Raw genomic sequence first — 118,832 nt, 5'->3', positions numbered from 1 at the left:
ACTAGAGAAAACAACATTCTTACCCCTTGCATTTGCATAACTACAGTCAAACACCTACAAGAATCCCTGGGGAAAAAACTGCAGATGCTGGTTTAAATTGAAGGTAGACACAAAATGCTGGAGCAACTCAGTGGGTCAGGCAGCATTTCGGGAGAGAAGGAATGGGTGACGTTTCGGCTAGCTATACCCTATTGCCAGCTGTTTGGGTTGAAATGTAATATCCGCATCTACCCAGGAGAGATTTCTGATTAAACTGCTCAAGAGTGTTGAAAGAAGGCACTCCACCCACCTAAGAGAGAATCCAACCATTAATTACTACCATTGCTTTAGCGGCCTGCCCCACCCAGGGTACTGTGTACAAAAATGAATTTTACTGTACCTCGGTACATGTGACAAGTAAAATACCATTGAACACATACTGGGATCACCATTGACCAAAAGTTCAGATCGATCAAACACATTAATGCTGCAGCTAGGAAAGGAAGTCAGGTGCTAGATATCCCCCATTCACTTCCTGCCATTCCAGTGCGTTTCCACCTTTTTCAAAGGCAAAATCAGCAGTGTGATGGAATATGGATTCTGGATAAATGCAACAACATAGAAGAGGCTTGACATTATCCAGGTCAAAGCAGACTGTTGGATCGGCACCCCATCCAACTCCATAGCTTTTCATCCACTCCACCACTGGCACCCCTTACCTAAAGCCAGTAACATCTATCAGAGCATTACTGCGTGTGCCATCACCAATGACAGACACAAAATACTGGAGTAACTCGGCGGGACAGGCAGCATCTCTGGAGAGGTGACGTTTCTAGTCAATACCCTTCTTCAGGCTGAGAGTAAGGGGAGAGGGAAACAAGAGGAACGAAAAGCTCCAAAGAACAAATAAATGAAAGGTATGAAAAGAACAAATCAACGCCAGCAACGATGATCAAGGAAATGTGGAGCCCACAATGGTCCATTGTTGGCTGCGGGAAGGTGATAACGAGTGGATACAAACCGAAACTAAGCAGGACGACAGCGAAACTAGTAGTGTGACTAGGACAGGGGAGGGACGGAGAGAGGGAATGCAAGGGTTACTCAAAATTAGAGAAATCAATAATCATATCGCTGGGTTGAAAGCTGCCCAAGCGAAATATGAGTGGCTGTTCCTCCAGTTTATATTTGTTTTTTTGGCGGCTTCACTCACCAAGTTGGACACAGGTTTGTGACCATTGACAGAGACCATTGTGATTTGAACTGTCTGTTCCTTCATCATCACTGAATCTAAATCTAAATAAAAATTTGTACCAGCATTTATAGTTATTTTCCGACACAATCTAAATCCTGGAATTCCTTAATCAACAGCACTGTGGGTGTAGTTTCACCAGAAAGATTGCATTCGATCAAGAAGATGGTTCTTACCTTCAGCTACATAAGTGCGGATGGGTAATAAATGCTGACCGTACCAGAGACACACACACTTGCATCTTGTTGTTTTGTTTGGTTTTGTTTAATTTAGAGATACAGACTCTTCGGCCCACTGAGTCCGTGCCGACCAGCGACACCAACACGCACTATCCTACACACCAGGGATCATTTACAATTTGACCAAGTCAATTAGCCTACAAAGCTGTACATCTTTGGAGTGTTGGACGACAGGAAAGGTCAGAATTTTTTTAAATCTCACCATCCAGAATTCTTTGTAGAGCAACGACTAGTGCTGATAAATTCTGCAAGACTGCCTCTACTGCTGACTTCCTGGACGCCCATCTAGTATCACAAAGTTTCTTTAGAGTCAGTGCGAAAGGTTTGATCTGACTGCGTTGTTCTTCATATCATCATATCATATATATACAGCCGGAAACAGGCCTTTTCGGCCCTCCAAGTCCGTGCCGCCCAGCGATCCCCGCACATTAACACTATCCTACACCCACTAGGGACAATTTTTACATTTACCCAGCCAATTAACCTACATACCTGTACGTCTTTGGAGTGTGGGAGGAAACCGAAGATCTCGGCGAAAACCCACGCAGGTCACGGGGAGAACGTACAAACTCCTTACAGTGCAGCACCCGTAGTCAGGATCGAACCTGTGTCTCCGGCGCTGCATTCGCTGTAAAGCAGCAACTCTACCGCTGCGTAGTACTGAAAGACGAGGTAAACTGCCAGTCAGAGAGGAGTTTATGACGGCACAGTTTGTTTTGGTTCCCCAGATGCCAGCGGCCACCAACGCAACACAGGAGATTGAACAGACAGTTCAAAACACTGGGAATGTTGGTCAAATAAAGTAATGACTCCTAAGTAATAAAGTAATGACTCCAGAAAGTTCTTCCAAGGCCATGCGATAAAAAAACAATTTTAAATAATGAGATTCGACTTTTATCGCACAAGTGAACTAAAGAGTAAAACAATTGTTGAAAAGGCGCCACTTTTCAAAAATGTGCTCAGGGGAGCGGTCACTCCCTTTGCTCCACCATTAGCTACGCCACTGCGTCAAACGCTCATCATATGTTAACCTACTCATTCCTGGGATCATTCTGGTAAACCTCCTCTGGACTCTCTCCAGAGCCAGCACATCCTTCCTCAGATATGGGGCCCAAAATGGCTGACAATATTCCAAATGTGGCCTGACCAGTGCCTTATTGAGCCTCAGCATTACATCCCTGTTTTTGTACACAAGCCCTCTTGAAATAAATGCTAGCATTGCTTTTGCTTTCTTTACTACTGTTTCGACTTGCAGATGAACTTTTTGGGAATCCTGCACCAGCACTCCCGAGCCCCTTTGCACCTCCGATATCTGGATTCTCTCCTCATTTAGAAAATAGTCTGCGCCTTTATTCCTACTACCAAAATGCATGACTCCACACTTTGCTACACTCTATTCCATCTGCCACTTCTCTGCCCACTTTCCCAACCTGTCCAAGTCCTTCTGCAGAGTCCCTGCTTTCTCTGCACTACCTGCCCCTCCACCTATTTTTGTATCATCCGCAAACTTGGCCACAAACCTTTCAATCCCCTCGACCAAATCATTAATATACAACGCGAAGAGTAGCGGCTCCAGCACCAAGCCCTGCGGAACTCCGCTAGTCACTGGCAGCCAAGCAGAAAAAGCCCCCTTTATTGCCACTCTTAGCCTTCCAGCCAACCTGATATCTGCCCTTTGATACCATGGCCTCTCATCTTCCTTACCAGCCTCCCATGTGGTCGGCACCTGATCAAAGGCTTTCTGAAAATCTAGGTAAACCACATCTACTGGCTCTACTTTGGCCGCCCTGCTATTTATTTCTTCAATGAATTCCAGCAAATTTGTCGGGCAAGACCTCCCCCTCACACAGCCAGGCTGGCTTTGACCTATTTTATCGTGAACTTCTAGGTACTCCGTTACCTCATTCATTGTAATAATGGACTCTAAAATCTTACCAACCACCGAAGTCAGACTAACAGGCCTATGGTTCCCACTATTCTGCTTTATAGTTCCCACTATGCTCATCCTTTTTATCAATAGACAATAGACAATAGGTGCAGGAGTAGGCCATTCAGCCCTTCGAGCCAGCACCACCATTCAATGCGATCATGGCTGATCACTCTCAATCAGTACCCCAGTACAGTACTGGTCTGTAAAAGTGCATTGCCAATTCAAGTGCACGTGTAGATATTTCTTCAAAACGGTGAGGGTGACTGCCTCCCTCCACCAGCCTGAAGCACTGCGTTCCATATTTTCCATCCTTTGGGTGAAAAAATATATATTTTGCAGGTCCCCCCTAAACCTCCCGTCCCTTACATTAAACCCGTGCCTTCTTGATTATAGATACTGCTACGGGGAAAGGCTTCTCACTAACTACACTCTGTATAGAGTCATAGAGTGATACAGTGTGGAAACAGGCCCTTCGGCCCAACTCGCCCACACCGGCCAACAATGTCCCAGCTACCCTAGTCCCACTTGCCTGCGTTTGGTCCATAACCCTCCAAGCCTGTCTTATCCATGTACCTGTCTGTTTCTTAAACGATGGGATAGTCCCAGCCTCAACTACCTCCTCTGGCAGCTTGTTCCATACACCCACCACCCTCTGTGTGAAAAAGTTACCTCTCGGATTCCTATTAAATCTTTTCCCCTTCACTTTGAACCTATGTCCTCTGGTCCTCGATTCCCCTACTCTGGGTGAAAGACTCTGTGCATCTGCCCGATCTATTCCTCTCATGATTTTGTACACTTCTCTCTCTAAGATCACCCCTCATCATCCTACGCTCCATGGAATAGATGTATGTCCATCATAATATTGTATACTTTAATCAGGTCCCCACTCGGCCTACTCCACTTCGACGGAAACAAATGCAGCCTTCCCATGTTCCGCTCATAACTGAAGCACTTCATCCTGGGCAGGATCCTGATGGATCTCCTCTGCACTGTCTCCTGTGCAGGCATGGCCTTTGTGCAGCAACCAGAAATGCTACTGTACCTTAGTTGGGTCATAACCCACTAAATCTTACTTGCTATCCCTGGTTAAAGAAGCCAAGTATCCCTTATCTCTTTTTTAGCCACATTTTCTATCTGCTATCTGTTGTGGATCTATAGGCTTGTACAGCAATATCATTCTGTTACTTAATACTTTCTTGGGCCCCACTATTTAATTTCTATGGCCTTTCCTTATAAATCCTACAAGAATGAATCGTACAAGAATGTTATCAGGCAAATGAACCATCCCACCAACAACTACAGAGCAGTCCTGAACTACTACCTACCTCATTGGAGACCCTCGGACTATCTTTGTCTTGCACTAAACGTCATTCACTTTATTCCCATTATCGTGTATCTGCACACCGTGGACGGCTCGATCGTAATCATGCCTTTCTGCTTACTGGTTAGCACGCAACCAAAGCTTTTCACGGTACTTTGGTACACGGTACTGGTTCCTTCACACACAAGTGTTCCGCATCCGCCAGCCTTCCGTGCAGTTAAAGGCCCACCTTCCGTTGACCGACAAACTTCAAATAATGTGGATGGGTTACAGACAATAAAGCCATCTTCGGTTCCCACAGAAAATCTGTGCAGAAATATCAGCGGGAGACACAAGTGACTGCAGATGCTGGCATCTGTCTCCTGAGTATTATGTTTGCATTCTGCTGTACTGCCACATGCAATTCATTGTTCTGTTTTGGGACATATGAAAATAAAACAGGAGGGAAAATGTTCCAATGTTGGGCGAGTCCAGAACCAGGGGCCACACAGTCTAAGAATAAAGGGGAGGCCATTTAAAACTGAGGTGAGAAGAAACCTTTTCACCCAGAGAGTTGTGAATTTGTGGAATTCTCTGCCACAGAAGGCAGTGGAGGCCAATTCACTGGATGGATTTAAAAGAGAGTTAGATAGAGCTCTAGGGGCTAGTGGAATCAAGGGATATGGGGAGAAGGCAGGCACGGGTTACTGATTGTGAATGACCAGCCATCAGCTCTAGTGCTGGCTCAAAGGGTCGAATGGCCTCCCCCTGCACCTATTTTCTGTTTCTATAAATCCATGCTGACTCTGACCGACCCTGTGTGTCACTGCTTTCCAGGTGCTCCTGGAGCTTCTGTCCCGCAAAGTAGATGTATGACTTTCCAATCAGCTGTGGCTGGCCTGGCCTGGCCAAACCTTAACGCTCTCCTCCGGCCTCATTCTTCACACAGCAAGAGACTTTGTTTGGGCCTGGCGTGAGGTGACGCGACCAGTGCTTTGTGAAGTGGGGCAGCGTCAGCCGCTGTTGCCCTGAAAGTGGAGGCAGCGTAACAATTGTGGCTCGGTGTGTGTGTGTGTACGTGCCCCTGGGCTCCCACTCACTCTGCGCACCCGGCTGCCAGCACTAGAGGCTCCCCTCAATCTCTCACACTCTCCCAGCGCGGCTGCACAGGTCAGCCCAGCCCCCAGACCAGCCCAGGTTAGCCCAGCCCAGCCCCAGACAGCCCAGCCTAGCCCAGGACAGCCCAGCCCCAGACAGTCCAGGACAGCCCAGCCCCAGACAGCCCAGCCCCCCGGACAGCCCAGCCCCAGACAGTCCAGGACAGCCCAGGACAGCCCAGCCCCAGACAGTCCAGGACAGCCCAGCCCCAGACAGCCCAGGACAGCCCAGCCCCAGACAGTCCAGGACAGCCCAGCCCCCAGACCAGCCCCGGACAGCCCAGCCCCCAGACAGTCCAGGTTAGCCCAGCCCCAGACCAGCCCAGCCCCCAGACCAGGACAGCCCCCAGACCAGCCCAGCCCCAGACAGTCCAGGACAGCCCAGGACAGCCCAGCCCCAGACAGTCCAGGACAGCCCAGCCCCCAGACCAGCCCCGGACAGCCCAGCCCCCAGACCAGCCCCGGACAGCCCAGCCCCCAGACAGTCCAGGTTAGCCCAGCCCAGCCCCAGACCAGCCCAGCCCCCAGACCAGGACAGCCCCCAGACCAGCCCAGGTTAGCCCAGCCCCAGACAGCCCTGCCCAGCCCCAGACAGCCCAGCCTAGCCCAGGACAGCCCATCCCCAGACAGTCCAGGACAGACCAGCCCCCAGACCAGCCCCGGACAGCCCAGCCCCCAGACAGTCCAGGTTAGCCCAGCCCAGCCCAGCCCCAGACCAGCCCAGCCCCCAGACCAGGACAGCCCCCAGACCAGGACAGCCCCCAGACCAGCCCAGGTTAGCCCAGCCCCAGACAGTCCAGCCCAGCCCAGCCCCCAGACCAGGACAGCCCCCAGACCAGCCCAGGTTAGCCCAGCCCAGCCCCAGACAGTCCAGGTTAGCCCAGCCCCTATACAGTCCAGCCCAGCCCAGCTCTGTGGCAGTTGTAGGGAGGTGTTGTCACCCGGGCAACACAGAGACGCCGGAGTGCTGTGCGGGGGAGAATTGCTGAGTGCAGTCACCGACTGCAACCACAGCGCTCGCTGGGACAGACAGATTGGAGGGGGGCTGCGAGCTGCGAGCTGCCGTCCACTTCGCTGCTGTCCTTAGCAACGGGGCCCAGCCTGACAAACTGCAATCAGATCCCGGGACAACACAGTAAGAGCTCGGGGGTCCCGAATGCAGGCGGACCATCAAACCCGCGAGTGTTATTTTACCTTCTTCGCATTGTGTTGCATTAGAGTGAGTGGGCGAGAGTGTGTGTGCGTTTGTTGTGTTGCCAGGGTTGTTAGTTTGTGTGTGTGTGTGTGAGGTGTGTGTGTGGGGGGTGGTGATTTGTGGTCGTGTGATGTTATGTGTGAGGAAGTAGAACTGCAGATGCCGGTTTACACCGAAGATGGACACAAATAAAACTGTGGAGTAATATACAATAGACAATAGGTGCAGGAGGAGGCCATACCTCGTTCCTGCCTTCTCCCCATACCCCCTGACTCCGCTATCCTTAAGAGCTCTATCTAGCTCTCTCTTGAATGCATTCAGAGAATTGACCTCCACTGCCTTCTGAGGCAGAGAACTCAGCGGGTCAGGCAGCATCTCTGGAGAGAAGGAATGGGTGACATTTCGGGTGGACGCCCTTCTTCAGCCTGAGAGTCAGGGGAGAGGGAAACAGAGAGATATGAAAAGGTACAGAGAACAAATGAATGAAAGACATGCTAAAGGACAAATCAAAGCCAGCAGCGATGATCAAGAAAAGGTGGAGCCCACAATGCTCCATTGTTGGCTGTGGGGAAGGCAAGAATGGGTGGATACAAACAGTGAAACTCAGCAGGACGACAGTGAAATTAGCAGGATGACTAGGGTGGGGGAGGGACGGAGAGAGAGGCGATGGAAGGGTTACTTGAAGTTGGAGAAATCACAAGAAGCCATGTATCGCCACGCTTGGTGCCGATAAAGTTATAAAAGTTCACCAAACAGTCCTATCTACTATCTGCTGACTGCGAATCCCTGTGTGAGCAGTGTATCAGCGTTGTGAATCTGCACGAACATAGAAACATGGAAAATAGGTGCAGCAGGAGGCCATTTGGCCCTTCAAGCCAGCACCGCCATTCATTGTGATTCATGGCTGATCATCCACAATCAGTAACCCGTGCCTGCCTTCTCCCCATATCCCTTGATTCCGCTAGCCCCTAGAGTTCTATCTAACTCTCTCTTAAATTTGTCCAGTGAATTGGCCTCCACTGCCTTCTGTGACAGAGAATTCCACAGATTCACAACTCTCTGTTTGTGATCGAAATCTATAGCCTGCGTCTGTCTCTAAATAAATGTGTGTGTGTGGGTTTGCGATTATCATTGAGCTTGTTTCAGTTTGCATTTATCTGCATGTCACTGAGAAATTCATTCTTGGTTTGTGGGGGGGGGGGGGGGGGGGGGGCAACAAGCTAACACTTACCGGCAGATTCCCTTCTCTCCAGAGATGCTGCCTGTCCCACTGAGTCACTCCAGCATTTTGTGTCTATCTTCGGTGTAAACCAGCATCTGCAGTTCCTTCCTGCACACACTGGTACTCTGTATTCCAATGCCGGTGCTGCTGAAGGAATGGCGTGCTCATTCATCACTCTAAGGAAGGAAATAATTGACTGTAAGTGGCTGTGTGTGTGAGAGAGAGTAACTTGCATCCATCCGTAGATGGACACAAAATGCTGGAGTAACTTGGTGGGCCAGGCAGCTTCTCTGGAGAACACGGATAGGTGACGTTTTGGGTCGAGACCCTTCCTCAGACTCAAGATTCTGAAGAAGGGACTTGACCCGAAACATCACCAGAATCTTGAGTCTGAAGAAGGGTCTCGACCCAAAATGTCAACTATTCCTTTTCTCCACAGATCCTGCCTGTCCCGCTGAGTTTCTCCAGCATTTTGTGTCAATCTTTGTGTTTAAACCAGCATCTATATCTGCAGTTCCTTCCAGCACATGTTATGAGTTTGTGTCTGTCTATGTTGGAGTGAATGTGAGGACAGGTCTTTGCTACAAACATGTGTGTTGTGAATCTGCAGTAAACACAAAGTGCTGGAGTAACTCAGTGGGTCTGTGGCAGAGAATTCCACAAATTCGCAACTCTCTGGGTGAAAAAGTTTCTTCTCACCTCAGTTTTAAATGACCTCCCCTTTATTCTTAGATTGTGGCCCCTGGTTCTGGACTCCCCCAACATTGGGAACATTTTTCCTGCATCTAGCTTGTCTAGTCCTTTTATAATTTTATACGTCTCTATAAGATCCCCTCTCATCCTTCTAAACTCCAGTGAAGATAAGCCTAGTCTTTCCAATCTTTCCTCATATGACATTCCCTCCATCCCAGGGATTAACCTCGTGAACCTACGCCGCACTGCCTCAATAGCAAGGACGTCCTTCCTCAAATTAGGAGACCAAAACTGCACACAATACTCCAGGTGCAGTCTCACCAGGGCCCTGTACAACTGCAGAGGGTTTGCAGAAATTTGTCTTTAGGCTAGTGCACAAATCCTCTAGGAACCATGATCAATCACTGTGTTGCATGCCTTCTTAAGTGGACAGAGACAACCAATCCATGTTGGCCATCCACATTCTTCAATCTCGTGTCATTTAGATATTACTTTGTCTTTCCATTCTCTCCACTAAACCAAATGATCTCACATTTTCTGCCTTAAATTCCTCATGCCAAATCCTCGTCTTCTCAAGATAGATACAAAATGTTAGAATAACCCTGCCGGTCAGGCAGCATCTCTGGAGAAAAGGAACAGGTGATGTTTCAGGCAGAGGTGTGGAGTCGATACCCAAAACACCCGACTCCGACTCCAACTCCAACTCCGATTCCTGGACTCCTTGTGTATCCGAGCCCGACCCCTAGGTATAATAGTTCTGAACCTGCTATGATGACATTATATTGTGTCACGCATTCCACTGAAAGTAAAAATTATGGTTTGTATTGACGAAAAATTACCAAATTCTCTGTCGCTTTGCCAAGACTAGTGTTTACTGCTGTTGAGAAGTAATTAATCACCACTGACGATTACTTTTGCAGTAAATCATGAAAATTCGTAATCTGTATTCATTTGTAATATATTTCCCCATAAATGAATGCCTAAATTTACCTTTTGAATTCAGAAATTATCCAGGTTGGATAATTATCAAGCGTCTGAAGTAGGGTTCTGACCCGAAGCGTCACCTATTAGATTTAGATTTAGAGATACAGCGCAGAAACAGGCCCTTCGGCCCACCGGGTCCGCGCCGACCAGCGATCCCCGCACATTAACACTATCCTACACACACTAGGGACAATTTTTACATTTACCCAGCCAATTAACCTACAAACCTGTATGTCTTTGGAGTGTGGGAGGAAACCGAAGATCTCGGAGAAAACCCATGCAGGTCACGGGGAGAACGTACAAACTCCGTACAGATGGCGCCCGTAGTCAGGATCGAACCTGAGTCTCCGGCGCTGCATTCGCTGTAAGGCAGCAACTCTACCGCTGCGCCACCGTGCCGCCCACTATTATTTTTCTCCAGAGATGCTGCCTGGCCCGCTGAGTTACTCCAGCATTTTATGCCTATCTTCAGTATAATCTAACATCTGGAGTCATTTCCTACATTCCTTGTCTCACTCAGTCTGTCTCTTTCCCCCTGACATCTCTCTGCATCCTCCTCACAGCTCACGGCCACCTGTGTTTGTATCATCAGCAGATTTGGGACACATTACTTTTCATCCTTTTACCCACATCATTTAGGTGTGAACAGTTGGGTGTCAGAACAAACCACTCTGGCAACTCCGATGGTCACAACCTCTCAACCTGAAAATGGCTCCTTTACTCCGAATCTTTGTTTTCAGGTCTTTTAGGGAACTTTGGCCATGCCGAATGAAGCCCAGATCTCAAAACATGAATTCAAAAGCCAACTTGTAATCCACACCAATACATTATTCCCAATGTGGGCCCTCTTACAAAGATCTAAGAATATGGTGTTTGTAATCTCAATGCTGCAGCATTGCACTGGAGTGTTAAAGGCACACTGTAGCCTAAATATATGGCAGTTTTAATCGTAATTATATGCTGAAATATTGTTCAGGTCTTCGTGTATCTAGAAATGCCTTGGTTTATTATTGTGTGAAATTCGATCCTTTGCTCCAAAGAACTATGATTAATTACAAACATGGAGGACTTATCATCATCTTCTATGTTGATCTGCTTGATGTTTCTTCCTTCTCTTCCCTCCTTCTTCAGTAACAACTCTCTCTGGATTTTATGGCAGAGTCCAGTTGGTCCAGAAATCCCAAATTTTGTTGGAGGCGCAACTAGGCTGCAGGATCAGGTACCATTTATGAGGTTGGGTCAGCCATTTCTTAATATCATGTGAAGTCAATTGAATTGGCTGGGGACTGGTTTCCATAACGATGAAGCTGAGAAGGACTCATTAACAATGGTCTGAAGAAGGGTCTCGACCCGACACGTCATCCACTCCTTCTCTCCAGAGATGCTGCCTGTCCCGCCGTGTTACTCCAGCGTTTTGTGTCTGTCTTCGGTGTAAACCAGCATCTGTAGTTCCTTCCCATACATGGTTGAACATGGTTACAAATACGTCAGCCTTATCTTTAGCCCTTCTGTGCAGTACTGCACCATGCCATCTGCTCCTCCCATCAATTGTTTAATCACCCACGACCATTCATAGAGTCAGAGAGAGTCATAGTGAGGTAGTGTGGAAACAGGCCCTTCGGCCCAACTTGCCCACACCGGCGAACATGTCCCAGCTACACTAGTCGCACCTGCCCGCGTATGGTCCATACACCTCCAAACCTATCGTATGCATGTACCTGTCTAACTGTTTCTTAGATGTTGGGGTAGTCCCAGCCTCAACTACCTCTCTGGCAGCTTGTTCCATACACCCACCACCCTTTGTGTGATGGGCACAATATGGTCATCATTGTGTGTTCACTTCATGATTGTATGCAGTAGAATTGCAAAGCTTTAGTCTGCTCAATAGTTTGTCGGATGAGTGCAGAATAAAATGTTGCTGTTTGGGGCACGTGCATTTTTGTATTACAGCTGCACGAGGTTAGCACCTCATCATTTTTAGGAGGTAGACACAAAATTCTGGAGTAACTCAGCGGGTCAGGCAGCATCTCTGGAGAGAAGGAATGGGTGACATTTCGGGTCGAGACCCTTCTTCAGACTGATGTCAGGGGGGCGGGACAAAGAGAGGATATAGGTGGAGACAGGAAGACAGTGGGAGAACAGGGAAGGGGGAGGGGAAGAGAGGAAGAGAGGGTCAGAGGAACTATCTAAAGTTAGAGAAGTCAATGTTCATATCGCTGGGCTGTAAGCTGCCCAAGCGAAATATGAGGTGCTGTCCCTCCAATTTGCGGTGGGCCTCACTATGACAATGGAGGAGGCTTATGACAGAAAGGACAGACTGGGAGGGGGAGGGGGAGTTGAAGGAGATCAGGTTGGTTAAGGCGGACTGAGCGAAGGTGTTGAGCGAAACGATCGCCGAGCCTGCGTTTGGTCTCGCCGAAGTAGAGAAGGTGACATCTGGAACAGCGGATACAATAGGTGAGGTTGGAGGAGGTGCAGGTGAACCTCTGCCTCACCTGGAAAGACTGTTTGGGTCCTTGGATGGAGTCGAGGGGGAGGGTAAAGGGACAGGTGTTGCATCTCCTGCGGTTGCAGGGGAAAGTGCCTGGGGAGGGGGTGGTTTAGGTGGGAAGCGACGGGTGGACCAGGGAGTTATGGAGGGAATGGTCTCTGCGGAATGCAGAAAGGGCAGTAACCAGCATCTGCAGTTATTTTCCTACTCCTCATCATTTTTAGATATGCTTGATGATAATTCGAGCATGCCGTTCCACACTCGCACTTAAACTGGGATTGGTCTTTGGCTTGACGTAACGGTAGGATGAGCGATCCGTGGGCCAATGAGTTTACTGCCTGAGAGTAGAGTTGTTGTGTTACAGTGTCAGAGACATCTGGTTTTGATCCTGACAATGGCTGCTGTCTACACGGAGTTTGTACGTTCTCCCCTTGACTGTGTGGGTTTTCTCTGGGTGCTCCGGTTTCCTCCCACACTCCAAAGACGTACATGTTTGTAGGATAATTGGCTTCGGTAAAGATTGTAAATTGTTCCTTGGGTGTAGGATAAGTGCTGTAGGAAAATAACTGCAGATGTTGATTCAAATTAAAGGTAGACACAAAATGCTGGAGTAACTCAGCGGGTCAGGCAGCATCTCAGGAGAGAAGGAATGGGTGACGTTTCGGGTCGAGACCCTTCTTCAGACTAGGATAAGTGTTAGTCGGCGCAGACTCGGTGGGCCTAGGGCTCTGTTTCCACACTGTAACCTTAAACTCTAAATTAGGAAGGTTATAGGCCAAATGCAGGCAAATGGAATTAGCTCAGATAGACATCTTAGTTGGGATGGATGAGTTGTGCCTGTTTCCCTGCTGTATAACTCTATGGCTCATAGCAGCTTATTACAGTCAGTCCTGTTGATTGCTAGTGTGTAGTTAATGCTGGTTGCATGCAGAATCATCGTAGCAAATGCCAGCACACGGCTGCTTTTCATCTTCTTGTGACAGGTTTAAAGGGATGATGGGCCAAACACAGGCACATGGGACTAGTGTAGATGGCAGCATGTTAGTCGATGTGGGCAAGTTGGGCCCTAGGGCCTGAGTCCACGCTGTAAAGACTCTATGACTCTATGAGCTGCCTCGTGTGTGGTCTGCACACCCCTGCAGCCTCTTGTGACTCCAAGGCTGTTTACTGCATGATTGCAGTCAACAGGCCCAAGTTGTTTGCTCATTGATATCAAGTCCCTCTGGTGTTAATCCTCTGCTCCTCTGGCCGATCTACCCCTGGAGACCAGTTTTGTAACCTCAACTCTAGGGGTTAGATGGAGCTCTAGGGGCTAGCGGAATCAAGGGATATGGGGAGAAGGCAGGCACGGGTTACTGATTGTGGATGGTCAGCTATGATCACAATGAATGGCGGTGTTGGCTCAAAGGGCCGAATGGCCTCTTCCTGCACCTATTTTCTATGTTTCTATGTAACTCCTCACTTGCCACACCAACCTCTAGGCAACCTCCCCCCATGGACATGCTAATTCTTTTTTTTTCACAAAATTGTGGAAAAATATGAATTTAGCTTTTATTTTAAACTTAAGCAGGTGACTGCAGTGCCTTTGAGCGATGACGACCAAAGAAAAAATCGAACCATTGGACCTTGAGAACGTACTTTTCTTCGAACAGGCAAGTGGAAGATAAGTTTCTTTAAATTCAGTTAAATTGTCGGAAAAACAAATATTAAGAACACAATTTTGTCCTTTCAGACGGCGTCCAGAAAGTTTGTGAAGAACCCGAAGACAATCAAAACTGACTCGACTGCTGCAAAGACTCAAGAGACAAGGTGAGGCGACCTCTGAGGGTTGCAGTGAGCAGGAAGAACGATTCCTCAATTCTTCGGGTTCCCTTGGGGTGGCGCAGCGGTAGAGTTGCTGCCTCACAGCGCCAGAGCCCCAGGTTCAATCCTGACCGCGGGTGCTGTCTGTACAGAGTTTGTACGTTCTCCCCGTGACCTGCGTGGGTTTTCTCCGGGCACTCTGGTTTGCTCCCACACTCCAATAATGCACAGGTTTGTCGGTTGTTTCAGGAAAAAAACTGCAGATGCCGGTTAAATTCGAAGGTAGACACACAATGCTGGAGTAACCTCAGCGGGTCAGGCAGCATCCCGGGAGAGAAGGAATGGGTGACATTTCGGGTCGAGACCCTTCTTCAGACTGAAGAAATGCTGCATGACCTGCTGAGTTACTCCAGCGTTGTGTGTGTCTACCTTCAGGTTTGTAGGTTCACTGACTTGGTATCATTGTGAATTGTGTCTAGGGGATCGTGTTAGTGTGCGGGGATCGTTGCTCAACCTGGACTCAATGGGCCGAAGGGCCTGCTTCCACGCCATATCTGTAAAACTAAAACTAAAAACACTGAAACTCTCCACCCAGCAACACTTTGTGAATGCTTTCACGACAGGACTGATGTGGTTCAATAAAGGGGCTTCCCACTTGCAGTTTGTAGGTTAATTGGCTTTGGTAAAATCATAAATTGCCCCGAGTGTGTCGGGTAGTGCTAATGTGTGGGGTAATCGCTGGTCGGGGTGGGCTCAGTGGATCAAGGGGCCTGTTTGCTCTAAAGCCTAAAGAAAAGTCTAAACTATGGACTTTGCTCCGCTGTCAACTTCAGACATTGCTTGTAACGTCAAGCACAGATGTCATGACTTTCTCTAAGCCTGGCTGGTTTGGTTTTAAGTACTGCTGGGGTGAATTTCTTTGTGAAGCATTTGTTAGAATCCTCAAGGAAGTATAAAAATAAATAAGCTCAATAAAGAGTTGAGGAGACCTTTCCTTGGGCAGCAGTTACAAGTTGTTCCTTTGGAAAGAATGAGAGGGGAATCATGTGGGACTTTTGTCTAGTTTAGTTCAGAGATACTGCGTGGAAACAGGCCCTTCAGCCCACCGAGTCCGCGACGACCAGCGATCCCCGCACACCAACACTATCCTACAACACACTAGGGACAAGTTTACATTTATGACCAAGCCAATTAAGCTACAAACCTGCATGTCTTTGGAGTGCGGGAGGAAAAAGAAGATCTCGGAGAAAACCCACGCAGGTGGGAGAACGTACAAACTCCGTACAAACAGCATCCGTAGTCGGGATGGAACCCGGGTCTCTGGCGCTGTGAGGCAGTACCTCTAACGCTCTGCTACCCTGCCGCCCATTTTGCCGGCCCTAATTTTAAGATCTAGTTCATTACTTTAACCCAATTTGTCTCTCATTTCTTCAGGGCTCAAAAAAAGACCAAAAAACAAGCCCCAGCCCCAGCCCCAGCCCCAGCCCTGACTGTTGCTTCTGAAGCCAAGTCTGATGAAGAGGACCTGACAGCTTCCCCTCGATCAACGAGCAGTGGTCAAGCCAAGAGCTTTGCTACTTCACTCACTGAGTGCCCCGTTAACTATTTTGGGGAATCGCAGAAACTTTCTGTCCCTTGCTTGCTGGAGGCGATTGCAGAAATGATTCTCCACTGCAAAATTGTTGGAATCCAATTTCCCCAAGGGCTCGAAAACATACTGAACTACGGCTGGAAAGACTTCGTCAGAGACCTGGTGTACACCAAGAAGGAGTGGCCAAACCCGGCTTGCAGAATCGCCCAAATGCAGAGAAGGTTCAGTCAGAAGTCGGTCGACAGCAGGCTGTCGGTCGATTCCATCATTGACAGTGAGAAAAAACGAACCAAGCCCCATTCCCCCCTTGGAGACATCACACAAAGGACGAAGGAGAAGACACCAACAGGGACCACCCCCGTCAAAAGTAAGTGTTCCCACTCGCTTATTGATTTTGAACAAATGAGTTACATTTGTTATTTGTATCCTAATCCATGCAATCTTCTCCAAATCAAGGAGGTTTTGGAGAATTCATAGCAATCAGCATCTCTTTTTTTAGACCCCGGGTGAAATCCATCAGAATCGGGTCACTTGTCAGCCCTCTGTTCCAACTATTTTGTTCAGTGCCATTTCACTAGCCAAAGGTATCACAAAATGCTGGAGCAACTCAGCAGGTCAGGCAGCATCTCGGAGAGAGGGAATAGGTGACGTTTCGGGTTGAGACCCTTCTTCAGATTGAAGAAGGGTCTCGACCCGAAACGTCACCCATTCCCTCTCTCCTGAGATGCTGCCTGTCCCGCTGAGTTACCCCAGCATTTTGTGATACCTTTGGTTTGTACCAGCATCTGCAGTTATTTTCCTTTCACTAGCCAACGTCATTTCCCGTCCAGTTCCTGTTTCACAGCTTTTTCTGGAATTATATTTGATTCCTCTACAGTCAAGACTGATTAATCTGCCATCTCATCAGTTCATAAGTTCTACGATGCAGAATTAGGCCATTCTGCCCATCAGGTCTACTGTGGCATTCGATCATGCTTGATCTACCTTTCCCTCTCCACCCCATTCTCCTCCTGCCTTCTCCCCATTACCCCTGACACCCGTATGAATCAAAAATCTGTCAATCTCAGCCTTAAAAATATCCATTAACTTGGCCTTCACAGCCTTCTGTGACAATGAATTCCAGAGATTCGCCACCCTCGGACTAAAGAAATTCCTCCTCATCTCCTTTCTAAAGGGATGTCCTTTTATTCTGAGGCTGTGGCCTCTGGTCCTAGACACAGGTGGAAGTATCCTCTCCACATCCACTCTATCCAGGCCTTGCACTATTCGGTAAGTTTCAATGAGGTCCCCCTGTCATCCTTCTAAACTCAAGCAGGTAGTTAAAGGAAGGCTGGGGCTAACGAGGGAAAATGAAGGCAATCCATGCATTGAGACAGAAGGCACTGCTGGAATACTAAATGAGCACATTTTAGATTTAGAGATACAGCGCGGAAACAGGCCCTTCGGCCCACCGGGTCCGCGCCGCCCAGCGATCCCCGCACACTAACACTATCCTACACCCACTAGGGACAATTTGTACATTTACCCTGTCAATTAACCTACAAACCTGTATGTCTTTGGAGTGTGGGAGGAAACCGAAGATCTCGGAGAAAACCCACGCAGGTCACGGGGAGAACGTACAAACTCCGTACAGACAGCACCTGTAGTCAGGATCGAACCTGAGTCTCCGGCGCTGCATTCGCTGTAAGGCAGCAACTCTACCGCTGCGCCACCGTGCCGCCCATCAGCTACTCTCAGGGAAGCAGCAGAAAGGATGGCAGCGGAGAGAATGGATGAGGTGAAAATTAATAAGGAAGGGCAAAAATTCTCAAAATTATCATGTCATCTCTTCTGGAAGAAGTGTGGAGGTGAAACTAAATTTGTATAAACTGGTACCAGTGAAGAAATATTTATAAACTGACCATGCTTGTAATGAAGTGTAGGAAAATAACTGCAGGTGCTGGTACAAATCGAAGGTATCACAAAATGCTGGAGTAACTCAGGAGAGATGGAATGGGTGATGTTTCGGGTCGAGACCTTTCATCGGTCAGACTGATGAAGAAGGATCTCGACCCGAAACGTCACCCATTCCATCTGCAGTTATTTTCCTACACAGGGGGAACATTAATAGTCACTTAGAAAGGAGAGGCAGCATGGATTAGCTGACTGTTCAATCCCAACAGTGGCTGCTCATTTTGTGTAGCAGGAGTACGTTCGGTAGAGGTGTGTTGCAAGGGTTTCACAGCTTGATTGACCACCTCACTACTTGGAGAGCTAGGAGTTTGCAGACTGAGTTTGCATCAGGTCGTAAAGGAGTTGTCAGAGGCAGTAGGTGGATTTGGTGGAGAAGAAATAGTGTCAGTTGGGGGCTGAAAGGAAACGTCTAACAGGCGACATGTGTGTCTCTTTGTAAGTGTGTTCTGTGGAGGTGTATCCCAGTTTTATGCAAGGTTGATATTGGTGGAGTTTACTGGTGGGTTAGGCGAAGAGGAATTCAGGATGCGAGCATTTAGCATTTGTTCGAGTGAGTTAATCGTCTGTAGTTTCCTTTATTTAGTAGGTACTGTAGCAGGGGTGGTGGGGGCAGGTACTGTAGCAGGGGTGGTGGGGGCAGGTACTGTAGCAGGGGTGGTGGGGGCAGGTACTGAGAGGGGTGGTTCAGGGATGCCAGACTTCCCGAGGTCTCGTGAGGAGGTGTCGGGCCCTGAGGGGACGGGCGAGTGGAAGCTGTGGGGATGTTTCCAGACACACTTGTTCGTCTCCGGAAATAAAGTCCATTTCACCACAATTCAATGGCGTCCCACATTTCACCACAATTCAATGTTCTCAACTCCGCACAGGGCTGTAGGTTAATTGGCTTGGAATTCTCTACAGTTTCTTGCGGTCTTGGATGGAGCTGTTCCCAAACCAAGCTGTGATGCATCCTGATGGAATGCCTTCCACGGCAACATCTTACTCCCAGGGGTTAGTGAGGTATTCCTGGGCCATGGCTCCCAGTTAATGGTCGGGAAGGGGTCACGGTGGTGCAGCGGTAGAGTTGCTGCCTTACAGCAAATGCAGCACCGGAGACCCGGGTTCCATCCTGACTACGGGCGCCGTCTGTACGGAGTTTGTACGTTCTCCCCGTGACCTGCGTGGGCTTTGTCCGGGATCTTCGGTTTCCTCCCACACTCCAAAGACGTACAGGTTTGTAGGATAATTGGCTTCGTAAATGTAAAAATTGTCCCTAGTGGGTAGTGTTAATGTGCGGGGATCACTGGTCGGCACGGACCCGGTGGGCCGAAGGGCCTGTTTCCGCGCTGTATCTCTAAACTAAACTAAACTAAACTAATGGGAAAGTCAAGTGAGCAGTTCAGCAGTAAAGCCCAGCGGTATGAACATTGACTTCTCAAACTTTAGATAGTTCCTCTGTCCCTCCCTTCCCCTCCCCCTTCCCAGTTCTCCCTCTATCTTCCTGTCTCCACCTATATCCTTTCTTTGTTCCCCCCCCCCCTCCTGATATCAGTCTGAAGAAGAGTCTCGACCTGAAATGTCACCCGTTCCTTCGCTCCAGAGATGCTGCCTGACCTGCTGAGTTACTCCAACATTTTGTGAATACCTTCGATTTGTACCAGCATCTGCAGTTATTTTCCTACATTCCTAAACAGTAAAACATCGTCGGTTATTTGTGATCCAATGCTATGTTATTGCTAAACTTTTGTTATGAGTGACAAAATGATTTTACCTCTTGTTTCTATTTAAGGTAAGAAGAAGAGTACAAAGAAGCCTCGGAAAGATGTCCCTCCCAAACCTGCCCATCCAACAGGTACAGCCTGCTGCTTCCACACTGTGCCACCAGATGTGCTTCACCACTGTATCCAGAAACATACAATCCATGGGCTATATACACGGACAATTCAATCCAATTTAGTCAAAATATTTCCAAGCTTCTCTGTTGACAAACTGAAAGTTGGTGCTTCACAACTGGAGGAGTCGAATGTTAGGGTGCAGTTGGAATAAAATTGGTGTGGACCTCTCAGGGCAGTCAGGGCTTGGATTCACACAAGGGGCTCTCAGAAGTGTTTGGCCTAACAAGCAAAGAAACTGTGTACCAGTGTCATTGTTCTTTATATCTTATTAATATGAAAAAAATACAGTCATCGTGTCATACAGTGTGGAAACAGGCCCTTCGGCCCAACATGTTCCACCTACACTAGTCCCAAGTGCCTGCGATTGGCCCATATCCCTCTAAACCTGTCCTATACATGTACCTGTCCAAATGTTTCTTAAACATTGGGCTATTACCTGCCTCAATTACCTTCTCTGGCAGCTCGTTCCATACACTCACCACCCTTTGCGTGAAAAAGTTACCCCTCAGCTTCCCATTAAATCTCTCCCTCACCTTAAAACCTATGTCCTCTGGTTCTCGATTCCCCTACTCTGGGCAAGACACTGTGCATCTACCCAATCTATTCCTCTCATGATTTTTTACACCTCTATAAGATCACCTCTCATCCTCCTGCGCTCCAAGGAATAGAGTCCTAGCCTGCTCAACCTCTCCCTGTAGCGCTCAGACCCTCTAATCCTGGCAACATCCTCGTAAATCTTCTCTGTACCCTTTCCAGCTTGACAACATCTGTCCTATAACATGGTGCCCAGAACTGAACATAATACTCTAAATGCGGCCTCACCAACGTCTTATACAACTGCAACATGACCTCCCAACTTCTATACTCAGTGCTCTGACTGATGAAGGCCAATGTGCCAAAAGCCTTTTTGACTTCGCTAGCTACTTGTGATGCCATTTTCAACGAACTATGTACCTGCACTTCAAGGTCCCTCAGCTCTACAGCACTTCCCAGTGCAAATGTTTATCCCAGTTTGTAGCCCAGAATGTATCAAATGTACTGCCCTCAATACACACATACCTTTGTTGGCACCAACATAATAAGAATTGCTGGTAGACACAAAATGCTGGAGTAACTCAGCGGGTCAGACAGCTTCTCGGGAGAGAAGGACTGGGTGACGTTTCGGGTCGAGACCCTTCTTCAGTCTGAAGAAGGGTCTCGACCCAAAACGTCACCCATTCCTTCTCTCCTGAGATGCTGCCTGACCCGCTGAGTTACTCCAGCATTTTGTGTCTACCTTCGATTTAAACCAACATCTGCAGTTTTTTTCCTTTACAAGAATTGCTTCTTCTTAACGGTATCTATGAAGTGGCAGTGATTGCTCAGTCTGATCAAACAGCCCAATGATGACCATTTGTTCAAGCCATCTGACATGTGGTGGGATTGTGCTTACTATAAACTGGCAACGGCCAACTAGGATTTTAGTTTAGTTTGGAGATACAGTGCGGAAACAGGCCCTTCTGCCCGCTGAGTCCGCACCAACCAGCGATCCCCACACACAAACCCTACCCCCTGTCACAAACGCCCACTGCACATTGTCCCTGCATTCTAGGGACAATTTACAATTTTTACTGAAGCCAATTAACCTACAAACCTGCACGTCTTTGGAGTGTGGGAGGAAACCAAAGATCTCAGAGAAAACCCACGCTGGTCACGGGGAGAACGTACAAACTCCGCACAGAGGATCGAACCCAGGTCCTTGGCGCCGTAAGGCTGCAATTCTACCGCTGCGCCACTGTGCCGCCCCAAGGTTGTCTAACATTTGTAATTATCTCAGATTTAGAAGGCATACAATAAATACCTGCATTTCCTTTTCCGGAAAGCTCCTTGGCCGATCTCGGGTTGCACCCAACATGAAATACAATCACAGCCCTGTTCCGAACCAGAGTAATATTGTCAGACCACATGTGTCACATTCCCAAGATATTCCAGAGACTCCTACTGTAAGTGTGTGATCAACCCAGCAGGAAAGATCACTAGAATATACTGCACTAACCATGATAGTCAAGGGTGAACACTCTGCAGAAAATGCACACCCTAACACTTTGTTAGGTCTGAAGAAGGGTCTTGATCTGAAACATCACCCATTCCTTCTCTCCTGAGATGTTGCCTGACCAGCTGAGTTACTCCAGCATTTTGTGTCCACTAACATTTTGTTGAGTCTCATTGTATGTACTCGTTCTCGCCTAGTACACAGCTAATAATGGCCTGTTTCTTTCATCTTTGTTACTTTTTTGCATATGTTTCTTTTTTTGTTTTATATCTCTCTCTACATCACCATCTCTATCTCTCGTTTCCCTTTCCCCTGACTCTCAGTCAGAAGAAGGGCCTTGTCCTTTTCACCAGAGACACTGAGCTACACCAGCTTTTTGTATCTGACATTTTATTGTCTTCCCACTGGTGCCATTATTGTGTGCTGTGTCCTTTTCACTGCTGCTTGCAGTGTTTCCTGACAGGAACATCCGCGGGCTCTTCTGCTAGAATGATCTCACATTACTGTTACATCACTGAAGTACCTACAACTCTGGTGTAGGCTGCTTATCAACATCAGCAGTTTATTGAAACCTTCATTTCCACCCATTCTAGCGCAATCGAATTTGAGTGGGAGGTGTATGCTGGAGTCACTCAGAGGGACAGGCAGCATTTCTGGATATGGGTGATGTTTCGGGTCGAGACCCTTCTTCAGACTCGAATGTCTGTCTTGTCCCACTGAATTACTTTTGCTGCCTGTCCCGCTGAGTTACTCCAGCATTTTGTGTCTATCTTCGGTTTAAACCAGCATCTGCAGTTCCTTCCACACTCCAAAGACGTACAGGTTTGTAGGTTAATTGGCTTGGCTAATGTAAAAATTGTCCTAGTGGGTATAGGATAGTGTTAATGTGCGGGGATCGCAGGTCGGTGCGGACCCGGTGGGCTGAAAGGGCCTGTTTCCGCGCTTTACCTTTAAACTAAACTAAACTAAGATCTCTCCCATGGTATTGTCCTTATAAAGATTAATACCAATCCAATTCACTTAAATATTTTAGATTTAGATTTAGAGATACAGCGCAGAAACAGGCCCTTCGGCCCACCGGGTCCGTGCCGCCCAGCGATCCCCGCACATTAACACTATCCTACACCCACTAGGGACAATTTTTACATTTGCCCAGCCAATTAACCTACAAACCTGCACGTCTTTGGAGTGAATTAATCTTTTCCCCTGCTCTCAGGCCAATAGACAATAGGTGCAGGAGGAGGCCATTCGGCCCTTCGAGCCAGCACCGCCATTCACCGTGATCATGGCTGATCATCCACAATTAGTAACCTGATCCTTTGCTCCACAATAAAGATGAATACCCATCCAATCACTTAGATGTTTGCATGGACATTATCTTTGTTGGTTCCTTGTCTCCACAATAATGGAAGCTGTCAACCATGGCTCCGACTGAATGCAAAGATGGTGCATGTTTTTCTATGGAGCAGCATCCTCGAGTCTGATCACCACACATCTGTGAAGCAAAATTGAATCCAGTGGGTAGGTGAAGAGGCTCCAACCTTCCTTCCAGATCCACCTGCCCTCACCCCACATCTGTGGATGGGGTCAATTTATAATGGTGGCGAAACGCAAGATAGCTATCACCTGCGATGAAATTTGCTCCCCCTCCCCTCATTCCCCCCCCCGCCCAGTTAAAGTGGGGTTTAATTAAAATCGCTAAAATGTTATGTTCCACCCAACTCATTTTTAGAGTTTAAATTAGGTTTTGGTTTAGTTTAAGTATGCAGCACAGAAACAGGCCTTCCAGCCCACAGAGTTCCTGCCCACCAGCGATCCATCACACTAGAACTATCCCACCCACACACCAGGGGCAATTTACAATTTTACCAAGCCAATTAGCCGACAAACCTGTACGTCTTTGCAGTCGGATCTCTTCATAATCCCAGTTTCAAGTACCTGACCCACCATCAGATCTCAGGCATGGAAAGTACAATTCTTCCCCGAAGATAGACTACAAAATGGTTGGTATTCTGGTCGCCAAATTATAGGAAGGATGTCGACAAAATGGAGAGGGTACAGAGGAGATTTACTAGAATGTTGCCTGGGTTTCAGTACTTAAGCTACAGAGAGAGGTTGAACAGGTTGGGTCTTTATTCTTTGGAGCGTAGAAGGTTGAGGGGGGACTTGATTGAGGTTTTTAAAATTTTAAGAGGGACGAACAGAGTTGATGTGGGTAGGCTTTTCCCTTTGAGAGTGGGGAAGATTCCAACAAGGGGACATAGCTTCAGAATTGAGGGACAAAAGTTTAGGGGTAACATGAGGGGTAACTTCTTTACTCAGAGGGTGGTGGCTGTATGGAATGGGCTTCCGGTGGAAGTGGTGGAGGCAGGCTCGATTTTATTATTTAAGAGTAAATTGGATAGGTATATGGATAAGAGGGGATTAGAGGGTTATGGTCTGAGAGCAGGTAGATGAGACTAGGTCAGAGAAAGTGGTCGGCGTGGACTGGTAGGGCCGAACGGGCCTGTTTCCGTGCTGTAGTTGTTATATGGTTATATGGTTATATGGTATTTATTCCCAAAGTGCTGGAGTATCTCAGCAGGTCAGGCAGCATCTCAGGAGAGAAGGAATGGGTGATGTTTCGGGTCGAGACCCTTCTTCAGAAGGGTCTGACCTGCCTGACCTGCTGAGTTACTCCAGCACTTTGTGAATAAATACTTTCGATTTGTACCAGCTTCTGCAGTTATTTTCTTACACTCCAAAATGGTGGAGTAGTTCGGCGGGACAGGCAGCATCTCTGGGAAGAAGGAATGGGTGACGTTTCGGGTCGAGACACCTTCTTAAGACTCTGAATCTGAGTCTGAAGAAGGGTCTCAAGTCTAGTCAAGTCAAATTTATTTATAAAAGCACATTTAAAAACAACCCACGTTGACCAAAGTGCTGTACATCAGAGCAGGTACTAAAAACACAATAAGAAACAGACATCATAGCACACAGGCACAAAAACACAGTTCAAAGTGACAGCACAAAACAAAAATCAGCCCCATCAGAAGGCTTCAAAACGCTAAAGAATCAGTCAGACTCCACCTTTGTGTCTATCTTGGGTGTAAACCTGCATCTGCAGTTGCCTCTTGTACTATTCTTCCCCAACATATACAGTCTGTTGGGGGACATCTCCAGCCTTCCACCGAAGGTTGTACGTGACCACCTACTGATTGCTCATGGGATTTTAAGGTTGTTCTTCCAAACGTGGATGCACTGAATTTGATTGTATTCTATGTTTGATTCTAGGGTTCACAATCAGTTTCTCAATATCATCGGGATCTTCACTTGAACAAGGTAAAATATGGATTTTAAAATATCGAGGTCGCTACGTCCATCAAGTTCAATTTGATTCTTTCTTTTCCTACGGTGGGAATTCAATTTGAAAAAGTCCCGATTACTGGAGATTTGGGGAGCTGATTGCTTAAGAGTTCAACCTTCTTGTGGAGCAAGTGAGGAAGATATTCCCTCACTGGTGTCCTTGACATTAGCAATCTACATTTATATAGCACCTTTAACCCAAAGAGTGTTATCCTTCTGCAGTTGTACAGGGCCCTAGTGAGACCGCACCTGGAGTACTGTGTGTAGTTTTGGTCTCCAAATTTGAGGAAGGATATTCTTGCTATTGAGGGCGTGCAGCGTAGGTTTACTAGGTTAATTCCCGGAATGGCGGGACTGTCATATGTTGAAAGACTGGAGCAACTAGGCTTGTATACACTGGAATTTAGAAGGATGAGAGGAGATCTTATCGAAACGTATAAGATTATTAAGGGGTTGGACACGTTAGAGGCAGGAAACATGTTCCCAATGTTGGGGGGAGTCCAGAACCAGAGGCCACAGTTTAAGAATAAGGGGTAGGCCATTTAGAACTGAGATGAGGAAAAGCTTTTTCAGTCAGAGTTGTGAATCTGTGGAATTCTCTGCCTCAGAAGGCAGTGGAGACCAATTCTCTGGATGCATTCAAGAGAGAGCTAGATAGAGCTCTTAAGGATAGCGGAGTCAGGGGGAATGGGGAGAAGGCAGGAACTGATTGAGAATGATCAGCCATGATCACATTGAATGGCGGTGCTGGCTCGAAGGGCCGAATGGCCTCCTCCTATTGTTTATTGTCTATTATCATCATGGAATATTGGAGCAACTCACCTACTGGGGCCTTGAAGGATGATGGAAGTGGAATATTTGAATGTTTAAAGCAGAGAGAGGTAGACAGATTCTTGATAAGCAAACCAAAGTTACCAGGGGTAAAAGGGAATACCTTGAATTTGAAATTCCAATCACATCAGCTATGATGTTGATCAATTGAGGAGCTGGCACGTTCTTTGCCTAATTCATTTGGCCTATGCCCATCGAGATTATGTCATTGCTAGCACTCTGAGGATTTTTTTGCTGAATGGTAAAAACATTGAGAAAAAGATCCGACTGGAATGGGTCAAAAGAGGTATCGAGCATAACTTTCCAGTAATAGTAGAAGTGAACAGTGTGGAAACAGGCCCAACCTGCCCACACTGACCAACATGTCCCAGCTACACTAGTCCCCCCCTGCCCATGCTTGGCCCATATCCCTCCAAACTTGTGCTATCCATGTACCTGCCCAACTGTTTCTTAAACGTTGGGATAGTCCCTGCCTCAACGACCTCCTCTGGCAGCTTGTTCCAGACACACATTTTTCCATTCACCCTTTGTGTGGAAAAATTACCCCTCAGATTCCTCTTAAATCTTTTCCCCTTCACCTTGAACCCACGTCCTCTGGTCCTCGATTCCCCTACTCTGTGCATCCACCCGATCTATTCCTCTTATGATTTTATACACCTCTATAAGATCACCCCTCATCCTCCTGCACTCCAAGGAATGGAGACCCAGCCTGCTCAACCTCTCCCTGTAGCTCACACCCTCTAGTCCTGGCAACATCCTCGTAAATCTTCTCTGCACCCTTTCCAGCTTGACAACATCTTTCCTACAACACGGTGCCCAGAAATGAACACAATACTCTTAAATGCGGCCTTACCAGTGTCTTATACAACTGCAACATGACATCCCAACTTGTACACTGAATACTCTGACTGATGAAGGCCAATGTCCGCTATGACCGAGTGAGGGGGGTAAAGGTTAATGCAAGGGCGGGTGGGACGAAACGTGGCATTGGGGGAGGGGGGAGAGAAACAAGCGGGGATGCACAAGCTGGGGTGTGTCAGAGCCCGGGCCTCATGCACACTGCACCAGGCCCCACGCACTGTGCACCAGGCCCCACGCACACTGCACCAGGCCCCACGCACGGTGCACCAGGCCCCACGCACTCTGCACCAGGCCCCACGCACTGTGCACCAGGCCCCACGCACACTGCACCAGGCCCCACGCACTGTGCACCAGGCCCCACGCACACTGCACCAGGCCCCACGCACACTGCACCAGGCCCCACGCACACTGCACCAGGCCCCACGCACTGTGCACCAGGCCCCACGCACACTGCACCAGGCCCCACGCACTGTGCACCAGGCCCAACGCACACTGCACCAGGCCCCACGCACTGTGCACCAGGCCCCACGCACACTGCACCAGGCCCCACGCACTGTGCACCAGGCCCCACGCACACTGCACCAGGCCCCACGCACACTGCACAAGGCCCCACGCACACTGCACCAGGCCCCACGCACACTGCACCAGGCCCCACGCACACTGCACCAGGCCCCACGCACGGTGCACCAGGCCCCACGCACACTGCACCAGGCCCCACGCACGGTGTACCAGGCCCCACGCACACTGCACCAGGCCCCACGCACTGTGCACCAGGCCCCACGCACACTGCACCAGGCCCCACGCACACTGCACCAGGCCCCACGCACACCGCACCAGGCCCCACGCACACCGCACAAGGCCCCACGCACATTGCACCAGGCCCCACGCACACTGCACCAGGCCCCACGCACACTGCACCAGGCCCCACGCACTGTGCACCAGGCCCCACGCACACTGCACCAGGCCCCACGCACACTGCACCAGGCCCCACGCACACTGCACCAGGCCCCACGCACACTGCACCAGGCCCCACGCACGGTGCACCAGGCCCCACGCACTCTGCACCAGGCCCCACGCACACTGCACCAGGCCCCACGCACTGTGCACCAGGCCCCACGCACACTGCACCAGGCCCCACGCACGGTGCACCAGACCCCACGCACACTGCACCAGGCCCCACGCACGGTGCACCAGGCCCCACGCACTCTGCACCAGGCCCCACGCACTGTGCACCAGGCCCCACGCACACTGCACCAGGCCCCACGCACTGTGCACCAGGCCCCACGCACACTGTACCAGGCCCCACGCACACTGCACCAGGCCCCACGCACACTGCACCAGGCCCCACGCACACTGCACCAGGCCCCACGCACTGTGCACCAGGCCCCACGCACACTGCACCAGGCCCCACGCACTGTGCACCAGGCCCAACGCACACTGCACCAGGCCCCACGCACTGTGCACCAGGCCCCACGCACACTGCACCAGGCCCCACGCACTGTGCACCAGGCCCCACGCACACTGCACCAGGCCCCACGCACACTGCACAAGGCCCCACGCACACTGCACCAGGCCCCACGCACACTGCACCAGGCCCCACGCACTGTGCACCAGGCCCCACGCACACTGCACCAGGCCCCACGCACACTGCACCAGGCCCCACGCACACTGCACCAGGCCCCACGCACACTGCACCAGGCCCCACGCACTGTGCACCAGGCCCCACGCACACTGCACCAGGCCCCACGCACACTGCACCAGGCCCCACGCACACTGCACCAGGCCCCACGCACACTGCACCAGGCCCCACGCACACTGCACCAGGCCCCACGCACTGTGCACCAGGCCCCACGCACACTGCACCAGGCCCCACGCACGGTGCACCAGACCCCACGCACACTGCACCAGGCCCCACGCACGGTGCACCAGGCCCCACGCACTCTGCACCAGGCCCCACGCACTGTGCACCAGGCCCCACGCACACTGCACCAGGCCCCACGCACTGTGCACCAGGCCCCACGCACACTGCACCAGGCCCCACGCACACTGCACCAGGCCCCACGCACACTGCACCAGGCCCCACGCACACTGCACCAGGCCCCACGCACTGTGCACCAGGCCCCACGCACACTGCACCAGGCCCCACGCACTGTGCACCAGGCCCAACGCACACTGCACCAGGCCCCACGCACTGTGCACCAGGCCCCACGCACACTGCACCAGGCCCCACGCACTGTGCACCAGGCCCAACGCACACTGCACCAGGCCCCACGCACTGTGCACCAGGCCCCACGCACACTGCACCAGGCCCCACGCACTGTGCACCAGGCCCCACGCACACTGCACCAGGCCCCACGCACACTGCACAAGGCCCCACGCACACTGCACCAGGCCCCACGCACACTGCACCAGGCCCCACGCACACTGCACCAGGCCCCACGCACGGTGCACCAGGCCCCACGCACACTGCACCAGGCCCCACGCACGGTGTACCAGGCCCCACGCACACTGCACCAGGCCCCACGCACTGTGCACCAGGCCCCACGCACACTGCACCAGGCCCCACGCACACTGCACCAGGCCCCACGCACACTGCACCAGGCCCCACGCACACTGCACCAGGCCCCACGCACGGTGCACCAGGCCCCACGCACTCTGCACCAGGCCCCACGCACACTGCACCAGGCCCCACGCACTGTGCACCAGGCCCCACGCACACTGCACCAGGCCCCACGCACGGTGCACCAGACCCCACGCACGCTGCACCAGGCCCCACGCACGCTGCACCAGGCCCCACGCACGCTGCACCAGGCCCCACGCACTCTGCACCAGGCCCCACGCACGCTGCACCAGGCCCCACGCACACTGCACCAGGCCCCACGCACACTGCACCAGGCCCCACGCACGGTGCACCAGGCCCCACGCATACTACACCAGGCCCCACGCACGGTGCACCAGGCCCCACGCACGGTGCACCAGGCCCCACGCACACTGCACCAGGCCCCACGCACGGTGCACCAGGCCCCACGCACACTGCACCAGGCCCCACGCACGGTGCACCAGGCCCCACGCACGGTGCACCAGGCCCCACGCACACTGCACCAGGCCCCACGCACGGTGTAGGTCCGGGTCTGGACAGTGTAGGTCCGGACAGTGTAGGCCCGGAGGCCTGGGCGCCGCCTACCGGAGGTTGTGTAGCAACCCTCCTCCCGGCCCTGGCGGCCGCCATTGGTGGAGCGGGAGCACGTGGCCGCTGGCTGGGTGGTGACGTCACCTTGTCCCTTATTTGGGAGTGAGATAGTTGGCAACCCTATTGAGGAATGATCTTATAGAAGTGCATAAAATCATGAGGAGAATAGACAGGAAGAGTGCACCGTCTTTCCCAGGATAGGAGAATCAAAATTTAGAGGACATCCCAGAGTGCTTAAGGAGGTAGCCCCAGAAATAGGGGATACATTAGTGATAATTTTTCAAAGCTCTTTGGATTCTGGAGTAGTTCCTGAGGATTGGAGGGTAGCTAATGTAACCCCACTTTTCAAAAAGGGAGGGAGAGAGAAAACGGGGAATTATAGACCAGTTACTCTAATATCGGTAATGGGGAAAATGCTAGAGTCAGTTATTAAAGATGGGATAGCAGCACATTTGGAAAATGGTGAAATCATTGGACAAAGTCATCATGGATTTATGAATGGTAAATCATGTCTGACGAATCTTATAGAATTTTTCGAGGATGTAACTAGTAGAGTGGACAAGGGAGAACCAGTGGATGTGTTATATCTGGACTTCCAGAAGGCTTTCGACAAGGTCCCACATAAGAGATTAGTATGCAAACTTAAAGCACATGGTATTGTGGGTTCAGTATTGATGTGGATAGAGAACTGGCTGGCAGACAGGAAGCAAAGAGTAGGAATAAACGGGTCCTTTTCAGAATGGCAGGCAGTGAGGCTGCCAAGGCTCAGTGCTGGGACCCCAGCTATTTACAATATATATTAATGATTTGGACGAGGGAATTGAATGCAACATCTTCAAGTTTGCGGATGACACGAAGCTGGGGGGCAGTGTTAGCTGTGAGGAGGATGCTAGGAGGCTGCAACGTGACTTGGATAGGTTAGGTGAGTGGGCAAATGCATGGCAGATGCAATATAATGTGGATAAATGTGAGGTTATCCACTTTGGTGGCAAGAACAGAAAAGCAGACTATTACCTGAATGGTGGCCGATTAGGAGAAGGGGAGATGCAACGAAACCTGGGTGTCGTGGTACACCAGTCATTGAAAGTAGGCATGCAGGTGCAGCAGGCAGTGAAGAAAGCGAATGGTATGTTGGCATTCATAGCGAGGGGATTTGAGTATAGGAGCAGGGAGGTTCTGCTGCAGTTGTACAGGGCCTTGGTGAGACCACACCTGGAGTATTGCGTACAGTTTTGGTCTCCTAATCTGAGGAAAGACATTCTTGCCATAGAGGGAGTACAGAGAAGGTTCACCAGATTGATTCCCGGGATGGCAGGACTTTCATATGAAGAAAGACTGGATAGACTCGGCTTGCACTCGCTGGAATTTAGAAGATTGAGGGGGGATCTTATAGAAACTTACAAAATTCTTAAGGGGTTGGACAGGCTAGATGCAGGAAGATTGTTCCCGATGTTGGGGAAGTCCAGAACAAGGGGTCACAGTTTAAGGATAAGGGGGAAGTCTTTTAGGACCGAGATGAGAAAGTTTTTTTTCACACAGAGAGTGGTGAATCTGTGGAATTCTCTGCCACAGAAGGTAGTTGAGGCCAGTGCATTGGCTATATTTAAGAGGGAGTTAGATGTGGCCCTTGTGGCTAAAGAGATCACGGGGTATGGAGAGAAGGCAGGTACGGGATACTGAGTTGGATGATCAGCCATGATCATATTGAATTGCGGTGCAGACTCGAAGGGCCGAATGGCCTACTCCTGCACCTATTTTCTATGTTTCTATGTAAGGTGGGAGGGCAAAGATTTAGCAGCAACCTGCAGGTTAATTATTTTGACACAGATGGTAGTGGGTACATGAAGTGAGCTGCCTGGGGAAGTAGTTAAGGCAGGCACAATAGCAACATTTAAAAGAGACTTGGACTGGTACAGGGATAGAAAAGGTTCAGAGGGATATGTGCCAAACGCGGGCAAATATGACAAACTTGGTTGGCATGGATGAGTTGGGCTAAAGGGCTTGTTTCTGTGTTGTGAGTCTCCGTGACTCTACCTCTCCCAGGACTGGGGGAACAGTGTGGACTTCCCACAGTGAACGCCAGCTGGGCAGCAACTCCTTCCTTCCCACATGGGGCAGTCCCATGAACTCACCCTGACATTAGCCGGTCCACGTGACCGCCATCTCCCAGTTGCTCAACACTTTCACATCCCCTCCCACTCCCACACTGACCTCTCTGTCCTGGGCCTCCTCCCCTGTCAGAGTGAGGCCCAGCGCAAATTGGAGGAACAGCACCTTGTATTTTGCTTGGGCAGCTTACACCCAAATATTGATTTCTCTAACTTCAAGTAACCCTTGCTTTCCCCCTCTCTCTCTCTCTCTCTCTCTCTCTCTCTGTCCCTCCCCAACCCTAATTCTCCGACTAGTTTCACTGTCCTCCCGATTAATTTTACTGTTTTCTCTGCCCCTTCCCCTCAGCCATCAATGAACCATTCTACATTTCCTCGTTCACCGTCTGCTTTGATCTGTCCTTTTCACGCCTTACATGCTCTTTGTTCACTTCCATACCTCTAATTTCGTTCTCCCCTGCCTCTCATTATGAAGAAGGGTCTCGACCCGAAACGTCACCCATTCCTTCTCTCCAGAGATGCTGCCTGAGTCACTCCAGCATCTCCTGTCGACCTGACGTTGGTGTGGTTGACTCAGTGCCAGCAGAGACAATGCTGGCAGTTGCGTTGCACGATGTTCCAATAAAGGGCCCAATCAATGCCATTTTCTCAAAGATTGAACACTAAATCCAGGACATTCTGCCCATTGTGCTGAGAATCGTATTTGACTCTCACCATATTCCGTTGACTGTTTGCCAGGGTGGCTTATCAAGCCTTATGATGATATCCTCGCCAAAATGGACATGAGGACGATCCACAGACTGATGCTGGCCAAGATCCAAGCTGCAAACACAAGGATGTAAGTACCGAACATTTCATCTGCCCCCAACCTTTTACTGGGATATCTATAGTAAGATGGCAAGGCTCTGAGGTGGGTGCAGAGAAGATCTAACAAGAATACAAAACATTAGTTGTGGAAAGATTAATGACATTTGTGATTGCATGTCCTTTAGCAGAAACGGTGGTACAGCGGTAAAGCTGCTGCCTCACAGCGCCAGATACCCGGGGTTTAAACCTGACTACGGGTGCTGTCTGTACGGAGTTTGTACATTCTCCCCGTGACCTTTCTCTGGGTGCTCGAGTTTCTTCTCACATTCCAGACGTCCAGGTTTGCAGGCTAATTGGCTTGGTAACATTGTAAATTGTCCCTAGTGTGTAGGGTAATGCTAGTGTGTGGGGATCGCTGGTCGGCGTGGACTCGGTGGGCCAAAGGGCCTGTTTCTACGCTGTGTCTCTGAACTAAACTCAACTAAAGAAGCTTACGGGAGAGCTAATAGAAGTTTTCAACTTGAAGAAGAATTTTGAAAAGAATAAACTAGGAGTAACCTTTTCCACTGGCAGCATTACTCATCAAAGATTGTGGAGGTTTTGTTCCAATACCTGGACAAAAGCAAACCTCTGGAGGAACTCAGCGGTTCAGATGGCAACTGTGGAGGAAAATGGTCGGAGAATGTTTTGAATGGAGATAGGGGTGCCAACTATCTCACTCCCAAATACGGGACAAGGTGACGTCACCGCCCCGTGCCCCACGTGACCTCACCCAGCCAGTGGCCACGTGCTCCCGCTCCACCAATGGCGGCAGCCCGGGCCGGGAGGCAGATTGTTATGCAACCTCCGTTAGGCGGCACCCGGGCCTCCGGACCTACACTGTCCAGACCTACACGGTCCGGACCTGCACAGTCCGGACCTGCACTGTCCGGACCTGCAGTGTCCGGGCCTGCAGTGTCCGGGGCTGCACTGTCCGGGGCTGCACTGTCCGGACCTACACTGTCCGGACCTGCACTGTCCGGGGCCTACAGTGTCCGGGGCCTACAGTGTCCGGGGCCTACAGTGTCCGGGCCTGCAGTGTCCGGGCCTACAGTGTCAGGGCCTGCAGTGTCCGGGCCTGCAGTGTCCGGGCCTGCAGTGTCCGGGGCCTGCAGTGTCCGGGGCCTACAGTGTCCGGGCCTACAGTGTCCGGGCCTACAGTGTCCGGGCCTACAGTGTCCGGGCCTACAGTGTCCGGGCCTACAGTGTCCGGGTCTAATACGGGACAAGGGCAGTCCCGTACGGGACAAACCAATTTAGCCCAATATACGGGATGTCCCGGCTAATACAGGACAGTTGGCAACCCTAAATGGAGACCACCCAAGACTGATGGAATGGAGGGAGATAATTGGTAGGAAGCTTTTTGCAGCCCTCTCCCATCGACACCAGTCTGAAGAAGGGCCTCGTCCTGAAACATTATCTGCCCATTTTCCTCCACTGATGCTGTATGACCAGCTGAGATCCTCCAGCAGTTTGGTTTTTGCTCAACATTCCAGCGCCTGCAGTCTCTGATTCCAATACTTCCTTCTGTTTGATTCCCAATCAAAAACCCACCCACGTCCTCAACCAGACTCTGGAGAAAACGGAGTGGTTTTACCGGTGGATGTGATCAGAGAGGGTGGGAGGGAGGGAGGGGTTGGGGAAGGGCAGCACTGCAGATCATGGCTCACGTGAAGACTGGAATCTCACCTCATTCTGATGGGAATCACTATGTGGCGGGCAGGATTGGAACTGGAAGTTCAGGCAGAAGGGGCCCTCTCCTCGCCAGAGAGCAGACTGCAATGGGGGAGACTGTCGGGATACAGAATTACGTAGAATGTAAAAGACAGAAATGGATTATTCAGCTCAAAGGTGTTTGTGTTCTGCATGAGCTCCTGTTCCTCGTTCCCTTGGTATCTTCCGCTCTTGCTCCTCGTGTATTTCCCTAGCTTCTCCTTAGGTCCATCCATTGTGTTTGCCTGAGTTGCCCCTTGCCCCAGGGAGGCCTGGTGGTGCAGCGGTAAAGTTGCTGCCTTGCAGCGCCAGAGACCCGGGTTCAATCCTGACTGTGGGTGACAATAGACAATAGACAATAGGTGCAGGAGTAGGCCATTCAGCCCTTCGAGCCAGCACCGCCGTTCAATGCGATCATGGCTGATCACTCTCCATCAGTACCCCGTTCCTGCCTTCTCCCCATACCCCCTCACTCCGCTATCCTTAAGAGCTCTATCCAGCTCTCTCTTGAAAGCATCCAACGAACTGGCCTCCACTGCCTTCTGAGGCAGAGAATTCCACACCTTCACCACTCTCTGACTGAAAAAGTTCTTCCTCATCTCCGTTCTAAATGGCCTACCCCTTATTCTTAAACTGTGGCCCCTTGTTCTGGACTCCCCCAACATTGGGAACATGTTTCCTGCCTCTAATGTGTCCAATCCCCTAATTATCTTATATGTTTCAATAAGATCCCCCCTCATCCTTCTAAATTCCAGTGTATACAAGCCCAATCGCTCCAGCCTTTCAGTGCTGTCTGTACGGGGTTTGTACATTATCCCCGTGACCTGGGATCTCCCATTTCCTCCCACCCTCCGAAGACATACAGATTTGTAGGTTTATTTTACAGATTCAGCGCGGAAACAGGCCCTTCGGCCCACCGAGTCCGCATCGACCAGCGATCCCCACAGACCAACAGTATCCTACACACACTAGGGACAATTTACACATGCATGTACCAAGCCAATTAACCTACAAACCTGTACGTCTTTGGAGTGTGGGAGGAAACTGAAGATCTCGGATAAAACCCACGCGGTCACAGGGAGAACGTACAAACTCCGTACAGACAGCGCCCGTAGTCGGGATTGAACTCGGGTCTCCGGCGCTGCATTCGCTGTAATGCAGCAACTCTACCGCTGCGCCACCGTGACCGCCCTTGGCTAATTGGCTTGATATAATTGTAAATTGTCCCTAGTGTGTGTATGGTAATGTGCAGGGATTGCTGGTTGGTACGAACTCGGTGGGTCGAAGGGCCTGTTTGCATGCTATATCTCCAAACTAAACTACACTGAACTAAACTAAAGGGAAAGTCAAATGAGTAGTTCAACATGAAAGCATCGAATCAATCTACATTATCACCATAGTCCGGGTTAAACTGTTCTTTCGGTGTCCTCACTGGACCTGCCCATGAAGAAGATATACTCATTTCTTCCACTTTTGCCCTTTATCACACGTAAATCTCACTTCCGCCTCTTCCGATACCTTGATAAATTACAATTAAAACACAAGGTACTTGTGCTATAACACCAGGGTAAGCATTCAACCAAGAAAACCAGGCCCAAAACCAAAGTACCATCTAAACTGATTATACAAACCTGTGCTAAGGGCAATAACTAACTCCATATGCAATATTCAGCTACGTTCATGTTAATAAGCACGTTTAAACAGAACAATTGTGTAGGTGCAAGTGTATCAATGGGGTTTGCAAGTGGGCACCTCCCTTCACTGGAGTTTTGTTGATTGGGCCCACGACACCTCGTGAAGGCTCAGCAGTTGGTTCTGAGAAGAGAAAAGAAAAGAATAGAATAGAATAGAATAGAATAGAATAGAATTGCCTTTATTGTCATCCAAAAACATGTTTTTGGATGACAATAAAGGCCATTCTATTTATTCAAAAGCATGTTTTTGGACAAAATTCCGTTACCCACAGTCAACAATAAGAAGCAATAAAAATAAAGCAATAAAACCCACAATCACAAAAACAACATAAAACAAGAAACATCCATCCCAGTGAGTCTCCTCCAGTCACCTCCTCACTGTGATGGAAGGCCAGAATGTATTTTCTCTTCCCTGCTGTCCTCTCCCGCGGTCAGGCAGTCGAACTTGCCACGTCGGGGCAGTCGTGGCTCCCGACATTGAAGCCCCCGCCGGGCGGTGGAAAATCCCGCGGCCTATTCCAGGCCGCGCCGGATGGCGAAAGGTCCGCAGCGGGCCGACCCAAGCCCCGCGATTCGGGGCGGACGAAGACGCTGCCGCTGCTGGAGCTCCCGAAGTCGGCCCCCACCCAGGGACCTGCGAGCTTCCGACCTCCACAGGGCCCATGGTCCACGGCCGAAGCCTCCAGAGGCTCCAAAGGCATCTCAGAACCATCTCCCCCGACCCTCCCCCCTCCCTCAATACCAGCTCTCACCACCTTTGCTACCAGTATCTTCTGGATAAAGGATATTACAGATGAATCACTCTAACTGATGCTGGAGCTTGATGAGTAAAGTTGTGCAAGGTGACTGTGAGTGGATGTGAAGATGGCAGATAGCCAGAGAAGGGATGGCACAATGAAGCCTTCAGCACCGTCAAAGGTTATGCTTGTGTTTTGTTTAGAGATACAGCGCGGAAACGGGCCCTTACGGGTCCGCGCCGCCCAGCGATCCCCGCACACTAACACTATCCTACACCCACTAGGGACGTTTTTTAAAAACATTTACCAAGCCAATTAACCTACAAACCCGTACGTCTTTGGAGCGTGGGAGGAAACCGAAGATCTCGGAGAAAACCCACGCAGGTCACGGGGAGAACGTACAAACCCAGCACCCATAGTCGGGATGGAACCCGGGTCTCCGGCGCTGCATTCGCTGTAAGGCAGCAACTCTACTGCTGTGCCACCGTGACCGCCCGACAAAGTTCTGGCCAACAAAGTACCTGGCCATAATTTACAAAATGAATTGGAAATATCCCCCGAGTAATTTTTTATTTTCACTTTCTACACAGAAAATTGCAAAGGATGAACATGTCAAGGTATGGATATGCCCACCCAGTTATCCTCCTCCATTACGAAGAGGCCAGGACTCTGCCCATGATCAGGCGCAGGAAGCGCACACCAATGTTCATCCTAAAGGATGGGAAGCCTCCAATCCCAGCCATGAAAGTGGAAAACCCTGCCTTAAATAAACTATATTATTCATTAAATGATGGATCGTGCATCATTTAGTATCCTTGAAACTTCGTTATCAACACGTTCAGTAACATTGGGCTACGTTCTATGTTTTTTGAGACGGGAACAAACGGAAGAATGACTCGTAGCCAGCGGGAATGGAACTCGACTCAAAACCCTGGCTGGAATGAAATGGAAGCCTCAAGTGATCTCTCCAGGATAAGGATATCACCAAATGCTGGAGTAACTCAGCAGGTCAGGCAGCATCTAGGAGAGAAGGAATGGGGTGACGTTTCAGGTCGAGACCCTTCAGCATCTAGGAGAGAAGGAATGGGTGACGTTTGGGTCTCGACCTGAAACGTCACCCATTCCTTCTCTCCTAGATGCTGCCTGACCTGCTGAGTTATTCCAGCATTTTGTGATACCTTCGATTTGTACCAGCATCTGCAGTTATTTTCCTACAGAATTTCCTGGATAAGGGGGCACAGTATAAGGTGTGAAGGTTAAAAGTAAAGGTCAAGTCAGTTGTGGAAACAGAGATTAGTGCAGATAGGACAGCTGGCCAATGTTGTAGTGTGAGGCTAGACATGACGAGGTGAGGGAGAGTGGGAGGGGAGATGGTCAGGGCGATGAGAGGCTGAAATGGGTCTGTGTTCCTTGGACTTCAGAAGACTGAGGAGTGATCTCGTTCAAACGTACAAGATCCCAAGGGAGCTTGGATTAGTGGGGGTGACAGAGGTTGTAGGACGAAGGCAGGAGAGTGGGGTTGAGAGGGAAAGATAGATCAGCCATGATTGAATGGCGGAGTAGACTTGATTAGGGCCGAATGCCTGCATTCTGCTCCTAGAACTTATGTGCTTGACAGGATATTTGTTGAGATGTTTCCACCAGTGAGAGAATGGTGAACAAGAGGAAATGATGACAAGATAAGGAGGCAGCCATTTTAAACTGAGGGGCAGAGAGGCCTCTTCTCTAAAAGGGGCGCGAATCTCTGCAATTCTCTGCCCCATGGGTGGTGGAGGCCAGATCACTAAATATATTTAATATGGAGATGGAGAAATATTTGAACGATGGGGGAATTGAGGGTGATGGGGAACTGCGGAGAAAGAGTTGCTGGATCAACCCCGATCATGCTGAATAGTGGGGCAGTCTTGAGGGCCCTGGTGGGGACCTGCTCCTATTGTCTCATGTTCTTGTGTCTCTTGAGAGGTGGGAGCGTGTGAAATTGGAACAGGTAAGAGAGATGGGGTGGTTGCAAAGGGGCTACAGTGTAGTGAGGGAGTGAACGTAATGGGTGAAGGTGAGTTCATGGGGAGGGGGGATGAGTGGGAGAGGGGATGGGTTCTGGTTGAAGGTAAGACCGGCGGGCAGCGTGAACGTGATGTGGGAAGGTGCAGAGCATGTAGGGTACGAGTGACCGGAGAGGGGGAGTGGATGGGTACAGGGGAATTATAGAAACATAGAAAATAGGTGCAGGAGGAGGCCATTGAGCCCTTCGAGCCAGCACCGCCATTCATTGTGATCATGGCTGATCATCCACAATCAGTAACCCGTGCCTGCCTTCTCCCCGAATCCCTTGATTCCACTAGCCCCTAGAGCTCTATCTAACTCTCTTTTAAATCCATCCAGTGAATTGGCCTCCACTGCCTTCTGTGGCAGAGAATTCCACAAATTTACAACTCTCTGGGTGAAAAAGTTTCTTCTCCTCAGTTTTAAATGGCCTCCCCTTTATTCTTAGACTGGTTCTGGACTCGCCCAACATTGGGAACATCTAGCTTGTCCAGTCCTTTTATAATTTTATACGTTTCTATTAGAATTAGTGGGGAGGGGGGAATTGTACGGGGAGGGGGGAGTTGTACAGGGAGGGTGGGAGTTTTCGGGCAAAGTGATCGTGGCAGGAAAGGGAAACGTGATGGGGAAGGCACAAACAATGCAAGAGGACAGTGACCAGAAGTGTGAGATTGAGGTGAAATGAGAGTGATGGGGAAGGGTTGGTCATAGGTTCAGAAGTGATAGGAGCCCAATTAAGGCCATTCGGCCCATCAAGTCTACTCCGCCACTCAATCATGGCTGACCTATCTCTCCCTCCTAACCCCGCTCTCCTGCCCTCTCCTCGTATCCCCTGACACCCGCACTAATCAAACTGAGGTAAATGGGAGTGATGGGGGAGGGTTAGTGATGGGGTAAAGTGAGAGTGATGAAGTAGGCGAAGGGATGAGAGCTTTGGGTGAAGAGGAGAATCATGGTGCAGGGACGGGGATGACGGAGAGGGAGTAGGTAGGATGGGTTGAGGGGAAGTTAATGGAGGTGGGGAGAGGTGAAAGTGGTGGAGTAGGGGTGATGGGCCCAGAGAATGAGGGGGAACAGAGAGAGTGATGGTGAGGGAGGACATTGAGAATGATCGGGTGGCTGAGAGTGGTGAGACTGGTGTGAGTGGTACACTGAGAGTGGTGGGACCGTGGAGTGAGTGGTACAGTGAGAGTGGTGGGGAAGGGTGGGAGTGGTACACTGAGAGTGGTGGGGAAGGGTGGGAGTGGTACACTGAGAGTGGTGGGGAAGGATAAGTGGGTGTAGTAACCGTGATGTGTGAGAGATTGATGGGTGCATATGTGACTGGTGAGGCAGTGGGAATTGATGGCATGTTGGGCGGCTTCATACGTTCGTAAGTTATTGGAGCAGAATTAGGCCATTCGGCCCATCATGCCTGCTCCCCCATTCAATCATGGATGATCTATCCCCCCCTCTCAACCCCATTCTCCTGCCTTCTCCCCCATGACCCCTGACACCCGTACCAATCAAGAATCTGTCCATCTCTGCCTTAAATACATCCACTGACTTGTTTGGAGTCCACAGGGTTAGAGTGATGGGGTAGGGGTAAATAAATGGTAAATAAGTGAGAATAATAATCAGGTTGAGGATGGTGAGTGAGGGAGGTCAGAGGTCGAGAGTGGAGGGAAACGTTGGACAGAGAGAGGTGATGATATGTAATAAAAAAGGAACTGCAGGTGGTAGTTTATACCAGAGATATACACAAAATGCTGGAGTCACTTAGTGGGTCCGGAAACATCTCTGGAGAAAATGGTTGTGGGGGACGGACGGACGGACGGGGGGGACTGGAAGCAAGAAAAGACCAGGACAGATCAGGGCTGACAACAGATGACCCCAGGCAGAGAGGTTCACTGAATGTTGGCTCGGGATAGTGTGATGCCAAGAGGCGATGCATCGTTGTGAACTGTGAGACTGGTAACCTGACTTCTAGTGGGAGGAGGGGGGGGGGGGGGGAGTAAAGGGGGATGGGAGTGTTGGTAGACGTTAGCTAAAATTGGAGAATTCAATATTCATATTGCTGGGTTGTAAGTTGCCCAAGCAAAATATGAGGTGCTGTTTCTCCAATCTGCCTGTGGCTTAGGGATGCCAACTGTCCCATATTAGCCAGGACATCCCGTATATTGGGCTAAATTGGTTTGTCCCATATGGGACTGCCTTTGTCCCGTATTAGGCCCGGACGCTGTAGGCCCGGACGCTGTAGGCCTGGACGCTGTAGCCCCGGACACTGTAGGCCCGGACATTAGGCCTGGACACTGTAGGCCCGGACACTGCAGGCCAGGGGGCAGCTGTATGCCCGGACAGTGTAGGTCCGGAGGCCCAGGCGCCGCCTAATGGAGGTTGCGTAGCAACCCACCTCCTGGCCCGGGCGATCACCATTGGTGGAGCGGGAGCACGTGGCCACTGGCTGGGTGAGGTCATGTGGCGCGCGTGGCGGTGACATCACCCTTTGTCCCTTATTTGGCAGTGAGAAAGTTGGCAACCCTACTGTGGCCTCTTTGGCAATGGAGGAAGCCCCAGGAGGGTCGGTATGGGAATGGAAGGGGAGTTTCAATGGTTAGCAACTGGGAGATCCAGCAGGCCTTAGCGGACTGAGCGCAAGGATTCAGCAAAATGCCTGCCAAGTCTACGCTCCGTCTCGCAATGTACAAGACCCCGCATTGGGAACGCGGCAAAATGTGTAGGAAAGAACTGCAGATGCTGGTTTAAATCGAAGGTAGACACAAAGTGCTAGAGTAACTCAGCGGGACAGGCAGCATCTCGGGAGAGAAGGAATGGGTGACGTTTCGGGTCAAGATCCTTCTTCAGATTGATGTCAGGGGAGGGGGCGGGACAAATGTCTGAGGAGGGGGTAGTATGGGTGGGAAGGGATGAGTGAAGCAAGAGATTGCGGTGGCAATAGTCTCTGTGGAGGCAGAAACAGCTGGAGATGGGAAGATGTGATTATTGGTGAGGAAGAGGGAAAAGAGGTGGGGCAGGTAAGTGTGTTGGACAGGGTGAAAGTGATAAGGAAAGTAGGAGTGATGGTGGAAGGTGAGAGTGACGGGGGAGGGGGGAGGTGTGTAGAGAGGGTGGGAGTGAGGGGGAGGTGTGTAGAGAGGGTGGGAGTGAGGGGGAGGTGTGTAGAGAGGGTGAGAGTGAGGGGGAGGTGTGTAGAGAGGGTGAGAGTGACGGGAGAGGGGGGAGGTGTGAAGAGAGGGTGAGAGTGAGGGGGAGGTGTGTAGAGAGGGTGAGAGTGAGGGGGAGGTGTGTAGAGAGGGTGAGAGTGACGGGAGAGGGGGGAGGTGTGTAGAGAGGGTGAGAGTGAGGGGGAGGTGTGTAGAGAGGGTGGGAGTGAGGGGGAGGTGTGTAGAGAGGGTGGGAGTGAGGGGGAGGTGTGTAGAGAGGGTGAGAGTGAGGGGGAGGTGTGTAGAGAGGGTGAGAGTGACGGGAGAGGGGGGAGGTGTGTAGAGAGGGTGAGAGTGAGGGGGAGGTGTGTAGAGAGGGTGAGAGTGAGGGGGAGGTGTGTAGAGAGGGTGAGAGTGAGGGGGAGGTGTGTAGAGAGGGTGGGAGTGAGGGGGAGGTGTGTAGAGAGGGTGAGAGTGAGGGGGAGGTGTGCAGTAAAGGTGAGAGTGAGGGGGAGGTGTGCAGTAAAGGTGAGAGTGAGGGGGAGGTGGTTAGAGAGGGTGAGAGTGAGGGGGAGGTGTGTAGAGAGGGTGAGAGTGACGGGAGAGGGGGGAGGTGGTTAGAGAGGGTGAGAGTGAGGGGGAGGTGTGTAGAGAGGGTGAGAGTGAGGGGGAGGTGTGTAGAGAGGGTGAGAGTGAGGGGGAGGTGTGTAGAGAGGGTGAGAGTGAGGGGGAGGTGTGTAGAGAGGGTGAGAGTGAGGGGGAGGTGTGTAGAGAGGGTGGGAGTGAGGGGGAGGTGTGTAGAGAGGGTGAGAGTGACGGGAGAGGGGGGAGGTGTGTAGAGAGGGTGAGAGTGAGGGGGAGGTGTGTAGAGAGGGTGGGAGTGAGGGGGAGGTGTGTAGAGAGGGTGAGAGTGACGGGAGAGGGGGGAGGTGGGTAGAGAGGGTGAGAGTGAGGGGGAGGTGTGTAGAGAGGGTGAGAGTGAGGGGGAGGTGTGCAATAAAGGTGAGAGTGAGGAGCATTGAGAATGACGCAGGAGGTGTGATCGAAGGACATGAGTGATAACGATGGGAGAGGGTACGAATCATCGTGTGATGGGGAAAGGTGAGGTTTGTGGGTGAGGAGAGTAATGGGGACAGTCAGTTCAGTTGATTGTCACATGTGCCGAGCGAGGTACAGTGAAAGAGTGATGAGACTGGTGGGGAAGGAAGGGAGTTAAGGGGGAGTGATGAGAGTAACGAACAAGCTTGAAAATTACCAGTCTGAAGAAGGGCCTCGACCCGAAACGTCACCCATTCCTTCTCTCCAGAGATGCTCTCTCACTGTCCCGCTGAGTTACTCCAGCATTTTGTGTCGACCTTTGAAAATGACATTGCTGGTTTTGCTGGGACTGTGGTGGGGAAATGGGGGCGAGGGAGGGGGGGGCAGTGGGTGATCGAGGGAGGGGGGGGCAGTGGGTGATCGTGTTCAAGAGGACGGTGATTTGGACATTCTTTTCGTAACGAATATAAGATGATGGTGCTTGTGAAGCATGAGTTAAATGGTGAATCTGTGGAATTCATTGCCAAAGAAGTCTCTGGAGGGCAAGGCGATGGATATTTTTACGGCAGAGATAGATTCTTGATCAGTACGGGTGTCAGGGGTTATGGGGAGAATGGGGTTAGGAGGGAGAGATAGATCAGCCATGATTGAATGGTGGAGTAGACTCGATGGGCCGAATGGCCTAATTCCACTCCTATCGCCTACGACCTTATGAAATAGCTAATCGGGTGTTGTGCATCACTTTCAAAGTAAGCCTGTCATGGGTTACTCCAGTTACTATTGAACCCTGGTAATATCTGTGGTTGGATTGCTCCTTGACTCAAGGTACAGCTACCCTTCAGGTAATCTTGCTGTCTGCCGAAGCCACTCTGGCCTCTCCTGCCCAGGAACCTTCTACACCAATATCTTCAACGATTCGGCAGAACATCCCACTCTGGTGGGCAGCTTCACTCCATTTGGTCAAGGAAGCATTTTCTTAACCGGGGAGTAAGTGTTCAATAAAAAATATACTTGTAATACAATGGCAAAATAACTTTGCAAACTGGAAATGGGAAATAAGGGTGGCGCGGTGGCGCGGCGGTAGAGTTGCTGCCTCACAGCGCCAGGGACCCGGGTTCCATCCTGACTACGGGTGCTGTCTGTATGGAGTTTGTACGTTCTCCCTGTGATGGCGTGGGTTTTGTCCGGGTGCTCCGGTTTCCTCCCACACTCCAAAGACTTACAAGTTTGTAGGTTAATTGGGTTCAGTAAAATTGTAAATTGTCCCTAGTACATGTAGGATAGTGTAAGGGTGCGGGGTGAGTGGGGACTCAGTGGGGACTCAGTGGGGACTCAGTGGGGACTCAGTGGGGACTCAGTGGGGACTCAGTGGTGTGAAGGGACTGTTTCCATGCTGTGTCTCTAAAGTTAATTGGTTACAGTAAATTATCCCTGGTACGTACAGTAGGTGGATGGTAACGGGGGGTTGAAAGGCAAGTGAAAGCAAGTGTGCTGGAATGGCATGGACTCGGTGGGCTGAAGGGCCTGTGTCCGCACTCTATCTCCAAACTAAACTCTAAACTAAACTAAAGAACAGAAAATGACTCAGCAGGACAGGCAGTGTCCGTAGAGAGAGAAATAGAATGAGGAAAAATCAGTGATTGAACATGTTTTAAGATGCAGTGACAAAGGGCAGTGGAGCAAAGGACAAAGTTGAACAACGTTTGTCTGAAGAAGGGTCTCGACCCGAAACGTCGCCCATTCCTTCTCTCCCGAGATGCTGCCTGACCCGCCGAGTTACTCCAGTATTGTGGGTCTTCCTTCGATTTAAACCAGCATCTGCAGTTCTTTCCTACACAAAGTTGAAACTTTGCAGTCAGATAGATGGCCAGAATTTAAATTGATAAATTAAGTGACAAGATGTAGAATATAGAAATGTGCAGGCCCTTCGGCCCACAATGCTGATGCTGAACATGATGGCAGGTTAAAGTGATCTGCTCTGTGTGCCTGTGATCCCTATCCCTGCTCTTCCTGAATATCCATGTGCCCACTCCAAAGCTTCACAGATACCACGATCATATCTACCTCCACCATCAGCCTTGGCATTCCTGCCTCCACCATCAGCCTTGGCATTCCTGCCTCCACCACCAGCCTTGGCATTCCTGCCTCCACCACCAGCCTTGGCATTCCTGCCTCCACCGCCAGCCTTGGCATTCCTGCCTCCACCGCCATTCCAGGCTCCCCCCACTCTGTGTAAAACGTCTTACCCCACACATCTTACAACTTTGCTCCACTCACGTTAACATTTAGATGAGTTTATTATTGTCACATGTACTAAGGCAGTGAAAAGCTTTCAGTTGCCTGCTATCCAGTCAATGTAAAGATTAGACCCGATTACAATGAATATTTAGTGCAAGATAAAGTCCGTTAAAGGTAGTTCAAAGGTCTCCAATGAGGTAGATGGGAGGTCAGCACTGCCCTCTAACTGGTGAGAGGACTTTTCAGTTGCTTGCTGGGAAGAAACTGTCCCTGAATCTGGAGGTGTGCGTTTTTACACTTCTGTACCCCTTGCCCGGTGGGTGAAGGGAGAAGAGGGAGTGGTTGGGGTGAGACTGGCCTTGATTATGCTGCTGGCATAATCATAATGAGTCGATGGAAGGGAGGTTGGTTTGTGTGATGGTCTGGGCTGCGACCACTGCTCACTGCAATTTCTTGTGGTTCATAACTTCATCAGTGATAGGAGTAGAACTAGGCCATTCGGCCCATCAAGTCTACTCTGCCATTCAATCACGATCTATCTTTCCCTCCTAATCCCATTGGTCTTGGATGAAGCTGTTTCCAAACCATGGATAGACACAAAATGCTGGAGTACCTCAGCAGGTCAGGCAGCATCTCGGGGAAGAAGGAATGGGTGACATTTCGGGTCGAGACCCTTCTTCAGACTGATGTCGGGAGAGGGGGGGGGTGCGGGACATCCTTTTTACCTGCGCCTCTTCTGCAAGCATCTGCTACGGACAGCAGTGTGGGGCAGTGCAGTCACCCAGTACAGAGCCCGTGCCTGCCTTCTCCCCATACCCCTTGATTCCACTAGTCTCCAGAGCTCTCTCTAAATCTCTTTTAAACTCATTCAGTGAATTGGCCTCCACTGCCCTCTGTGGCAGAGAATTCCACAAATTCACAACTCTCTGGGTGAAAAAGTTTTTTCTCACCTCAGTTTTAAATGGCCTCCCCTTTATTCCTAGACTGTGTCTCCTGGTTCTGGACTCCCCCAACATTGGGAACATTTTTCCTGCATCCAGCTTGTCCACTCCTTTTATAATTTTATACGTTTCTATAAGATCCCCTCTCATCCTTCTAAACTCCAGTGAATACAAGCCAAGTCTTTCCAACCTTTCCTCATATGACAGTCACGCCATCCCGGGGATTAGCCTCATGAACCTATGCTGCACTGCCTCAATAGCAAGGACGTCCTTCCTCAAATTAGAAAGCCAGGAGGAGGTGGAGGAGAGGTAATTGATGAGAGTTAATGATGGTCTACTTGTAGCAGAGAAGATGGCCTAACTTTCTATCCATCTATCTATCTATCTATCTTTCTAATTTATCTATCCATCCATCCATCCATCCATCCATCCATCCATCCATCCATCCATCCATCCATCCATCCATCCATCCATCCATCCATCCATCCATCCATCCATCCATCCATCCATCCATCCATCCATCCATCCATCCATCCATCCATCCATCCATCCATCGGCTGTAGATGCAATTTTGTTGGGGATAAAAAATAACAAAGGCAAAAAGCTTACTTGTGGTGTCAAGGTATTTGCAGGATCTGACATTGGAGGTACATAGTAGCTCTGGTCTGCTCTGTGGTTGTTGAGAAGTTGGTTCAGGTCCTGGCTCAGTTGCCTGTTGTTATCCTACCAACAACTAAAGATCAGTCCAGAGCTACTATCTCCCACAATGGAGACCCTCGGACTATCTTTGATCAGACTTTACTGGACTTTATCTTGGGCTAAACATTATCCACATTATTCCCTTTATCCTGTATCTGCACACTGTGGACGGCTCGATTGTAATCATGTATTGTCCTTCCGCTGACTGGTTAGCGCGCAACAATAGCTTTACACGATACCTTGGGACACGTGACAATAAACTAAGTTAGAGGATGGTGGATCTGTGGAATTCATTGCCACAGAAGGCTGTGGAGCCCGTCAATGGATATTTTTAAAGCAGAGATTGATAGATTTTTGATTAATATAGGTGTCACATTAGCAAATTTGCAGATGATACTAAGTTGGGGGGTAGTGTGAATTGTGAGGAAGATGCAATAAGGCTGCAGGGTGACTTGGACAGGTTGTGTGAGTGGGCGGATACATGGCAGATGCAGTTTAATGTAGATAAGTGTGAGGTTATTCACTTTGGAAGTAAGAATAGAAAGGCAGATTATTATCTGAATGGTGTCAAGTTAGGAGGAGGGGGAGTTCAACGAGATCTGGGTGTCCTAGTGCATCAGTCAATGAAAGGAAGCATGCAGGTACAGCAGGCAGTGAAGAAAGCCAATGGAATGTTGGCCTTCGTAACAAGAGGAGTTGAGTATAGGAGCAAAGAGGTCCTTCTACAGTTGTACCGGGCCCTGGTGAGACCGCACCTGGAGTACTGTGTGCAGTTTTGGTCTCCAAATTTGAGGAAGGATATTCTTGCTATGGAGGGCGTGCAGCGTAGGTTCACTAGGTTAATTCCCGGAATGGCGGGACTGTCGTATGTTGAAAGACTGGAGCGATTGGGCTTGTATACACTGGAATTTAGAAGGATGAGGGGGGATCTTATTGAAACATATAAGATAATTAGGGGATTGGACACATTAGAGGCAGATAACATGTTCCCAATGTTAGGGGAGTCCAGAACAAGGGGCCACAGTTTGAGAATAAGGGGTAGGCCATTTAGAACGGAGATGAGGAAGAACTTTTTCAGTCAGAGGGTGGTGAAGGTGTGGAATTCTCTGCCTCAGAAGGCAGGGGAGGCCAGTTCGTTGGATGCTTTCAAGAGAGAGCTGGATAGAGCTCTTGAGGATAGCGGAGTGAGGGGGTATGGGGAGAAGGCAGGAACGGGGTACTGATTGAGTGATCAGCCATGATCGCATTGAATGGCGGTGCTGGCTCGAAGGGCTGAATGGCCTACTCCTGCACCTATTGTCTATTGTCTATTGTCTATTGTCACGGGTTCTGGGCAGAAGGCAGGAGAATGGGGTTGAGAGGGAAAGATAGATCAGCTACGATTGAAAGGCAGAGTAGACTTGATGGGCTGAATGGCCTAATTCTGCTCCTATCACTTATCAACTTATCTCAGCTGAGTTTGTGAAGAAGCTGGCCGCTCAGGATCACATGACATCAGCAGACCAACAACTAGAGCTTGTGGGCCTACTTAGCTTTCAAAGTGTCAAGTTGGCATGAAGGTTTATCTGATCACCCATGCCTGTTTATAACTGCCAAAATGTATATACTGATGATGGGCACAACTGTACGAGACAGGCTACATCTCTGGAGAGAAGGAATGGGTGACGTTTCGGGTTGAGACCCGTCTTCAATCACCCATTCCTTCTCTCCAGAGATGCTGCCTTTCCTCTTCCTCAAACTCCGACAGCCCGGTCGACCACTGTACACACTGCTGCTGATCAGAGATGAACAATCTCAGCCTGGCCTGGCCTGGCCTGGCCTGGCCTGTACAGGAGCATGTTGGCAGCACAGTAGAACCAAATAGTTGACACAATAGTTGTGGTTCCCCTCTTGCCTCACTCAGCCCCACGTGTTCATGCCGATGCCTAATTTCACCTTGCTGCTCCCTCTGTTTTAGTCCCGGTTCACCTTTTGTCCCATCTTAGCAGGCAAGGGGCGGCACGATCCTGACTACGGGTGCTGTCTGTACAGAGTTTGTACGTTCTCCCTGTGACTGTGCGGGTTTATCCGGGTGCTCAAAGACGTACAGGTTTGTAGGTTAATTGGCTCCTGTGAAATTGTTCCCAGTGTGTAGGATGAGAAACTGGGATAACATGGGACCACATAGAGTGATACAGTGTGGAAACAGGCCCTTCAGCACAACTTGCCCACACCGGCCAACATGTCCCTGCTCCACCAGTCCCACCCGCTCGCGTTTGGCCCATATCCCTCCAAACCCGTGCTATCCGTGTACATGTCTACAGCACAGAAGATTGTTGGTCGGTACGGACTCGGTGGGCCAAAGGGCCTGTTTTCACACAGTATCTCGAAACTAAACTAAGTAATCCATAAAGACTTTCCTCGCCTATCATTCAGTAGACCCATGGCTGAAGGCACATTTGCAGCATCATCCAAGCACAGTTGACACATGAGAAACAGTGTTAAACGACACAACAATCTCTCCCAAAAATAAGACCAGGTTAGCGCTTGGTGTTGAGGCACCCAGAAACATGCACAGAAACTCCTTGCTCCACAGGTGGACACCAAATGTTGGAGTAACTCAGCGGTCCCACCCCCTCCCCTGACATCAGTCTGAAGAAGGGTCTCGACCCGAAACGTCACCCATTCCTTCTCTCCCGAGATGCTGCCTGACCCGCTGAGTTACTCCAGCATTTTGTGTCTACCTTCGATTTTAACCAGCGTCTGCAGATTTTTCCTACACATTCCTTGCTCCACAGGTACATCATCCTCAACCCTGCAGTCATTTTGTTTGTGAGGTCGAAACAAAATCCCTCGCCTGTTGTCATGATCTGTTGTTCCTTCATCAGGTTTGACAAGGAAATTGCAAGAATACATTTAATGGATAGCTCAGGTTTAGAGGGATACGAGACCAAGTGGATCCGTTAGGCCCAAACCTCCCCTGCATTGGTGCAGCACCCCCTCCTCCCCCCTCCCCCTCCCCTCTCCCCCCTTACCCTCCCCCCTCCCCCTCCCCTCTCCCCCCTTACCCTCCCCTCTTCCTCCCCCTCCCTCTCCCTCCCCTCCCCTCCCCCCTCCCTCCTCACTCCCCTTTCCCTCACCTTTCACCTCCTCCCCTTCCCCTCCCCCCCACTCCATCCCCCTCATCCTCCTTCCCCCCCTCCCTTCACCCCCCGCTCTCCCTAGGAGATAGATTTAAACTTTAAAATGTGAATAACTTTAAAAATATAACACCGATTCCAATGAAAAGTCTTCCATTAGCACCAAAGGGATGACGGTGAGTAAGGTGGGCCTAAAATTGTCGCATTGTCGTGTACAGTTTTGGCTGTAGTTCAGCAACAGACAAACAAACAAACAAGAGTTTTAGTACGTAAGATGGGCCAAACACAGGCAGGTAGGACTAGTGTAGGCTGGTTATGTTGGCCGGTGTGGGGAGGTGGGACTAGTGTAGATGGGGCATGTTGGCCGGTGTGGGCAGGTGGGACTAGTGTAGATGGGGCATGTTGGTTGGTGTGGGCAGGTGGGACTAGTGTAGGCTGGTTATGTTGGCCGGTGTGGGCAGGTGGGACTAGTGTAGATGGGGCATGTTGGCCGGTGTGGGCAGGTGGGACTAGTGTAGATGGGGCATGTTGGTTGGTGTGGGCAGGTGGGACTAGTGTAGATGGGGCATGTTGGTCGGTGTGGGCGGGTGGGACTAGTGTAGATGGGGCATGTTGGTTGGTGTGGGCAGGTGGGACTAGTGTAGATGGGGCATGTTGGCCGGTGTGGGGAGGTGGGACTAGTGTAGGCTGGTTATGTTGGCCGGTGTGGGCAGGTGGGACTAGTGTAGATGGGGCATGTTGGCCGGTGTGGGCAGGTGGGACTAGTGTAGATGGGGCATGTTGGTTGGTGTGGGCAGGTGGGACTAGTGTAGATGGGGCATGTTGGCCTGTGTGGGCAGGTGGGACTAGTGTAGATGGGGCATGTTGGCCGGTGTGGGCAGGTGGGACTAGTGTAGATGGGGCATGTTGGCCTGTGTGGGCAGGTGGGACTAGTGTAGATGGGGCATGTTGGCCGGTGTGGGCAGGTGGGACTAGTGTAGATGGGGCATGTTGGCCGGTGTGGGCAGGTGGGACTAGTGTAGATGGGGCATGTTGGCCGGTGTGGGCAGGTGGGACTAGTGTAGATGGGGCATGTTGGCCGGTGTGGGCAAGTTGGGCCATGGGGCTTGTTTCCACGCTGTATCACTGCATGACTGTGACTTGACCAGGGACGTGAGGAAAGAAGAGGAGATTGGGACTGATGGAATAACTCTGAAAGGGAAGGGCAGGGCTGGCAAAACGGATTCCTTCAATGTCGTGATTCTCAGTTTGTAATGAAATTGTTTCTAATTGCTTCTTACGTTACCAGAAAGTCGAAGGTCCTGCTGTTCCACGAAAACGGCGGTTTGTACATAGATGACAATAACATTTCAATGAAACATTGGACGTGGCCAAAGAGAGGAAGGCTTCCTGTGCCGATTTGGCTGCAGGTACGTTTTCTTGCAGAGTCTCGGACCAAGCTACGAGACAGTAAGATTTACAAATGTAAGTGTTGCTGGGGAAGCTGGACAACATTGTACACTCTGCAGTTCCAGGGAGGAGGCCTGGCTTCTACTTCTGCTCATTAGTTTACAGATACAGCACAGAAACAGGCCCTTCGGCCCACCGAGTCCATGCCGACCAGCGGTCCCAGCACACTATGCACTATCCTACACACACTGGGGACAATTTACAATTTTACCAAGCCAATTAACCTTCAAACCTGTATGTCTTTGGGGTGTGAGAGGAAACTGGAAATCTCGGAGAAAACCCACGCAGGTGACGGGGAGAAGGTACAAACTCCGTACAGACGGCACCCGTTGTCGGGATGGAACCCGGGTCTACGGTGCTGTGAGGCAGCAACTTTACCGCTGCGCCACCGTGCCGCCCATAAGCATTCCTTAGGGACATGGAGAACAGGGTTTAAATCTGAGGGGGGAGGCAAACAAGGGGGAGCAATGAAGGGGAGGGGGAAGCTTTAAAGGGGGTAAAACTGAGGAAAAGGCAAAGGGAGATTAAAGGGAGGGGAAGACGAAGACTGAGGGAGAGTGGTAATGGAGTGAGGGGGGCAGACCCGAGGCTGGGGTGGGGATGGAGCCAGGACAGGGAGGCAGCGGAAGGGAAAGGCAGGAACCCATGGATGTGGGTGGAGGTGGTGGGTGACTAAATGGGGAAATGGGGCTGAGGGGACATGGAGGTCAATGGAGGGTGAGGGGAAGAGAAGTGAGGGGCAGCTGGGGATGGGGGTGGAAGTGGATCAAAAGACGAAAGGAACCTGAATTAGCCGACAACTTGTAACTAATGAAGGTCACTGAATTTGCACCAAGAACTAATGTCCCATTGGCACCTGCAGCTTGATCTCATTAAGGATAGCAAGACAGCAACTGACTGATAATATTTTTTACTTGGTTATAACGTAGCCCTAGAGTTTGATCAGGAGCAGCAAATCCACACCAAACGCTTCTCCGGTTTCCTCCCACACTCCGAAGACATCCAGGTTTGTAGGTTAATTAGCTTGGTAAAATTGTAAAATGTCCCGAGGGTGTGGGATAGTGCTAGTGCACGAGGATCGCTGGTCGGCGTGGACACAGTGGGCCAAAGGGCCTGTTCTCGCGCTGCATCTCTAAGATCTAAAGTCCAAAGTCTAATGGAAATAATTTCTTCACATCCTCTCTGTCAAAACACTTCTTACACATTTCAATCGGGTCCTCTCTCATTCTGCTCAACTCCAGTGGGTACAATTTTAGCTGTCCAACTTTTCCTTGTAAGAGACCCACCTCCTTCCAAGTATTAGTAAACTTCTTATCTGCTTCCAATTCATTTAAATCTTCCTCTGGAGACCAATAATGTACACAGTGTTCCCGCCCATGTGATATCACTAACAACCTATATAAATGAAGTATATATGCACATACATATATATATATATATATATGAAACAGTCAAAGGAAGGATATAGGTGGAGACAGGAAGATAGAGGGAGAACTGGGAAGGGGGAGGGGAAGAGAGGGACAGAGGAACTATCTAAAGTTGGAGAAGTCAATGTTCATACCGCTAGGCTGCAAGCTGCCCAGTGGTATGAACATTGACCTCCAACTCTAGATAGCTCCTCTGTCCCTCTCTTCCCCCCCCCTCCCCTTTCCCAGTTCTCCCTCTATCTTCCTGTCTCCATCTATATCCTTCCTTTGTCCTGCCCCCCTGACATCAGTCTGAAGAAGGGTCTCGACCTGAAACGTCACCCATTCCTTCTCTCCTGAGATGCTGCCTGACCTGCTGAGTTACTCCAGCATTTTGTGAAATAAATACCTTCGATTTGTACCAGCACCTGCAGTTATTTTCTTATATAAATTAAGCATATAATTTCATTTTTTGTCTACCTAAAATGAAGCATAACCTTCCTACCAACTCTTCAACCAATCACAATAACATTCTGTTAATGGTACTAATTGATTTCAGTACTTGCACTATATTCTTGCAGTGCGTGCAGTGGGACAATCAGATCCCTCTGCAATCTCTCACAATTTGAATAATACCCTTCTATTTATTTTTCCCAACATTTTCACACTTCCCACATTCTACTTTCCTACTCGTCTAACCGACACAAAACAACCCTTCCAGAGTTCTCCACTGCTACTCATTCTATCTTACCAACACTGCTCCTGAAGAAATAATTTCAAAGTCTCCTTGTGTCCTCTACACTTATCTCCTTGCGTCCTCTACACAACTCACTGCCCTGCCTATCCTTGCGCCATCAGTAAATTTAGGCATTATTCTGCCTCCACCAAAAGTCATAGAGTGCTACCGTCTGGAAACAGGCCCTTCGGCCCAACTCGCCACACCGGCCAACAATGTCCCAGCTACCCTAGTCCCACTTGCCTGTGTTTTGTCCATAACCTTCCAAACCTGTCCTATCCTTGTACCTGTCCAACTGTTTCTTAAATGAAGGGATAGTCCCAGCCTCAACTACCTCCTCTGGCAGCTTGTTCCATACACCTCGGATTCCTATTAAATCTTTTCCCCTTCAGCTTGAACCTATGTCCTCTGGTACTCGATTCCCCTACTCTGGGTAAAAGACTCTGTGCATCTACCCGATCTATTCGTCTCATGATTTTGTACGCCTCTGTAAGATCTCCCCTCATCCTCTTATGCTCCATGGAATAGAGACCCAGCCTATTACTGGGTAATAGCTCAGACCCTCTAGTCCTGGCAACATCCTCGTAAATCTTTTCTGAACCCTTTCAAGCTTGACACCATCTTTCCTATAACATGGTGCCCAGAACTGAACACAATATTTTAAATGCGGTCTCACCAACATCTTATACAACTGCAACATGACCTCTCAACCCATTCGAATGAGTTGTAGAAGTTGAAGCCCCAGCACTGGTCCCTTCATTCATTACATTTTGCCAACTGGATAAAGTCCCGTTTATGTCTACTCTCTTTTTTATGTTTGCCAACGAGCCTTCTGACGTTGCTACTGATGTCAATTAGCGGTTTGACGCAAAATGCTGGAATAACTAAGCGGGTCAGGCAGCATCTCTGGAGAGAAGGAATGGGTGACGTTTCAGGTTAATTCCCTTCTTCAGACTCTTCAGATTCCTTTTCTCCAGAGATGCTGCCTGACCCAAACGTCACCCATTCCTTCTCTCCAGAGATGCTGCCTATCCCGCTGAGTTACTCCAGCATTTTGTGTCTGTCTAAACCAGCATCTGCAGTTCCTTCATACTAAATTGGGGGTAAACCTGTTTAAAAAAAAAAGACGTGTATAATTTCTACACAAAACATCTCTTCCTGGATTCTCTACGATGGCTCAATATATCTCACAAACCCTGCTCCTGGAGAAATTATTTTAAAATAACTTGATAGGATCTCCTCTTAGTTTTCTGACCCTGGAAAAACACTGGCCATGTTTATGATAGGTGATGTTATTGCTGCTATGTTCGATTACAGGCTCGGCAATCGCTTCGCTCAACACCTGCGCTCGGTCCGCGTTGGCCAAACTGGTCTCCCGGTGGCTGAGCACTTCAACTCCCCCTCCCATTCCCAGTCTGACCTTTCTGTCATGGGCCTCCTCCAGTGCCATAGTGAGGCCCACCGGAAATTGGAGGAACAGCACCTCATATTTCGCCTGGGCTGCTTGCAACCCAGTGGTATGAACATCGACTTCTCCAACTTTAGATAGTTCCTCTGTCCCTCTCTTCCCCTCCCCCTTCCCAGTTCTTCCTCTATCTTCCTGTCTCCACCTATATCCTTCCTTTGTCCCGCCCCCCTGACATCAGTCTGAAGAAGGGTCTCGACCCGAAACGTCACCCATTCCTTCTCTCCTGAGATGCTGCCTGACCCGCTGAGTTACTCCAGCATTTTGTGAATAAATACCTTCGATTAGTACCAGCATCTGCAGTTATTTTTTTATACTACATGTGAATGTATCACATCTGTCTCTTGGCTGCAGGTTAATGAATACATCACTGTGCGGATCAATGGGCAGTATTCAATCCTCTTCACCTACAAGTGGCGTTATGAGTCCATCCGCCTTCGCCTTGGTTCCATGCCAGACATTATTCCTCCCCAGCCAGAAGAAATGGTAAGTGTTGATCAAAGACTCCAATCCCACATTGTAGCTAGCTGTGATTTTAAAATGGGCAGGACATAGGTTTAAGGTTAGGAGGGGGTAGGATTTAATAGGGACCTAAGGGTTAGCCTCTTTACACAAAGGGTGGCGGGTGTACGGAACAAGTTGCCAGAGGAGGCAGCACGGTGGCGCAGCGGTAGAGTTGCTGCCCTACAGCGCCAGAGACCCGGGTTCGATCCTGACCACGGGTGCTGTCTGTATGGAGATTGTACGTTCTCCCCGTGACCTGCGTGGGTTTTCCCCGGGTGCTCTGGTTTCCTCCCACAATCCAAGGACGTACAGGTTTGTGGGTTCATTGGCTTGGTATAAATGTAACTGGTCTCTAGTGTGTTAATGTGCGGGGATCGCTGGTCGGCGTGGACTCGGTGGGCCGAAGGGCCTGTTTCCGTGCTGTATCTCTAAACTAAACCAAACTAAACTACTGACAATGGTAAAAATGTCCAGCAGTCATTGCTCAGGTGTACTCTGTGTATATCACTGAAGTAAAGGATAGTGAACAACAGAGCAAGAGATAACAACAGCATCCCTTGGAAATGCTCGGCGGGTCAGGCTGCATTTGTGCTGGGAGAAACAGAGTCATCAACCTGAAACGTTGACCCCATTCCCCTCTCCACAGATGCAGTCTGACCTGCTATATGTTCCGAGTATTTCCTAATTTTGTAAGGGGTTTTCAGCATCTCCATTGAGCTTTTCAACAGCAGAACACAGACTTGTTTCACGTTGACCTGAGTCAGCAGCAGAGCTGGAATCAATCCTGTGTCTTTGAACTTATCTCAGTGTAATGGCAGCTGCCACACACTAAACCATGCGTGCAGATAACTATCTCTGCTCATCATTATTTATCTCTTGCCCAAAACACCAGTGATCTGATTAGATCCGTCTTCATGGAAAATACCCCATTGGCTACAAATGAAGCTGGTGCAACTAGTTGAATTATGCGTTGATTATTGGAAATTCCTTACATTTACATACATGTCCAGGCATTCATGTACATGCAAAGATACGCACATGCGTGTGAGACACATGTGTGCAAAATGCACACACTCACTGCAGCTCAACGCAATTCACGTACTTATTACATTTCCCCCCACGTCCACACAAACTGCTCCTCAACATTTAACAAGTAGAAGCCGTGCGTGCATGCACCATATGAGGCAGTATCAAGAACACATTTGTCAATTTATTTGTTAATCAATCACAATCACAATCACAACCACCAACCACAATAATGCTTTATTAGCCAAGTATGTTTTGCAACGTATGAGGAATTTCATATGCCGTACAGTCATAACAATAAAAAGCAACAGGGCACACAAAAGTACATTTTAACGTGAACATCCACCACATCATACAAAATATATAATCTGATTAACCGATTAGCCTCATGAGGATAGAGGTTGATATTTAAGATAACACTAGTAAATCAAGTAAGATGGTGCGGCACGGTGGCGCAGCGGTAGAGTTGCTGCCTTACAGTGCCAGAGAGCCGGGTTCGATCCTGATCCAGGTGCTGTCTGTACGGAGTTTGTACATTCTCCCTTTTACACTTGGGTTGCTCCAGTTTCCACCCATGATCCAAAGACATGCGGGTTTGTATGGTTAATTGGCTTTGGTATCATTGTAAAGTGTCCCGAGTGCGTCGGATAATGCTAGGATAGTGCTAGTGTGTGGGGATCGCTGGTTGGCGTGGACTCAGTGGCGAAGAGCCTGTGCCCACGCTGTATGTCTACACTACACTAAACTAAAGTGGAGCAGAATCACGACTTGATTTTAATGTTTTTACTCACTGGCAACATGAAAGTAATATAGACTGTGTCCAAACTGAGATGTATTTGATAGTGTGAATCAGTGCTTTAGATGCAATAAATTCCATCTTTCTGCGATATTTTAGGGTCAGCTACTGACTGAATTACCTTTTTCATCACAATCAGCCAAATCTGTCATGAAAATGTTTACAGTAAATCAAAAGAACATGCTGAGCAAACTTCCAACAGTAAGTAGTGTAGTTCATAAGTTTGTAAGTTCTAGGAGCAGAGTTAGGCTAATCGGCCCATCAAGTCTACTTGGTCATTCAATTGTGGCTGATCTATCTCTCCCTCTCAACCTGATTCTCCTGCCTTCTCCCCACAACCCCTGACCCCCGTATTCATCAGGTGTAACACTGTTGTTGGAAGAGAGAGGCTGGAAAGCTGGGTTTGCAAGCAGCGGCAGGTCAAGGTTAATCATCCGTGCACAACATAGGGGTAAAGGTGCAGTTCACTTGCTTCACACAATCTTCACCTCCAACCTACCTTATTTTGACAATGAGGTGTTGCACCCATTTGGAGCCACTGTAGCAACAACTAGAGAGCAGTCCTCAGTAGGGTTGCCAACTTCCTCACTCCCAAATACAGGACAAGGTGACGTCACCGCCCCGCGCCCCATGTGACCTCATCCAGCCAGCGGCCACGTGCTCCTGCTCCACCAATGGCGGCCGCCTGGGCCGGGAGGTGGGTTGCTACGAAACCTCTGTTAGGTGGCACCCGGGCCTCCGAACCTACACTGTCCGGAGCTAAAATGTCGGAAACCTAGAGTGTCGGGGCCAACAGCACCCCAGCACCCCCTGTGCCTACAGCGCCCCCCCCCCCCCCCCCCCGGGCCTACAGCGCCCCTGGGCCTAATACGGGACAAGGCTATTGTGAGACCACTTTGCATTTTGGCCATTTCGCAGCAACTCTTGTTATATTGTGTAGCCATTTTACACCACCTGCTCTGTGACACACAACAAACTCTTTCATCTAAATGGAGATCTTGAACAGTAAAACCATCATAAGGTACTTTGTAGGAAAGTCACATGAGGAGGCATGGAGAGAGATGGTCAAACATATGGTTTGAGAGACACAAGGAACTGCAGATGTTGGAATCTTGCATAGAACACGTATAAAATTACAAAAGGACTGGACAAGCTAGGAAAAATGTTCCCAATGTTGGGGGAGTCCAGAACCAGGGGCCACAGTCCAAGAATAAGGGGGAGGCCGAGGTGAGAAGAAACATTTTCACCCAGAGAGTTGTGAATTTGTGGAATTCTCTGGCACAGAAGGCAGTGGAGGCCAATTCACTGGATGAATTTAAAAGAGAGTTAGATAGAGCTCCAGTGGGCTAGCGGAATCAAGGGATATGGGGAGAAGGCAGGCACGGGTTACTGATTGTGGATGATCAGCCATGATCACAATGAATGGCCTCCTCCTGCACCTATTTTCTATGTTAACACAAAGTGCCAGAGTAACTCAGCAGGACAGGCAGCCTCACTGGAGGACGGACATGGATAGGCGGCATTCCAGGTCAGGGTCCTTCTTCAGACTGACGTGGATAGACTAAGTTTCAGGTCTGGGCACTCTTCAGACTGAAGGTGGGACTAACTTTGTCAAATTAAGTGGATGTAAGTTGCATCAATGGAAGAATGAAAAGGGGACGTACAACGAGATGTGGGTGTCCTAGTGCATCAGTCACTGAAAGGAAGCATGCAGGTACAGCAGGCAGTGAAGAAAGCCAATGGAATGTTGGCCTTCATAACAAGAGGAGTTGAGTATAGGAGCAAAGAGGTCCTTCTGCAGTTGTGCAGGGCCCTGGTGAGACCGCACCTGTAGTACTATGTGCAGTTTTGGTCTCCAAATTTGAGGAAGGATATTCTTGCTGTTGAGGGCATGCAGCGTAGATTTACTAGGTTAATTCCCGGAATGGCTGGACTTTCGTATGTTGAAAGACTGGAGCGACTAGGCTTGTATACACTGGAATTTAGAAGGATGAGAGGGGATCTTATCGAAACACATAAGATTATTAAGGGGTTGGACACGTTAGAGGTAGGAAACATGTTTCCAATGTTGGGGGAGTCCAGAACTAGGGGCCACAGTTTAAGAATAAGGGGTAGGCCATTTAGAACGGAGATGAGGAAAAACCTTTTCAGTCAGAGAGTTGTAAATCTGTGGAATTCTCTGCCTCAGAAGGCAGTGGAGGCTAATTCTCTGAATGCATTCAAGAGAGAGCTAGATAGAGCTCTTAAGGATAGCGGAGTCAGGGGGTATGGGGAAAGGGCAGGAACTGGGTACTGATTGAGAATGATCAGCCATGACCACATTGAATGGTGGTGCTGGCTCGAGGGGCCGAATGGCCTCCTCCTGCACCTATTGTCTATTGTCTATTGTCTATAATGACAGTTCAATAGGTGTTGGGACGCAATTTCAGAGCTGAGGGCCTGAAGACATGGCCACCATGTTACAGAAAAGATGTTGTCGAGCTGGAAAGGGTGCAGAGAAGATTTAACAGGATTTCGACCAGGACTCGAGGGCCTGAGCTCTAGGGAGAGCTTGAACAGGCTAGGACTCTCTTCCTTGGAGCCCAGGAGGATGAGGAGTGATTTTATAGAGGTACACAAAATCATGGGAGGTAAACACACAGAGTCTCTTGCCCAGAGTCGGGGAATCAAGAACCAGAGGACATAGGTTTAAGGTGGGGGGGGGCGAAGATGTAATAGGAACTTGAGAGGTAACATTTTCACACAAAGGGTGGTGGGTGTATGTAACAAGCTGCCAGAGGAGGTAGTTGAGGCCGGGACTATCGCAACATTTAAGAAACATTTGGACATGTACTTGGATAGGACATGTTTGGAGGGTTGTGGGCCTCTGAAAGTCCCAACCTTATGAAGGTTCGGACGAGGGCAGCAACGTTTTTGAATGTCCTCAGGCTAATGGAGCAGAGAATGAGGAGGGTTGGCTCGAGTACAGTGGAATAATGAGATGATTGGTAACCTGGAGGAGGGTTTCACCAGGTGAGTTGAGGCAGGGTGGAGTTATGAAAGGAGACGGAGACCCTTGGAGATGGGGAGATTTTTGAAACCTAGTTTGGGATAATGATACCAGTTTGGTTCATTTACTGGCAGTGGCCTGAGGGACAGGGCAGGGGGATGGATTCTGTCATATCTTCCTGTACAGAGTCTTCAGCGTCACTGGGTGGTACAGCTAATAAGGCCTTTGCCTCACACCCTCAATCACTAGGGTTGCCAACTTTCCCACTCCCAAATAAGGGACAAAAGGTGACATCACCGCCCCGTGCCCCACATGACCTCACCCAGCCAGCGCTCCAGTGCTCCCACTCCACCAATGGCGGCCGCCCGGGGCCTGGAGGCAGGTTGCTATTATTAGGCGGCGCCCGGGCCTCCGGGCCCACACTGTCCGGGCCTACAGCGGCCCCAGGGCCTAAAGTGTCAGGGCCTACAGTGTTCGGACCTACACTGTCCGGGCCTACAGCACCCCCGGGCCAAATACGGGACAAGGGCAGTCCCGTACGGGACAAACCAATTTAGCCCAATATACGGGATGTCCCGGCTAATACGGGACAATTGGCGACCCTACCAATGACCCAGGTTCATTCTGACCTCGCCAACCTGTCTGTGAACTTTGCACCTTCTCCCTGCAGCCGCATGGGTCTCCCAGGGTGCACCGGTTTCTTCCTTCGATCCAAAGTCATGCCGGTCAGCAGATTAATGGCCAATGTGAACCACGCTGGTGTGTGGATATGTGGCAGAATCTGGGGGCAGTGGTTGGAATTTGGGGAGAATAAAATGGGATTATTGTAGCACGTGCAGGAAGGAACTGCAGATGCCGGTTTACACCGAAGATAGACACAAAATGCTGGAGTAATTCAGCGGGCCAGGCAGCATCTCAGGACAAAAGGTATCAGACTCAGACTTGAAGAAGGGTCTCGACCAGAAATGTCACCTATTCCTTTTCTCCAGAGATGCTGCCTGACCCGCTGAGTTACTCCAGTATTTTGTGTCTAACTTGTTGTAGGATGTGTCTATTTATAGGGTTAATAGACAATAGACAATAGGTGCAGGCGTAGACCATTCGGCCCTTAGAGCCAGCACCACCATTCAATGTGATCCTGGCTGATCATTCTCACTCAGTGCCCCGTTTCTGCCTTCTCCCCTTATCCCTTGACTCCGCTATCATTAAGAGCTCTATCTAACTCTCTCGTGAAAACTTCCAGTGAATCGGCCTCCACTGCCTTCTGAGGCAGAGAATTCCACAGATTCACAACTCTCTAAAGTTCATCGGAGCTATTTGGTTGCTCCTTACCCCATTCTCCTGCCTTCTCCCCATAACTCCTGACACCTGCACTAATCAAAAATCCATCTATCTCTGCCTTAAAATTATCCACTGACTTGGCCCCCACAGCAATGAGTTCCACAGGTTCACCGCCCTCTGACTAAAGAAATTCCGCCTCATCTCCGTCCTAAAGGCACATCCTTTAATTCTGAGGCCGCGCTCTCTGGCCCTAGACTCTCCCACTAGTGGAAACATCCTCTCCACAACCACTCTATCCTACAACCATCAGGTTCTTGAACCGACCTGCACAACCTTCACTTGTTTTCTATTTCTGCTTTTATTTTATTTTATTTTTTGCATATCTCTTTCTTTTCACTGTTGCAAAATGTACGTGTAATTATACACGATGTGTGTTTTTGTGCGTCTGGGTCTATGTGCCTGTGGTGCTGCTGCATGTGAGATCGTCATTGTACCTGTAACTCACTGGACTTGACTTGACTTGACTTGAGAGCTGCCCCTTGGGCCTAGTGGCCAAATCCTGGCTTTTAGATGTGTAGAAATGAAGTGCAGATGCTGGTTTACATCGAAGGTAGACTCCAGAGTGCTGGAGTAACTCAGCGTGTCAGACAGCATCTCTGGAGAGAAGGAATGGGTGATGTTTCAGGCTGAGGCCTTTCTTGGCAGAGAGTTCACACTCCTTTTGGGGCTGTAGAAATGGGGCAGAAACTCAGAATGGGACTGACGGGAGGGGAAATAAGGGCCCCTGGGTCCCTGTAAAATGTTAATCAGCCGCCAGGCGTGTGGGTGGAAGTAAAATCTGCTCCCGTTTCTTATCTGAATAGCTCAGCGGGAAGCGACCCATTGTTCCCCGGTCTGTCGGTTTTGTTGGAGGCAAGTCGGGTGCCAAGTCGGGTGCCAAGTCGGGTGCCAAGTCGGGTGCCAAGTCGGGTGCCAAGTCGGGTGCGACCAACATCACCATCAGCTATCTGCGGCATCTGCACAGGAAGATTAGGAACATTATTGATAACTGGATGGAATATTATAGAAAGGAAACTGGTAAGTCACCAACTAAGAATCTCCCAACATTATTGTGCTGGTACTTTAGTTCCTGTGGCAGATCGGCACCTCAAGTTGACGTGCTGGTCAGCCTGATGATCACCTGACCTCCGGCAACTGACGCCTTGGTCCCACCAAGATGCAGCACAGAACGCCACAGGAGATCCTTCAACCCTGGGGCTATTCAACGGCATAACTCCTCCCACTTCTGTCGTGGGGTAGACTGACTCCCTCCCCTTTCCCCCCCCCCCCCCCCCCCATCTTTGCACATCCCTCATCCTGAACTTTTCCACTCAACCATTTAATTTCATGTTTGTGCAATATTACATACTAGCCCAAGTTGGGCCCAAAGCTCTCCTGCATTGATGTAACACCCTTCCCTCCCCCACTCCCCCCCCCCCCCACTCACTCACTCACTCACTCACTCACTCACTCACCCCTCCATCCCCCTCAACTGCCCTTATCCCCCCTCCTCCCCTCCCCCCCACCCACTCCATCTCTCCTCAACCCCCCTTCCCCCCCTCTACCCCTCCCCCCACCCACTCCATTTCCCCTCAACCTCCCTCCCCCCCTCTACCCCTCCCCCCCACCCACGCCTTCCCCCCTCAACCCCCCTTTCCACCCCCTCTTCCCTCCACCCACTCCATCCCTCTGCAACCCCCCTTATCCTCCCCTCCTTCCCTCCCCCCCTCCACTCTTAGGGGCTCTCCGGCACTTCCCCTTCCCCCCTTCCCCCCTTCCCCCCTTCCCCTCCCCCAACTCACCCACTCCATCCCCCCTCAACCCCCCTTATCTCCCCTCCTTCCTTCCCTCCCTCCCTCCCCCCCACCCACCCACTCACCCCCTCCATCCCCCCTCAACCCTCATTCTGCAGCAGCGGCAGCTCGACGGCGATGGCCGTTGCTTTAAGTGGGAAGATGGGCAACCCCCCCATTGGCCGCCACTCCCACAATGGGTGGGTCCTGCCCCTGGCGGCCATCGTGTGTACCCCCCCATTGGCCGGCACTCCTGTCACTCGGGCGGGTCCCGCCTCTCTCTGAGCTCCCATTGGTCAGATCCCGTCATGCCCTCGACCCTCATTGGTCCGGCGGCTGTTGGGTTCCCATTGCGATGTCGAACGCAGCTGACGGCCAGGGTAAGTGGAAAAGGGATTCATTAAAGTTTAAAAAGATGATTTTTAAAGTTTAAAAAGTGAAAAACTTTTAAAATATAACAACCATTTGAGCGGCAGGCCAATGGTGAGTAAGGTGTGCCTAAAATTGTTGCACGATCATGTACTGTTTTGGCTGTATTTCGGGAACAAATATATATATTAACAATTGTATAGCTCTCTCATTGATAACTATTGAAGCAAAGGTAAACTTGGGAAGCTTACAAGCCAGCAGTATGAATATTAATTTCTCTAACTTCAAGTAACCCGCTCTCTCCATCCCTCCCTCACCCACCCTAGTCGTCTAACTAGTTTCACTGTCGTCCTGTTGAGTTTCACTTGTTATCATCGAGCCCACAGCCAACAATGGTCCGTTGTGGGCTCCATGTTTCTTTGGTCATCGTTACATTTTGCATATCTTTCATCCATATGTTCTATATCTCTCTATATCACCGTCTATATCTCTCATTTCCCTTTCCCCGGACTCTCAGTCTGAAGAAGGGTCTCAACCCGAAACGTTACATATTCCATTTCTCCTGAGATGCTGCCTGTCCCACTGAGTTACTCCAGCATTTTGTGTCTATCTTTGGTTTAAACCAGTATCTGCAGTTCCCTCCGACACATGAGAAGCAAATGCTACACTAATATCTAAGGCAAGAGAACGGGGTTGGGAGGGAGATAGATCAGCCATGATTGAATGGCAGAGTAGACTAGATAGGCCGAATGGCCTAATTCTACTCCGATCACTTATGACCTTATGACCTTATGCTGCCTGTCCCGCTGAGTTACTCCAGCTTTTTGTGTCTTTCTTCGGTTTAAACCAGCACCAGCAGTTCCTTCATGCACCATTCAGAGATCTTCGCTTTGTTCTACCCATACATCTCCGCAACTTATAACTAATGTGCTCTCTTTGTTTTGCAGTTCTGAAGGACGGTGTGGCACCTGAAAGGTTCACTCTCTCTCTCTCTAGACTCTCCCTGATCTGTACACCTTTTCCAGCACAATCTAATCCTATTTCCTGAAAGCTTCTGAAAGATCTGCAGCATTATGGTCATTCACTCCAAATGGTCCATTTCTCCAGTCTTCCACCTTCCTGACATTTCTTCAAGTATCTGTGCCCTTATATTCTGGAATTCATTCCCTAAAACTCTGTGGGCGGCACGGTGGCGCATTGGTAGAGTTACTGCCTTACAGCGCCAGAGACTCGTATGCGATCCTGACTACGGGTGTTGACTACGAAGTTTGTACGTTCTCCCTGTGACCATGTGGGTTTTCTCCGGGTACTCTGGTTTCCTTGCACATTTCAAAGATGTGCATGGTTGTAGGTTAGATAGACACAAAGTGCTGGAGTAACGGAGTGGGTCAGGCAGCATCGTGGGAGTATTCTGGCCATCTCTGTTCTTTAGTCTGAGACGGGTCTCAACTCGAAACATCACCTATTCCTTCTCTTCCTGTCCCTGCTGAGTTACTCCAGCATTTTGTGTCCATCATCAATGGGAACCAGCATCTGTAGTTCCTTCCTACACAGGTTTGACTTTTGTAAAATTGTCCCTAGTGTGTACGATAGAACTAGAGTATGGGCGATCGCTGGTCGGCATGGACACGGTTCACCGAAGGGCCTGTATCACGTTGTATCTTTAAACAAAACTAAACTAAACCAAAGATAGACTTGTCCCACCCCCTCCCCCGACATCAGTCTGAAGAAGGGTCTCGACCCGAAACGTCACCCATTCCTTCTCTCCATAGACGCTGCCTGACCCGCTGAGTTACTCCAGCATTTTGTATCTACCTTCGATTTTAACCGGCATCCGCAGTTTTTGTCCTGCACCTCTGAAGTGAAAGCTGTTGTTATTCATTCTCACAGGTTTGAACGTCACACCCAGTATGAGGATGGACGAGCTCGACAGTCCTTGGCAGAAACTGGTGACAAGTACGCAGCAGCTGAAAATCCCTGGCAGCCAGAAGGATAGAGTCTCAGAATCCACTGACTACATCCGCTTCCTATCAACCCAAGGGCTGGACAGGATAAAATGCCTGCCTCGCAGTTGCACGTTCACCAGGTAAGCGGGCAACCGCGGACGGACAGACGGACGGACGGACGGACGGACGGACGGCCGCCTTACATGACAACGGTGCAGCCAACAACCACTTCATTCTGTCTCGCGCTCGCGCTCGCGCTGACTTGGCAAGGCCAGCAGCATAATCAAGGACCAGTCGCACCCTGGCCACTCCCTCTTCTCCCCTCTCCCATCGGGCAAAAGGTACAGAAGGATAGGGGAGAAAGCAGGAACGGGGTACTGATTGAGAATGATCAGCCATGATCACATTGAATGGCGGTGCTGGCTCGAAGGGCCGAATGGCCTACTCCTGCACCTATTGTCTATTGTCTATTGTCTACAGAAGTGTGAAAACGCACACCTCCAGTTTCTTCCCAGCTGTTATCAGGCAACTGAACCATCCTACCATAACCAGAGAGCAGTGCTGAACTACTATCTACCTCTAGTTAGATAGAGTTAGATAGAGATCTCGGGGCTAGTGGAATCAAGGGATATGGGGAGAAGGCAGGCACGGGTTATTGATTGTGGATGATCAGCCATGATCACAATGAATAGTGGTGCTGGCTCGAAGGGCCAAATGGCCTCCTCCTGCACCTATTGTCTATGTTTCTATGTTTCTATTTTCTATGACCCTCGGACTATCCTTGATCGGACTTTACTGGCTTTACCTTGCACTAAATGTTATTCCCTTATCATGTATCTATACACTGTACATGGATCGAATGTAATCATGTATTGTCTTCCTGCTGACTGGTCAGCACGCAACAAAAGCTTTTCACTGTACCTCGGTACACGTGACAATAAACTCAACTAAACTGAAGGGCCTGTTTCCGTGCTGTATCTCTAATGTCGAAAGTCTGAACTAAACTAAACTGACTGAAATAAACTGTCGACAACTCGACAGGTAGAGGTTAAGTTTAGTTTAGTTAAGAGATGCAGCATGGAAGCAGGCCCTTTGACCCACGAGTCCACGCCGACCGGCGACCCCCGTCCACTAGCACTATCCTACGCACGAGGAACAATTTACAATTTTTAACAAATTTCCGCAAGTTGAAAAGAGTGACTGAGGTGCAGTCTCTCAAACTGAGAGGGATTGTGTGAAATACGGTGGCTGCAAAATAACCCAGCATGCAGGGTGCGGCACGGTGGCGCAACGGTAAAGATGCTGCTTTACAGCGCCGGAAAACAGGCTTCGATCCCGACTACAGGAGCTGTCTGTACGGAGTTCGTTCATTCTCCCCGTGACCGCGTGGGTTTTCTCCGGGGGCTCAGGTTTACTCCAACACTCCAAGGACATTCCAAAGGTTTGGGTTTGGTAAAGATGGTACACTGTTCCCAGTGTGTGTAGGATAGTGCTAGTGTGTGTGGAGCGCTGGTCGGTGCGCTGAGGCCTGGTTCTGTCCTGTATCTCTAAACTACACTAAACCTCTGGCAGTGGGTCTGTCGACAGTATGAAGTGTGTAGCAAGGAAGTCGCACCAGCTACTTCTTTTCACCCAACAAATAGCCAAATGGCCCGTTTCCTTTATCGGCGTTACTTTTTTGCTGATCTTTCATTCATTGTTCTTTATCTCTCCACATCATCGTTTATATCTCTCTTATATTTCCCTTATCCCTAACCAGTCTGAAGAAGGGTCTCATAGAAACATAGAAAATAGGTGCAGGAGGAGGCCATTTGGCCCCATCGAGCCATTCATTGTGATCATGGCTGATCATCCACAATCAGTAACCCGTGCCTGCCTTCTCCCCATATCCCTTGATTCCGCTAGCCCCTAGAGCTCTATCGACCCGAAACGTCATCCATTCCTTCTCTCCGGAGATGCTCTGTTAGAGAAGCTGAGTTACTCCAGCTTTTTGTGTCTATTAACGATGGAATGAGTGGTTGTTGGTGATGCTGACTTGCTTCACAGAAGGTCATTAGTGCCCATCATGCAGCAATTTACAACAAGCTTGGTCTCTCCCCCACCACTGTCAGCCTCGTACAAATCAAATAACTGGAATCTGAAAGAAAACCAAGGGCAGCTTCCAACCCAGTGGCATGAACATTGAGTTCTCTAACTTCAAGTAAGCCTGGCATCCCCTCTCTCTCCGTCCCTCCCCCACCCTCATTGTCATACTAGTTTCACTGTCGCCCTGCTTGTTTAGTTTCACTGTCTGTATCCACTCGTTATCACCCTCCCCACAGCCAACAATGGACCATTGTGGGCTCCACCTTCCCGAGAAATATAAATGATGCCGACTTTTGTTCCGCACCAGATTAAAGATTACTAGGAACTAGGAGGTGATGGGTCCAAATTTATTGGGAGACTGTCAGAAATAAAAATATAACGATTTGAAAAATTGGGAAGTTTTCGATTGGCACAGAGAACTTGATGAATGCCCCAACATTGGCTTGTAAATAATGACAGAAGGAGTTTTATTTTTATTTTTAATTCTGTATGATATGTCCCAGCAAATCTTTTCTAACACCGTTCTTGGTTCTCTGAGTAGTTTAATTGTACTTACTGGGTACAAAGTGCTGACAGATAAAGTAACTGCACTGTGGCACGATACAAAGTCTTTCAATTATAAACTTCTATGATATTAGAAGATAAAATAATTTGCTGTGTAATATATAACTTCGTCTTTTAGTTTTGGTTCTAACTTCCAGTTTGAACATTATTTTCAACGAGTGGCGCAGCGGTAGAGTTGCTGCCTCACAGCGCCGGAGACCCTGGTTCCATCCCGACTACGGGTGCTGTCTGTAAGGAGTTTTTACGTTCTCCCCGTGATCACGTGGGTTTTCTCCGGGATCTACAGTTTCCTCCCACACTCCAAAGAGGTTGTTGGTTAATTGGCTTGGTGCAAATCTAAATTGTCCCTAGTGTGTATAGGATAGTGTTAGTGTGTGGGGATCGCAGGTCGGCCCGGACTCGGTGGGCCGAAGGGCCTGTTTCCGCGCTGTACCTGTAAACTAAACTAAATTAAGAAATGTTTGATGCTGAGGAAAAAATGGCAGGTGAAAATTTCAAAAATGGTCTTTTGAGTGATTCACGAAGATTCAGTGACGCTGTTGAAATTTCATGGCAACCTCAAATTTCCTCAGTGATACGATCACAGAGACACCATGTCCCGAGGCATGACAACGTTAAGGTGGAAGATATCTAACTCAGCATGACATCTCGTTGAAATTAGTTTCGTTTAGAGATACAGCGCGGAAAACAGGCCTTTTCAACCGACCGGGTCCACGCCGACCAGCGATCCCCGCACACTAACACTATCATATCATATCATATCATATATCTACAGCCGGAAACAGGCCTTTTCGGCCCTCCAAGTCCGTGCCGCCCAGTGATCCCACTATCCTACACCCACTAGGGACAATTTTTACATTTACCCAGCCAATTAACCTACATACACACACTAGGGGCAATTTACACATTTAACCTACATTTAAGCCAATTAACCTACAAACCTGTACATCTTTGGAGTATGGGAGGAAACCGAAGATCTCGGAGAAAACCCATGCAGGTCACGGGGAGAATGTACAAACTCCGTACAGACAGCACCCGTGGTCGGGATCGAACCCAGGTTTCCAGCGCTGCATTTGTGTAAAGGCAGCAACTCTACCGCTGCGCAACCGCGCCGCCCACTTCAGTAGAGCAAGTGGGGTTTTTCTGTGGGAAGGATCTGCAGATGCTGATTTACACCGAAGATAGGCACAAAATGCTGGAGTGACTCAGCTGGTCAGGCAGCATCTCTGGAGAGAAGGAATGGATGACGTTTCAAGTCGGGAGGGGAGGGGAATGGGGGGATCAGGATTGTAGGACAAATGGGTGCGCATCCAAGTTGGGCACAGGGAAGAGACGGCGAATAAAAGGGGAGGGTGGTTGTTGGTTTGTTCGTTAGTTAACTAAAATTGGAGAATTCAATGTTCATAACGTTGGGTTGTGTAAGTAGGGTTGCCAACTATCTCACTCCCAAATAAGGGACAAGGTGACATCACCACCCCGCGCCCCACGCCCCACCTGACCCAAGCCAGCGGCCATGTGCTCCCGCTCCATCAATGTCGGCCGCCCGGGCCGGGAGGCGGGTTGCTACGCAACCTCCGTTAGGCGGCACCTGGGCCTCCGGACCTACACTGTCCGGAACTACACTGTCCGGACCTACACTGTCCGGACCTACACTGTCCGGGCCTACACTGTCCGGACCTACACTGTCCGGACCTACACTGTCCGGACCTACACTGTCCGGACCTACACTGTCCGGACCTACACTGTCCGGACCTACACTGTCCGGGCTTACACTGTCCGGGCCTACAGCGCCCAGGCCTACAGCGCCCTCCAGGCCTAAGGCAGGACAAGCGCAGTCCCGTACGGGACAAACCAATTTAGCCCAAAATACGGGATGTCCCGGCTAATACGGGACAGTTGGCAACCCTAGTTGTAAGCTACCCAAGCTGAATATCAGGTGCTGTTCCTCCTGTTGGCGTGTGGCCTCACTCTGGCAATGGAGGATTCCCAGCATAGAAAGATCAATGTGGGAATGAGAAGGGGATTTAAAATAATTAGCATCCAGGAGATCTAGTAGGTCTTGTCGGACTGAGTCTGTGTTCAGCCAAACAGTCAACCAGTCTGTGCTTGGCCTCACCGATGTAAAGGAAGCCACATTGGAGGACTAAAGGCAGTAGAGGAGGTTAAAGGAGGTGCATCTGAACCTCTGACTCACCTGGAAGGGCTGCTGCAATCTCTGGATGGATGTAAGGGAGGAGATAAAGGGCCGGGTGTAAGCAGACGGGTCGTCGGGGAAAGTACCTGGGGAGGAGGTGACTTTGTAGAAAGTGATGAGTGAAGCAAGGAGAGGCGGAGGAAGCGATCTCTGTGGAATGTGGTGGGGACGGCAAGATGTGACTTCGAGACAATGAGACTCAGGGCAGACTGGGAGATCGTTTCGCTGAACACCTCCGTTCAGTCTGCCTAGCCATACACGGTCCAGGTTGCCAAACATTTTAACTCCCCCTACCATTCCCACACTGACCTTTCTGTCCTGGGCCTCGTCCATTGTCAGAGTGAGGCCCAGCACAAATTGGAGGAACAGCTCCTCATATTTTGCTTGGGTAGCTTACACCTCAGCGGTATGATTAGTGATTTCTCTAGTTTCAAGTAATCCTTGCATTCCCTCTCACCGTTCCTCCCCCACCCTAGTCATCCTGCTAGTTTCACTGTTCGTGTCCCTTCATTAACACCTCCTCCACAGGCAACAATGGATCCTTGTGGGCTCCTTTGCCATCGGTGCCGGCTGTGATTTGTTCTGAACCTTTTTTATACCTCTAGTTTCCCTCTCCCCTGACACTCGGTCTGCTGAAGGGTCTCGACCCAAAACGTCACCTATTCCTTTTCCCCAGAGATTCAGCCTGACCCGCTGAGTTATTCCAGCATTATGTGTCTATCTTAGATGTGACTGGTGGTGGGATCACGATGAAGGTGTCAAAAATGTCAGAAAATAATGTGTTGGATGCGAAGGCTGGTGGGATTCCGACTGCCGGGAATCAAAAGAACAAAGGAATTTGCTCATTGGTATTGTTCATGTTGCTGTGTAACACCCCATAAAGTTTAGTTTAGTTTAGTTCAGGTTAGAGATAAAGCATGGAGACAGGCCCTTCGGCCCACCGAGCCCACGCCGATCAGCGATCCCCGTATACTAGCACTATCCTACACACACTAGGGACAATTTACAATTTACCAAGCCAATTAACCTACAAACCTGTACGTCTTTGGAGTGTGGGAGGAAACCAAAGATCTCGGAGAAAACCCACGCAAGTCACGGGGAGAACGTACAAACTCCGCACAGACAGCACCCGTAGTCGGGATGGAACCCGGGTCTCCGGCGCTGTGAGGCAGCAACTCTACCGCTGCGCCACCGTGCCACCCTGATTTAGAGATTTCATTCATTCTACATCTGTTGACAAAAAAAGATTTTGCTTTGATGTTTCCACAAAGAGTTTCATCAGATTTTAGTAGTCAAGTCAAGTCAAGTAATTTTTATTTGTATAGCACATTCAAACACAACCTACGTTGACCAAAGTGCTGTACATCAGTGCAGGTACTAAAAAAGGACATACAATAGCACAGAAACCTAACAGCACAGACATAAACAGTTCACAGTGCCCCCTCAGAGGGAGGGCCTCAAACGCCAGGGAATAGAAGTAGGTTTGAGCCTGGACTTAAAGGAGTGGATGGAGGGGGCAGTTCTGATGGGGAGTGGGATGCTGTTCCACAGTCTAGGAGCTTTAATGTAAATATCTTTAATGCTGGGCATGCTTTCATTCACAAATGTGGAAATTATGAAACTTCAAAAATGCATCTATTAGTTGTGCTGCAAAATGTTAAGGCGTGTCTTACTGGTTCCTGACAAACTGTAATCTTTTTCTTATTAAACGTTTGCTTTCCCCAGCAATTGGTCTGTCCCCATCTCCACTCAAGATAGTTTTGCTGCAATGTTGACGAGCAGGAACGTGTCGTTTATCCGAGCGAATATCAAAACCAAGTAAGTGTGAACTCAACACACCGTCGAATCCACGGAGCTCAAGGGACAGTTTGATGGGAACACTATTTGATGCAACGACAAGTTCACATTTTATAGGAAAATAAATGCAGATGCTGGTACAAATCGAAGGTATCACAAAATGCTGGAGTAACTCAGCAGGTCAGGCTAACCCGCTGAGTTACTGCAGCATTTTGTGATACTCACATTTTATAGGAGTAGAATTAGGCCATTCGGCCCATCGAGTCTACTCCGCCATTCAATCACGGCTGATCTATCTCTGCCACCCAATTCCCATTTTCCTGCCTTCCCATAACCCTTTGACACCCGTTCTAATCAAGAATTTGTCTATCTCTGCCTTAAAAATATCCACATATCCACAGTCCTCTGTGGCAATGTTCCACAGATTAACTACCCTCTGACTAAACAAGTTCCTCTCACCTTTTTAAAAGAGCGTTCTTTAATTCTGAGGCTGTGACCTCTGGTCCTAGACTCTCCCACCAGTGGAAGCATCCTCTCCACACCCACTCTATCTATCCCTTTCATTACTCTGTAAGTTTCAATGAGGTCCCCCCTCATTTTTGCAAACTCCAGTGAGCACAGGCCCAGTGCTGTCAAAGGCTCATCATATGCTAACCTACTGAAGAAGTGTCTCGACCCGAAACGTCACCCATTCCTTCTCTCCAGAGATGTTGCCTGACACGCTGAGTTACTCCAGCATTTTGTGTCTACCTTCGATTTAAACCAGCATCTGCAGTTTTCTTTCCTACACTACTGCTAACCTACTCATTCCTGGGATCATTCTTGTAAAACCTCCTCTGGACCCTCTCCAGAGCCAGCACATCCTTCCTCAGATATCGGGTCCAAATAACCTATTAGGCGTTCTGAAATTCTTTTAAACATTAGTCATATTTCCATGCTAATGAACGCAAAGATTCAGAATGTGTATAAATCGAGCTTTGAGAAACTACATCTGAAATATTTCTTGATTTAACCCAAAGATTCAAAACCCAAAGTAAGTTATGGACATCACTGGGGGCCAGAGACATCCAAAAGGGTCCAAGCATCTTTGTGTCGTCCCTCATTCCCTCCTGTTTCAAATTGAAAATGCCCCACGCGGTAATAAGGTCATAGGTTCACAAGTGATAGCAGCAGAATTAGGCCATTCAGCCCATCAAGTCTACTCCGCCATTCAATCATGGCTGATCTATCTCTCCCTCTCAACCCCATTCTCATGCCTTCTCCCCATAACCCCTGACACCCGCACTAATCAAGAATCTATCTATCTCTGCCTTAAAAATATCCATTGACTTGGCCTCCACGGCCATCTGTGGCAATGAATTCCACAGATTCACCGCCCTCTCACTGAAGACATTCCCCCTCATCTCCTGCCTAAAGGAACGTTTGTTAATGCTGAGGCTGTGGCCTCTGGTCCTAGACTCTCCCACCAGTAGAAACATCCTCTCCACATCCACTGTATCCAGGGGCTGTGCAGGGCACGTATTGTACAGAGAGTGGCAGGTGCCTGGGGTGGTGGTGAAAGCAGATGTGATCGTGGTGGTTTAGATTGGCACACGGATATGAATAGAGAGATCTGGAGCACACGCAGGTAGTTTAATTTGGCATCATCTTAGACATTGTGAACCTGGGCCAAATGGCCTATTCTTGTGCTGTACTGTTCTATATTCCATGATGTTATTATACTTAAACCACGACACTGAAATATGGTTAAAATATAGTTATGCCTAATGTTGGGGGGTCACCGTGAGGGGGGGGGTGGGGGATACTTTGTAACTTTGTCAGCGCCCTTTACGTGGTGACTAGTTGCATACCTTGGATGTGCAAGCAAAGAATCTCACTGTGACTTGTACCCATTCATTCATTCATTCATTCATTCATTCATTCATTCATTCATTCATTCGTTCAACCTACTTCACAGAAACATAAATTGATTTCAATGGGAGTGAATGTGAGTAGCTGAGCACAATCACAACCTGATATGATTCTTGTGCACGTTTTCTCACTGGAACTGGGGATGAATTTATTTTCATATCTCAGCACATGTGAGGATCATCATGAGGGAAAGCAGAGATATCGCTCGTGTGGCGAGATGTGAAATCGTGGGTTCACATATTTGGAAAGGGCAGTGTTTTTGCAGTGAGTTTAGCTTGGACACATCTTTAACTTCGACCCCCAACTTCTCACCCTTCTCGCAAGGTTCAATCGTAAAAGTCATCCTGGACGATGGGGGGTTTTCCACGTCTGCGCCTGCATCTGGCAGCTCGTGTGATTCTTTTATTGTAGAAAACAGAAAAACATAGAACAAAATAGGTGCAGGAGGAGGCCATTCGGCCCTTCGAGCCAGCACCGCCATTCATTGTGATCATGGCTGATCATCCACAATCAGTAACCTGTGCCTGCCTTCTCCCCATGTCCCTTGATTCCGCTAGCCCCTAGAGCTCTATCTAACTCTCTTTTAAATCCATCCAGTGAATTGGCCTCCACTGTCCTCTGTGGCAGAGAATTCCACAAATTCACAACTCTCTGGGTGAAAAAGTTTTTCCTCACCTCAGTTTTAAATGGCCTCCCCTTTATTCTTAGACTGTGGCCCCTGGTTCTGGACTCCCCCAATATTGGGAACATTTTTCCTGCATCGAGCTTGTCCAGTCCTTTCATCATTTTATTCTCTGGCCGTCTGCGTTGCCTCCCATATTTCGGTCACCCTGAGGCCTGGATCTTGGGGATATTCCTGCTATTTCCCCCTTCCTCCACTGTCTCTCATCAGTGCTTTCATGAGTGGCAGTACAATCAGACTCACTGGTCCACCTTTTAGTTTAGTTTAGTTTAGAGAAACAGCGTGGAAACAGGCTATTTGGCCCACCGAGTCCCGCCGACCAGCGATCCCCACACACTAACACTATCCTACACACACTAAGGACAATTTACTTGTTCCAGAACTCCACACAATACTCCAAATGCACAACTTACAATTATACCAAGCCAATTAACCTACACACCTGTACGTCTTTGGAGTGTGGGAGGAAACCGAAGCACCCGGTGGAAACCCATGCAGGTCATGGGGAGAACGTACAAACTCTGTACATACAGCACCCGTAGTTGGGATCGAACCCAGATCTGTGGTGCTGTAAGGCAGTAACTCTACCTCTGCACCACCCTGTCACTCCAGGATAGAGTGGTGAGGAGATTTACACAGCTGGATCAGGACTCCCTATCAATGCATAGAATCAGGGCGGCACGCGATTAGTCTGAAGAAGGGTCTCGACCCGAAATGTCACCTGTTCCTTCTCTCCCGAGATGCTGCCTGACCTGCTGAGTTACTCCAGCATTTCGTGTCTACCTTCGATTTAAACCAGCATATTAGTTGTCTAATGTTAGGGTTGAACATGAGACATAACTATATTTTAATCATATTTTAGTACAGCAATTAAAGTATAATATAGAACATGGAATATAGAACAGTACAGCACAAGAATAGGCCATTCGGCCCAGGCTCACAATGTCCGTGGCCAAGATGATGCCAAATTAAACTAATCTTGTCTACCTGAGTGTGCTCCAGATCTCTCTATTCATATCCATGTGCCTATCTAAAACCTTCTTCGCCACCATGAGTCCAAGCTGTATACGATGCACTACCAAGTCCAGCAAACCTCCACGTCTGGGGCAGGAGCGTGACACCTTCCTGCCCACTTTGCACTGGAAGGGGATCATTAGAACATCTCCTCAGCAGCTGCCCAAAGTCCCTTGGTGAAGGTCGCTATCGGTGGCGCCATGACCAGGTGCTCAAGGTGGTTGCTGGGAGCATAGCCACTGCCATCAGTAGCAGCAAACACCACCATGCTCCGAAGAAATCAATCACTGTTGTCAAAGCTGGAGAGATGCCTCGACCACAACTACAAACAAGGGCGGGCCTCCTCTACACGGCCACTGACTGGCAGCTGCACGTCCATCTGGGCAAACAGCTGACATTTCCACAGCACATCACAGCAACATCACTCCGGCCAGACACGATCATCACCTCCGAAGTGATGAAACAGCTGATCATTCTGGAGCTGACAGTGCCCTGGGAAGAGCGTATGGAAGAAGCAAATGAAAGGAAATGTGCAAAGTACCAGGAGCTGGTGGAGATGTGCCGGGATGGAAGCTGGAAGACACGCTATAACATAGAGGTGGGCTGTACAGGCTTTGCAGAACGCTCAGTCTGCAAAGTACCAGGAGCTGGTGGAGATGTGCCGGCACAGAGGCTGGAGGACATGCTATGACATAGAGGTGGGGAGTACAGGCTTTGCAGGATGCTCACTCTGCAAAGTCCTCAACCAGCTGGGCATTACGGGGCTGGCAAAGAAACATAGAAAATAAGTGCAGGAGGGGGCCATTCGGCCCTTCGAGCGAGCCATTCGTCGTGATCATGGCTGATCAGGGCCATTCAATCCGCAAGCGAAGCCGCAGAGAAAGCCACTAGATGGCTTTGGATTGAGAGGGCTGGTCTGTGGGCAGTTGCTGCTGGGACACAAGTCGGGGCCTGACCAACCCCGGCTGGGTCGCCTGGGCGAGGGGGTCTGATGTTGTGAGACCCGGAACATCCGATGGCCCCAGGTCACATCACTGAGGATGTGTCCCAGTGCATCCAGAAGATGTATCTTGCACATTGCCTATCTGAAACCCTCTTCACCACCACCATCACATCTGCTTTCACCACCACCCCAGGCACCTGCCACTCTCGGTACAATACGTGACCTGCACATCACCTGGATACAGTGGATGTGGAGAGGATGCTTCCACTGGTGGGAGAGTCTAGGACCAGAGGTCACAGCCTCAGCATTAACAAACGTTCCTTTAGGAAGGAGATGAGGGGGAATTTCTTTAGTCAGAGGGTGGTGAATCTGTGGAATTTGTTGCCACAGACGGAGGGAAAGTCAGTAGATATTTTTATGACAGAGATAGATAGATTCTTAATCAGTATGGATGTCAGGGGTTATGGGGAAAAGGCAGGAGAGTGGGGTGGAGAGGGAAAGGTAGATCAGACATGATTGAATGGCGGAGTAGACTTGATGGGCAGAATGGCCTAATTCTGCTCCTAGAACTTATGAATTTAAGAAGATTCGAATTTCCTCCTGTGATCCTAACGTTTTCAGGCGAGTGCACACACACACCCCTGAGCACTTCAGCTTGTGGTGGGGGCAGAGTTCCTGCAGTTCGTTCACACGCCAGAGGAGTGTGCTGTAGAATAGTCATTCACCACTCACGCGAGATTGGTTTGTGTTCAGAATGAGGAGCCTGCAGCCGACCACTCCCTCACAAAGTGAAGAGAGAGTTTGGAGGGTCCAGTTGCAGAATAGACGTGTCACCACATATCCTGAGGGCAACTTGCTATTCCAGCGGGGAAAGGTGATGAGGCTCTCACTAGGGTCTCTTCTACATCCCGCAGCTCCGCTCTTGCTCCCCCTCCCCCCACTTGTAACAAGGACAGAATCCCCCTCGTTCTCACCTTCCACCCCACCAGCCAGCAGATCCAACAAATCATCTGCCAACATTTCCGTCACCTACAACAGGACCCCACCACTGGCCATATCTTCCCATCCCCTCCCCTCTCTGCATTCCGCAGAGACCGTTCCCTCCGTAACTCCCTGGTCCACTCGTCCCTTCCTACCCAAACCACCCCAACCCCGGGCACTTTTCCCTGCAACCGCACGAGATGCAACACCTGTCCCTTTACCTCCCCCCTCAACTCCATCCAAGGACCCAAACAGTCTTTCCAAGTGAGGCACCGGTTCACCTGCACCTCCTCCAACCTCATCTATTGCATCCGCTGCTCTAGATGTCAACTTATTTACATCGGCGAAACCAAACGCAGGCTCAGCGATCATTTCACTCAACACTTTCGCTCAGTCCGCCTTAACCAACCTGATCTCCCGGTGGCCGAGCACTTCAACTCCCCCTCCCATTCCCAGTCTGACCTTTCTGTCATGGGCCTCCTCCAGTGCCATAGTGAGGGCCACCGGAAATTGGAGGAGCAGCACCTCATATTTCGCCTGGGCAGTTTGCAGCCCAGCGGTATGAACATCGACTTCTCAACTTTAGATAGTTTCTCTGTCCCTCCCTTCCCAGATCTCCCTCTATCTTCCTGTCTCCACCTATATCCTTCCTTTGTCCCGCCCCCCTGACATCAGTCTGAAGAAGGGTCTCGACCCGAAACGTCACCCATTCTTTCTCTCCTGAGATGCTGCCTGCCCCGCTGAGTTACTCCAGCATTTTGTGAATAAATGCTGGAATGGGAATGTCAGTTAGTGCCAAATATCACACAAGAATTAAGGAAATAACCTGTAGGATGGAGCTGCAAGATGGTGGTTTAAACCGACGGTAGACACAAAATGCTGGGGTAACTCAGCGGGACAGGCAGCATCTCTGGGGAGATGGAATGGGCGATGTTTAGTACCCTTCTTCAGACTAGTCAGGGGAGAGGAAAACAAGAGATATAGACGATGGAGAAATATAGAACAAACTAGACCAAGTGGACCCGTTGGGCCCAAATTTCTCCTGCATTGGTGCAGCACCCTCTCCTCCCTCCCCCTCCTCCACCCTCCCCCTTCCCTCCCCCTCCCTCCTCCACTCCCCTTCCTCCTCCCCTCCCCCTCCCGCCCCCTCCCTCCCCTCCCCTCCACCTTCCCCCTCCCTCTCTCCCCCCCTTCCTCCCTCCTTCCCCTCCCCCCACCCTCCCTCCCCCTCTTCTCCCCTCCCCCTTCCCCTCCCCCCTTCCCCTCCCCAATCCCTCCTCCCCTCCCTCCTCCCCTCCCCCTTCCCCTCCCCGCCCTCCCCATCCCCACTTACATATCACCCAGTCAATTAACCTACATACCTGTACATCTTTGGAGTGTGGGAGGAAACCGAAGATCTCGGAGAAAACCCACGCAGGTCACGGGGAGAACGTACAAACTCCGTACAGACGGCACCCATAGTCAGGATCGAACCTGAGTCTCCGGCGCTGCATTCGCTGTAAGGCAGCAACTCTACCGCTACGCCACTGTTTGCTGGGTGAGAATGAGAAGCTGGTGCAACTTGGGTGGGGGAGGGATGGAGAGAGAGGGAATGCCGGGGTCACCTGAATTTAGAGAAATCAAAATTCATACCACTGGGCTGTAAGCTGCTCAAGCGAAATATGAGATGCTGTTCCTCCAATTTGCGCTGGGCCTCACTCTGACAGTGGAGGAGACCTAGACAGAAACGTCAGTGTGGGAATGGGAAGGGGAATTAAAGTGTTTGGCAACCGGGAGATCAGGTTGGTTCACGCAGGCTGAGCGAAGGTGTTCCGCGAATTGATCGCCCAGTCTGCGTTTGGTCTCGCTGATGTACAAGAGTCCACATCTTGAACAATGGATACAGTAGATGAGGTTGGAGGAGGTGCGTGAACCTCTGCCTCACCTGAAAGGGGTGCCGCGGTCCCTGGACAGAGTTGAGGGAGGAGGTTTAGTGACAGATGTTGCATCTCCTGCGGTTGTAGGGGAAGTACCTGGGAGGCGGTGGTTTGGGTGGGAAGGGATGAGTTAACCAGGGAGTTGCGGAGGGAACGGTCTCTGCGGAAGGCTGAAAGGGGTGGAGATGGGAAGATGTGACTCGTGGTGGGATCCCGCTGGAGGTGGCGGACATTTTGGAGGATTACGTGTTGTATGTGCCGGCTGATGGGGTGGAAGGTGAGGACCAGGGGGACTCTGTCCCTGTTGGGGAGGGGGAGCAAGGGCGGAGCTGTGGGGTACCGAGGAGACACGAGTGAGGGCCTCATCTATAATGGGAGAGGGGAGAATGAAGACATCTCGGATGTCCTGGCATGGAACACCTCATCTTCATGAGTGTAGGCGGAGGAATTGGCAGTAGGGGATAGAGTCTTTGCAGGAAGAAGTGTAGTCAGTGCAATGGAGATAGAGTTTGGGGATAGGGCCAGTGTGCACCTGCCTACAGAGAGACAGGCATAGCAGAAAACAACATTGTCTCTGTGTGGTACAGCTTGTTGTGTGGGAAGGAGTGAGTTGGACCGGAATCCTATTGGTAGAACAATTCCTTGAAGAATGCGACCCTTGTTGGTGCCGAATATTTAATTCCATGGAACAGTGAACGTAGAACAGCACAGCACAAGAGTGGGCCCGAGCTGAACATGATGCCAAGATCAGCACTTATCTACGTGTAGGAAGGAACTGCAGATGCTCGTTTATACCGAATAGAGACAAGAAATGCTGGAGTAACTCAGCGGGTCAGGCAGCATCTCTGGAGAGAAGGAGCAGATGAAGTTCCGGTCGGAACCTATCACCGGAGTTTTCCGGCATCACTTACCCACATACCCACACCCCTCCATTCCCTGCATATCCATACGCCCATCCAAAAGCCTTTTACGCCGCACTAATGCAGCTGCCTCACGGCCACTCCAGGCAATCACCACCCTCTATGTAAAAACAACTTGCCCCACACATCTCTTAAGCTTTGCCCCAATCACTCTAAGACTCAGAAGACTTAGGAGCAGAATCAGGCCATTCGGCCCATCGAGTGCTCCGCCATTCGATCACGACTAATCTATTTTTCCCTCTCAACCCCATTCTCCAGTTTTCTCCCCGTAACCTTTGACACCCTTACTAATCAAGAACCTATCAATCTCCATTTTAAAAATACCCAAAGACTTGGCAATGAATTTCATGGATTCACCACCCTTTGACTAAAGAAATTCCTCCTCATCTCCTTCCTTAAAGGTACGTCCTTTTATTCCGAGGCTGTGCCCTCTGGTCCTAGACTCTCCCACTAGTGGAAACATCCTCTCCACATCCACTCTATCCAGGCCTTTCACTATTTGGTAAGTTTCAATGAGGTCCCCCCTCATCCTTCTAAACTCCAGTGAGTACAGGCCCAGTGCTGTCAAACGCTCATCATATGCTAACCCACTCATCCCCAAAATCATTCTCGTAAACCTCCTCTGGACCCTCTCCAGAGCCAGCACATCCTTCCTCAGATATGGGGCCCAAAACGGCTCACAATGCTACAAATGTTGCCTGACCAGCTGCTTATAAAGCCTCAGCATTACAGTCTTGCTTTCTATATTCTAGTCCTCTTAAAATGAATGCTAACTTAAAGAGACGTATAAAATCATAAAAGGAATAGACCAGCTAGATGCAGGAAAGATGTTCCCAATGTTGGGGGAGTCCAGAACCAGGGGCCACAGTCTAAGAATAAAGAGGAGGCCATTTAAAACTGAGGTGAGAAGAAACTTTTTCACCCAGAGAATTGTGAAGTTGTGGAATTCTCTGCCACAGAGGGCAGAGGCCAATTCACTGGATGGATTTAAGAGAGAGTTAGATAGAGCTCTAGGGACTAGTGGAATCAAGGGATATGGGGTGAAGGCAGGCACAGGTTACTGATTGTAGATGATCAGCCTTGATCACAATGAATGGCGGTGCTGGCTCAAAGGGCCAAATGACCTTCTCCTGCACCTATTTTCTATGTGTCTATGTTTCTATGTTTCTGTGTTTCTGTGTTTCTATGTTTCTGTGCTTCTGCATTTCTACGTTTCTATGTGTCTACGTTTCTATGTATCTATGTGTCTGTATCTATGTGTCTATGTATCTATGTGTCTATGTGTCTGTGTGTCTATGTGTCTATGTGTCTATGTATCTATGTGTCTATGTGTCTATGTGTCTATGTATCTGTGTGTCTGTGTGTCTATGTGTCTATGTGTCTATGTATCTATGTGTCTATGTGTCTATGTATCTATGTGTCTGTGTGTCTGTGTGTCTGTGTGTCTATGTGTCTATGTATCTATGTGTCTGTGTGTCTGTGTGTCTGTGTGTCTATGTGTCTATGTATCTATGTGTCTATGTGTCTATGTGTCTGCGTGTCTATGTGTCTATGTATCTATGTGTCTATGTGTCTATGTGTCTATGTATCTATGTGTCTGTGTGTCTGTGTGTCTGTGTGTCTATGTGTCTATGTATCTATGTGTCTGTGTGTCTGTGTCTATGTGTCTATGTATCTATGTGTCTGTGTGTCTGTGTGTCTATGTGTCTATGTGTCTATGTGTCTGTATCTATGTGTCTATGTGTCTATGTATCTATGTGTCTATGTGTCTATGTGTCTGTGTGTCTATGTGTCTATGTGTCTATGTGTCTATGTGTCTGTATCTATGTGTCTATGTATCTATGTGTCTATGTGTCTATGTTTCTATGTGTCTGTGTTTCTATGTTCCTAACATTGCGTTTGCCTTCCTTACTACCGACTCAACCTGCAAATTCACCTTTTCAAAATCCTGCACTTCCAATTCCCCTTGCACCTCCGATTTCTGAATCCTCGTTTAGAAAATAGTATATCCTTCCACCGAAGAGCTATGCTGCAATCCATCTGCCACTTCTTTGCCCGCTCTCCCAACCTGTCCAAGTTTCAAGAACAATCCTGCGAAACAATGAAGAAAACAATTGATTGACAATGACTGTGGTTGGAACATGAGGGATATGGGGTTTGTGTCGGGTTGCCAACTGTTCCTTATAAGCTGGGACATCCCGTATTTTGGGCTAAATTGTTTTGTCCCGTATTAGGCCCGGACGGTGCTGTAGGCCCTGACACTGTAGGCCCGGACACTGTAGGCCCGGACACTGTAGGCCCGGACACTGTAGGCCCGGACACTGTAGGCCCGGACACTGTAGGCCCGGACACTGTAGGGCCGGACACTGTAGGGCCGGACACTGTAGCCTGGGGGCCGCTGTAGCCCCGGACACTGTAGGCCCAGGCACCGCATAACGGAGGTTGTGTAGCAACCCGCCTCCCGGCCCGGGCGGCCGCCATTAGTGGAGCGGGAGCACGTGGTCGCTGTCTGGGTGATTACGTGGGGCGCGGGGCGGTGACGTCACCTTGTCCCTTATTTGGGAGTGAGGAAGTTGGCAACCCGAGGACTGGCACTAAGGTAAAAGATTAGCCATGGATTTTGTTCAATTGCAATGGAGGTGCACATGACATGGTTCACCTGGAAACTCTTGCTTCTAGTTATTATGTTCTAATACCCTGAAGGTTTGCACCTTTTCAACATCCCATGCTCCCAACTAGAGACAAGGGAAAAAACATGCTGACTAAACTACCTCAACCAAACCCATAACTCTCGAGTGTAAAGAGGCAAGAGCTGAGGCCCAGAAAGTCACGGTGAATGTGAATGTGTCCAAAGATTTGGGGGCACAACACTAACGTGGTGGTGCAGCGGTAGAGTTGCTGCCTCACGGCGCCAGAGTCCCAGATTCCATCCTGATTACGGGTGCTGTCTGTACCGAGTTTGTACGTTCTCTCCTTGACCGGGTGGGTTTTCTCCGGGTGCTCCGGTTTCCTCCCACACTCCAAAGACGAACAGGTTTGTGGGTTAACCGGCTTCAGTAAAAATTGTAAACTGTCACTAGTGTGTAGGATAGTGCTAGTGGTTTTGATTTCAGGACCTTCGTGGTAGTCATATTGGAATCAGAGGCACTTGGTCCAAAGTACAAAGAGACTTGAAGTTCAGTCCATCATCTGAAAATAACTCGGCTGATGAATGAGTATCGCAAATGATGCTGTTACCTGTGACGCTGCTGTGACTTTGTGGGAACAGGATCAAAAGCTCAGGAAGACGTAGAAAAAGCTATCAATGAGACAGTACCTGAGACACTAGCAAACATTGATTATATACCACCAGAACTTCAGGCAGGTTTCTTCATAAGGTCATAAGTCGTTGGAGCAGAATTAGGCTTTTAAGCCCATCAAATCTACTCTGCCATTCAATAATAGCTGATCTATCTTTCCACCTCAAACCCATTCTCCTGCCTTCTCCCCATTACCCTGTACTAATCAAGAATCTATCAGTCTCCACCTTAAAAATCTCCATGGACTTGGCCTCCACTGCCGTCTGTTACAGACACCTCTGCTTTCTCCAACTCAGCTCTGCTTGGCTGCTTCTTCTGACAGCTCTCTGCACACCAGTTCCTGCAGCCACCTTTACAGACTTAGACAAAATGCTGGAGTGACTCAGTGGGTCGGGCAGCGTCTCTGGTGAAAAGGATGCTGCTTCTGGTTGGCGCCCTTCTTCAGACTGAAGATAGAAAAGGCCAGAACAGCAGAAACACCTATCCATCTTCTCCAGAGATGCTGCCTGACCCGCTGAGTTACTCCAGCATTTTGTGTCTATCTTCGGTATAAAGCAGCATCTGCAGTTCCTTCCTGCATCTTTTCAGAGCTAACTGGTTCAAAGCAAGAATTCCCGCTTGTACGAGGTGTCAGGAAAAGTAGAGTCACATGATCACGGTCAGAAAGGAATGAAGTGTGATTCAAAGAGTTTATGTTGGGAAATATATATCTAGCTATATGTGGTGTACATGGGTCTGTATGCTTGCTATGCATAGAAAAATGAAATACTCACCACTGTTTGTGTGAGTGCGATGGGTGTGCACGGTGTGCGTTCATGTGTGTGCATGCATGCATGTGTGGTGCGTGTACATGCATGTGTGTGCAGTGCATGTGTGTGCAGTGCATGTGCATGGTTGTGGTGCATGCAGCGTGTGCATGGTGTGTGTACATGTGTGTGTGCGTGGTGTGTGTTCGTGGTGCTTGTGCATGTGTGTTTGCAGTGCGTGTGCATGTGTGTGTTTGTGGTGCATGTGCACGTGTGTGTGTGCATGTGCGAGGTGCATGTGTGTACATGAGTGTGTGCATGGTGTGTGTACATGTGTGTGTGCGTGGTGTGTGTTTGTGGAGCGTGTGCATGTGTGGTGTGTGTGCATGTGTGTGTTTGTGGTGCGTGTGCATGTGTGTGTTTGCGGTGCGTGTGCACGCGTGTGTGTGCGTGTGCACCCAGACTGGTGCATGGATGCTTTGTGTCGGATGGCGGGTCTGTGTTCAAAGGTGAATAATCTCCCTCCCCCTTGTTTTTCCTTTACTTCCGATGAAGGGTAAACTAGCCAATAATATAAAGGAGGATAGCAAAAGTTTTTTTAGGTACGTGAAGAGGAAAAAAATAGTCAAGGCAAATGTGGGTCCCTTGAAGACAGAAGCAGGGGAATTTATTATGGGGAACAAAGAAATGGCAGACGAGTTAAACCGTTACTTTGGATCTGTCTTCACTGAGGAAGATACACACAATCTCCCAAATGTTCTAGGGGCCGGAGAACCTAGGGTGATGGAGGAACTGAAGGAAATCCACATTAGGCAGGAAATGGTTTTGGGTAGACTGATGGGACTGAAGGCTGATAAATCCCCAGGGCCTGATGGTCTGCATCCCAGGGTACTTAAGGAGGTGGCTCTAGAAATAGTGGAAGCATTGGAGATCATTTTTCAATGTTCTATAGATTCAGGATCAGTTCCTGTGGATTGGAGGATAGCAAATGTTATCCCACTTTTTAAGAAAGGAGGGAGAGAGAAAACGGGTAATTATAGACCAGTTAGTCTGACATCAGTGGTGGGGAAGATGCTGGAGTCAATTATAAAAGACGAAATTGTTAAGCATTTGGATAGCGGTAACAGGATCATTCCGAGTCAGCATGGATTTACGAAGGGGAAATCATGCTTGACAAATCTACTGGAATTTTTTGAGGATGTAACTAGGAAAATTGACAGGGGAGAGTCAGTGGATGTGGTGTACCTCGACTTTCAGAAAGCCTTCGACAAGGTCCCACATAGGAGATTAGTGGGCAAAATTAGGGCACATGGTATTGGGGGTAGGGTACTGACATGGATAGAAAATTGGTTGACAGACAGAAAGCAAAGAGTGGGGATAAATGGGTCCCTTTCGGAATGGCAGGCAGTGACCAGTGGGGTACCGCAAGGTTCGGTGCTGGGACCCCAGCTATTTACGATATACATTAATGACTTAGACGAAGGGATTAAAAGTACCATTAGCAAATTTGCAGACGATACTAAGCTGGGGGTAGTGTGAATTGTGAGGAAGATGCAATAAGGCTGCAGGGTGACTTGGACAGGTTGTGTGAGTGGGCGGATACATGGCAGATGCAGTTTAATGTAGATAAGTGTGAGGTTATTCACTTTGGAAGTAAGAATAGAAAGGCAGATTATTATCTGAATGGTGTCAAGTTAGGAGGAGGGGGAGTTCAACGAGATCTGGGTGTCCTAGTGCATCAGTCAATGAAAGGAAGCATGCAGGTACAGCAGGCAGTGAAGAAAGCCAATGGAATGTTGGCCTTCGTAACGAGGAGTTGAGTATAGGAGCAAAGAGGTCCTTCTACAGTTGTACCGGGCCCTGGTGAGACCGCACCTGTAGTACTGTGTGCAGTTTTGGTCTCCAAATTTGAGGAAGGATATTCTTGCTATGGAGGGCGTGCAGCGTAAGTTCACTAGGTTAATTTGCGGAATGGCGGGACTGTCGTATGTTGAAAGGCTGGAGCGATTGGGCTTGTATACACTGGAATTTAGAAGGATGAGGGGGGATCTTATTGAAACATATAAGATAATTAGGGGATTGGACACATTAGAGGCAGGAAACATGTTCCCAATGTTGGGGGAGTCCAGAACAAGGGGCCACAGTTTAAGAATAAGGGGTAGGCCATTTAGAACGGAGATGAGGAAGAACTTTTTCAGTCAGAGAGTGGTGAAGGTGTGGAATTCTCTGCCTCAGAAGGCAGTGGAGGCCAGTTCGTTGGATGCTTTCAAGAGAGAGCTGGATAGAGCTCTTAAGGATAGCGGAGTGAGGGGGTATAGGGAGAAGGCAGGAACGGGGTACTGATTGAGAGTGATCAGCCATGATCGCATTGAATGGCGGTGCTGGCTCGAAGGGCTGAATGGCCTACTCCTGCACCTATTGTCTATTGTCTATTGTCTATTGTCTATGATTGATTGCCCTCTTCCTTCAGGATTCACTTCCCCAAGATTCTCAAGGAAGACAGTCCGTGGCTGCAATCTCCGGGTCCTTGCCCGGTCGCGCTGCGGCTCGCCATGTTGGGCGAGGGGAGGAAGCCATGCAAGTGTAGCACCGTCAGGGTGCCCACCATCACGGACCTGGAATTTGACACCTTCATCAGGACAGCCATGCCAAAGATCCAGCAGATCATCCTTGTGTGCGTGGTGTCGTCCCATCTGGAACTCATGCCTTACGACATTATGATCCAAGAGCTGTATGAGGAGATGAACCGGAACCGCAGCCAGCCCTGTGTGCAGGTACTATTGCCCCCGGCAACCAATACACCAGGGTTGCCAATCTCCTCACTCCCAGATAAGGGACAATAGGGTGACGTCACCGCCCCGCGCCCCACGTGACCTCACCCAGCCAGCGGCCACGTGCTTCCACTCCTCCAATGGCGGCCGCCCGGGCCAGGAGGCAGGTTGCTATGCAACCTCCGTTAGGCGGTGCCCGGGCCTCCAGACCTACACTGTCCAGGCCTACAGTAGCCCCTGGCTACAGTGTCCGGGCCCACAGTGTCCGGGCCCACAGTGTCCGGGCCCACAGTGTCCGGGCCCACAGTGTCCGGGCCCACAGTGTCCGGGCCCACAGTGTCCGGGCCCACAGTGTCCGGGCCCACAGTGTCCGGGCCCACAGTGTCCGGGCCCACAGTGTCCGGGCCCACAGTGTCCGGGCCCACAGTGTCCGGGCCCACAGTGTCCGGGCCCACAGTGTCCGGGCCCACAGTGTCCGGGCCTTCAGCGCCCCCTGGCCTAATACAAGACAAGGGCGGTCCCGTACTAAACAAACCAATTTACCCCAAAATACGGGATGTCCCGGCTAATACGGGACAGTTGGCAACCCTACAATACACTCGCACTGCTCCAAAAGAAATGGACCTCTGCAGCTGAAACATTAGCTTCATCTACACCACTGCAATTTTTGTGCAGCTTTTTACCTGTTTTTCCCTCAGGAAAATTCATTTTGTTTCTCGGTGGGATTTTCAAAACTCCGTCTCCAAGCCCCTCCAAATGGTTAACGCTATTCAGTCCCGTCCCTCCCCGACATCAGTCTGCAGACGGGTCTCGACCCGAAACGTCACCCATTCCTTCTCTCCTGAGATGCTGCCTGTCCCGCTGAGTTACTCTGGCATTTTGTGTCTACCTGCGATTGTTTTGTGCTGTTGCGTTTCTGCTCCGTTGCAGTGTGTCTAACCACATTTCTCATTTGGCATCAGAGCCAACTCGATTCATTCCGAATACTGAGGTACGATATCAGCATGGCTAGCACCTACACGGGCCAGGCCTCTGCCTTGCTGGTGGAGCGACACAACGCAACTCCTGGCATGTTCCTGGTAAGGAAGAAAGTCGGGTGCCCGGGAATTGAAATGAATGAATGAATGTGCCGCGAACTTCAAAATGTCCTAAACAATGGGCGGCCCCATGGCACAGCAAGTAGAGCCACTGGCTCACAGCACTGGAGACCCCTGCGTGATCCTAACCTCTCAGGTGCTGTCTGCGTGGAGTTTGCATGTTCACCCTGTGACCTCGTGGGTTTCCTCCCAGTGCACCAGTTTCCTCCCACATCCCAAAGTCACGCGGGTTTGTCGATTAGTTTAGTGTAGAGCTACAGCGCGGAAACAGGCTCTTTTGGCCCACCGGGTCCGCACCGACCAGCGATCCCCGCACACTAACACTATCCTAAACCCACCGGGGACAAAAAATTTTTACATTCACCAAGCCAATTAACCTACAAACCTGTACGTCTTTGGATTAATTGGCCTTAAAATTTCCCTGGGTGTGTGGGGAATGGATGAGAGAGTGGGATAAACTTAGAGCCTGTGTGATCGGGGGTTGGCATTCATTCAGTGGGCCAAGGACCCTGTCTCCTTGCTGGATCTTTCACTTTGACCAATTATTATACTTGAGGTTAATTGGAAATGCAAGTTTTGCTCCAAATACGGCCTGAGAGTTTGAACGTGCGAGAAAGTGTAGGAGCAGCTGGCCACAGGTCACTCTGTGTCTGACCAATGAGGAATGGGAAATGTATCCACTCCTTGTTCCCCGACGGGATGCATCGTCTCAGCGGGAAGTCCCCTGACTGTGGAGTGGAGGTGGCGGAGAAAGGAATGTCGTCCAGCATTTTTCATTTAGTTTCCTTTAGTTTAGAGATGCAGCGTAGAATCAGGCCCTTCGGCCCGCTGAGTCCGCACCAACCAACGATCGCCCCGCATACTAACACTATCCTACACACTAGGGACAATTTACAATTCTTATTGAAGCCAATTAGCCTACAAACGGGGGTATGGGAAGAGGGTAGGCACGGGTTACTGATTGTGAATGATCAGCCATGATCACTGCTGGCTCGAAGGGCCGAATGGCCTCCTCCTGCTCCTATTGTCTATTGTAAACCTGCACGTCTTTGCAGTGTGGGAGGAAACTGGAGCACCCGGAGAAAGCCCACGCAGGTCACGGAGAGAACGTATAAACTCCGTACAGACAGCACCCGTAGTCAGGATCGAACCCGTGTCTACGTGTCTTTAGCGCTGTGAGGTAGCAACTCTACTGCTGTGCCACCGTGCCATCCTATTTCTACAATCTATTTCTGCAGACTTATTTATTTGCATACCTATCTGCGTTGCCTACACTTGTATGTGTTTCTGAAAAGGTATCTGTCAATTTACATCACTATTAGATAGGATTACTGGCTTTCAGGTTCAATAAAACACTCAACAGCCATCCATGTGAGTTTAATTTAGTTTAGTTCAGAGATTCAGCACGGAAACAGGCACTTTAACCCACCGAGTCCGCACCGACCAGCGATCCCCGCACATTACCACTATCCTACACACATTGGGGTCAATTTACATTTATACCAAGCCAATGAACCTACAAACTTATACGTCTTTGGAGTGCAGGAGGAAATGGAAGATCTCAGAGAAAACCCACGCAGGTCACGGGGAGAACGTACAAACTCCATACAGACAGCACCCGTAGTCAGGATGGAACCCAGGTCTCTGGCACTGTGAGGCAGCAACTCTACCGCTGCGCCACCGTGCCGCCAACAAAGGACAGGATTAGATTTGGGAAAATAAACATTCTTTACAACGTTACCAGCTATAGGCTCTGGTTTCCCGCAGGGTACTGACAGGAATCCAGCTATGACTTTTATTATGAAAGGGAGAAACTCCTCCCATGTCAGTACGCAGTTCACACTGGCAGGCCGAAGCTGCCTATTGTTCCCATTGAGTCCCACATCCTGGACCGTGGCCATTGAACAGATTCCAAGATAAAGTATATCCGAGCTGTGTGAAGGGTTCTGACCTCTGCAGGAACATCCCACTCACAGCCACTCTGACAACTGCTGCCAACCCTGCACAAAGCAGCACTAACGGCTTTGTTTCCTGAAACGTCAGACTCTTTCAGTGGGAAAGTGTTGTGCTCAAAGCAAGGGAATGAGGTTTGCCGAGTTTAGAGATACAGCATGGAAACGCCGAATCCGTGCTGACCATCGATCACCCGTACACTACTTCTACCCTACAATTTACAGAAGCCAATTACAAGCCTGCACGTCTGTGGAGTGTGGGAGGAAACCAGAGCTCCCGGAGATAACCCACGCGGTCACAGGGAGAACGTACAAACTCCGTACGGACAGCACCCGTAGTCAGGATTGAACCCGGGTCACCAGAGCTGTAAGGCAGCAACACCACCACTGTGCTACTGTGCCAGCCTGAAGGAAATGGTTCTGGGAATGAAACATATTCCTACCTTGGTACCACTCTCCAGACTCATCTCAGCCCTACACAGGGGTGAAGAACATCAGGAAAACATCTACTGCTGCAGTGGCTAGTGTTCCAATCCCCTGCATTGTTCATCGTTATCGAGGGCGGCACGGTGGCGCAGCGGTAGAGTTGCTGCCTCACGGCGCCAGAGACCCGGGTTCGATCCTGACTACGGGTGCTGTCAGTATGGAGTTTGTACGTTCCCCCGTGACCTGTGTGGGTTTTCTCCGGGTGCTCCGGTCTCCCCCCACACTCCAAACACGTACAGGTTTGTAGGTTAATTGGCTTGGTATTATTGTAAATTGTCCCTAGTGTGTAGGATAGTGTTAGTGTGCAGGAATCGCTGGTCGGCGCGGACTCGGTGGGCCAAAGGGCCTGTTTCCGCGCTGTGCTTCTGAACTAAAGTAAAATCGCCTTTCCTCCGTTATTTATGGACTTGAATTCGAGAGATGAGCCAGCTCTCCAGGGAGTTTGTGCAGACTAGGTCTCCTTTTTCTGGAAAGAGAAGAGTAAGGGGAGGCGTGATAGGCAACTGGACAAATTCTGGTAGGCCTTTCTCTACATATGGAAATGCAGTAATAAATATGTGGCTTATGTGATACTGTAAGTGCATCCCTTAAATAATTGTAAGGTACCTTTAATAATTGTAAGGTATCATCGACAGGGTGCAGGAGGGTACTACAAATGTTCCCCTCTAGAAATGGGCAGAAATGGTCAGCTTAAGTTCGGAGTAGACAAGCCATCAGCCTATTGGTGGGTTCTTTTATTTAATGTTCCAAAGACGTACAGGTTTGTAGGTTAACTAGCTTTGGTAAAAATATATAAATTGTCCCTAGTGTGTGTGGGATAGTGTTAGTGTGCGGGGACCGCTGGTCAGCGGGGATTCGGTGGGCCGAAGGGCCTGTTTCTGCGCTGTATCTCTAAACTAAACTAAACTAATTGGAAAGGGTGCAGAGAAGATTTACAAGGATTGACACAAAATGCGGGAGTATTTCAGCGGGCCAGGCAGCATCTCTGGAGAAAAAGGACGGGTCTGAAGTGTCTTGAATCTGAAGAAGGGTTCCGACCCGAAAAGTCATCCACCCTTTTTCTCCTGAGATGCTACCCGACCCGCTCAGTTACACCAGTACTGTGTGTCTATCTTACTGTGTGTATATACCAGCATCTGCAGTTCCTTCCTACAGATTTACAAGAATGGTGTCAGGACTGGAGGGCCTGAGCTATTGGGAGAGGTTAAGCAGGCTAGGATTTTATTCCTAGGAGCGCAGGAGGTTGAGGGGTGATCTGAATCATGAGAGGAATAGATCAGATAAATACACAGTCTCACCCGTGAAGACATGCTCCTACTATCTGCCTACTTTCTCTATCTCCCACCTCTATCTCCTACCATCGCCGACTATCTAATTCAAGTGCTACCTTAATGTATCGATGGGAGCAGCATCTTATTTGAAGTTGAGAGGAATGGTTTGTTGGCTAAACGGGGTCATTGTGGTGCTGCTGATTCCAAAGAGGCAGCTGCTAGTGTGGTCAATGGAACAGCTTCCTGCCGTATGGGAAGTCCACCTTGTTTGGGCTTGGCAGTCGTTCAGCTGCTCGAGCCCAAGCCTTAGCTCCCCTGCTGGAAGAAAACAAGTTTCAAATGTCAGCCCCGCACATGTGTTTCCAGACTGTGCAAGCATCATCAGAAATGGGTTTGCAATGTGCAGTTAACACAGAGGACGGCAGTGAAATTCCTGTGGGCAGCAAAGGTCACAATGCAGCTCAATGTCAGAGAGCTGAACTGGGCTCAAGCACTCCTGGTTCTGCGTCTGAATATAACCCTTTCCTGCTCTTCATACCAGAGTTAGTAGAAAAACACAGTAGTTTAGTTTAGTTTATCTTAGGTCTAAAGAAGGGTCTCAAAACCGATACGTCACCCATCCCTTCTCTCCAGAGATGCTGCCTGTCCCGCTGAGTTACCCCAGCATTATGTGTCTGTCTTCGGTGTAAACCAGCATCTGCAGTTCCTCCCCACACATTTGGTTCAGTTTAGTTTAGTTTAGAGATACTGCACGGAAACTGGCCCTTCAGCCCACTGAGTCCACACTGTGTAATCACTACCCTACACACACTGTGTTTTTACCAAGCCAAATTAGCCTGTAAACCTGGACATTTTTGGAGTGTGGGAGGAAACCGGAACCCCCGGAGAAAACCCACGCTGGTCACAGAACATGCAAACACCGTACAGACAGCACCCGCTGCTAGGATTGAACCCGGGTCTCTGGCGCTGTAAGGCTGCAACTCTACCATCGCACTGCTACGCCACAGTGCCACAACTAACATTAACCCCGAGTGGAGGCAAATATGTTTCTGTCAGAGAGTGTTTGGAGCACCCTTTCACAGAGGGAAGTGTATTTTTAAGGTCACCTTGGGTATATTTTTGATAAGCTAGGAGTGAAAAGTTACTTAGGAAGATGGCACATTGACCTTCATCAGAGCATTGAGTACAGACGTTGGGAGGTGATGTTGCAGTTATATAAGATGTTGGTGCATTTAGAGCATTGTGTTTAGTTGTGAGCACCATGTTACAGGAAAGATGTCGTCAAGCTGGAACAGGTGCAGAAAAGATTTATGAGGAAGTTGCCAGGACTAGAGGGTGTGAGCTATAGGGAGAGGTTGAGCAGGCTAGGACTCTATTCCTTGGAGCTCAGGAGGATGAGGGGTGATCTTACAGAGGTGTATAAAATCATGAGAGGAATAGATCGAGTAGACGCACAGAGCATCTTGCCCAGAGAACCAGAGGACATAGGTTTAAAATGAGGGGAGGAAGCTTTAATAGGAACCTGAGAGGTAACTTTTTCACCCAAAGGAAAATGGATGTATGGAACGAGCTGCCGGAGGAGTTAGTTAAGGCAGGTACTATCGCAACGTTTAAGAAACATTTAAACAGGTACACAAGTAGGACAGGGTTCGAGGAATATGGGCCAAATGCAGGCAAGTGGGCCTAGTGTAGTTGGGACATATTGGCCGGTGTGGGCGAGTTGGGCTGAAGGGCCTGTTTCTTATCTGTACGACTCAATGATTCTAAATGCAGAGCTCAGACTACAGTGAGACCAGATTTAATGACTTTGTATGGCGGGGCAGGTTTGAGGGGCAAAGCGGCTGACTCTTGCCCTCAATTCATACGTTTGAACCAAAGTATCAAATTATGGAGCAACAGTTTGGTAGATTTGTGCTTGTACCTGTCTGTGTTTGTCTACATTAGGTTGTGTGAGTGAACTTATGACTGTGTGTATGTTTATGAGCATTAATACTTTGTGGAGATAACCATGCGACAATCCTTGTGTTACAAGGGTGTATGCATGGGTGTATTTGTCAGCAAATGAGTCTGTATAGATGCATGTGTCCATATGTCCGTGATCCACAATCTACTGTGGATCAGATCTGTGCTGTTCAAGTCAGGAGTTCTCCCTGTGAAGGAGTGTTTTTTCTCCGGGTGCTCCGGTTTCCTCCCATACTCCAAAGATGTGCAGGGTTGTAGGTTCATTGGCTTCTGTAAAATTGTGAATTGTCGCTAGTGTGTGTAGGATAATGCTAGTTCGCTGGTCGGCGTGGGCCGAAGGGCCTGTTTCTGCGCTGTATCTCTAAAGTCTAACGTCTAAAGTAAAAGAATGAAGTTGGAGAGGAGTTGGATGGGTGGGAAGAAAGTGAAATGCTTGTGAAGGGGTGAGCTGTGGCCAAGATGAACAAACGATGCAGCTCTGTGGAGACTCAAGTCACTAAAACCCCGCGTACAGACTCTCACACACATGGCTGCGATGCTCTCATGGTTAAATCAAGGTCACCCTCCCTCCCTCCCAGCTCTGCGGCCTCTGCAGCTGTCCTCGTGGGCCACGTATCCCAGTGAGCTGATAATTCTCCGCTGCACGCAGCCGGCCCCCACCTGCTCCTCCCTCAGCCCACCCACGTCAGCAGAGCGGCCATTGCAGGCTTCCCTCAGGCCTGCCATTGCTATGGGAACCACCAGGCCCATTCTCAAGCCGCAAGCATCTCCTAATGAGAGGGGGCCGTGTCCTCTGAATGGCACTCGGTGCTGGACCAGTAGAGGACATGGCAGCCTCCAAGACTTTGTCGTTCTCAGCTGCTCACTGCTGCCTCTCATGTTTCAGGGGCCACACTGCCCCAGGGGGTGACTTTGGAGGACGAGGGGACACCCTGGCCTCAAGTGGTGCTCTCCACTGCCCAGAGCCTACGATGCTCCACAGAAAGATAGAGTCACAAGCAGTCCCCCACCACACCACAAACCATCACCCATCGCTTCCGAAGACAATTAACCTACAAATAGAGTTGCCAACTTCCTCACTCCCAAATAAGGGACAAAGGGTGACGTCACTGCGCCGCGCCCCACGTGACCTCACCCAGCCAGCGGTCACGTGCTTCAGCTCCACCAATTGCAGCCGCTCGGGCCGGGAGGCGGGTTGCTATGCAACCTCCGTTAAGCGGCGCCCGGGCCTACACTGTACGGGACTAAAGCGGCCCCCGGGCTACAGTGTCCAGGCCTACAGTGTCCAGGCCTACAGTGTCCAGGCCCACAGTGTCCAGGCCCACAGTGTCCAGGCCTACAGTGTCCAGGCCCACAGTGTCCAGGCCTACAGTGTTCGGGCCCACAGTGTCCGGGCCTACAGTGTCCGGGCCTACAGTGTCCGGACCTACAGTGTACGGGCCTACAGTGTCCGGGACTACAGCGGCCCCCAGGCTACAGTGTCCAGGCCTACAGTGTCCAAGCATACATTGTCCGTGCCTACAGTGTCCAGGCCTACAGTGTCCAGGCATACATTGTCCGTGCCTACAGTGTCCAGGCCTACAGTGTCCAGGCATACATTGTCCGGGCCTACTGTGTCCTGCAGCGCCATCCGGACCAAATACGGGACAAACCATTTTAGCCCAAAATACGGGACAGTTGGCAACCCGACCTACAAACCTGTACGTCTTTGGAGTGTGGGAGGAAACCGGAGAAAGCCCACGCAGGTCACAGAGAGAACGCACAAACAAGCTTTTCACTGTACCTCGGTACAAATGACAATACACTAAAATAAACTAAAGTGACTGCTGGGATTAAGCCGTGGCTGTCAGCACCCTCTGGCCCTGCAGTCATCAGCAGCTGGCCGCTCCCTCTTTGCCTGCCGTACCGTGTGCTGCATAGTTTGGCCATCGGACAAGAACAGTCGGTGCTGGCGAGAGGAGCAAGGGGGGAAAGCAGCAGCCAGCTCAGCAGGAGGAGCAGGGTGGAGACCACGAGAGACTGGAGCCAGAGGAAGGAGATCCTTCATCCACAGGAAGCCCAGGCCTGGCGTCCACATTGACAACCTCTTCAGCACAAAGTGATGTTTGACCCTGGGTAACACCTCGGTGACCCCACCCCATCACCCCTCCCTCAACACTCATTCTTAAATCACTCACACAACAGCCTGGTCATTTAGTTCAGTTTTAGTTAGTTTCGTATAATTTATTTTATGTTAGTTTAGTTTAGTTTAGTTTAGTTTAGTTTAGTTTAGTTTAGTTTAGTTTAGTTTACAGCGCGGAAACAGGCCCTTCGGCCCACCGAGTCTGCGCCAACCAGCGACCCCTGCACACACACTATCCTACACACACTAGGGACAATTTTACAACGTGCAGCTGCAGTATATCACACGGTGACTGATTAACGGAACATAATCTTTCTTTCCTCCAGCAATTTGCTGTTTGCTCACGATTCCAGCACCTGCAGTCTCTTGTGTCTCTGTGTTTCTCCTCAATAGTCAATAGTCAATAGTCGTTTATTTGTTACATACACATAAATGTGTAGTAAAATGAAACATTACCCGCAGTTGAACAATAAGACCAATAAGATTAATCAATAAAAATGCAATAACACATACAATCACAACTAACACCAAACAAAAAGAAACATTAATCACAGTGAGTCTCCTCCAGTCCCTCCTCACTGTGATGGAAGGCCAGAATGTCTTTTTCTCTTCCCTGCCGTCTTGTCCCGCGGTCAGGCTGTTGGAGTTGCCACGTCGGGGCGATCGGGGCTCCCGATATTGAAGCCCCCGCTGGGCGGTGAAAAAAAATCCCGCGGCCTATTTCAGGCCGCGCCGGATGGTGAAAGGTCCGTGGCGGGCCGACCCAAGCCCCGCGATTCGGGGCGGGCGAACACGTTGCCTCTGCCGCTGCCGGAGCTCCCGATGTCGGCCCCCATCCAGGGGCCTGCGGGCTTCCGACGTCCACGCGGCCCGCGCCGGAGCCTCCGGAGACGAGTCGCAGCCGTTCCCGCAGCATTCGCAGGCAGCCAGCGCCGCAGGTGGTGAGTCCGGACCGCGGGCTCTGCGAACCAGAGACCCAGGTGGTCCCAGGTGCATGGCCGGTGGTAGGCCGCAACGGGAACGGGGACACGGCACAGAACAAAGGTCGCGTCTCCGTTCTGGAGAGAGAATGTTACAGTTACAGTTCCCTCCCACCCCCCCCCCCCCCCCAAAACATAACATACAACACTACATCATATTAACACTACAATTGAGACAAAAACAACAAAAAACACAAAAGACAGACGGACTGCATGCAAGCCGCAGCTGCGACGGCAGCGCTGGCTCCTCCTTTCCTCTAAAGTGCAGGCTGAAGATGCCAAACTATTCCTTCCTCAGTAAGATTCTGCAACATAGGGTTACTCGGTACAAACATTGCAAAGGGACAAAGGAGTGTTGGCACAGGACTCCCAGAAAGTGCATTTGTAAGTCGAAGCAGTAGTAAGGAAGGCAAACGCAATGCTTGCGTTCATTTCAACAGGGCTTGTAGACAAAAACAGGGATGTAATGCTGAGGCTCTATAAGCCACTGGTCAGACCGCATTTGGAGTATTGTGAGCAGTTTTGGACCCTTATCGGAGGAAGGATGTGCTGGCTCTGGAGAGGGTCCAGAGGAGGTTTACAAGAACGATCCCAGGAATGAGTAGGTTAACATATGATGAGCGTTTGTTAACGCTCATTATAGCGTGGGCCTGTACTCACTGGAGTTTAGAAGAATGAGGGGGGATCTCATTGAAACTTACCGAATAGTGAAAGGCCTGGATAGAGTGGATTTATTCACAAAGTGCTGGAGTAACTCAGCAGGTCATGGGTTTCGTCACCCATTCCTTCTCTCCCGAGATGCTGCCCGACCTGCTGAGTTACTCCAGCACTTTGTGAATAAATATCTTTGATTTGTACCAGCATCTGCAGTTATTTTCTTATACTGGATAGAGTGGATATGGAGAGGTTGTTTCCATAGTGGGAGAGTCTAGGACCAGAGGACACAGCCTCAGAATAAAAGGACGTACCTTTAGAAAGGAAGAGGAGGAATTTCTTTAGTCAGAGGGTGGAGAATCTGTGGAACTCATTGCCACAGAAGGTTGTGGAGGCAAAGTCAATGGATATTTTTAAGACGGAGGTTAACAGATTCTTGATTAGTGCGGGTGTCAGGGGTTATGGGGAGAAGGCAGGAGAATGGGGTTGAGAGGGAGAGATAGATCAGCCATGATTGAATGGTTGAGTAGACTTGATGGGCCAAATGGCCTAATTCTGCTCCGATCACGTGTGAATGCAGCTGCAGTATATCACACGGAACATAAACTTTCTTCCTCCAGCAATTTGCTGTTTGCTCACGATTCCAGAATCTGCAGTCTCTTGTGTCTCTGTGTTTCTCCTTTCCCCTAAAGCACAGGCTGAAGGTGCCAATCCAGTCCGTACTCAGTAAGATTCGGCAAAATGGGATTGCTCAGTACAAAAGACATGATTCTGTAAAGAATCAATGCAGATGGAGTCTGTGAACACATCAGCTCACACAGCATCCTCAAGTCATAAGGTCATAGGAGCAGAAATAGGCCATTCGGCCCATCAAGTCTACTCCCCCATTCAATCATGGCTGATCTATCTCTCCCTCCCAACCCCATTCTCCTGTCTTCTCCCCATAACCCCTGACACCCGCACTAATCAAGAATCTGTCAATCTCCACCTTAAAGATACCCACTGACTTGGCCTCCTCAGCCATCTGTGGCAATGAATTCCACAGATTCACTGCCCTCTGACTATGTCCTTTACGCTTCATGTCAGGCTACATGTTTTAAAAATGTATTTTCCTTGGACTGTCTGGTGAAGTTTTGTAACTTTGTCGGTGCCAGAATCGTGGTGACTCTTGTGTACTGCCGAGGTGAGGTCTACTGTACGGTTATACCAGGTTGTACACAAAACATTTCACTGAAGAAGGGTCTTGACCCGAAACGTCACCCATTCCTTCTCTCCAGAGATGCTGCCTGGCCCGCTGAGTTACTCCAGCACTTTGTGTCTATCTTCGGTTGAAGCCAGCATCTGCAGTTGTTCCCCCCACACAAGGCATTTCACCGTACCTACAGTAGGTACATGTGACAATAACGTATAATTGAATGGTTGAATCATAACTTCACCGCTGGACCAGTGATGGCTTAACAGAGGCAGCACCCTGCCATCACATCGTATCAAATGTGTAACATATTGCTCCCTAGCATGTGGCAAAGACAACTTCAAAGCCCCTGACGACCCACTGTAAATCACTGAGTCTCCTTCGAGATTGCAAAAACACCTGTTCAAAGGTGGCATGGTGACACAGCGGTAGAGCTACAGCCTCACAGCGCCAAAGACCCGGTTCGATCCTGACTACGGGTGCTGTCTCGACAGAGTTTGTACGTTCTCCCTATGATCTGTGTGAGTTTTCTCCGAGATCTTCGCTTCCCTCCCACACTCCAAAGGCGTTACAGGTCTCCAGGTTAATTGGCTTGGTATAAATGTAAAATTGTCCCTAGTGTGCGTAGAATGGTGTTAATGTGTGGGGATCGCTGGTCGGCCGAAGGGCCTGATTCTGCGCTGTATCTCTAAACTAAAGTAAACTAAAAGTATCCAGCAATATGCTTGTAATGTGACCTGTGGCAGAGGCCCATACTCTCTGATGGCCTTGAAGTATTGAACATTGATTACAGTGCTTCAGGATGAGGTCAGTAATATTATTCCATGCACGCTTTATGGCAAATGGACTTTACCCCAGTGCTTCACCAAATCGACAGATGCTCCTGAAAGACCTGCACTGTAAATCGTTTAACAAGGGAATGACCAACAGTATGAATAAAAACAGAAGCAGCACTGGGTGGCAACGTGGCGCAGCGGTAGAGTTGCTGCCTTGCAACACCAGAGACCCGGGTTTGATCCTGACCACGGGTACTGTCAGTACGGAGTTTGTACATTCCCCTGTGTGATCTGCGTGGGTTTCTCCGGGTGCTCTGGTTCCCTCCCACACTCCAATGACGTACAGGCTTGTATGTTAATTGTCCCCAGTGTGTGTAGGTTAGCATTAGTGTGCGGGGATCACTGGTCGGCGTGGACTCGGTGGGCCGAAGGGCCTGTTTCCGTGCTGTGTATCAAAACTAAACTAAACTAAACTAATAAACCAGTTGATGCAATGCAGTAACTTTGTTGTACTTTGAATCCCTGAGCTTATCTAGAATCATGGAATTGTTGAAAGAGCTATTAATTATTGTTAAGGAAACTTGATATAAAAGTAGAGCAGATGTACTTCAGATATAATGGAGCATTGTGAAACCACCTCATGAATACAGTAGATGGCAAAAAAATGCTGGAGTAACTCAGCGGGTCAGGCAGCATCTCTGGTGAAAAGGAATAGGTGACGTTTCAGGTCAAGACTCTTCTTCAGACTGAGAGTCAGGGAAGAGGGAAACTAGCGGTATGAAAGGGCAAAGATAAGATCAGAGCCGGCACCGATGGCCAACGAGCCCACAATGGTCCATTGTTGGGTGTGAAGGATATGATAACGAGGGGTACGAACAGTGAAATTAGCAGGATGGGGGAGGGGAATGCAGGGGTTACGAGATTATACACGACTGGACTCACTATTTAAAGAAGAAAGTTGATGCATTGGAGGTGGTTCAGAATATGATTAATGGATTAATATGCAGAGTGGAGGGGGAGTCCATGGGAAGATACAATATGGGAAGAAGCTGTTTAGTCCACTGAGTCCATCCATCAAGAACCACCCAAGTACACTCATCCTACACTGATCTCATTGGATTCTTCATAGGCTCAAAGTCCATAAGTGACAGGAGCAGAATTAGGCCCTTTGGTCAATCAAGTCTACTCCGCCATTCAATCATGGCTGATCCTAACCCCATTCTCCTGCCTTCTCCCCATAACCCCTGCCACCTGTACTAATGAAGAATTTATCAATCTCTGCCTTAAAAATATCCACTGACTTGGCCGCTGCAGCCTTCCGTGGCAAAGAATTCCACAGATTCACCACCCTCTGACTGAAAAAATTCCTCCTCATCTTCTTCCTAAAGGAACGTCCTTTAATTCTGAGGCTGTGCTCTCTGGTCCTAGTCTCTTCCCCCACTAGTGGAAACATCCTCTCCACATCCACACCACCCAGGATCCTCCTCGCAGTCCCATCAACTCCCCGAGATGCTATCATTCACCCGCACACTGGTGGCGATGTGCAGTGGCCATTCCACCTGCAAACCCGCCACGTGATTGGGGTGAGGGAGGGATTGGGAGCAGCAGGAGGAAGGTCGAGCTGTCACACAGCGAGCACCAGAGGTCAGGATCTAACCTGGATCCCCTGGCAGCTATGAGGCAGCAGCCCCATTAACCACTGCCCATGCATCTGAGGGAAAGCATGACAGGCCGGGCTTGAACCCACAGGAGGTGAGGAGAGAGGGGGTAGATTTGGCAGGAACATAACAGATCCTGAGAGGTAATGACAGAGTGGGCGTGGCGAGGACGTTTCCTCCTGTGGGAAAATCTAGAACCGTTTAGAAATAAGAGTTGAAGGAAAAAAAACTGCGGATGCTGGTTTAAATCGAAGGTAAACACAAAATGCTGGAGTAACTCAGCGGGACAGGCAGCATCTCGGGAGAGAAGGAATGGGTGACGTTTCGAGTCGAGACCCTTCGGTCTTTCCCGACCATTCGTTCTCTCCCGAGATGCTGCCTGTCCCGCTGAGTTACTCCAGCATTTTGTGTCCACCTTAGAAATAAGAGTTCATCCGTTTAAGATCGATGAGGTAAAATGTTTCCTCGGGCAGTCAAATTCTCATTTTCCAGAGCAGTGGACACAGAGTCTTTTTTAAGGCAGAGGTAGATAAATCCTGGATAAGCACAGTGATGAAAGTCACTGAGTGGAAGTGTGGTGGGGTGAAAGTTAGAGTCAGGCCGGCAACGCTCAGAGTAAATGACAGAACCTTCTTGAGGGGCAGAATGGCCTACCCCCCCCCTGCTCCTCATTCATAGGTTTGTCATTTAAGTTTAATTTAGTTTAGTTTAAGGATACCGCGCAGAAACAGGCCCTTCAGCCCACCGAGTCCACACCGACCCCCGTACACTAACACTATCCTACACACACTAGGGACAATTTACATTTATATCAGACCAATTTATCTGCAAACCTGTACGTCTTTGGAGTGTGGGAGGAAACCGAAGATGTCGGAGAAAACCCACGCTGGTCACGGGGAGAACGTACAAACTCCGTACAGGCAGCACCCGTAGTCAGGATCGAACCCGGGTCTCCAGCGCTGTAAGGCAGTAGTTCTAGCGTTACACCACCGTGCAGCGGGTATGGGGAGAAGGCAGGAACGGGGTACTGATTGAGAATGATCAGCCATGATCACATTGAGCTGGCTCGAAGGGCCGAATGGCCTCCTCCTGCACCTATTGTCTATTGTCTATTGCCTTTGAACAGGTGTTTTTTCTGCCTTGAAGGAGATTCAGATCTTTACCGCTGCACCACGAGGTCGCTCATTCCCATACTAGTTGCCAGCAAGATATATTTAGTGGCGTCCTTATCCCTGCTGCTGCCCACCTCTGCATTCCGGGTCCGCCACAACGTAGAGATTTATTGTTTTCTTGCTTCTTGCCCTGAAATTATTTTCTGTTTGAAAATCTATTTCCATTTTCTTCCGAAGTTCTTGGCACACGGGATTTGGCCATTCGGCCCATAAAGCCTGCCCCAGCGTTGAACATGATCATGGCTGATCTGTGCACCTCTTGTGTGCCAGGTTCCCAGAACCCTCACTTCCTCACTCTTTCAACTGTTTATCGAGTTCCGTCTCAGATATATTGAATTGTCCACCGTTGTCAGGGGCAGAGATTTCCAGAGATTCACTACTCTCTGAGAAGACATTTCTACCGGCTTCAGTTTTAAATGACTGGCCCTTATTTTGGAGCTATGTCTCTCCATCGCCTTGAAGCATCTTCATATTAATATACCTTTCCTCTGCACAACCAGTACATGGTGTGCAGTGAGGAATTATCTAGAACATGTGCTGTTCTGGTCGGGCACATTTGGGCGGCACGGTGGCGCAGCGGTAGAGTTGCTGCCTCACAGCGCTAGAAACCCGGGTTCCATCCCGACCACGGGTGCTGTCTGTGCGGAGTTTGTACGTTCTCCCCGTGACCTGCGTGGGTTTTCTCCGGGTGCTCCGGTTTCCTCCCACACTCCAAAAAGTACAGGCTTGTAGGTTAATTGGCTTTGGTAAAAATTGTAAATTATCCCTAGTGTGTAGGATAGTGTTAGTGTGTGAGGATCGCTGGTTGGCACACACTCGATGGGCTGAAGGGCCTGTTTCCATGCTGTATCGCAAAACTAAGCTAAACTAAACGCACAATGCAAGCAAGATAACCTCCACAAGTTGCCGACTCTGTTTTGTTCTGGCCTTCTCCATCTTTCAGCATGAAGAAGGGTTCCGACCCGAAATGTCATCTATTCCTTCTCTCCAGAGATGCTGCCTGTCCCGCTGAGTTACTCCAGCACTTTGTGTCTGCCTTCCATAATATGGCTTGTGTCCCATACACACATTGAGTACAGGGTAAAGGTGATCCACAGAATGACAGACACACCAGTGTGGCTTTCCACCCTCTTCACTTTTGCCACATCTTTCCATGAAGTCAGTGACCAGAATAGAACCTTTAATCAGCATTGGAGTATAGGAGTAAAGAGGTCCTTCTGCAGTTGTACAGGGCCCTGGTGAAACCACATCTGGAGTATTGTGTACAGTTTTGGTCTCCTAATTTGAGGAAGGACGTCCTTGCTATTGAGGCAGTGCAGCGTAGGTTCACGAGGTTAATCCCCGGGATGGCAGGACTGTCATATGAGGAAAGATTGGAAAGACTGGGCTTGTATTTACTGGAGTTTACAAGGATGAGAGGGGATCTTATAGAAACATATAAAATTATAAAAGGACTGGACAAGCTAGATGCAGGAAAAATGTTCCCAATGTTGGGGGAGTCCAGAACCAGGGGCCAGAGTGTAAGAATAAAGGGGAGGCCATTTAAAACTGAGGTGAGAAAAAACTTTTGCACCCAGAGAGTTGTGAATTTGTGGAATTCTCTGCCACAGAAGGCAGTGGAGGCCAATTCACTGAATGAGTTTAAAAGAGATTTAGATAGAGCTCTAGGGACTAGTGGAATCAAGGGATATGGGGAGAAGGCAGGCATGGGTTACTGATTGTGGATGATCAGCCATGATCACAATGAATGGAGGTACTGGTTCGAAGGGCCAAATGGCCTCCTCCTACACCTATTTTCTATGTTTTTTTCTATGTATTAACAGGTGACCATGGAAACGGAATGCAGAAATTTATCACCTTTGAGCTTCTCTTCCAGGAAGAGCTTTCAATGTCAGTTTAGACTTTAGACTTTAGGCAAACAGTGCACAAACATGCCCATTGACCCACCGAGTCCGTGCCGACCAAGTGCACAAACAGTGCACAAACATGCCCATTGACCCACCGAGTCCGTGCCGACCAAGTGCACAAATAGTGCACAAACATGCCCATTGACCCACCGAGTCCGTGCCGACCAAGTGCACAAACAGTGCACAAACATGCCCATTGACCCACCGAGTCCGTGCCGACCAAGTGCACAAACAGTGCACAAACATGCCCATTGACCCACCGAGTCCGTGCCGACCAAGTGCACAAACAGTGCACAAACATGCCCATTGACCCACCGAGTCCGTGCCGACCAAGTGCACAAACAGTGCACAAACATGCCCATTGACCCACCGAGTCCGTGCCGACCAAGTGCACAAACAGTGCACAAACATGCCCATTGACCCACCGAGTCCGTGCCGACCAAGTGCACAAACAGTGCACAAACATGCCCATTGACCCACCGAGTCCGTGCCGACCAAGTGCACAAACAGTGCACAAACATGCCCATTGACCCACCGAGTCCGTGCCGACCAAGTGCACAAACAGTGCACAAACATGCCCATTGACCCACCGAGTCCGTGCCGACCAAGTGCACAAACAGTGCACAAACATGCCCATTGACCCACCGAGTCCGTGCCGACCAAGTGCACAAACAGTGCACAAACATGCCCATTGACCCACCGAGTCCGTGCCGACCAAGTGCACAAACAGTGCACAAACATGCCCATTGACCCACCGAGTCCGTGCCGACCAAGTGCACAAACAGTGCACAAACATGCCCATTGACCCACCGAGTCCGTGCCGACCAAGTGCACAAACAGTGCACAAACATGCCCATTGACCCACCGAGTCCGTGCCGACCAAGTGCACAAACAGTGCACAAACATGCCCATTGACCCACCGAGTCCGTGCCGACCAAGTGCACAAACAGTGCACAAACATGCCCATTGACCCACCGAGTCCGTGCCGACCAAGTGCACAAACAGTGCACAAACATGCCCATTGACCCACCGAGTCCGTGCCGACCAAGTGCACAAACAGTGCACAAACATGCCCATTGACCCACCGAGTCCGTGCCGACCAAGTGCACAAACAGTGCACAAACATGCCCATTGACCCACCGAGTCCGTGCCGACCAAGTGCACAAACAGTGCACAAACATGCCCATTGACCCACCGAGTCCGTGCCGACCAAGTGCACAAACAGTGCACAAACATGCCCATTGACCCACCGAGTCCGTGCCGACCAAGTGCACAAACAGTGCACAAACATGCCCATTGACCCACCGAGTCCGTGCCGACCAAGTGCACAAACAGTGCACAAACATGCCCATTGACCCACCGAGTCCGTGCCGACCAAGTGCACAAACAGTGCACAAACATGCCCATTGACCCACCGAGTCCGTGCCGACCAAGTGCACAAACAGTGCACAAACATGCCCATTGACCCACCGAGTCCGTGCCGACCAAGTGCACAAACAGTGCACAAACATGCCCATTGACCCACCGAGTCCGTGCCGACCAAGTGCACAAACAGTGCACAAACATGCCCATTGACCCACCGAGTCCGTGCCGACCAAGTGCACAAACAGTGCACAAACATGCCCATTGACCCACCGAGTCCGTGCCGACCAAGTGCACAAACAGTGCACAAACAGGCCCATTGACCCACCGAGTCCGTGCCGACCAAGTGCACAAACAGTGCACAAACATGCCCATTGACCCACCGAGTCCGTGCCGACCAAGTGCACAAACAGTGCACAAACAGGCCCATTGACCCACCGAGTCCGTGCCGACCAAGTGCACAAACAGTGCACAAACATGCCCATTGACCCACCGAGTCCGTGCCGACCAAGTGCACAAACAGTGCACAAACATGCCCATTGACCCACCGAGTCCGTGCCGACCAAGTGCACAAACAGTGCACAAACATGCCCATTGACCCACCGAGTCCGTGCCGACCAAGTGCACAAACAGTGCACAAACAGGCCCATTGACCCACCGAGTCCGTGCCGACCAAGTGCACAAACAGTGCACAAACATGCCCATTGACCCACCGAGTCCGTGCCGACCAAGCCTGGTGTGTAGGCCCATCCCACACAATTTATCATTTTACCGAAGCCAATTAACCGACAAACCTGTACGTCTATGGAGTGAATGTATGTGTGGGCGTAGAGAATGTCGGAGGGATTTTCTTGTTTTGCACATATTTTTAATCTTGAATAAAGTTTATTTTTGATTTTTGAAGCTCGATGCAGCCAAGGCCAAGGCCAAGGCTCTGTGGGCAACGACCACCGTCTAGGGTCCTTCTGCTGCTGCACATTGGGGGGCAGAGTCCGGTGGGGACGCCCCTTAAACGAGGAAAGGGTTCTCACCCCAGAGGGCCACATGAGTGGCAAGGATTCTGGATATAATTATGATTTTGGGGAACACTAGCAGATATAACGCTAACGAATGTATGCATATCTGTGGAGAATGTCGGGGGAATGTTTGCACAGTTCCTGTTATGTACGTATTTTTTAATCTACATACTAAAACTCTCGTTTGTTATCTTGTTTGTGACTGAACTTCAGCCAAAACGGTACATGATAGCGCCACAATTTCAGGCCCACCTTACTCACCGCTGTCATTTTAGTGATAATACAAGTAGTTTTATTGAAATCCGTTTAATATTTTTTAAATCATTCACATTTTAAAGTTTAAAAGGAGGGGAGGGGGAGGGAAGGAGGGGGGAAGTGGGGGAGAAGGGAGAGGGGAGGGGGGGTTGAGGAGAGAGGGGGAGGGGGGGGGACAGGGTGCTGCACCAATGCAGGAGAGGTTTGGGCCCAAAGGGTCCACTTGGTCTAGTCCTGAATAACATTTATGTTAAAAAAAATTGGGAGGAAACCAGAGCACCTGGAGAAAACCCACGCCGGTCACGGGGAGAACGTACAAACTCCGCAAAGACAGTACCCGTCGTCAGGATCACTGTGATGCCCCAAATTCCGGTTGCAGACAGTATCCCGTGCTGGAGTATTTGCAACAGCAGCTGCCACGATGGACTATGGGGTTAGATAACAACAGCAGCATCTTGGCCTGCCTGGTCTCGAGCACCTGGCATTGAACCATGTCCCAGGGCACTGTTGGAGAATCCAGAGTGGGAAGGGTAGATGTGAGAGTAGTCCGAGATTGTAGGAAATGCCAACCCGGTCTCAAGATACACTCCAGTGCAAAACATCATCTCCCTCAGGCAGGAGAGTCGGCACGGTGGCGCAGTGGTAGAGTTGCTGCCTCACAGCGCCAAGACCCGGGTTCCATCCTGACCACGGGTGCTGTCTGTATGGAGTTTGTACGTTCTCCGCGTGACCGCGTGGGTTTTCTCCGGGTGCTCCGGTTTCATCCCACACTCCAAAGACGTACAGGTTTGTAGGTTAATTGGCTTGATATAAATGTAAATTGTTCCAAGTGTGTGTAGGATAGTGTTAGTGTGTGGGGATCGCTGGTCGGCGCAGACTCAGTGGGCTGAAGGGCCTTTTTCTACGCTATATCTCTAAACTAAACTAAACTGCCCCAGGTATGAGGAAGCTAGGGTTGCCAACTTTCTCACTCCCAAATAAGGGACAAGGTGACATCACCGCCCAGCGCCCCACGTGACCTCACCCAGCCAGCGGCCACATGCTCCCACTCCACCAATGGCGGTTGCCCGGGCCAGGAGGCAGGTTGCTATGCAACCTCCTTTAGGTGGCACCCGGGCCTACAGTGTGCAGACATACACTGTCCGAACCTACACTGTCCGGGCCTACAGTGTGCGGGCCTACAGTGTCCGGGCCTACAGTGTGCAGACATACACTGTCCGGACCTACTCTGTCCGGGCCTACAGTGCCCGGGCCTACAGTGCCCGCTGGGCCTAATACGGGACAAGGGCAGTCCGGTATGGGACAAACCAATTTAGCCCAAAATACGGGATGTCCCGGCTAATACGGTACAGTTGGCGACCCCAGAGGGAGCAGCGTTTGGATGAGTGGAGCCAGGTGCTCAGAGCCCACTGCCCGCTGTCTGTGCTTCATCAGTCTGTGCAAAATGGATCGCTGGTCGGCGCGGACTCGGTGGGCCGAAGTTTCCGTGTAGTCTCTCTTAACTAAACTAATACTTTCTAAGGCTTGTCTCACTGAGATCCGCGATATTCTGCCAGAAGGATTTTCAGCATGCACGCGCCTTGCCCATGGAGGTCGTGTTGACTTGGAGCTTCCTCACAACAGGGTCACCCTGAGCAGCCCAGGGAGCTCCCTGCTGTGGCGTCCGAGCCTCTGCTTACCGCTGCATCAGTGAGCTCCCCCCCCCCCCCACATTGCATTTGACCAGAACCATCCCCTCCCTCTCCCTTTCCCACATTCTGGCTGATTTCATTAATGATTTCATCCACTTGCATTTGGTTTAGTTTAGATTAGTTTAGAGATACAGCGCGGAAACAGGCCCTTTCGGCCCACCGGGACCGCGACGACCAGCGATCCCCGCACATTAACACTATCCTACGCCCACTAGGGACAATTTTTACATTTACCAAGCCAATTCTGCGCTGTATCTCTAAACTAAACTAAAAGCGGTGTGCATCCGTGCGTGTGAGCTACAGGAGGGAATCAGAGACCCCCCACTGGGTGAATCGTGGTGGGAAGGGCAAACACCCAGAGTGGATGCAACATTTCAACGCTTTTTTCAATGATATAACAGCACTTAAAAGACACTTGTCCAGGTACATGGATGGGAAATGTTCAGAGTGATATGGACAAAACACGGGCAGATGGGACCAGCTTAGATGGGGCATCTTGGTCAAGGTGGACAAGCTGGGTCGAACGGGCACGCTTCACATGACTATGATTCATATAAACTAAATAGGAGCAAATGTGTTTCACTGAGTGCAGTGTTGTGCAGAGTCATAGTTATACAGCAGGGAAACAGGCCCTTCAGCCCAACTTGCCCACACCGGCCAACATGTCCCATTGCTTGCATTTGGCCCTTATCCCTCCAAACCTGTCCTATCCATGTACCTGTCTAAATGTTTCCTAAACGTTGTGATAATACCAGTAGATTATCATAGAAACATAGAAAATAGGTGCCATTTTGGCCCTTCGAGCCAGTACCGCCATTCATTGTGATCATGGGTGATCATCCACAATCAGTAACCCGTGCCTGCCTTCTCCCCATATCCCTTGATTCCACTAGCCCCTAGAGCTCTATCAAACTCTCTTTTAAATTCATCCAGTAAATTAGCCTCATCAGTAGATTCATCCAGTGAATTAGCCTCATCAGTAGATTAATTCCTGAGATGAGGTTATTCAGTGAGGAAAGATTAAGCAGAATGGCTTCATGCTGCCTGTAATTTAGTCTCCCTGTCTTAATCCGTTTGTATCTTGCAGCTCTGGAGGAATTTGGGAAATCAAGGATACACTATGTGGTCATTTCATCCGATTCATGGTGAAGGAGTGTCCAAAACGGATGGCCAGTGGGGCTAGCTAGGGTTGCCAACTTCCTCACTCCCAAATACGGGACAAAGGGTGACGTCACCGCCCCCCGCGCCCTCACCCAGCCAGCGGCCACGTGCTCCCGGCCCGGGCAGCCGCCATTGGTGGAGCGGGAGCACGTGGCCGCTGGCTGGGTGAGGTCACATGGGATGTGGGGCGGTGACGTCACCCTTTGTCCCGTATTTGGGAGGGAGGATGTTGGCAACCCTACTAATACAGGGCAAGGGCGGTCCCATACAGAACAAACTAATTTAGCCCGAAATACGGGATGTCCCGGCTAATATTGGACAGTTGGCCACCCGAAGTGGGGCTTGACTGATGAACACTCTCCTTGTTGCCAACAGATGTACATGGGAGGCAAATTGCTGTTTGCTGACTACGTCTTTAACGGGTACAGTAACACTGTTAAGGATCTGAAGAAACAAATAGCCAAAACCTACGAAGACTATCTAATGGGCCGGCACCTGCTCCATGACTTCAGATTCAGGTATTTCCATCAGCCGCCTTATCTCCTCTTTTGGTTCCATATTCGTTATTTAATTATGGGCTCGCATTATCATGGTAAACGAAATGAAGCAGACCAATTGATGGGTGTCCGTGACAATGGAATTCTGCACACGGTGGCGCAGCGGTAGAGTCGCTGCCTCACAGCGCCGGAGACCCGGGTTCCATCCCGACTACGGGTACTGTCTGCGCGGAGTTTGCACGTACTCCCCGTGACCTGCGTGGGTTTTGTCCAGGTGTTTCCTCCCACACTCCAAAGATGTACAGGTTTGTGTGGGTTAATTGGCTTGGCGTAATTGTAAATTGTCCTTGGTGTGTGTAGGATAGTGCTAATGTGCGAGGATCGCTGGTCGGCACGGACTAGGTTGGCCGAATGGCCCGTTTCCGTGCTGTATCTCTAAACTAAACCAAGCTAAAATGGGAAATTTGCATTTGAGTTTAATTAGCTTTTCACGGAGACCAGGGGTGTGGGAATGATCACTGAAACAGTGACTAGTGAGACTGCAGGAGGCACTGACCATGATCTGAGAAAACCAGAGACAGCAGGAGTCACAGATTCAGGACTATTGTGGGCTCTACCTTTCTTGAGTCATTGGTGCTGGATAGTTTAATATAGAGATACAGCGCAGAAACAGGCCCTTCAGCCCACCGGGTCCGCGCCGACCAGCGATCCTCGCATATTAACACTATCCTACACACAAGGGACAATTTTTTTACATTTACCAAGCCAATTAACCTACAAACCTGCACGTCTTTGGAGTGTGGGGGGAAACCGTAGATTTCGGAGAAAACCCACGCAGGTCACGGGGAGAACGTACAAACTCCGCACAGACAGCGCCCGTAGTCGGGATGGAACCCGGGTCTCCGGCGCTGCATTCGCTGTAAGGCAGCAACTCTACCGCTGCGCCACCGTGGCCGCCAAAAGTGATTTGTTTTGTACCTTTTCATACCTCTAGTCTCCCCCTCCCCTGACTCTCAGTCTGAAGAAGGGTCTCGACCCGAAATGTCACCTATTCCTTTTCTCCAGAGATGCTGCCTGACCCGCTGAGTTACTCCAGCATTTAGTGTCTATCTTCGGTATAAACCAGCATCTACAGTTCCTTTCTACACGTTTAGACATACAGATAGACAGTGCAGAAACAGGCCCTTTGGCCCACCGAGTCCGCAGCAACCCCTACACCTTAACACTATCCTACACTAGAGACAAGGTCACGGAGAGAACATACAAACTCCGTACAGACAGCACCCGCAGTCAGGATTGAACCCGGGTCTCTAGTGCTGTGAGGCAGCAACACTACCTCTGCGCCACCGTGCCACCCACGTCTTAATGAACACTGAAATTTGATTAGCACACATCTAAGGCTTAAATTACATCAAGTTTGAAACTACCCTCTTCTCTCCATTTTCTGTCTTTTATCCAATTTCAATATATGCAAACCTTCCAGTCTGAAGAAGGGTCTCGACCTGAAACGTCAACCATTCCTTCCCTCCTGAGATGCTGCCTGTCCTGCTGAGTTACTCCGGCATTTTGTGTCAAACTTCCTGATTGCTTCTGCAGTATAAATGTGTAGGAAAGAACTGCAGATGCTGGTTTAAATCGAAGGTTGACACAAAATGCTGGAGTAACTCAGCAGGACAGGCAGCATCTCGGGAGAGAAGGAATGGGTGACGTTTCGGGTCGAGACCCTTCTTCAGACTGATGTCAGGGGAATGGGCGGGACAGAGAGAGAATGTAGTTGGAGTCAGTAAGACTGGTGGGAGAACTGGGAAGGGGAGGGGATGGAGAGAGAGGGAAAGCAAGGGCTATTTGAAGTTAGAGAAGTCAATGTTCATACCGCTGGGGTGTAAGCTGCCCAAGCGAAATATGAGGTGCTGTTCCTCCAATTTGCGCTGGGCCTCACTCTGACAATGGAGGCGGCCCATGACAGAAAGGTCTGACTGGGAGTGGGAGGGGGAGTTGAAGTGCTCAGTCACCGGGAGACCAGGTTGGTTAAGGCGGACTGAGCGAAGGTGTTCAGCGAAACGATCGCCGAGCCTGCGTTTGGTCTCGCCGATGTAGAGAAGTTGACATCTGGAACAGCAGATACAATAGATGACGTTGGAGGAGGTGCAGGTGAACCTCTGCCTCACCTGGAAAGACTGTTTGGGTCCTTGGATGGAGTCGAGGGGGGAGGTAAAGGGACAGGTGTTGCATCTCCTGTGGTTGCAGGGGAAAGTACCTAGAGAACGGTCTCTGTGGGCATGATTGGTTTTGGGTTATTATCTCGTTAAATAAGGTTTCATGTTGTGTTAATTGGTTTTAATGAATCAAAGTTGGTTACAGCCACTCAATTCAGCCTGGAAGCCTGAGATGCCTCATCAATGAGTCTGGAACAGTTTCTGTGACCATAGTTCTTTTGTTTCATGTGAAATGTTTCTGACTTGAGTCCTTGCTTGCCCTGGGTCAGAAGCCTTGCCCCACTGCGCAGTACTGCACGACTTAGGGCGGGCACGGTGGCACAGCGGTAGAGTTGCTGCCTTACAGCGAATGCAGCGCCGGAGACCCGGGTTCGATCCCGACTTCGGGTGCTGTCTGTATGTAGTTTGTACGTTCTCCCCATGACCTGCTTGGATTTTCTCCGAGATCTTCGGTTTCCTCCCACACTCCAAAGACGTACAGGTTTGTAGGTTAATTGGCTTGGTAAATGTAAAAGAAAATTGTCCTTAGTGGGTGTAGGTTAGTGTTAGTGTGTGGGGATCGCTGGTCGGTGGGCCAAGGGGCCTGTTTCCGCGCTGTATCTCTGAACTAAACTAGAGCAATTGAGAATGTTTTGGCCCGGAATATCAAGGGAGAAGCTACTCTGGCAGTTCTTTGGCAGGGTCCTTAATATTGCACCTGTACAACTGACAACTATTCTTAAAAGTAGCAGTACCCTGGCTATTAGTGATATGAATCTGGATGGTAATGCAGAGTGCCATGCCAAAAACAACACTTGCAAAAGCCTGGAGGGAGGCTTCTGAGAGGAGTTTGTAGAAAGACCAGGTGGAAATAACAGCAAAGTAATAATCCAGAGACTTAGAGGAACTAAAGAAAACTGAAACTGCCAGCGCACTGAGTCAGAAATACATTCATCTGTCATTAATGAAATCAAAACTTTGGTTCCAGTTGTTTAAATCATTTGATTTTAGTTATTCGGGCACCAGGAGAAACAAGAGCGGAAAATCAGGCCCAGAACCTTAACTTAATTTTTAGTTTAATTTAGTTTAGTTCGGGTTAGAGATATACGGCAGAGAAAACAGGCCCTTCGGCCCACCGAGTCCAGTCCAACCAGTGACCCCTGCACACTAACACGAGGGACAATTTACAATCTTTACCACAGCCGATTAACCTACAAATCTGTACGTCGTTGGAGTGTGGGTGGAAACCGGAGCGCCCGGACAAAACCCACACAGTCACAGGGAGAACGTACAAACGCACAGGCAGCATCCGCGGTCAGGATGGAACCCGGGTCTCTGGCGCTGTGAGGCAGCAACTCTACCGCTGCGCCCTTTTTGTATTCAATTGATCTTAACGTTCTGAAGGGAGTATGAGTTTATTGTTTGTAACATAACGTATGCCAGCTCTTTTTTTAGCTCTTGCTGAATTGAATCAAACAATTCAAAAGCTTGTCTACTTTCCCTCAGTGAATTTAATTCCTCGCTGCCGATGCTGGAGATGGACAGTGGTTTGTGGACGGGTCACCCCGACCGTCGTGTGAGGCCCAAATCTGAGACGGCCATCCACCCAGGCACTTGCATCATCCACTCTGCTGACAGGTGAGAAAGACACAACGCTCCTGAGCACAAAGCCCGCTAGCAAATGCCTCTTTCTCCCTCGACCTCTGACTAGTTCACCGTCCCCCTGGTTAATGCCACTGTCTGTGTGTCTCGTTATCACCTTCCCCTCAGCCAACAATGAACCATTCTACATTTCACAGAGTCATAGAGTGATACAGCATGGAAACAGGCCCTTCAGCCCTACCTGCCCATGTGGGCCAACATGTCCCAGCTACACTAGTTCCACCTGCCTGCGTTTGGCCCATATCCCTTCAAACCCATCCTATCCATTTCCTTGCACAGCATCTGCTTTGATCTGTGCTTTTCACACCTTACATGCTCTTTGTACCCTTCCATATCCCCGTTTTCCCTCTCCCCTGACTCAGTCTGAAGGGTCTCGACCCGAAACGTCACCCATTCCTTCTCTCTAGAGATACTGCCTGTCCCGCTGAGTTACTCCAGCCTTTTGTGCCTACCTTCGGTGTAAACCAGCATCTGTAGTTCCTTCCTACACAGAAAACATCTTAGTATTGCCTCCCGCTTCAGGCCATCTCAGCTCCGTGGAGCCAGTAGTGGCCTGGACAGTTGCAAAGTCCAAGAAGGTAGCTACCCGACTCTTGACCTGACATTCAACGAGTCACCACATCCATCCATGGTGACCATGCCATCTTGGTGAACATAATCCAATAGTAAGACCATTTCACAATACTCCCAATAATCTTGCGCAAAGACTCATAGGAATAAAAACTGCAGATGCTGGTTTAAATCGAAGGTAGACACAAAATGCTGGAGTAACTCAGCGGGTCAGGCAGCATCTCGGGCGAGAAGGAATGGCTGACGTTTCGGATCGAGACCCTTCTTCAGACTGACATCAGTCTGAAGAAAGAGTCTCGACCCGAAACGTCACCCATTCCTTCTTCCCGCCCCCTCCCCTGACATCAGTCTGAAGAAGGGTCTCGACCCGAAACATCACCCGTTCCTTCTCCCGAGATGCTGCCCGACCCGCTGAGTTACTCCAGCATTTTGTGTCTCCCTTGCAAAGACTCAGCTGTTTTTCCCTGAACTTGTCTACAGTCGTGACTATCTCAATCATTTTGTGTTGCTCCAAAAATCTTTCACGTAAACACAGTGGCATTTAAACTGGACCCATTTCTCATGCGTAGTTCAACACATGTGAGTGATTTTATGATTTCCATCGGCAAGGTTCCTGGAATTACCAAAACCCTAGATTATGGATGGCTACAATAGACAATAGGTGCAGGAGTAGGCCATTCAGCCCTTCGAGCCAGTACTGCCATTCACCGTGATCATGGCTGATCATGCACAATCAGTACCCCGTTCCTGCCTTCTCCCCATATCCCTTGACTCCGCTATCGTTAAGAGCTCTATCTAGCTCTCTCTTGAAAGCATCCAGGAAATTGGCCTCCACTGCCTTCTGAGGCAGAGAGTTCCACAGCTTCACAACTCTCTGAGTGAAAAAGTTTTTCCTCATCTCCGTTCTAAATGGCCTACCCCTTATTCTTAAACCGTGGCCCCTGGTTCTGGACTTCCCCAACATTGGGAACATGTTTCCTGCCTCTAACGTGTCCAATCCCTTAATAATCTTAGGTGTTTCATTAAAATCCCCTCTCATCCTTTTCCAAGTTACTCAGTTAAAACCGTGCTATAATTCTTTTTTTAATAAAGTGAGTGTAATTCCAGCATGTTCCTGGTACGCTGCGAGTAATCTCAGTATCTCAAGCCCTCTCAGACCAGTAGGTTCCCAGCCCAAGTCAAGTCTCCATGGATTTTCCCTCTCTATAATTGTGTGTCTAAAAAAAACCTCAGCCTTTTTTCCACCTCTTTTTTTAATGTTCCTGGCGGTTTTAACTGAAGCCACAGAGGAATGCATATTCTAGGCCCCACAAGGTTAATCGAAACAATCACCCAGCCGCCCCTCACTTCCCCCGCCGCCCTTCCAATTGCAAGACCCTTGTGGGAACCTCACAATGATCCAGTGCTTTAGCCACCGAGCAGGCCTCCCAAACAGTGCTGGAGTGGAGCTTGCCCACGACCAGCTCAGTCACCATCAGCGGCCACTGGAAGCGAGTGTGACTGTCCTCTCCATAGGATCGGACGCCTGTGCGTGACTTTGTTTAACGTGGGGAGACTGGTGCACAGACAGCCACCACACGGTCCTTGACAGATCTGGGTCAGGATCCAATGGCGGGGACCCTTTTCTGCCGCGGCCTTCATCCATCCGCCTTCCCAGCCGTTGTGACGCTCCACTAAAGTCAGCCGTCATCCTCCGCCTGTTCCACCGTTGAGGTCTTGGTTGGATCGCTCTTTGTCAGGGACCTCCCCCTCGACCTTACCGCCATGGGTGACCCTACCAGGAGCGTAGCTCCAGACGGCATCGCTCTCAGGATCTCAGGACCACACAAGCTTCTCCACCACGACAAGGTGACAATCCACGGAGAAGAGCTCAGTCAGCAGCTGTAAACACCGCTGTATGACCGGTGGTTCCACAGGTCATAGTGCCGCCCGAGCAAGGGGATCGCTTCCAAGATGGCGCCCAACCCAGGCAACTATTTGCGTGCCAGCCACAGAGGCAGATCTACATTCATGTGTTACAAACGCTCCACACTCTTAAAACTCTACCCCTCCAGCAACATTTCTTACTTTAACTATGATTTTCCTATATACACTGTAAATGGCTCGATTGTAATCATATATTGTCTTTCCGCTGACTGGTTGGCACGCAATAAAAAGCTCTTCACTGTACACGTGACACTCAACCAAACGGAACTGAAACTGAGCTGATGGTGTTTCCATGTGAGAGCGCGGAGGTAGGAAGCTTCATAAACCTAACGCGCTTCCCAATCTGTCACCGAAGCACACTCAGTACTGGGCAGGTGCCTGCAGGGTAACTACCAGCCATAATTGGTCACCGGGCCAAGGGGAGGAGGGTAAAAACAACCAAGTGTGCAGGAAGGAACTGCAGATGCTTGTTTGCACCGAAGATAGAAACAAAATGCTGGAGTAACTCAGCGGGTCAGGGAGCGTCCCTGGAAAAAAGGAATAGGTGACGTACCGGGTCGAGACCCTTCATCAGATCCTTCATGATGAAGGGTCTCAACCCGAAACGTCACCTATTCCTTTTCTCCAGAGACACTGCCTGACCCCTTGAGTTACTCCAGCATTTTGTGCCCATCGTCGGTAAAAGCAACTATGGCTCGGTTCGAGTAAGAAGCAATCGTTTCTTTTCTCTTCCAGACCTGCAACCATCCAGGAGTTCATCACCTTTAGCCTGGCCCAGGGAAGAGGCTGTTGCAATGAAGGCATGCACTAAACGGCACCTGGACCGCGGGCTGTACGCTGGAGGACTGCACCCTGAACCCCAGCAGTAACCTGGCTCACTGCTTGCACCCAGAGTTTGACATTGCAGTGTGATTTCCGTAGCACTTTCATGATAAAACTAAAATCACTGTGCTACTTTGTGAGCCATGCTCATCTCAATCATTTTGTGTTGCTCCAGTATTCTTTCACGTAAATACAGTAGCATTTCAACTGGACCTATTAGTGCCCACTTTGCATGTATGTAGGGTTGCCAACTGTCCCGTATTAGCCGGGACATCCCGTATTTTGGGCTAAATTGGTTTGTCCTGTATGGGACCGCCCTTGTCCCGTATTAGACCCGCGGGCCGCTGTAGGCCCAGACAGTGTAGGCTAACGGAGTGTGTTCGGGGAGCGAGGCCGAGTGTGTTTGCCTAACGGAGGTTGCGTAGCAACCCACCTCCTGGCCCGGACAGCCACCATTGGTGGAGCGGGAGCACGTGGCCACTGGCTGGGTGAGGTCACATGGGGTGAGGGGGGGTGATGTCACCTTGTCCCTTATTTGGGAGTGAGATAGTTGGCACCCCTACATGTATGTGATTTTATGATTTCC

At 49.8% G+C, this 118,832-nt stretch overlaps 1 protein-coding gene across 4 annotated transcripts; it reads left to right on the top strand.

The window, feature by feature from the left end:
* The first annotated feature begins 6,882 nt into the window (after positions 1 to 6,882).
* LOC144605135 (uncharacterized) lies at positions 6,883 to 118,370 on the top strand. 4 transcript variants are annotated; one of them, XM_078420209.1, is made up of 20 exons: positions 6,883 to 6,989; positions 11,080 to 11,167; positions 14,010 to 14,091; positions 14,172 to 14,248; positions 15,677 to 16,200; positions 19,555 to 19,617; positions 24,966 to 25,013; positions 32,766 to 32,865; positions 37,608 to 37,826; positions 44,073 to 44,228; positions 51,527 to 51,647; positions 55,649 to 55,780; positions 62,754 to 62,967; positions 65,982 to 66,177; positions 72,606 to 72,698; positions 87,560 to 87,863; positions 88,823 to 88,939; positions 110,950 to 111,092; positions 114,773 to 114,904; positions 118,160 to 118,370. In XM_078420209.1, the coding sequence occupies exons 3-20, from the start codon at positions 14,032 to 14,034 to the stop codon at positions 118,233 to 118,235; spliced, it is 2,775 nt and encodes a 924-aa protein (XP_078276335.1). In that variant the 5' UTR covers positions 6,883 to 6,989; positions 11,080 to 11,167; positions 14,010 to 14,031; the 3' UTR covers positions 118,236 to 118,370. The 4 variants fall into 4 exon arrangements, with proteins under 4 accessions (XP_078276335.1, XP_078276333.1, XP_078276332.1 ...); XM_078420207.1 differs by having other exon boundaries at positions 14,007 to 14,091; XM_078420210.1 differs by having other exon boundaries at positions 6,922 to 6,989; positions 11,108 to 11,167; positions 14,007 to 14,091.
* The last annotated feature ends 462 nt before the right edge of the window (positions 118,371 to 118,832 follow it).

The sequence above is a fragment of the Rhinoraja longicauda genome, chromosome 23 (assembly GCF_053455715.1).
Source record: "Rhinoraja longicauda isolate Sanriku21f chromosome 23, sRhiLon1.1, whole genome shotgun sequence".
Taxonomy (NCBI): Eukaryota; Metazoa; Chordata; class Chondrichthyes; order Rajiformes; family Arhynchobatidae; genus Rhinoraja; species Rhinoraja longicauda.
Note: the sequence above shows the minus strand (reverse complement) of the source record. Positions and strands in the feature narration are given on the sequence as shown.

Coding starts and splice junctions, on each gene's coding strand:
- LOC144605135 (XM_078420206.1), top strand. CDS start 14,032: ATGACGACCAAAGAAAAAATCGAACCATTGGACCTTGAGAACGTACTT. Junction 55,781..62,753: donor CTCCCCAGCCAGAAGAAATG/GTAAGTGTTGAT, acceptor TTATCTGAATAG/CTCAGCGGGAAGCGACCCAT. Junction 87,864..88,822: donor GCAGCCAGCCCTGTGTGCAG/GTACTATTGCCC, acceptor ATTTGGCATCAG/AGCCAACTCGATTCATTCCG.